General features: G+C 34.8%; 1 protein-coding gene, 2 long non-coding RNA genes and 2 other non-coding genes across 9 annotated transcripts; 1 reads left to right on the forward strand and 4 right to left on the reverse strand.

Moving 5' to 3' along the window:
• Positions 1-4533: 4533 nt before the first annotated feature.
• Positions 4534-113097, reverse strand: CNOT2 (CCR4-NOT transcription complex subunit 2). 5 transcript variants are annotated; one of them, XM_028533425.2, is made up of 16 exons: positions 112983-113097; positions 74936-75008; positions 49869-49991; positions 38930-38996; positions 27430-27577; positions 26536-26718; positions 24187-24266; positions 21376-21501; positions 19543-19667; positions 18485-18605; positions 18235-18391; positions 15703-15764; positions 15564-15613; positions 13701-13801; positions 12132-12276; positions 4534-5690 (listed from the first exon to the last, which is right to left on the reverse strand). In XM_028533425.2, exons 1-16 carry the CDS (start codon positions 112985-112987, stop codon positions 5604-5606), a joined length of 1653 nt encoding a protein of 550 aa, XP_028389226.1. In that variant the 5' UTR covers positions 112988-113097; the 3' UTR covers positions 4534-5603. The 5 variants fall into 5 exon arrangements, with proteins under 5 accessions (XP_028389226.1, XP_035874577.1, XP_035874576.1 ...); XM_028533426.2 differs by having other exon boundaries at positions 5271-5690; positions 74936-75078; positions 112983-113060; XM_036018684.1 differs by lacking the exon at positions 26536-26718.
• Positions 10018-12125, reverse strand: LOC118499021. The gene is made up of 2 exons (XR_004901519.1): positions 11099-12125; positions 10018-10882 (listed from the first exon to the last, which is right to left on the reverse strand). It is a non-coding gene; the product is annotated as an uncharacterized LOC118499021 (long non-coding RNA).
• Positions 31281-31387, reverse strand: LOC114514191. The gene has a single exon (XR_003685929.1). It is a non-coding gene; the product is annotated as a U6 spliceosomal RNA (small nuclear RNA).
• LOC114514271 lies at positions 64054-64182 on the forward strand. The gene has a single exon (XR_003685994.1). It is a non-coding gene; the product is annotated as a small nucleolar RNA SNORA18 (small nucleolar RNA).
• Positions 90956-95263, reverse strand: LOC118499022. The gene is made up of 3 exons (XR_004901521.1): positions 95180-95263; positions 92366-92370; positions 90956-90966 (listed from the first exon to the last, which is right to left on the reverse strand). It is a non-coding gene; the product is annotated as an uncharacterized LOC118499022 (long non-coding RNA).
• Positions 113098-144179: the final 31082 nt, after the last annotated feature.

Below are 144179 nucleotides of genomic sequence, written 5' to 3' on the forward strand. Positions count from 1 at the left end.
GGAACTGCAGCAGTGGGAGAAACTCCCAGTCTCATAAGTTTGTTGGAGACCCACGGGGTCCTAGATAGTACAAACCCACCCACCAGGGAATCAACACCAGAAGGGCCCAATTTGCTTGCAGTTAGCACTGGAAGTGATTGAAAGCCTGCCTAGAGCCAAGCAAATGGCAGTTCCCTCAGACCCCTTCCCCACATATGGCACCACAAGGCAGTGACCCGAGTTGCCCCATCCTGGTGAATACCTAAGGCTCCTCCCCTTGGAACGCAAAGGGGCTCTGAGACCAAAAAAAAAAAAAAAAAAAAAATATGGCCCAACTGAAAGAACAGATCAAAGCTCCAAAAATAGAACTGAGCATTGAGGAGATAGTCAACTTATCAGATGCAGAGTTCAAAACACTGGTAATTAGGATGCTCACAGAAATGGTTGAGTACAGCTGCAAAATAATGGAAGAAATGAAGGCTATACAAAGTGAGATAAAAATACACAGGGAACCAACTGTGAAGGGAAGGAAACTGGGACTCAAATAAATGATTTGGAGAAGGAAGAAAAACATTCAACCAGAACAGAATGAAGAAACAAGAATTCAGAAAAACGAGAGGTTTAGGCAACCTCCAGGACAACTTGAAACGTTCTAACATCTGAATCACAGGGGTGCCACAAGGAAAAGCGGAAGAGCAAGAAGTTGAAAATTTACTTGGAAAACAACAAAACTTCCTCAGTCTGGTAAAGAAAATAGACTTCCAGGAAGCTCAGAATCCCAAAGTTGTTGGACCCAAGGAAGCACACACCAAGGCATATCATAATTGCATCACCCAAGATTAAAGAGGGAATCTTAAAAGCAGCAAAAGAAGACAGTTACCAACAAAGGAGTTCCCATAATACATTAGCTGATTTCTTAAAAGAAACCTTGCAGGCAAGAAGGGGATTGGAAAGAAGTATTCAAAGTCATGAAAGCCAAGGACCTACACCCAAGATTACTCTACCCAGCATGGAAGAGTTCATCATCACCAAGCCCTTATGTGAAATGTTAATGGGACTCATTTAAGAAAAAGGTAAAAAATATGAACAGTAAAATGACAGCAAATTCAGCTGTTAACCACTGAACCTAAACAAAAAACAAACTAAGCAAACAACTAGAACAGGGACAGAATCACAGAAAAGAGATCACATGGAGGGTTATCAGCAGGGAGCGGGATGGGCGGGTGGGGGGAGAATAGAAGAAAAGGTACAGGGAATAAGAAGCACAAATGGTAGGTACAAAATAGGAAGAGGTTAATAATAATATGGGAAATGGAGATGACAAAGAACTTGTATGTATGACCCATGGACATGAACTAAGGGGGGTAGAATGCTGGTGGCGGAGAGGCAGAGGAGAGGGGAATAAAGAGGAGAAAAAATGGGACAACTGTAACAGCATAATCAATAAAATATACTTAAGAATAATTTTAACTCCTTACCTTATGCACAGAACACTTTCCATGGAGTCTCCCTGGTTATCTTCTATGAGGTTGAATCTAATACCTTCTGAAACCACTGATTTCAAAATCCTAATTACCTGTTACATTTTAATACTGCATTGAAACCTTACTGGTTCTGCTCTTCAGCCATACAAATTATTTCATCACTCTTCAACAACTCTTTAATTTGATACTTGAAGACAGATGCCATGTTTTCAAAGTTTATTCCCTAACGCTAAACATCTACCTTCTGTGTGAGTTTTGTGGGGGAAATATATTTTTGAATTTAATATAAAGTGTGGATACTAAAACCTGCCTCGTGATACCACGCTGGACAGGATACAGTAAGCATATTAAAACTGCATTTTTTTTGCAACTACAAGTCATATGCCATATACTCTTCCGCCTTTCCCAGTCACAGCAGCTCTTAAAATATAGCCAACTTCCCACCTTGTTCTGAGCAGTATACTTTTCCTAATGTGGCCAAAGATGATGAATTTTCTGCAGTAGATTCAATTTACATTGATCTACATATGAACCACAAGTTATATTCCACTACCGTTTTCATTTTAGCAACCAAAATGCAAAACTACTTGTCCCGATTCAATATAATCTACTTGATGCAACACTAACACACAAAATTACAGGGTTTGATTTAGATCTCAATTTTGACTTTACTTTTTAATCTCCTAGATCTGTCATTAATTCATGCAACGATCTAATTCATGGGTAATGCTAGTGGCAAAAAGAGAGTGAACTGTGACATGCCATTGGGATCTAGCTTCAAAGACACTGAGATCTGGCTTACCTCATTCTCCAGAAGCTGTCTTAATGAAACCAGTTAGGAGGTATTTCTGTGTCTTTTTTATTAGCTACACAGACAAACCACTGTTAAAAGAACATTAAATATAAACATCCCTGTTCTTTTACACATAAGCATGTGTATAGGTTTTCGGTAACTTTTCTTGCAAAACTGATGCTATTAAATAGTAAATCTAAGTGAAATGAAATGAGTCTTCCTTTGGAGCCATTCTCCAATGTCACACACTTAATGAACAGTGGGTTATATTGAACACAATAGTTAGCAAAATGGAAGATCTATGGTTTTTGAATGAAGGAGAATTCCTAGGAAAGGTCAACTAGAAAAGGTAGAGTGAGAAAAATTTTAATGGTTTAGAAAGTTAACCGGATATGCTTCAATGGTTTCTTTTGAAAATAAAATTACAGTAATAGTAAATTATTTCAAAGCACAATGCTTTGACTTGTACATTTTTATTTTCACATTGGAATATCACTTTATACCAGTCAATGAACATGTATTTATGAAGCACCTGTTGTGTTCCAAGTTCAGTGGCAAAAAGGAAAAGACCAGATAAATGGTTGGTTTTATATATACTGAAAAAAATTAAATCAACTCAGTTCTTAATTGAAATTTGTTGTATCAAGAGAAAGTTATACGTGCAGTGAAAAATCCCTGAAAATGGAGTTTTTTCATATTATAGTATCACCACAAGAAGCATGGAATATATATTTGAAGCTAAATAACTGAAGGGATTTTCCTTTGCAACCAAATAGCTTGTGGTTCTAGAAAGCCAATTACAGTATAATCACAAAAATTATTTAACATAATGTACACATTTGTCACTAGTTATATAGGGAAAAATATTAAGAAAATTTAAACCTAAGGAAGAAAATGTGAAGTATTAGTTTAGATAACTTCTGTACATGTATAACCACAAGTTATAAAACCAAGGAATATAACAATATGTTACATTAAAGAGTTTAATAATAGTCTTTTAAAGATTTCATATAGAATTTTAAAACTTGGACCTTCAGTCAAAAATGTGGTAATTTCTGATATAAACAAGTTTATAAAAAGTTGGTTTACATGTAAGAGTTTCATTTTAATGATTCAGAGTAAAAAGAACTCAGAAAACTGAAAAAGGACCTCTTAAAATTTGTGTATGCCAATTAAAACAAACAACTCAAGCCAAGAGAACAAACCACTTGATATTAGCTATTTTGATTTTCTGAATCACCACACAGTACCAATCATGATTATGGTAACACTTTATATTGTTATGTTTGTACTCATAAGAATAAAGATCCCCTTCTACTTTTTTCTACCTCTTATGGTTATGTAGGAAAAGTTACATTTCACACAGTAAATTATTGTGAAAAAATGTAATTCTTCTTAAAGACGATTTCTAGGATTTGACACTGGTTTATGTCAAATATGGTGTGTATTCTGTGAAGGTTTTTTTCAAAACAATACAATTATAATTTTATAAATGCCATCTTTCCTATAGAAGAGATGATTTGGTTTAAATCTGAAACATTAAAAAATCCTGTTATTTTTATGTCAGTTCCTCATATTTCAAAATACATAAAAAAAGGTAAATCTTGTTTTATATTCCTGATACACAAACACAGCAATGTCATAAATGTTTCATTTTCAAACATGATTTGGTGTCAATAAACTTTACTTTTTATAGAAAAATAGTTTAAAAATAAAAATTTAAAGATCAAACTCATGTGCTTCACCCCTTTTTAATCTCTATCTTTAGTTCTGCTTTCATAGCTTCAGTCTTCAGACATTTTTAAATACAGTACTTGTCTTTAGATGGAAAAGAATCCATCATCTTGTAAATGTGAAATATCCGGGTCAGCAAATCGAAGGTAAGGTCTGCCCTGCTTTTGGCTCACCTTAGTTTGAGTATTACTTCATAAACATCAAAGATCTATCAAGAAGTTTCTCACAAATTCCACACAAAAGTATTCTGATTGGGTCCCAAGAGTAATCAGGAAGTTTTATTTCTAATAATGCCATACTCTACTTAATAGTTTTCTGTTTTGAACTTGGTTAATACTAAGAGTGTCTACATTTTAACCTGTAAGTGAAATGATATATGGTTTCATTAAACTACTTATTGAAAGCTGAAAGAAAACTATATTTTAAATTGTTTAGTCACACCATTCAATTTGATATTTGTAAAACTTCAGGTACTTTTTCCCCTCCATCTTTCACATGTTGAAGAAATAATTTCACAATTTGAAATCAAAGTCAACACTGCAGTGAGGAGAGCTTTTCTACTTTATTACAAAGAGAAGAAGCCTTTATGTGGTCAGAAAATACAAGATTGATCTTTTTTTCTCTTCCTATGAAACGCTGCTGTTCAAACAGCCAGAGTGAATTGTCTCAGTTCACTTCTTTAAGTCCCATCACATTCACTTGGGTATGGATGTCCTCGGCTGCTGAAAATCTGGCCCTTTAGTGCACAGGGCGACAAAGTCCCCTGACCAGCAGTTCCAGAATGTCCCATTTTCATATATTGCATCCATGCACACCTCCTAAAAATGAGGTACAGCAGGGCAAACATTTTCCAAAATAGATGTCATATATATAATATATACACATTCGTACATACATACCTTTATTCATGTGATGTCCAAAAATTTAAAAAAAATGTACACATTTATTACAAAATCGTAACAAAGACTGGACAGTGTTTTGCTCATTCTGGAAAGATGAAGCTCAGTAATAACACAACCCTGGAAACCATCCAGAGATTGTGGCAATATCTTTCTCCTAGGACAGTCAGATATTCTTGCATTAAGGTTGGCGAAACTGCCTTTCAAAAACAGGAGGGGAAGTAAAACAAGGGAAGCAGACCTTGCTCATCTTTCCAAATGAAATACGAGAAGGATCTTCACATAAAAATGCACAAACATTTGTTATTTTATTACCAATAGTGCTACAATGAACAATGCAAATTTTGTGGTCTAATTCTGTTGAGTCTTTTGTGGATTTTCTTTTTTTTACATTTTATAAACTGAAGGTAAACCTCTGTCAGTGTATTTGCTTGTCTTTATAGACCCAAGTCTGTCTGCTGGCAAAAAAGAAAATACATGAAAAAATCCAGACCCTGCTCAAACTAGAGAAAAACAAATTACAAATTTAGTTGTTGGGCAGCACATAATTAGTAAGGCAGGATCTCAAATGGTGACCCTTTGTATAAGCCAATTGCCAGATCCTCAAGGAATTAAAACCAGGGTGCCTGAGCCACATCAGTTCTGCAGTTATGTTGAGTATTGTGCTGAGACAGCCATACCCCAAGAAAAGGGAAGTCTTTTTTTTTTTTTTTTTTAGAAGGCTTGCTGAGCAGGGTTGTAGTTGAAGGTGGATGGCAGGTGAGGCCGTTCTTCTAACTTGTCATATTCCAGATGGAACTCCTATAAAACCAAATTTAAGAATTTAGATGATTTCTTCTCCCTTTGTTCTTGAAGTTTTGTCAAAATGTATATTACTACATAAAATAAATGCATCTATGAGAATGATCACAAATACAGATATATCAACTCTTTTTTCCCCTTCAGTAAAATATAGCTTAAATAAAAATAATGTAGTGTAGTTTCTATCTGATAAATACAAAATAAGAGACTTGCTGGATAAAAGTCCGAGACTTCTCATGAGTATTTTATGGAACAAATTCTATGCATTTTTTGCAAAAAATAAAAATTTAATGGGGCAATTACTGTAATGGAAACCAGGGAAAATTATAGAATATTTAAAAGTAAAGCTTCCTTCAATGAACTATAAAACCTAAAAATTTACTTTTTCATGAAAAAAGCTGAGAAATAATTTTTCCCATATGTCTTATCAAAAAATACGAAGTTCTTCTAACCTCTTTAAAATTTCAGGAAAACAATGAAGTTAACACTCACACATCTTCAGATTTCCCATTTCACAAATGCCCCCCAAAACCCTAAAAAAAATGCAACTGCCATCCAAAACTAGACAGTGGTGGATGCAGGCACATCTGACAGCAAACTGCACAGTCCATTTGAATTAAATTTTCAAAATACTACATTAACTTCATGAATTTTATAATTTAAGATTTTTGAAGCCATTTTTTCATACATCCCCAAGATCAAAAAACAGATACAGAATATAATTTTATATATTAAAAGACATACCTTTGCAAAGCCAAAGAGCAAGAGGTTCTAGATTAAAATCACTAATTCTACAACCTGACTTTAATTAGCACAAACTCTCTAAACCAATCCCATTTAAAAAATTATGAACCTTAATATGTATCAAAGAAAGCCAATTAAGTAACGTTAATGCTATGGGGTCACCATATTTTACCTCATCTATTTTGTTCTGAAATGATTCCATAATGAATGTTTCCATTATTAAATTAAGAGGAAATTTCACGAATAAATTAAAATGAAAACCTAGGACATGATTAAATTTTGAAATACCAAACCAAGTATTTAAAATTCAAGGATGTCACATGAACAATTACAGAAATAGCAAGTGTAACTTACTGAAAGCCTATTATTTGTCAAAACTAGAGAGATACAGGTGATTTTATTCTAACTTATGATAACACTGTTGGTGTCATTACCTTCATTCCGCACCTGAGGAAAATGGGGCTCAAAAGTAACTAACCCAGTTCGTACAGTGAGTATCAGGTCTAGGACTACAATCAAGGCCCATGTAACACCAAAGCCTGTGACTTTTCTAGTACAACACATTACTTTTAATATTTTTAGCCCACGATCCAAACTATAATCACTTTATTACACCCTCTTATCCAGAAAAAATGTGAAAAAAATTCAGTCCACCAATAAATGTTTATAAAGGTGTCTGTGATGACTTTAATCTAAAAAGGTGTTATTTTACAGGGTTGGTTGAGTAATTAAAGCAGTGATTATTTGCTTATCAGTAAAAACTAGCAAATGCCAGAATCACCATCATCATCACCACCACAGCTCTCCCCAATGTGTTGTGTAAACACCACTCTCTTCCTACCTGTCCAGGCTTTGTAATTGTCCAGTTAGGGAAGAAAGTATCTTGTTGTATCTATCATTCTTTAGAAATGAAAATTAGCATTTCAGTTCTAAATTAAGTGTAGTTACAGGATAAAAAGTCTATTTGTAACTGTGACAAATCATAACATTCCATCTACTCCCTAAGGTATAAAAATTAAAATTTTGTTCAATTATTCTGTCCTTGTCATTGTATATTGGTGAACTACAATCTATTACTAGAATTTAAACTAGAGTAACTTCATCAATGAACATATATTTCCCTGTGTTAAAAGAAAGAGATCAGTTTAAACCCAAGAAACATAAATATTTTTGTATGATAATTAAGAAACTCTCAAAGACCTCATATAAAAGATTTAGAAATTAAATAGGTCAAATTTTGTCTCCCATTTTAAAAATCTTTTTTTCTATGTACTTTTATTCTTAAAATAAAGCTTACAATACATTGGTATCTCTTTGTTCCCTAACTTTATTTGATTGTTGATTACATCTTTTACATGTTTATGTTATATGTATATACACAACACGTATGTAGTACCTTTGTATAAATTATAATCTGTAGGTGCAAGAAGGGTGTCTTGTTTTATATACCATTACCTACTGTCTAGAATAGTGCCAAGCCCCTAGCAGGTGTGTAATTAATGGCTGATGAATTAATAAACACAAGTTTTCTTTAATGCTCTTAGAAACAGAACACTTAATTTTTGAAGTATTCCAATATAAGGTGTTAGAAGACCTATGTATATATTTGCTTCAACAAAAAAAAGATTAAAAAAAATGTTTACTAATGTTATAGACAGAGGAAGGGAGAGACAGAAAGAAACATCAGTGTGAGAGAGAGACATCAAGTTGTTGTCTTCCATATGCACCCTAACCAGGAACTGAACCTGCAACCTAGGTATATGCCCTGACTGGTAATGGAACCCCCAAAATAAATATTTTGGCTTACGGGACAAAGCTCCAACCAACTGAACCACGCTTGTCAAAGCTGGAAAAAAGATTTTTGAATTACAATTTAATGATTTAAAAGAGTAGAAAGAATTCTACATACTTTTAAAAAATAACTTTCAAAGTCTTAGTTTTTCTATTAATATAATTAGGTTACATATTCTCAAAAGGTTACTATGAAGCAGAATTGGAATACATGCACTTGACTCAGGTGATCAAGTAAAACTATTATTACTGATCAAAACTTCACAGAGAAACAAATTATGGGAATGTTTTCTCAAATCCTCAAAACGCCAGCCTTTTCTTAATTATGATCAATCCTCATTAAACTTTAGAAGGTATCACTATCTTAAATGCAGTTATTAAAGCACTGAAGTGTACCAGTGAAGTTACTGGGGGGGGGGGGGCACCTTTATATCAGGGTATGAAATGATAAAAAATCCTAAGCATTAAAAATTCTATTCAGTATTGGACCTAAAAGGTAAAGTCAGGCAGAAAGAATACTTAAATTTGTAAGTCTCTAGTTTGAGAAAGCTATTGATAATTGGGAAGGCTCCACCACCTAAAAATTCTCCATGGATGAAATTATTTAAAAATTTTACTCATTAACAGTATATACACTATCAGCCCTGAACAGGAAGCTCAGTTGGTTGGAGCATTGTCCCAATATGCCACGGTTGCAGGTTCAATCCCAGGTCAGGGCATATACAAGAAGCAATGAATGAATGCAGAAATAAGTGGAACAACAAATCAATGTTTCTCTCTCTAAAATCAATTAAAAATTTAAAAATTCGAAGAAGATTACATATACCATCTAAATTACCACAAATTTTAAATTAGTGGGACATTCACAGCCAATTCACAAGGACAGACCACATACATCCCCTGCTGGCATGTCAAAAATATCTAAAAGGGGAGAACAAGCAGATACAGTGACAAAACTTTTCTGCACATATATTCTTGACATATAGCAAATTCTTTCAATAAATAATGGGTCACATCCTAGAATTCAGAGTCAGAATTTTAGGGGATAAGAAATACTTCTGATTTAAGTCATTTAATCCCTCACTTAATACTACAACTCTTCATTCTCTCTAGAAATACTCAGTGATTTGCAAAAGAGAAAGGAAGGACCTCATATACAAGATATTCTGAACAGGGACCTGATTATGGTCCAACAACTACTTTTTATGATACCATGATAACATCAAGCTATCATTTATAATACTAATTCATACTGCAGGCTTCTTAAAATAAGTTGCAGCCATTTAATGCATATTCTTTACCTGTAAGCCAAACCTACTTTACAGATAGGGACTTTGAAATTAGTTTGGGACATGGCATTTTAATGGATTTTTTGTCGTATAGTGAAATCTGTTAATAATACTATGAATAAAATCAAATTTCTTAGTTCCTAATCCAGTTTCTAGAAAAACACTGAAAACAGCCTTAATAAAAGTATCAGTGTAAAAAGTTTATTCTGTGAATACAACTTAAAAGCTTTAAGTTTATTAACCTGCATTACTATTTGATGGAAACCAATCATTTCGCTTACTTTCATCACTATAAAAATAATTTTAAGAGTATGAGTGCAAGTGGCCAGCAATTACCTGGAGAGAGATTACTTAGGAAATAGTTTAATGATGTTTCCCCAATTTTATTTTCTTACTTCACCGCTAAAAATTGTAAAGGTATAGGTTAAAACAAAAGCTCAGCTATATAGGAGAGATGAAATAAAATTAGGTAAAATTATTTTTGTGTGTGTGCGCATGTGCACGCACACACACATTCTTTAAAATGACATTTACCTGACTAGGGAATTTCTTCTGAGAGAGAATAAAGGGGCCCTATTAATGTGTAGGTTGGTTTCTGAATATTTGACTTTATGGGGAGAACTTAGTTCTATTTTAAAAAACGGATTTTTTGTCTGTAGAAGTTGGTATCTTTGCATATATTAAACTAAAATTTATCTAAAATTATGTCTCTCTCCTCTTTAAACATCCATCCCTTTTTGCATATACTAAATTTGGAAGAATTTGCCATGATACCGAGCAAAATACTTCAAATGAATGGAAAAAACTTCAGTTATTTCCAAATAGTGTTTTTCTTCCTCTAACAATATTTTTTCTCTCTTGTAGAATCAATTAACTTAGAGTTTCTTGAAGTATGGCCCCCAACTAGGACCAGTATCATCCCTGGCATTACCTGGGAATGTTAGAAATCCAAATTCTTGGGTCCCATCACAGACTTATTTAATCAGAAACAATGGAGGCGTGGCCAACTAATTTGTATAAAGGTTTCCAGGTAATTCTGATGTAAGCTAAAAATTGAGAACCACTGACCTGACCTAACAACAATCAATTACAATTTCTCCATCTTTGCAAAAATAATAAGGTGTAACAACAATAATGATTAGAAACAGCAGCAACAAACTACAATTACTCTCATATATCAAATACCCAATATTTGCCAAGCACTGCACCTAGTGTAAATGTGTTTGTGTGTAATCTCATTTAAATTTCATGACAATACAGAAGCAAGTATTTCAATTTAAAAGATAAGGAAGCTTGCACAAGCTGAAAGTATAAATAGTAGAAACAGGAGTTAAATTCAAACCCATGACACAAAAAGACTATGGCTTTCTATTAAACTATATTTCTTTTTATTTAATATTTTATTTATAATACTTTTAGAGAGAGGAGATAGAGAAGGAGAGAAATATGGATCAGTGGCCTCTCAGGAACCCCTAACTGGGGACCTGGCCCACAACCCAGGCATGTGCCCTGACTGGGAATCGAACCAGCGACCCTTTGGTTGACAGGCCGGTGCTCAATCCATTGAGCCACACCAGCCAGGACCTATTAAATTATATTTCTTAAAGAACAGGTAACATACAGGATGTCTCACGTAGTATTTGTAATGAACAGAATTATTTCCACTTAACTAAATGGTTAGGACATGGACCTACCTTCTGAAATCAAGATATGCATAATAGATTTGTTGAAATAACTCAAATACAGTGTACAATGCTAAGTGGACTTGGTCTGAGATATAATGACATCTACCATTGAGAAATGCCCAAAAATAATAATGGAAAAAAAACTTTTCTATTTCTTTTTAAATTTTATATGAAATCTTAACAAACTTTTCTGTGATGAATATCTGTGATAAGCATTTTATTGTTTTTTAAAATGTTTTACCTTTTTTATCAGTTTAGTAAAGAGGAAAAAAAGCCCAAAACCAACAACTAAAAAATCATCCAATGAACTGTTGAGAAATATTTTTCTTCTGTTTCAAAACTCAAGCATCTTTTCTTCAATGAGTGCAAGTGTTTTAAAAAGCCTATTATCTGTAAACACACAATATACAAGATGATGTATTACAGAATTATACCCCTAAAACCTATAAAATTTTATTAACCAATATCACCCCAATAAATTCAATTAAAAAAGTAATACATTCATTTACAAAATGTAAAAATAAAAATAAACAAAATTTAAAAAGAGTCTATATCTGTTTATATACTGATTTCAGGAAAATCTCACACTTGCTTAACTAAAAGTAATAATGTAAGAATACATGTCTGGGATTGAACATGGGTATCTTTATTTTACAACTGAGTAGAAACAAAAATATTTGAAATGTTACCAAAGAAATTGAAAAATCAGAAAATTTCTTTCCAAGTCAATCATTTTTCTGAGGGCAAGATGAACTGTTTCTGCATACTCTTCTAGAGTTAAATCAAGCCAAGGAGGTAGAGACAAAAGAGTGAGCAAATATATGGCACATTATTTGAATGAATGCATTGGTACATAAAGAGATAAAAGAGGTCACTTCTTTTTAAAATTTAGATTTACACATTTACACATTTGCACATGGAAAAAAATATACCTTAGCTACTTTCCTCCAGTTAAGACAGTCGAAGAAGTAGTAAGTTCCCCTCTCATATGTATTGGTTTTCATTGTTGGCTCCATGCCTGGTGCCCTGGTAATCCATACTCGTTCTTCTTTGTGGTATCTCCAATCACGGTTAAAACTTCAAGTTTTAAGAGAAAAAGACAAATTAATTTTTTCCTGCGCCTTCATTTTATAAAACTTTTCTCAGAAAATAATTACACATAAAACACATGGATATAAATGCTTCTTCATCCTGACTTAATTGTTATTAAATACAACCCTAGTGAAATAAATATAGGAAAATAATTTCTTAATTTGTCCAAAACCCACTTTAATTAAAACACACACCTTTACTTAAGAAATTTTTTATGTAAACAGAACAAGATCTTAAAAGCTCTATGAGTGATGATGTGGTAAAAATGTAGGGACCAAATAAAGGTACACTGTGTTCCAGAAACTTCACTCCTTTCTTGTTCTTAGTCAATAGAAATTGAGATATCTATTAAAACAAACAAAACCCCAACTATTCACATTACTTTGTATTGAACTAAATACAATGTCTATTTGAATTAACTATTTAAATCACATAAAACCTCTGTGTAAACAAATACCTTCCTACCAATACCATGAGGTAATTTTTAGATTATATAAATAAGGTATGAAACAAAACTGCCAGTGATGGATGGATGAATTTATTATAAATAAATTTAAAAGAATAGGTAGCAATTACTATCTTACAAAATTGTGAAAAGAACATGAGAAAAAACAAATTCTCAATTGAAAAATAAAAAACAATTTATCATGAACATAGAGAACTTAAATATTTGAATATCTGATTCAAGGCCAGTTATAGAAATGGTATAAGGAATACTATAAAAATACTTAAATATGTAGAAAGTTCTCCTAATCATAACACCAGAAATTTTTAGCAACTCACTCTATAGTAAACACAGCAGAATAGTCTATTGGTAATAAAGTATGTTACCAATTGGACATATGAAAAATGACACAAAATTTTTATTCTTAGGACATCAGGAAAAAACATATCCAATGGATCAACTTCTAAACGCTAATTTAAATTGGCCAGCAGGATCCAGAGAACAAATATGGACTTATATATGCAGTGAACTGCCCATATCATATAATAATTAACAGATGTTTATTAAATGATGAAATCACTATCACTAGCATATGTAGTTCCACGAACAAGATAAGCCATAGTTATGAATCATGTCTTACACTTGACATATTTATAAATATTAGATTCACCAAATCCATGATTCAACTTCATTCTGGTCTTCTTACAAACTTAGGGTTAAATTTAAAATTCTTCTTTTATGTATATGGTGATTATGAAACCATGGTTATCTAAGATTTCAATCTAAATTAACTTTATTTTACTAATGTAAAAATAAACAACTTAAATTTCTTGATAAATATTTCCACTTTAAAAAAAAAAAAGACGAAAACTATAGCCGTCACCATTTTTTTTAAAGAAAGCAGCTTTCAGAATAAACAAGATCCACTACAGTACAAAAGTGTTTGAAAAGTCTTTGAACATACAGCTCTACTGCAGCTAAAAGTTGTAATACATCTCCTCCATTCATGTAATAGAGATAGAAGAGAAGGTCTTCTCCATATCGGCCAAGTTTTATTGCAGCCAGCTGGAAAAGAGAAATAAATTATTCTGAAATGTAAAACAAGTCTGAAAGTGCTAACATATAATTGCTACCACTAAAGTAAAAATAGAAAGAGAAACAAAAACTTTGTAGCAGGTAACTGTTATTACATGATTACATAAATAATTATAATTCTAAAGGGGAATTTCATTATTTAAGGTAATTTTATCATTTAAATGACTAAAGTTATTTAACCATTTTTTCTGGGATATCTATTTTATGTGATAATAGGAAAAAAAGCTAAATAAAAGCTTTCAAGCAAGTTCAAATGCAGAACATCTTACTTGAGATATTTATTACCCAATATGAGAGTGATAGTGAAACACTGTGCTCAGAGTTGCAGGACTTACACTCAAGGCCCAGTTCCATCACTTACTAATATACCATGTCTAAGTTATTTATGCCTCTAAACTTCAATTATAAGGGTTACTGAGAATGAAAATGAAATTAAATTAGTGACTGTAAGTGAACACACCTTGTAATGTCTGATACATAGAAGACTTACAGGAAATGTTACTGACTCTGTATCTAACAGTTATTTACAAATCAGTTGGTTATATAGTTTTAGCAAATCATGTTAATAAGTACAAAAATCATAAAAAGATTGCTCTGTTTAAATGAATGACTAAAATGACTTTACATGTCCCTCCACAAAGTAGAAGCATGCTAATTACTTATCAAATTATACAGCATAAGTGAGTTCAATAGTCTCAAATTCTCACATTAATATATTAAATACATTAAATTCTCACCAAAAAGTAAATATTTCTATCTCCCTGTATCTAAATGTTTATTTAACTGTTCCATATTCTCTGAATATAATTTTTCTCTCCATTCATACTATCCCCATTCAGGTAGCAGTATTAAATGTGTCCAATCCTCTTAAATTAGTATTTCTTAAACTGGCATTAGAAATGGTTCTGGAACACACCCTATAATGTAAGTGGCAGCAAGTCACATGACCCAAAAATAAAAGGTTGGCTCTACCTCATACTTATCTTTCACCTATTCAAGTTAAGACATGTTGAGAAAAAGATCTTTAATTAGCTGATCCACAACATCAACATCGATTTGACTACAAAACTACATGGTACAAACGCAGAACATTGCAGTTAGACATTTACACACATATGATAACACAAATATTTAATTTTAATAAATTAAATCCTTTCACAAGGCCAAAATCTAGATAGCGTTTCTAACAAAAACATGGTCTTACTTATATTCCCTAAAGTAAGCGTTTACCACTTTATTTCTTTGATTAGAAAAAAATGAAGATTAAAGCTTCAATCTGTTAAGTTACTTCAAAAAAGAAAAAGAAGACAGAAGAAAGCCAAAGGTCATAAATAGTTTCTAAATATTATAACACATGGTTCCATTAAAAACACTGTATCTGTAATGTTTGTAAAGAAAAATCTTTCATTTATGAAGTTTTCCAAGTTAGTTTATTCCCATCAACTGTGGTTATGGTTGTACCCTGTTATTAATAACTGTAAGAAATATTTTAACAATCCTAACATTGTTTTCTTTTAAAAATATTTAGAATATATAGACCAGAATCTCATCAAAACATTGAGAGTACTAATAAATATAGAAATAAAATTGTTATATATAACTGAATAAACTTACAAAAGCATACCCCTGAGACCACTGCTAATTATTTCAAAATATTATGCTGTCTAAACTGATAAACAGCACCTGAAAAATAAATTCATGCTGACTGAGTAGAATAATAAACTACACTCACCTTATCCCTAATGTGAATGTTCGTTAAGTACTCAGATGGAACATGGAAGTCTAGATAATAAAATAAAAAAAGCCTTATTAACTGATTCTCAGTTACAAATATATTTTTAAAAGGTCTGAACACAAATATAGTCTCCTACCTATATCTTGAGGTCGACAAGGTGAAGATGCCCAGGGTGACGCAAATTTGGGGTAGAGATTTCTGAATAAAGGGGGGGAAAAAAACACTCTGAAGTCCAGGGTAGAAAAAAGATTTCTAATTTGAGTTCAGGAAATCAGGAAAAACAGTAACTTCAAAAACAGTAACTTTTTACTTGTAATTTCCTTTCTTGGGTTTACTATGACTTACATACACAGCAAACTAAACCCAAGTTTTATACAATATATACAAGGGAGGGCAAAAGTAGGATTACAGTTGTACTGTGACATTCTTTTCAATTAATAAAGCTATTGTAATAACAATAACCTTCATGTCTTTTTCCATATGGAGAAATGTAAACTTACTTTTGTCCACCCCTATATCTATGGGTACCTATAAATCTCTATATCTATGCACCAATTTCATTAATGCTTTGCCCCCAAGTAAAATTACTTTCCCATGTATATGGCCAGAAAAAATTAGTACTTATTAAAAGCAAAAGTTCAAATTCATCAAATATTTGCTGAGTGCTTATTATATGCCTGGAACCATTATAGGTACTTGGGATACATCAGTGAACAAAGTAAAGATCAATGACAAAATCAAACTTATTTTCTGGTTCAGGATGGTGAATTGGTGGAGGCAGACAAAAACAATTTGCATAATAAATAATATTCCACTCTAGAGGAGGGGTAGGGAGGGGAGATTAGTTGCATAATTAAATAGGGTAGTCAGGTTAGGTCTTAAAAGGTCAGATTTGACAAAAATTTAAAGAATGTAAGGTAATTAATTAACTATATTGTTTATCTAGCAAAGACTAATCTAACCTAAGCAAATGCTGGAGTCACCAAAGCAGTGATATGACTGACATGTCTGAGGTATGGCAAGAAGGCAGGTGAAGCTGGGATAGATTGAACAAAGGAAGAAGCTGTTGGAGAAAGACACAAATCAGGCCTGTAAAGATTTTGGGGTTTTAATCATAGTGAAACTAAACCCTCACTGGGTATTGAGCAGAAGGTTAACTTAATCAAAACGAAATTGTCCTGGCTGCTATAGGAAGAAGAAAGGAACACAGGAAGAATGAGAGATACCTAATGACTGGCTAATAGAGTGAGTATTCCAAGCAAGAGAGGATGGTGATTCAAACCAGGGTGCTAACAGTTAAAAGTAGTGAGAAGCAATGCAGCAATATTCCACAATGTTATATGTTACTGATAGGACAAAAAGGGTAAGTTCCTAGAATTGATCACTGAATTTAATAACATAGTGGTCATTTGATGACCTTAACAAGAGTAGTTTTAGTGTACTGGGGACAAAATACTAACTGAAAAGGTTTTAGCAGAGAATAGAAAAAGACAAATGGGATTTACAGAGATGGCTCTTCTGAATTTTGTTTCAAAGGGAAATAGAAAAATGGGGGGAGCATTAGTCAGATCAAGAAAAAGTATCAAGAAAAGTAACATGAAAGAAGTAACAGCATATTTATATGCTGATAGAAATAATCCAACAAAGCACAAAAAATTCTGAAGGAATTGATCAATTACAATGTGTGGAAAATAAGAGTAAAGGGGATATAGATGGTAGTAAATAGTTAAGATTTGGTGAGAGGCCATGCTGACATTCTCTTCTGATTACTTCTATCTTTCTTAAGAAAGTAAAAAGAAAAAAGAAAAAACAAGGTCATCATCTGAGAGTAAGGACAGGGGACAAGGTATCAGGGTTTGAATAGGTGAGTATAGAATAGGAGAGAAAAAAGAATGAAAAAAGTAGGCATGCCAGTTATGATCATGGTTGGCAGAATTCAGGTCCTACTTTTGAGGTTTCTGGCCATAAATTTAAAGTGTAACCAGGCAGTGAAATTATGTGTTTTTCTTTAGCCAGGCTCAGTAGCAAAAGTCAAAAAATAGAATAGGCAGAGATATAATCAGGGCTGTAGATTTTAACATGCAAGTATGACAAAGCAGGAGAGGGCCAAAGCAGTCAAGGGTTTATGCAGATGAGCAGTGTGACTGACCACAGAGTTTAACTGGATAAGAAGTTAGTTCATTGCAGGGAAAGAGAGAAAGGGATATTGAGGAACAATAAAAAGATAAAAAGATGAATTCAAAGTCCCAATAAAGTCAAATGATTACTGGAGCCAGTGCTAGAGGAAGAGAGATAGAAAACAGAAAGCAGTATTGGAGCACAGATGTAAAATTACAGAGAAAGTAGTCACTAGTAATGGCAAAGTCAAAAGGATGACTAAAGAGGGAAGTAAATGAAGTATAGTAGAGGGTAAGATTTCTGGAGTAGAAAAATTCAAGGAGCCGAGATTTCAGATTTGGAAGGATCATATATGTATTGAAACTCCCAAGTTATAAGCGGAATAATATTGTAAAGTGACCGTGATACACCTTACAAAAACCCAAGAATCAGTAGATAACAGCAATAATCAGTGGCAGCTGGTGATACAATTTGATGACATGAAATTAAAAACTGAAAGTCTGTAAGGAGGTTTTATGTATAAATGTGAAAGGAAAGAAAAACAACTTACTCAGGAGAGTTCAGATTGAGGCCTAATGTTGTTAAGTCACTTCCTAATGCAAGATGTACCATTCCTGGGTCTGTCTCTGCTGCCCTGATAAATGTTAACAGGCCAATCATTCCAAATTGGTCCGTTACCATCCCTTGAGGAATGTTAGTAACCCGACCTGGATAAGAAGGACATAGGCATTTTTATTTTTGATGAAAAAGTAAAGAAAATGAATTCTATAATATCATTGGCATATTTTATGGAGTCCCACCATCAGGCAACACCTGGATCCCTTTTTTCTGCTGGTTATTATTTTGTGTTGTTGAACTTTTATCTCCAGGGAATTTGGGTCCATCTGTACTTGAAGTTGTCTTGCCAGATGTATTCAAGTTCTAACATAAAAAAAAAAAAGCAAACATAACATTAAAATTTGCTAAGTGTAAACATTTCAAATTCACGTATTAGTACCTTTCTATTCATTCTTTACTAAAATTGGTAGTAAATTATTACCTTTTTCTCAAGTTCTATGTGATATTTTTTTATTTCTACAATTGTCCCATGGTATAGAAATAAATCCTGTTATATATATTTGAACATTTAAAGGGCAAGGAATTTATGGGGAAATATCCTTATTTATCTCACAGATTTTCAGTTACAGATAATATATTAACTATCTCTGGACTTTATGTTTTCAGATACACTTGAAATTGTAACTCTTCAATACTTTCATTTAGAAGTGAAACTAAATACCTAAAATATAACCATGAAAATCTCCAAGATAAGTTAGAACATACACACTTTTAAAATTGGTATTTAAATTCTTACCCAATAGTCTTCATCAATTATTTTAACAAAATAAAAACTCTCATCACAAAAAAAAGCTATTTTCAATGAAATGTGGAAGAAATAAACGTATTTGTTAAGTCAGAAAGAGGAAGCTGAGTTGGCTGAATCAACACAGGAATAAAAATGTGTATAAAGATTCTTCAAGGAGAAAACTTACTCAAGAAAAACACAGCTCCTTAGGAGGCTATAATATCAAACTTCATGGGATCCAGCTGACAGGGACTACAATAAAAGTCTAAATTAACTCTGAGAAGTTCAACAGAAATTTGCAAACCTATATGAAATAGGAAAAAAATAGGCTATCTTCTAAGTTATAAAGGTTTCCACATTCTTCAGAAGTTACGTAGATTACAGATATTCAAGAAAAACAACTTTGTAATATTATTTAGTAAATCCTTAACACAGTCTATAAAACTGTTAATATAAGAGAAATCTGAAAGGGAAAACTACATCACTCACATACATTATACTCAGTTTACTTACAGATTTACTGTCATCATTACTTGATGTTGGATCTTTATAGCTGGAACCAGGTAATGCTGGAAAATCTTCGTTGTGTATTGAGAAGTCCTGGGATTGCTCATTTGCTGGTTTTGTTACCATTCCAACTATGTAATAAAAATAATCCAGAGAATTGCAATTGATATTTATGATATTTTGCTAAAAATTATAAAAAGTTAACTTGCCTCATAATATACTAAAAGGGTTTTTATTTTTCCCTGAAAGCATACTTCAAAATGTTAGTATTCAGTTAGTACTCAATATATAAAATAAAGGGAAATAAGTGGTAATCCTGTAATTGTAATCTAATGTCTTATATAGAGACACTTATAATTTGATATTGGTAATAACTATTAATATGTTTGTTTTAAAAACCTGCTTTATTTAAATACTTGATTAGCTATTATAAATACCAGTTCACTGTCAAATACAAATGAACAAAATAAAATTTAAAAGAACATGTCAGTATTCTACCTGAAAGTGACTTACAGAGTGAGCAAATTGCAATCAATTAATAAACAACTCCGTATTATTTCAGATTTTCTTGGACTCCATGTAATAGATGCAAAACATACAAAACTGGGAAGTAATCCTCCCACTATACTTGGCATTAGTCAGGCCCTTATTGGAGAACAATATCCAGTTTAGGACTCCACAATTCAAGGACAATATGGAGAAATTAGAGATGGTCCAAGGAGAGCAACAGGAATGATTAAAGGGATGAAAAAATGGACCTATGAGGAAAGGTTAAACACATTAGAGTCTGAACTGAGAATCAAGTAGCTCGGTACTTAACTTCCAGAGCAGATCATTTTTTTTATTTTTGGAAGAGTGATTTGGAAACTTTAGAATATGAACAATAAAGTTTTCTCTTCTTCATATACTGTTATTTGTACTCATTCTAGAAGGCATAGAAATCATTCTTAGATGAAAATGGGAAAAAGTCTTAACAGTGATGAAATGATTCAAGTTTCACTGTTACCTGCTGCTGATCTCTATCCTCTATCAGGTTCTCCCAAAAGGAAAACTACTATGTAAAAGATAAAAAGACTATGGCTACACTGCAGTCACACAATTTAATGTCTAAATTGTTACTGCACACATTTCAAGCCCTCTCTTTTTTTCATTTAACCTCTATCAGTCAAAGTTCTTACTGGATACAGTACAATGGGTTACTTTAATGGTGACTGAGAGTCTACATAAACTACATATGACCCATGAGCTCTCATGACCCATGAGTTCTCAATATGAGGCAAATTTTTCTCCCACATACGTATCAATTATGGAGACATCTGTGGTTGTCACAATGGGGAAAGGGTAGGAGGTAGGGGTTGCCACTGGCATGCAGTAGGCAGAGGCCAGGGATGCTGCTAACTATTCTATAACACATAGGACAGCCCCTCATTTACAAGGAATTATCTGACCCAAATGTCAATAGTGTAGAGGTTAAGAAACTCGGGAAAAATCTTTACTGTATGTCAATCATTATTAATTAATAGGAATGTTTTCCTTTAAAAAATGTGTGATGAATTAATGAGAGGCAGATCATAAAATAATTATTAAGGTATATTAAGGTAGAACTACCAGAAGAAAATTAACTCCTGAATACCGATGAGGACTTCCTTCTCGAGTTTCTGTACAAGCTAAGTTTTCCCATTTAACTTTGCTATTACGGTATTCTGGGAGGAAAAAGCACTTTAGGTCTATCAACTCTGACAAATTACACTACTCTGATTAGGAAACATACATATATGCACATGTATATGTGTATGCAATGGAAAGTTTCCATTGGCCGTCACTAAAAAGCTTAGTTACCATAAGGAGCTCTTCCAGCCAAGGGGTTTATTAATGGAGTTGGGTTACCACTTCCTTCCCTTCTGTTTCGGTCTGCTAATGCTGGAAAATCTGAAAGGTCCAATCCTGTCACATTTTCGCTTCCATCTAAATAATAAGAGGGAAAAATATTTATTGATTCAACTAACATGTTAAAGAGATTATTAAAGACCAACCATAATATAATTTGAGATGACAGTGGCTTCTTCCTAAATAATGCACAGCACTGTACTAGGTATATGTAGGTGCACAATACTTGTGTACTGATTTCACATAAAAGAATTTCATGAACAATTCAGCAAAGCCAAATATAACTGACACAATAAAAATTCCAATCTTAGAGACTGAAGGTAGAGAGAAGGAGTAAGATGGTACATTATTTTCCCTGTGAAAGGTGGTACTGTAAAGTTAGAGCTTGTTAGCTACCAAGAGAAAGAGTGTTTGTGATATAATTACTCTTTTCATTATATTCAAAAGCAGAGCTTATGTCTGAAATGCTTGGAGTCTCACAGGTGTGAAAATGACAGTGCCTCCTGTAAATGATCAGAATTGTATCTGAGGCACAGGCAGTGGAATCAGAAGCCCTAAGGACTTGCCCTGTGGTCTATTGGTCCCATACACAACTGTGTATGCACGTATGTGTGCATGGGCATTTTGCAGTTGGGGTATAAGCAGGGTAGCATAAGTAGGGTGTAAGTAGGGTTCCCATGTCTGTTTGTTGAATGCCTGAGAAACACGGGAATATGATATAAAGACCAAGAGTTCATATTACCTATTACACAGTAGGCGCTCAATAAATATATATTAATGGAATAAAATTTATTTTTGTTCATTTTAACTTTTTAAAAACTCATTGCTTTCTTTTACAAATTAAAATTTAACCCAACATTTATTCCTGGTTTATTTTAATCATCCTTTTGATTTAACTTATTATTCTGTAATTCTTACAATCTCGTATTCCTAATTTTTTAAGAATTTTATTGTCTACCTCAGTTTTAGCCTGCACTATAGCTTTCTAAAATCTTTCATATGGTTTTCATGATCATTTTCCCTTTATTTTGCCCCTTTTCCAGTTAATTTCAATTTTTCCCTGAGTTTCATAATTAGAATCCTCAGGAAACAATAACCCCTATTATCTCCAGATTACTTTGTTGATAGAAAAACAATTTTTTCTCCAAGGTTCATAATTAGAAGATTTTAATTTTGATTTTTTCTCCAAGTTTCATAATTAGAAGAGTCTCGGGAAAAACCTATTATCTTAGGGCTGCTTTGTTGATAGAAAAACAATACACTCTATTAACATTCCAAGTTAGAATTTAAACTTAAGAAAGATAAAGTCATTCATACCCATCATTTTAAAAGAAATTACAGTTTATGAATTTTAAATTTTGGTAAGATAACAGAAATTAACAAGTTGTAGTTTCAATCTATACAGTAATCTACCTTCAATTATTTGATACAAATTAACTATAGATTCCAAATATATATATTAACTTTTAAAACACATCTTCAGGTTCTCAGAGATGAAATTTAAATTGTCATGTGTTATATGAGGATAGTTTTTACTAAGAAAAAGACAAACAGTTAATAAACCCCCAAAAATTGTATTTTTAGGGAAAGACTTAGAAACAATTTTTCTATTGTGACATAAAGTTAGTTAAAACTGAAATTTAAAAATAATTCTAAAATTTATAGAAGTGTGTAAAACCGTAGTTTGGAATATAAGTCGGTATTGTCGGTTACTTTATTGTCCATTTAAAAAGTCACCTTAAACTATGAAATGCAGCCTGACTCCAGAGATATCAAAATATGAAAAAATGTACATTTTAGAAACAATGGGATATGGTACTTCATATTCTTTTTACACCTTGAACACAAAACTGTAACTTTCAAATGCAAAAACTTGAAATTTTAACATCTCATTTCATCAATCCATGTTGTGATAACTTTAAAAAAAAATAAAAGCCCAAGACGATTGATAAATCGTCTCTCATGCTTCCATATAGGCTCCACTTCACTGATCATTCTTTCACCTTTTACTTCCTTTACATACATTTCTCTCTCAACAATTGTCTTCACTTTGGCTCCTATGACTGTAACAACATCCTTTATTTCCTTTCATAGGAGGCAAGGTGGAAGAGGGTGAAATCTGAAGCAGAAGAGCAACAAAGCCTCCTGTTTAGGCTAAAGTAGTTGATAAAGAGAAATAAACCAACAGACTACAGGAATTCTTTTCTGTCAAAATCAGAATTGGTTTTCCATGTAATTATTTTTTTTATTTTACACTGGACAAAATTTTTTTGTCCAGTTTTAATTTAAAGCTGGACAAAAATTCATAAAGGTTAAATGCCAAAATTAGTATTAAAACTATTAAGAAAAAACTGTAACTGCTCCATGTAATTTTAAAGATTTCTCCAATCTGGATCTCTCTAGTCAGAATGCCAAACCACCCAATCTAGTTTAGACTGTGGTGACAGCACTGAGGATAGGAAAAGCTTGTGAAATAGAAAATATTCTGGAGCATAAACACAGACTAAGTTAATGTTTGGGCTCCTCCAGGTATTAAGGAAATAATATTGATGTTATAACGTTATGCTATTACCATGCCAAGTGAAAAATATATGTAAATATCTCTTAACTATTCAATTGAATTAAACCCTATTCCTGTCAAATTCTCACCAAAATAACACATTAAAAAATCCTATAATATTTTAAGACCAGTATGTTGAATTGCTTTATATTTCAAAGATCTACTATATTTTTTATAGGGTACTAGCTCCAGAATAAGCTTACCTGTTCCATTAAAAATGTTACTTGATAAGGAGTTATTCATTCCAAATGCCTGATTCCTGTTCATTCCAAATCCAGACATACTGGGTACATAGAAAATAATTTTAGATATACAGTAAGAACACTAACTTTCAGATGAAGATAAACAAAAGTGTATACTTTTGATCTCCTCATATAAAACACCATGTTTTAAAACAAGTATTAATTTTGTTTTTCTGAGTTTACGTCTTTAATTTTATTTAAAAATTCCCCTAAGTCCTTCCATGAACAGAGAACCAAACATCTTACACAGGTAAATTAAAATACAAAAAACAAAGAATTTACATATAAGCCTTGAGAAAAACAGAGGTTAAGGGTACTGTTTAGTGTTCTTAGAAAGCCAACTTACTGGATATACTGGCAAAACTAACTTCAAAACTATGCAGTTTAGTGTTAAGACCTTGTTCCAGAATACTTGTTTTTCTTCCATGACTGGTAAAGTATACTACTGTTACTGTCCATAAAAGATCTTTTTTTCATACAGTCTGTTTCCCTCTTAGAACAGATACTTCTCATGAATAAAGTCCATGTCATATTCAACTTTGCATCCTCTGCCCTTAGTGTTCAGGAGGATATAATAGGCACTCAATAAATGTTTAGTTGACCTGAGTTAAATGGTGCTTTTCTTTAACTGAATCCAGTGTTCTAAACACAATCCTTCTTATCTAAATGTAGTTTACCTTTCAGCTACTTAAGCGGAAAAAAGTCTTTCTGTTGTGTCCTCAATGTACAATTGGTTACTTGATAAATAGTTACAAATGCCTCCTATTTTTGCACATGCCTAATAAACATGAGGGAAAAAATGAGACTAAACTTAAAGCAAGGCCAGAATTAAGAATTTCAAAAGAATTAATGCCAATTCTATAATGAAAGTATAAATTTTTATCATCAAATAGTCTGATAAAAGTGTATTAGTGTTCTGAGCAGGATTAAAATATTTGAAGATAACAGGTTTGTTTTTTTCTCACCTATGTCTATAAAAGTATGACCAAACAATATTTTCATAAAACATATAACTGTGCAACGAAACTTTAGAGATGAATAGGAAAGCCAATAGAAATTTTTGTTTAATAGCATGTTGGAACTGCTGATGATATAGGAATCCTCAAACACTAAGTAAGTACTAGGAGATGAAAACATACTATAATAAATACAATTTATCAGTAGCAATAAGCAGGGTTTTACAGAACCAAGTTTCATTGACAATTTACAAAATATTTTTTAAAAAATTAAAATGTAAAAAAATATGGCAAAAATTTAAATATACACTCAATGAACAATATTATAAGAATGCAGAAAGATGTGATAAAGCCCAAGAAGTAATATGATTAGGAAGCTATCAAGGAAGCTAAAAGCTATATATGAGAATTTTGATAATCCTTTATAAATAATAACTTTTAAAAATTAGAACAGCAGTCAAATTATGAAAGAAATGCTCCTAAGTCTGAATAAAAGAATTGAAGCTTATGAGATGAAGATTAAACAGAAAATGTGCTAATCACCTATTTTAGTTCAGATTTTACAAGTACCGGATAAAAGTGATGTAACTGTATATAATGATAGCAACATCAAGGTCCTCTTTTCCCCTGGAATTCACCATTTTTAAAAAATTGGCAAACTTAAATGCTACTTTTGCAAGAAAAAAGCTTTATATTATAGATATAACTCTCATATAAATTATCTAAACAGCTAAAAAAATATAATGGATAACTGGTCTTCATATTGTTATTATTTGTGTAATAGTATATGCAATGGATAGTGCAAAAAAGGTATGAATAGGTACAAGCTCACCTTTTTGTTTTAAATCGCAGGATACAACAATTTTCAAATACTTAAAATTAGTCTTAAAAAGCCTTTGGTCACTAAGTCTCCAAAGTAAGCACAAAACTGAATTTTGTCAACAAGGTACTTAACCAAAGTATAAATGAAATAAGGCAGTAATAGTCAAACATGTCCTATTCGTAAGTCTGGAATTCTTAATGCACAGGTGATCAGCCTCATTTAATAAGAGAAAAAAATATACCAACAAAAATTTGCCTGGTGGTAACCTAAGAACAATCCTCTTCTAATAGCAACAACAAAAACCTTCAATGTGCTTCTAAAATCAAACTGGTTTTCAAAAGAACATGTCTTTAGTTTGGGGAGATTAAAGTTGTAAAGTGTTAAGAGAAAGAGAATCTCTGGTCATAAATATATGATGAAACACACTTATGAGACAGAAGCCACAAGTCAAGAACAGAATGTTGAATATGAAAAGGCAAATTTGAAAATATGGAGAAAGACAATTATACACAGTATCAATAAACATCTTACCTGTTCACAGTAAAAGGCTGTCGAGAAGGCTGCTGCTTTGGCATACATATTATGCTTGGCGAGCTTCTGTTGGGGCTACCTAACCCTGAACTGCTCATGCTATTTGTCCTGCTAGGAATTCCAATGCCCTGACCAACCTGGGAGTGGTTCATCATATTCCTAGGATTCATAGGCAAAATACCCCTGAAAAAGAAGTCCATTATGCTAAATAAGCTCTCTACAATTACTCATTAAAAGTCTGTAAAAAATCAACTGGCCTAATCCTAGAATTTCAAGTACAGTTTCAAATTGCATTGTTGATTTTTATTTATTTTATTCTTTTGTCCAGTCATCCCAGCTCTTAAAAATAAAAGCCAAAGTAAAACCAACAAGAAAGAGCAAATTATAATGGAACTAATATATGGCGATATCTAAGATGAAAGAACTACTACTATGACTATGACATAAAATAATACAGATGTATTTCACACATATATTAGAATAATTTCATTCCAAATGTATGTCATTCTACATTCTTCATAACAATGAGTCATCCCTATGCAATTTGTTTTTATTTTATTTTCACTAGAGCAATGGATGTGTGGCAAGGGACCAACGATCAGAATTATCTATTTGAAGAAGAGAGGTGGCTTCTGAATAAGTCCCAACACCACCCCCCCTGCCCTGCCCTCGGGGCTGGTTAACCTTTGATACCCACCAGTTGACAACCAGTATGCTAGGTGCAGAATAAAACATCTTACACTAGACTTAAAATTTTGGAATGAAATGAGCAGAGGGTATCAACTTTTCCTCAGTGAAAGGCTCTGAACCATTTAGTTACCTTACGAAAAAACTTTAGCCTGCTTAGTCTACAAAGATATACTTTAAGAAATATTCTGGTCCATCAATAAATACCTGCTTGGAGATGGAGGCGTGTGAAGTGACATTGTTGGTACCCCTGTTGTTGGCGTGACGTGGCTCGGTAACTGAGTGCCTTGTGATAAGCTGCGATTTAACTGAGGGGTATTGTTGCTCATCCCCCTCATTGGAAGGCCTAGTGCACCTATTAAAAAAATTCAGAAGAAGGAAATTCATTGCCATCAGGAATGAAATTGTTATCCATCTTCTGGAGTTGGTAATTTAAAACATTTAAAAATTACCTAACATGTTATATGCAAATTTTAAATGGATATATTCAATTCATTCCAAATGGATTCTGATTTTAACAAAAATAATGCTCTAGTCTGAAATTTAGTATTATAAATGGAGATTGCTTTCATACTGCTTTTTTTTCATATTCCTATTTTACAATAAACTATGTCAATGACTGTAACAAATTAGGTGACTTATGTTCAATGAAAACAATTTATACAAATATGCCTAAGAAATTTGCAATCATGTGTTTTTGTTTTAAATCTTAACTGAAGTACAGACATTTAACCCCACTTTGTTGAAGTTTAACTTTTTATATGATCCTGTTAAAATGCATTTAAGAAAAAGTCTCTTTACCACTATTTATACATACACATTGATACATCTCAACATTAGTTTTTACAAACACAACATACGATATAACTAAAAACTCAACCTGATATAGCTATGAGACAAAAATTTTAAACATTTAAAAAAAATTTCAAAATATAATCGCCTTTTATTTTTCTAGTAGTATTCCTTGGACCAGATGCAAGGATAAATGTGTTTTGATAGGTGCATTTTTGAAGACTAGTGAGGGTTTACTATTCAGATATGAAAACATTAAAAAATTAACCAATTGGGATAAACTTATATGACATATTTCCTACCTTTTATTAATATAAAATATAAATAATTATTTTCTTAATGATTCAGAATAACTGCCATGGATATCTTCTTATGAGCCAGACGTCTATTCCCCCTTTTATACCTCAAAGTAAGTTTTGTGGTCACTGTATCTGCCTATAAATGAATGCCTCCTTGCCCCCATCTTCCTGTCCCACACTTTTTCATGTTTTCTGTTTCTGTTTGCTATGAATGGCACATCAGTCAACCATGCTTACTCTAAACTACAAGTTAAATCCAAGTGATAAGATGGAGTGAGAGGCAATGAGTGAGCAGATAACTTTGCATTAGGGATTTCAAGTGCCTTTCCCCCTCCCTGCTTTTGGTCTAATTTCACATAAAAAAATATCACAATAAACTGCATATTTGGAAACTGTGACCTTCAAAAAATTGGAATATATGTGTATGTGTGTGCATATATTTATATAATGTATATATAATGTTCTGAATGTTTCCATCAAATATCTTCACAAATTTTACCTTCATACATAACTATGTACGGCCTTCTAATGTAAGGATACCAGTGGATTACAAAGATTTCACTGGAACCTGCTGGCCTCAGTACTCAGCTAGTAGCCTAACTTTGCTTCTCAACTGAGTGCAGCCAATGTACTCAATATAGCTCCCATAGTCTATGTGTACTCTTTTCACTCTTGTTCCATTAAGACCCAACTTTGGTTCTGCATTTCTGTAAGTTGCATGAAGAGAAATGGCCTAGATCATATGTTGGTTTAGCCACTATATATATATGTCTGGTCAGTACGAGTTTTGCAATCATGATTATACCACTGGCTGCAGCCACTTTCTCTGAATCTGGGACAAAATAAGGAAGAACAAAAGATTAAAAAATTGATTTATAAAAGATCTCTTCAGAAGAAATCAGTCTTTTCATTCTTTCAAGCACATAGTTTTTCCCTATAACCACTAGATGTTCTGGGTAATGAACCACATCACTCACTCAAAAAACATTTACTGAGTGCCTGTTATGTGTTAAGCACAATGCTAGCTACTGGGAATACAGCAGTGAACAAGACAGAAAAAAGGCTCCCATCTTTGGAGAGCTTATGTTCTTTTCCCCAAACACATGTCATCCTAAAGTCAGTTATAACTGTAAATTTCACACAGGAATGTTTTTCTCACAGTGACCAACCACCAAGAAATATACAATTTTAGAGCCAGAAGGGACCTGTAAGATCACTTATCCCAAAGTTTACATCTTACAGATAAGGAATATAAGCCTCAGAGAAGTTAACTTCTCCAAGGTGACAAAAAGAACCAAGACTAAAGCTTACAGCCCTTTGGGAAGCCCAATATAATGCTAAATTAGCACCCTTGTGAGTGCCTAGTAATTTCAATACCTCTTATGTATTGTTTTTTTCCCTCTTGCTTTCATTTTTTGAGTGTTTACTTTTCTTCGAACTTTTGCAAAACCTTCACCTCCTGTTCACTTCCCTCCATTTTCTTTCTCCTCTTCTCTATACCTGTTAAGTTTTCTTTCCTCTAGTTTTACTTTTCCTTTCCTTTTCATTCTTTACACCTTCACTATAAATATGCACTTTCCAAATATCTAGTACCCTTAGGCTTCACCAATTATTCTATGCTGTATTATGAAAATTTATAACTTCAGAAACATTTTAGAGATTGGAGATTATCTGAGCATTAGCAAAAAATTTTAGCGAAGGAAATAAGAATGGGTAAGGTTATATAGTCAATTAGGGATTAGCAAATGAGTTAACTTACAGTGCTGAGAGTGGAGGAAGACTATGAAATAAACTGAAAGATTAGCATTTACTTTTATTTTTCCTTCAACATGGTTCATTTAATAAAAACAGCTAATAAAAATGTCTCAGTTGCATTTTAAACTAGGTAGGTACAAAAAGCAAGAGCAGAAAGGAGTCCATCAATTTCAAACTGGATCATCAACCCTTGAATACTTGAGTAATACTAAATTCAATTTAAAAATCAAATTCCTTTAAAACATAAAGAATTAATGTCACTGAACAGCAATATACCAAGATTTACTTTCAGGAAACAAAATACACCAAGTCATTAAATTTGAGTTACTTGAGTCAAATTATAACTAGGTTAGGGTTAGGGGAGGGAAAATTCACTTTTACTAGTATAATCAGAAAAAATCCACAAAAATATCATCTCTAAAATAATTATACCAAGAAGACATGTAAGCTGGAAAAAACAGCTCATAATTTTTTTGGCATAAAGTAATTACAGGGGGCAAATATAAATATGTATACATGAGATTCTATACTGGGAGGGCAGTAGAAATAAAATTTATCAAGCACCTAATAACCATATGTCAAACTACTTCATCTCCTTTCTTCCTTGTAACAATCCTACAGAGAAAGTAATTAACCACTTTTTACAGAACAGGGATAACAGGGATATTGTTTTGTAACATAGACAATAATAACAAAAACTGTTAAAAAGAAGTTTGAAAGGTTCTAAAACTGTTCTGAATCAAATTTTTCTTTCATTTTGACAAACTGATAATAAAGAGTAATACAATATTAAGAAGCATATATGAACATATTCTAAATACAAAGCTACTTATGTGGCAGAGTGCTAAAAAAAAAATGAAAGAATGCCCTGGCTGGCGTAGCTCACTGGATTGAGCGCGGGCTTCGAACCAAAGCATGGTAGGTTCGATTCCCAGTCAGGGCACATGCCTGGGTTGCAGGCCACAGCCCCCAGCAACTGCACATTGATGTCTTTCTCTCTCTCTCTCTTACTCCTTCCCTTCCCTCTCTAAAAATAAAATAAATAAAAATCTAAAAAAAATCAAAGAATGAATTTTTTTAAAAAATAAGTTTATTTATTTTAAATTATTTTATTGTTGTTCAATTACCATTGTCCGTATTTTCTCCCCACCCCTCCCCCCTCCAAACCCACCTCCCACCTCTCTCCCTTGCCTTCACCCTCCCCTCGGTTTTAAACATATGGAATGCTTCACAAATTTGCATGTCATCCTTGCGCAGGGACCATGCTCATCTTCTCTGTATCGTTCCAACGTTAGTCTATGTGCTGCCGAAGAGAGCACTAAATGAATTCTTTATTAATCACTTTTCAGAACTCCAAAAGTATATGAGCTCAGAAATATTTCCATGAATTATTTCCACTGCACAAACTGATTAAAAAAAAAAACACCTCTTAAATACTTATGGCAAGGTAGGTCATGCTTTTATTCAAGATTTTGCTAAAGATAAATGATATACTAGAATACAAGTTATAAGGAAAAAATTCAATTACAGCAACCAAATCTTTGAATATTCATATTTTAAGTCTCCTGAAATCTGTCTTAAGGAGGCAGGAAATCCCTAATTGATGCAAGAGGGCCTCAGTGTCCTCCTTTCCATTCCCAAAGAAACTACTTCCCCTAGTAAGTCACTTGTCCTACACACACTAACAAAGGATAATAACTATCTTCTTACCTACAACCTGTCTTTCATTTAGCCAATTAATCTTCCCTGTAATATTATTTCATTATGCAATTTTCTTCATTAAAATCAAAAGAGTTTAGAGACAAGAAATTCCAGAGATCATCATTCAACTAAGTTATAGCTGGAGGTCATCCAACAAAGTTATAGATGAAAAACTAACACCAAGCACTAAGTGACTTGCCCAAAACCAAAAATAATAAAAATAATGATCCAATTTCTTGACTCCTATTTCAATCTCTTTTTTCAACCAATCACTTTCTATTTCTTAAATACAGCAGTTGCTAACTTTTGTATCAACTGGGTAACTTCAGTATCTGGGTCCCATGCTCAGAAACTGTGACTTAGTCTGGGTCTGAAAAATTCGTAGACAGTGGGATTTTAAGAACTCTCCAGGTGTTTCTAGAGGTGCAGCCAGGGTTGAGAACAACTCTTCTATAGTATTAAATCCCATCACAGTTTAGTCTTGAAAATTCTGTCAAGTCCAAAAAGATTCTTCTAATCTTTATTTCATTTTCCACCCAGTTTTACTGAGATATAACTGACACCTAACTCTTCGAATCTCAGTTAATATACTCACCCCAATATATCTATTCTTTACATACCACATGTGATACAATCTTCTTCCTTTTTCAATCCCTTCCCCAGCTCTGCCCCTGAAACTTTTATCACATCCTTCTCTCCACCTAGAATATTTTCCCTTCTCTTATTCTACAGAGATACAAAAGAATATTTTAAAAATTAAAACTGCTATAATTGAGGTGTTTACATGCAGTATATGTATGATATGCTTGGATTTATACATGAAGAACCATTAACTCAGACTAATTCAGTGAAGGTTAAATGGATATATGGATCAGAAAATATTTCCTGGACCTCGCCAGGTGGCTCACTTGGTTGCAGCACTGTCCCGAATATCAAAAGGTTTGAGGCTGGATTCCTGGTCAGGGAGCATAGGAGAGGCAACTGATCAATATTTTTCACATCAATCTTTCTCTCTCCCCCACTCCCCCTTCTTCCCTTTCTCCTGAATCAATGAACATATCAAGTAAGGATTTAAGAAAAAGAAAATGTTTTCTGGAGAAGATAATACATGAATTAAATAATGCAGGAGACCTAGCCAGGTATTTGGTGGTGATGATGATAAGTTACATGGATAAACAGGCTGCAACAGGTCATTCTGAGAGAACAGCAAGATATATGAAAATGAGGATAAGTAATATGACTGGAGGAAGAGTACGCTTGCTTGGGTGTCTCAAGATGTATGGGACAAGAAGCAAGGATGGAACTAACTGGCTTCAACATCCTCTATAACTTATAATCAACTGTAAGAAGTTGCTATACTTCTAACAACTGTAGAAGTTGTTAGCACTAGCTGAGAGTCTTAGCTGAGAGTCTTAGACAGCATTCAGCTGATCTTTACAGCAGCCATCACTCTATCTGTGGAACAGATATGTGAAACTCCTATGCATACTTTGCAACCCTCCTCAAGCTAAGTGTCCACATGGATTAGTGGCACCCATTCACCAAGTAATACAGGCCTCAAACCTTAGAAATCATCTTCAATCATTTTCTTTCACATCCCACAACACAAAATTGTATTAGCTCTATCACCAAAATATTCCAAATCTGACCACTTCTCAACACCTCCAACACTCATCCACACTGTTCTATTTTTATTGCTTGAACTACTACAGCAATAGCCTTGTCTCCTCTCATCACTTATTCCTTTTCCTCTACTCAGTACATTTTCTACATAGCCAAGTCATCTTTTAAAACTGAAACTGATCCTAAAATCTTTCCCATCACACTTAGACTAAATTCAAATTCTTTACCAAATCTTTACAAGAGCCTATGATCTGACACTTGCTACTCCATTAACCTTCTACTGACTTTGATCATTACACCAGACCTCTCACGTTTAACACATTCAGTTCATTTTTACATTCTCATGAGTAAGAACTTTCGCATTTACCATTGTCTGCACCTAAAAAGCTCCCTCTCAGATCTTTCCAAGGATGTCCCCTTTTTTCAACTCAACAGGTTTCCACTCAAATATTACCTCCTTAGAGATTGTCTCTTTGCCTGATCTATATAAATTAATCCCATCCACTCATACATTAACCAGACTTAATTTTTGTTAGTACTTATTACCAGAATCGTATTTACTTGTCTATATGCTTATTCTGTCTTTCTCCATTTAAATATAAAATCCATGAGAGCGGGAACTGTTATTTGCTGTACCTTTTAATCTCGGAATAATACTTCACTCATGGTAGGCATTCAATAAATAACACAGCAAATCCTATTGTAATGCCTTAATCAGTAGATTCTTGGAATCTGTGGATTTAACATATATAATTTCTACTACATACAAATGGCCCTCTAGGATCATGACATTCAGTAAGTGCTATGCAGCATACATGTTTCAAATAAATTCAAATAAACTGCTGTCCTCAATTCATGTTCACACAGTTACACTTACAACCTAATATATTCCAGAATCTACTATTTACTATCTATATAACCTTGAGCAAGTACCTTATCCTCTCGGTGGTCTGTTGTGAAAATTAAATGAGTTAATTCATTTAATATACTTAAAATAGCACCTGACACTCAGTAAATACTCATAACTATTAGCTTGAGGATGGGGGCAAGAAAGTGAAACAGGTATATGGCTAGAAAGTCGACAAGTTGTGCCTAAACGTAAAGATAAAATAAGATAGTCTAATAAAGTGACAGTCTTCATCAGAAAATAGCTGTTTTCTGAGGGAAAACTATATGCTATAGCTGGGTTCTTAAACCTGGAAAGTAGCAAAGATCTTGAACTATGAAGACTATACCTCTTAGCTGAGACCAATGTGGAATAGGTTTCCTTAATAAACTAGAACATGCCCAAATACAGGGCATGCCAGAAGTAACACCTGTTTGAGTGTGGTTGGTAGGGTAATAATATGGGTGTAGTAATTTATAGTTTTAATTTGAACATTTCACCTAAAATGTCATATAATGTGCTTGAGCATGGTATTATGTTACAGAATTACATGCTTATGATTTTTTTAATAAAAAAGGGTGTTATTTGTGTGGACCATGTATATCCTATTCCATGGATGTTGTTCACACTACTAAAATAACGTTACCCATTTTTTCACAGAGAGCCAATGTCAAAAATGACCCCAACTATAAATCCTTTCCTGATCATTCTCCAAGATATGATTACTCCTGACTTTGAAACATTCACTGAATTTTGTACCTCTTCCTCTACTTTGTTGTAATGTAATGTGTACTTATCCTACTACATTATATGTAGGAACTGTGTCTTCCTCACAATTCAACAAACATTTACTGAGTGTCTGCCATGTTGAGAACTGAGGATACAAAAGCAATGAAGACATACAATAAATAAATGCAGTAATACCACAGTAGTATGTATACTACACAGAGATGGCATAAAAGAGAATGATCTCTTCTACCATGCATCTATATTATCTAGCATGATATAATATATATAGTAGGCACACAGTAGGTACCTTGTTAAACTCATTCTTACCTCCTATTTGAAGCTTTCCTGTATCATTGCAGCTTACTGTGCTTCTCTCCAAGTTCTTGAATACAAGATTCTAAGTTTGTCCATATGATTCAACATACCTTTTAACCTATGTATTAGCATTATAGGCTGTTATTTAATATTTTATATACAAATGTCTTGACTTCCCCAACTGTAACATGTGCTTCTTGAGAGCATGAACTCTCACAGCATTCAGTGTTAATTCAAGTACTTATTAGACGGTCCTCTAATTTCCTGAAGCTACTAAAATGTACCACTTGTCTAATTACATCATTCATAACATCATCTGAACCAACTATGTTTTGGTTCTTTACAAAAAGTAGCTTTCACATAGGTATGCTTAAAGCAGAGGACCAAAAGGATGTTGAAAGCATGAGACTCTGCCACTGCTCTCAAGCTAGGGCTCACATCCCATAAAGACAAGTTTATTTCCTTTCCTAGCAACAGGCCTAGGTCCTCTGAGAATTCAGATACTAATATATAATAATGGATTCATCCAGATAGCTAGTTTACCTATGTGTCTTTACGATAACAGGCATATAGGAAACACTCAATAAACAGTAGTTTCCTTTTTCTCCAATCCTCCAAAGCTCTTATGTTGATAAGTAAGGAAAAGTCACTCCAGCTATACTGACACTAATTTCAGTGTGCTGAATATCCAGAAGAAATTAATTCCAATCTAGTAGACAGCTTCAGGGAGACCAGGCATCCCGAAACTTGTAAGGTATACCTAAAATCTTATGCACACACTCAAAGAACGTAGAGAGCATCATGAAACTTGAATACAAGATTCTGTTTACTGGCTTCTATAGTTATCATTTGTTGCACAGTATTCACATGAACTCCAGGATAAAAAGTAACTTACATGCTTGGATACACTCATACCTGTGATCCAGAATCTTCTGGGTACCCTTTGTACTATGTAATCACTTCCACACAAATCTGCCAGACTGTAAGTTTTAGCAGTTCTGTATCCACTCCAAGAAGAACTCCTTCCCTTTTTTAATTTCAGTGAGCCTCAGTTTTAGAGCAAGCACTCTTTCCTTACCTATAATCTCTCTCTAATCATTAAGAACACAGTAACAGATAGTAGACCTCCATTTTAAGAGCACAAATTCCTACCAAATTTTGTCAGTCTGAATACAGAGTTAATGGTGGTACTCAATACACTTGGGAGGCAAAAGAATTTTCAGTTCTATCAAGATCAATGCAAATTACAATTAACTGACAACAGACTAGCATCACAAATATACTCCCACCTACTTATTCTATCTCCCCATCCTTTTTTTAGGTCAGTCCCTGAAGTTTTATTATTCTGACTAACTTATAAACCTTGGCCTTCAAGCCCCATATAATAGCCTCTGCACCCCTCACTAACGAGGTACACATTCAGACTACTTACTAGCTAAATAATTTATTTAGCCCTTTTGGGTCTATCCTAACTGACAGAGACTGCAAATCCAGGCCCTGTCCTCTTTCACTACTTGTAACCTCTAAATGTATATGCTGGCAAGGAATAATTGTACCCTGACTTGAAATACTTTAGTATGTGGTAATCTAAGGTTCAATTTTTCTGTAGGCTAATACCCAGTGTCAAAAGAGTGAGCCATGCATTAAATAATGCTGCTTCAGCAATACTATAGTAATATAGCCATTTAATACACTAATCTCCAATGAGAAATACTTGTTATGTATGACTTCTTTTTAAACTAATAAGTACCTTAAAACAGGGGCCCCCAACCTCCGAGATGCGAACCGGTGTTGGTCCGGGCCTATTAGCAACCAGGCTCAGCAGGAGGAGAGCTTAAATGTAATGCACTTGAATCATCCAGAGACCACCCCCAAACCTGGTCCGAGGAAAAATTGTCTTCCACAAAACTGGTCCCTAGTGCCGAAAAGGTTGGGGACCACTGACTTAAAATATATTTTCTGATAAAAATAACTTGGCTCATTTATCAGTATTTGCATATCCTTACAATCAGCATAATCATTTACACAAATTAAGAAGTCAATAAATGTCCATCATTACCTATAAATAACTATATTTAAAACCTAAACCATTCCATATCTTAGCCCAATTACAATTTCACATTTATAGGTTAAAAAGTTAGATCAGATTTTTAAAATTCATATAACAGATTATATTATAAAATAACCGCCATTCTTCATAAAATAACCTTAGCTTCTCAAACATAATTTTCCTCAATCTAATATCTACTTATTGCTGTAAAAAATTGTGGATTTAAAAAAAAAGAAGCAAAAGTATGTTTTTCTAAATTACTCTACAGACACAAAGGGTAGCTTTAAAAATAACTAGGTATTGCCAGTGACAGGGTTACCAGAAAGGTGAAAGTAGTATGTTTCACACTAAAATACAGGCTGAAAGAAACAAATTACTACCTACTAATATTCCCCCAACAACTAGGATGAACACTTGTGAATAAGCAACACCTTTTCTAATGTAATAAAAAAGCTTTTAAAATGTTCTCCATTTAGAGGAACATTGCTAATATCTATAAGCAATTAATAATTATATTTACTAATTACCTATTAACAACATTGTGTTTCATAAGCAAAAGAGAAAGGCCACTAGAGAAAGAGAAAAAAGTAGATGTAAACTGTATTTTTAACAGAAACACTTTCTTCCCCTCACTAAACTTCAAAAGAAGTTTTCTAATAATATTCTGATGCCTAACAAAACTTTGCTTTTTATTATACTAGGAAAGAGTTTCAAATTAAAGAAATGATTTTTATTTGAAGCTAGTTAGGATAACTTGGTCATCAGATTGTCTCCTCTATTATTATTCTGTAATCTATGCTGGGACTTACAGTCATTTTAACACACCCATTAACAAATAAGAGATGAGCAATCTCTGATACTAACAGAGACAAAATATTATTAATATAGAAAAGTGTGGAAAATTTTAAAAAATAGGAAGATTTTATCATTGAGATTTATAAAACTTTTATGTAATAGAACTAGCATTTATTGAGCGCTTACTATGCGCCAGGCACTGTGCTAAGCGCTATAAAAGTATTATAATACTTAAAAAAGAAATAAAATCTTGTATATGGAGAACGTATTAAACTACAAGTAACAAACACAGATTCTATACCTAGACTGAACTAAAGTAAAAGAAGAAATATTTGCTAAACAAAGAGAACATTTGACAAACTGCTATGTAAATGGGCTCACATTATTAAAAAGGCCAAAATCCAGAAACAACCTAGTCAACTAACCAACAAATTTTAAAAACCCTTTAACTTCCTCTAGTTGAAAACAGAGAGGATGTCTATTTTTAATTTGTTTAGCAAATAATTCTTTAAAATTACTACAGAGAAACAGATATAAAAAATGCAGAAATATATTTTAATCCATCCTGTATCTCAATAATAACAAATTTTGAATGAGAAAGGTCTGAAATGAGGTTTTGCCATGTAAGTGAAGTAAGAAAAACTAAAAATTAAATATCTTTCCTTTTAAACCCTAGAATAAATCCACAAGGGCAGCACTGGTTGCTCTCAGTTATTTTTTCTCTTTAAATAAAGTATTCCATAATAAATACAAAATTCTTACTTTGTTGCCCGTATAAACTTGCCCCAAACTGAGACAGCTGACCTGATGTAGATGGTGATGCCAGCATCTAGAAACAAATTAATTATATTAGAGCATAAAGAAAGTACACAGAACATTGCATTTACACATTACAAATCTGTGCAATACATCATAATATGCAAGTTGAAGCTACATTTCTTATTCTTCAGAAAAACATAAATACTACATAATAAAGTCATAATTGGATGAAATCAATCTATGCAAATAAAATGAAATTTTATCACTACAAAAGTTTTTTTCTGAGTTATTCTAAGTGAAACTATAGTAGAATCACTATTTCATTTTAAAACAAACTAGGCTAGCAAAAACATGACAGTATCTAAAAAAGTCAGTCACTACCTTCATAAGTGAAATTCCTTATGTCTTAGATAATATACTAACGTAAATTCTAAATTTAGCTTATCAAAGTTTAAATTAATATTACCTAAATGGAAGAGTTTTGTAAGAATAATTCATGACCTGTATGTACAAATTGATGTGTATCAATAAAAAAAAAAACCACAACTAACATACATACAACCATATAAGTGGAGTTGACACAACACCAAATAACAAATTGTGTGTGTGTGTGTGTAAATGTGTACTTTTCTACTAGTGAGTGATGTGAATTTCATGACACTTATATACAATATAATGACTCTCGGCTTATTGCATCATCTTCTTTTTTCCCTAGTAGAATAAATTAAATTCTGTTAAGGCATATTCCATTCATCAAACATTCATCAAACATGCTATGTTTAATTTTTATTTCCTTATAGAATACCACTGTATGTGCCAGTGCTATACACAAAGTAGATACTCAAACTGAGTAAATAAAAATGTGTATAGGTAAGTCCATGTTTACGTGTCTTATATTAAGCAACCATCAAAATATCTGAAATAAATGAGGCATGGGCTATATCATCAAATGGATAATAATCTTGTGAAAGAAGAAAATGAATTATACAATTAATTATATTCTAAGGCACACCGTGGCAAATGCTCCAAAAGAAGTTAAAAAGTATTACCAGAAGAAAATAGTACTAAACAAGGGGGAGGTAACAGAAATACTTTGTAGAATGAGAACATCTTATATGAATACAGATGAGTGGTCTTCCAGGCTGAGAACACATAGGGTAAATGTGATAAAAGTTAGTGACATGATTAGAATACAAACAAAACAAGAAATATTAATGACTGGACAATACAGTAATTAAAGGAAAGGTGACTGGGTCACCCTCATGAGGCACAAAAGGGTGGGAAATAAAAGAGTATGTTGGGCCAAATGTAAAGGATCTTCTTAAATGGCATACAAAAAATGGCTACCAACTATGGCAATAAAGAGAAAAAATATTAAGCAAGGACATGAAATAATCAAACCGTGCTTTAGAAAGATAATTCCAACAGCAAAAATGGATAGGAAAGGAAACACACTAAATTTCAGAAGCAGAAGTGGGACTACAAAACAGAGGCATTCTGGTTGAAGAAGCAACAGCACTTGATGTTCCACTGAAATGACTGAGGTATATGGAAAAGGAGGCTAGTGAAGAATCACCAAACAAAACTATCAGAGGTCACTCTGGTTTCCAGTGAAGAACTGGGGTGACACTGACCACATTAGGAAAAATGGGAGGAGAAAGTGTTACACAATAGAGGCTTTAACAGTACATATTTCATGTTATTTTTATGTCAAAATTTTGAGTTATTTTAATTATTCTAAAATTCAATAGTTTTTGTACAACTTTAGTTTCAAATTAATAATACACATAAGACTTTTCTGATGTAGAGCTAAGTTACACACTACTCTAAAACAGAAGTATTTAAATTTAGTAACAAATTTTCTTTAAAAAAGCATCAAACCTTACAAATATTCCCTTTCAAATCCAAAGGGTATTCAATGTAAACAAATGGGGGGGGGGGGGAAGCATTTTATGTCTGATCAGTCTTTTGTTAGGTGCAATGGTCATGACTGCTACCAAAAAAGTGGAAAAAATTTAAGCACGCTAAAGGTTAATTTCCAAGTGGCAATAACCAGATCAAAGAAAATGAATTAACATATAGTGAAGTTTTAGTTGGTGACAGAAGGTAAAAGATTTATATGAAATGCTTAATATTTCTTACAAGAAATATTAATGATTGGACAATACAGTAATTAAAGGAAAGGTGACTGGGTCACCCTCATGAGGCACAAAAGGGTGGGAAATAAAAGAGTATGTTGGGCCAAATGTAAAGGAATTATTAAAATGCAGGAAAGAGTTATGATTTTCTGTTATCATTACAAGCTACAAATCAAAGTAAAAAGTACAACTGGTTCCAATGGCTTCAAATATAAGCTGTTAGCATGAATGCATGACTTGGAATGATCCGCCAATGTAAACATTTTAGAATGCACCACTTAAAATTTTACTTTTCCCAGAAATTTATGTTTAATGAACAAATAAATCCTAAGAACAGACAATTCAGTCTATACTCCCATAAAGATTATACAGCCACAAGTGAGTTTCGGGTGTGACGTTATACCGGCCTCTCTCACCATTGGGAAGCACAGCATAAAGGTAGAGGCAGCATGGCTTCTTGGGTCAAGAACTTGAGGCCAATTAGCAGACATATTAAATATTATCACTTTTTCTATGTGTGAGTACATGAAAAAGGTTAGAAAACTGCTTTAAAGGAATATGAAAACAGTTTAATTTTTCAAAATATACACATAAAGCATTGATCAGCTATACAAATTGGTGTTAAAATGACTGCCTCAAAATGTGTCAAAAGTGTAACTATGTAATTTCTTATAAAATCAATCCCAAATGTTATGCATTTTTAAACCCAAAAGAATGCTTCTTGAAATATGTCAGTGCTAAAAATAGATTTAAAACATAAAGGAATATAAATGGGCTAGAAATGGTATTTCTAAGGACAAAGAAAATACATTATAAATGTACTCTGGCACAGCAACAACTAAAATTAACAACAACAAAAAACCCCAGAAAATTTACATACTTTAAACTGCTAGAAGTTAATAATATAAACTTTTTACAAAAATACAGAACTTTAGATCAAGAGACACATAGTAAGGAGTGCGGCATTAAGTAGAAAGAGCCCAGTTTTGGAGTCTGAAAAAAATCTGGGACTGCATCCTGGTTCTGCCACTTACCTATGGGAGAGTCAAGTCTCTGTTCCCTTCCTGTAGGATGAAAATAACACTACCTACCTCATAAAGTTGAAGTGAAGATTAAAGAAGATAAGATATGGCACATAATATAGTAAGTTCAAGAAATGGTAGCAGCAGCTGCTAGTAATCTAGTCTTCCTCCCAAGGCAGGAATGTCATTAATAGCAGTCAGAGGGCACTTGGCCTTTTGGAGAATTTTTGGAATAGTACCCTAAATTTATATTAATTTTGCCTAAGAATCTAAAAGAAGAAGTTTATTATCACAAAATCCAGGTAAAATAAGGAGAATGTGTGTTCTTAGAGGGGGAAATGGTAGAAAAGATCAAATGTCACATAATCAGTAGAATGCTGAAACCAACAAGGTTACTGTGTTCCCAGTCTATAACCATCTTAACAATTATACTCTTCATCACTTCTCAGTCTATAATACACACTGTAGTCAAACCAACAAGAAAAACCAGAAAGTGGCCAGCACTAGTAATGTGATTCAAGGTATTTCCCTGACCCAACAAAAAGCCCCTTTATCCTTTGTTTGATATACAGAATATTAAAGAAATTGACAGATTAGGAATCATTTTAAAAATTATTTCCAATTACTAGATAAAACTCTGAAATCTGTGACTGAAAAAAAAGTCTAAAAGTGCTTGTTTAAAAAAAATGTACATTTGAAAACTTAGAAGGTAAATCTGGCTCCAGCCAGCAATCTATAACAACAAAGTATTAGTTATTCTATCCCACTTGTGTTTCCCAATAGTGACCACCTCTCAAAATTGTTCCCTCCAATAAATGTACTTTCAATTATAAAACCTATTTCAAGAAACATTAAAATGAGTTTGGTCAAGAAATTATTGTCTACATATGTAATGACTTCAAAATACAATAAAGTTTTGTTAAATAAAACTTTCTTGAACATAAAAGCAATTAACAAATGAAATAAGTTTTTAAAAATTCATAGTACAATACACTAAAGGTATGGTGATAATACCTAGATTGTTGTTATCCCAGGAGAAAAACAGTAAAGAAATATGACTTTCACTATAGCATATAACAGAAAAATAAAGAAAAAGGAAGTTCTAAATATAAATAGAATCTGAAGAGCATTTTAAAATTAAAAATAGTATGGTTAAAGAAAAATGAAACTGCTGAAATCAGAATGAAATGTGGCAAACAGATAACATTAGAAAGACTGAAAGAAGACAAGAACAAGGAAAGGAGCAGACAGAAAAGTAAGTCATAGGACCTGGTATCTTATGAATCAGATAACTAAAACAAATTATGAGTTTACTAGGTATTTCAAGTAATTTTGATTAAAACACTTTATTTTCAAAAAGAACACTTACTAAAAGAATACTGAAAGTCAATAATAATTGTCAATATTAATTCTATTAAACACTTATTCAAATTCTTTACTAAGAAAGTATGGAAATAAACATCTTTACATTATCTAAATGTTAGATTAGAACCACCGAAGTACAAATTTACAGAAAGATACATAACCGATTCAAGGAATGTTCACATTTTTAAAGGTTCTTCATATGCACTCATAAAATGTTTATACAAGGACTGTATTAATTTTATTTCCACAGCAGTTACTTCAATGCTCCCTCATAAATACTGGTTATTCATTCACTAAAAGAGAAACAAACTCCTTGCTAGTATGGTAAGAATAAAATGGTATATTCTGAATATAAACTATTATTAACAGTAGTATGCTATTGAGATAAAACACTTTGTCATCATTTTTATAGAAATATCAAAATTTAACATATCATTTTAACTCCCTTTGATTAATAGGTTTTTATCTTTAAACATTTAGTTTGAAAATTATGTGTATGTCAATGAATGTAAGAGAACATTCCCTTCAAATGATTTTACATTTCCAACTTCTTTAGCATACAGTCCGATTTATTGACATTTAACCCTGTAAGGTTATTATTGCTTTTATATAAAAATGACAGATTTGTATGCATTTGTTATTTTCTATTAAAAGGTTTAAAGGTGATTTTTGAGTTTTTTAGATAAATAATATCATCTGCAAATAAAGATATTTTCAGTACCAATTTCCCTTTCCTTTCTTTAACAAAGACTCACTGAAAGCCTACTATAGTCTATGCATTTTTATAAGTTATAGTAAGAACATAGCAGTAAACTAGTTAAGCAAAGTCCTTGCCCTTGCCTTTGCCCTTAAATTCTAGTGTAGTAAATTGGACAATAAATAATTAATAAATAAGTACTTTCAGGAAGGGATAGGTGCTCTGATTATTAAAATGCAGGCAAGAATTTAGTAGGCTAAGTATACACAAGGTTACTTAGGAAGAGTGATTAGAGAGGTTCCTTGGATCATCCTGTTATTTCAGTTTCTTAGAAACACTGGATATATGGAGACCAAAGGAGAGAAGCATGTGAAGATTTGAAAAATCCAAGTACTATGGTCCTGAGATAGAATCCAAAGTGAACAGCCAACATTACTTCAGTATATAATTAAATACTAATCATGAATATGACAACAATAATGGTAATAGAAAGTATCCTTAATTTATACTACATTTTAATGAAATGCTGATTATTAATTGGCCTGAGAGAAACCCTGCTTGCCATAATTACTACAGTCTAACACCAGTACGAAAGCTAGTATGAAATCAAAATGGTTGTTCTTTGTCAGAATAAGGAAGTAGCCTACTCTTATCAGTTTTAAGAGTTTTTAAAAGTAATGAATAGATGTTGCATTTCATGTATTTACAGCATATATTAAAAAAGGAAAAAGAGGTTCTTACAAGTTTGTCTTCTAAAATGATTATGCTTAAGAATCATCTGAGTGCACAAAGACTCAGACTAGAAAGGCTGTTAGTAATTAAAACACAAATATATTTTTTAAAAATTCTAAGTTGTCTATGCTTTATTATACTCAGAGAGTTGTCTATTACATCTTATATGAATGCTTTTCATTTTCAATAAGGTCTCTATTAAGAAAAGTATAATAAAAAAGAAATGAAGCTCATATCTGCCTATGATTTAATCTTTGAAAACATTTAAGTAATATATCTATAATATTTACAAAACTATTTTTATATTTCAAAACAGCAAATTCAGCATTCTATAGAAAGACACATACTATACAGGTGTATCTTGAAATAAAAGGTCTTGGAAAGTAAGAAGCAGGCCTAAAGAAGTACATGGCAATTACTCACCACACAATCTCATAAAGAATGATTTCCTATATTCTTCTACAATCATGCATTTGACAAAGAAACAGTTACATTTTCTGCTCTATGAATAGGGTAAATCAGTGACTTGGTTGGTTTCTTTTGTTGTTTTGTTTTTTTGATAATTGGTTTAAAGCTTACCTCAACCATTACTCAGTTTTCCTTATCATAAGTTACAATTTAAAATTCTTTTTCACTGTTCCCAGAGGGGAAAAAATGACAAAATTATCTGTCACTTATTTAGTATTTTTTAAATCTGTCCTTTTCAAAAGTTTTCTAAAGGACAAAATAATCTTTATTTGCAGATGATATAAGTAACAACCTAAAGAGAATGAAACAGAATGATAATGGTATTATTATTCTGCTAAAAACCCAAGAGAATGGAACAGAATAATAATGGTATTATTATTCATATATGAGTGGAAAATTTATTTAATACTATCTGGTCTTCTAAAAGTTTTACATACAATTATTCATTCAATCCTTATAACCACCTATGAGTCATAAACTATTATTTCTATTTTATAGATGAGAATACAGAGACATGCAAAGACTGAGTAACCTGTCCAAAACGTACAGCTAGTAAATCGTGGCTAAGATATAAGCTCATGTAGTATAGTAGGATTTGCAGAGCCCATATTCCCAATCAACAAAGACTAATAAAAGAGTTTTGAATGGTAGTTATAAATATATATATAAAAAAACTATTCTATAAAGTATTCTATATATCAGTAAAAACAATCAGAAAAATGTAATGGAAATGTCAACCATAAAACCCTACTTATTAAAAGGCATAAGGCACAGGAACAAAAAAAAAACATTCTTCAGAAAGAAGATAAAAATCAGTATAAATGTGCAATAGTCAAAAAACATTTTTATAAAGGATGGGAAAGACCTTACCTGACACTAAGATGTGAAAATTGTCTATAAACTACAACTATGTTGTAGTTCTGCCACAGAATCAGTATGATAAATAAAACAAAAGAGTTAGTAACAGGCACAAGAATACATTATAATATAATAAAGAAGAAATTTCAATTAGCCATAAATGAATGGTCTAACCCCAGGGAGGCCAAATTACTAAACACAGGCCAAATCCGGCATACCGCTTATATGTACAAGGTGCATGAACCAAGAATTTTTTTTAACATTTTAAATAGTTATATAAATAATTACTTAATATCCTTTAGTTAGTCTCTTGGCATGCAAAAATCTAAAATATTTACTATCTGGTTATTTACGGAAACATTTCCTAATTGGTGATCTAACTGTACATGGTATAGGGACAAAGAACTGGATATTCAGAGCAAGGGGGAATTTGGCATCATAAAACTCACACTTTAAACCAAAATACATTTCTAATTAACATAGTTATATGCAATGAATGAAGCACAAAAACACTAGAAGAAAGTAGTCTGGGAAAAGTCTAAGTATGACGTCAAAAAACAGAAACAATAAAAAAAAGATTGATGAGTCAAATTCAATAAAAAGATAAATATTTTTAATTTAAAAAATAAACTAAATTGAAAGCAAAATACTGAGAAAATATTTGTAATAAATGATGATGGTATTAATTTTAATATATGGAAAACACCAACAAAAAAGAGAGATATTGTCTCAATACAGAAATAGAAAATAGCACAAAAATTGGTAATCTGCAAAGCAAGAAATACAAATGGCTAATAACTATACAGAAAAGACTCGCCACTCTGTATGTGTGCATGTATATAAATTTAGCAACATTAAAACAGTATGCTTCTGCCCTGGCCAGCATGGCTCAGCTGGTTGGAGCGTCGTACTGTAAACTGAAAGTCGCAGGTTTGATTTCCAGTCAGGGCACATCCCTAGGTTGTGGGTTTGGTCCTCAGTAGGATGCATGTGAGAGGCAAGCAATTGATGTTTCTCTCTCACATCGATGTTTCTCTCCCTCCGTTCCCCTTTCTCTAAAGTCAGTGAGTATGTCCTCAGGTGAGAATTAAAAAAACAAAAACATAGTAAGCTACTTTTGTCTAATGGCAAAGACTTACGGTAATATAGCTGGTATTCTTGACATTGCTACAAGCCTTCTAATGAAAAATTTGTCAATGTGTCACAGATTTAAATACTATTTTTAAAATAAAAATTTTAAGTATAAAATTAAAATTTTATCAATAAATTATTCCTGTCAACATATAGGTAACTTTTCTTGCCCCCATGCATATTTTCTAAAATTTGTATAATACCCCTGTACTATATTGTAATAAAAAAAGTTATCAACAGCAAAAATTTCTCTCTCTCTCTCTCTCTCTCTCACACATACACACACACACACACACACACACACAGGATTAGTCCCATTTTACAAATTAAAAAAAAAATGGAGGCTTGGAAAAGTTCTTACTAACAGACAAAGCTAACATCCAAACACATATCTGTACTGCTTTAGAGCCCAAAATGTTAATCCCTATCTTTTACCTTTTTATTTAATTAATCATGAAAAAGTTTTGTGAATCCAATCATTCTGTATTAGTTCTACGACAAACAACTAGGTTGGAATTCTAACTGATATATGAATGACTGGATATAAATAATTCTGACTAAATAACTCTAACATTTGGTATTTCTGCTGTCTAAAAACAGATATCTCTACCATTATTCGCTTCAGATACTTTATTTCAGATTCAGTTTGAAAATTTCACAACTTCCTAAGTGGAATAAATGCTTTTCATCAAAAAGTGCTGCCACTCTTTCATCAAGCTTAACTTGTACTGCAATCACAGCAACACACCCATGGATTAATTTTATAGTTTCTTTCTGCAGTGATGCTACAAGAAAGATACCCCAAATTCTTTCATTATAAGATCAATACGTAAATATAGCAGCTCAGGTTAAAAAAATTCAATTATAGTTTACAGCAAATAGACAGGACAGTAATACAACAGAAAATTAACTAGATGACATTCATTATTCTATGAGCTATTAAACTGCATACTAATTAAGAAAACTACCACACACATAATTTAAAAAGAGCCCCGATAATGCAATTGATAGTTTGTTGCCAAAATGACATAATTTTCAAATACAAATAAAGAGGGATAACACCAAAACAGTGGTGGTGAGGGTGGGGGTGGATATTTAAAAGCCTAGAGAAATCCGAACTTAAACCTAGGTTAAGCCAATTGGTGAAATTCTCAAAGACACAGGAAGTGCTTTACTAATGATAAACTTTTAATGAAAATGAGAGCATCTGTTACACATCTCAGAGTTTTATAGATCTTTAAACATCACTAAAAATCTGATTAGGTTAAGAATTAGAGATTATTACCCAGATAGGAAAATCAAGAAAAGCAAGGTTATAAAGGAAAGAAAGAAAGAAAGAAAGAAAAAAAAACACCACGAAGTACAAGAATGCAACTGGTTTGACTAAGTATAGAGCATGTCCTCTTGAAAGGTCATTTCATGGAACATTGGGGTGGGGGGCCACTGACTATATGGAGTTTGCCTGTTCTCCCCATGTCTGTGTCAGTTTCCCCCGAGGTACTCTAGCTTCCTCCTGTGTCCCAAAGACGTTAACATTAGGTTCCCCAGCTTGTCTAAATTGTCCCCAGTCTGAGTGAATGCAGGTGTATGTGTGCACCCTACAATGAATGCACTAGCGTCTTCCTGCCCAGGGGTGGAGTCCCACCTTGTACCCTGAGCTGCTGGGATAGGCTCTGGCCACTTGTGACCCTGACCTAGAATAAACAGGTTGGAAAATAATTCTCTTACTTGTTTTATTAATATTTCTGAAATGTATATATAGTTCACATTTATTTCAGTGTTTAATATTAGAAATGTTTTGGGTCTTTATTTAGAAGTCCAGTGATGTTTTTGTGACCAAATATGCTTGAAGAGCTTAACTCTTGTTTATATCAATTAGCCTATGATAAAACTGGTTTTGTTACATGTCATTTTGCTTAAAGTTGAAGTTTCCAAGAACCTATCAATGACAAGTGAATATTTACTGTACAGTGTATAACTTAAAGCAGCTTACCAGAATTTGAAAATAACAATTGAATCCATTTAAAATATTTTATCAATTGGCTAATTATCACTTGGCTAATTCCTAAATCCTTTCGTTCTACATGGGAGTGTGGAACAACTAGCTTTCTAAAGCACTCAATTCACACCTGTGTATCACCTTCCGTGTCTTGAATACAGGTCTTTAGAAATTTTTCTATTGGAGCATCCCTACAACTGAACTTTGAAGAAATATTGTTTGAAATCTAGGATTGTAGCCAGAAGATTGCAAAGCAAGGGTTACGTTTTACTGAAACCTGCAATTTTATCTTTAAATCTGTGCAAATCTTCTTTCTATATGTATTTTAACATAAAATAAGTTACTTCATAGAACATTTTGTCTCCCATTAGAATGTGAACTCATCATCTTTGTACTTCAGGGCCTGTAAGTGTATCTAAAACATAGTCATTCAACCAAACACAGTACAGTGAAGTTTATATACTGCTTTTAAGGAACCAGAAAGAGACCATCATACACCAGTGTGTAAACACAATATAACTGATTAACTTACATCTTTTTCTGATCGATGTGGAAACATAGAAGACTGGCTGTAGTACATATTTTCGTCATGGTAGTCACTGTCGACCCCCTCTACAAACTTCTTTCTTGAAGCACCAAACATGCTGTTTGTCACCTAAACAAAAACACTGCTTTTATCATGAAAAATATTTTGTAAAATTTCAAGCTTTACTTTACTTGTAGGTGAAACTAGAAAATGAAGGCAGTATTGTTAAGAAATAGATAGCCTAAGGGTTATTGGGACATATTAGAAAGTCATAAATCTGACTATAAAAATACAGCATTAAATGCTTACTTCCAGGACCTAAAGAAAGAAAAAAAAAATGTAAATCCTGTCTTATACAATAATTGCATTTAAAAGAAGTAAATATCACTTATTCTTGAAAACATAGCAACCCCACGTGTAATTTTCCCATACAAAGATTTTTTTGAAATCAAGTTTGGGTTTCATTATTCAAAATCTTCACATGCAATTTCAGTATTAGAATATTTGTCAACAATATATCTACTTATTATCTGTTTTCAAGAGCATGTGATCTTCATTTACAATCTCAATTTATTAATATAATGGTACAGTGGGAATTTTATCTCAAGCCAGTACCCCTCACATAACAGTAAGATAATTCTTCATTCATCATCCTGGAGTAAATTTATCACCTCCATTATATAATCTGCATGCTCTTTTTGCTTTTAAGCCTTTACTTACATCCAACACTAGTAATTTTGATTGAGCCCATGCTAAAAAAAAAAGTTCACAAAATTTGTGCTAATTGTTACTTATTTTTTTAAGGTGACCTTTATAAAGTTTCCAAAGCTATCAATTGAAGTCATTTAAGGTGAATGTGCAAACTAAAATATCATAATGGAGAGATTTATACAGACCTGAATACACAGTGACTATATCTTTCCAAAAAAATTTTGGGGATAAACATCAAATTTGACATGTTTTTTGTACGCTGATTATGAATAAGGATATTTTCTTCTACTGTAAAAAAGAAATGAACAATTCCTTTACCTCTCATTTCAAAATGAAACACTATAGTTATTACTATTATTTATTAGTAGATATGGTGAACTGATTATGTTGAAGATTTTAAAGGCAAGTTGGATGTGCAAGTTTACTGAAAGCACCCATGCTATTTAATAATTGCTTTATCTTCTAAATTCCCTGTTAAAATTGTAGAAAACTCAAATATTTAAGTATTCTTCCAGTTGATGTCTGGAAAAAAGCTATTCAATTAAATATGAATAACAAAGAAGAACAGCTTAATCACTGCTTTCCTATATTTTTGGGTTATTAGTTTCTTTAAACGTGAAACACAGAAAGATATTTTTAAAGGGTCTACTGATTTGTTAGAATATACTTAACCTTCTTTGGGCAGTAAACTCCCTTAGTGAATCTCATAAAAGTCCTTCTGTAATTCTGAATATAATTTCAGGGGTGAGGACCCCACATGACTATCCACCAACCCCCTAGGTAGTCATTAACAGGAAAAGAGTGTTTTCTTCGTGAGTTTAATTTCAGAAAAGTAACAGGGAGGAACGCACTTTATAATCTACAAATTAAGACTCTTTACATATAAGATTTTAAATGTTTGTTTTTCTAAAAGATAATGATACATTTAATTCTCTTTAAAGGACCATTACTACTGAGTTCTTCTAAGAAAGCATATGTGAGAAAATGACATGAAACTCACAAGTCAGTTAAATTCCAGGGGAGTACCAAAGTATCTCTCATCAAATCTAACACCCATTAATCAACTCAACTGGACACAAAGCAAACTCTTAACCAGTTACAGACTCCTAGAATTCCAAAACTAAAATTAATCGTTCAGAATAAAACTTCATGCTAATATTGTGCAAAGGATTTAATGTTTTGAAAACAAAACTGAATATATGAAGTGCTCCAAAAGAAAACAAAAATGTTCCTTTTCCACTAATACCAGATGTTTCCAGATTCACTGGGTATGTATGTGTGCACATACACCAAAAAGAAAAAAACAAAATACACAGAAATCCATTTTTGTTTTACATCAGCACAGAACTCACACATCAGTGAAAATACTATTCTTACATGACATAAGGAGAGAGAGAGAGAGAGAGAAAGTAAGTGTAATATGAGAGAGGTAAAGTGTTAATACTCTGCTCTCCAAATGCAAGCCCCAGTCGCGAGTGATAGGTACTGGGATGAAACCAAAAATTTTCTGATCCATTGTTAAATCAGAAAGAAAGGGAAAAAAAGACAATATAGTAAGTTTTCCATAAAAGCCAGTTTAATTTTAAATGGCCTGTCCATTATCCCACATAGAAAAATAAAATGAGGTAGAAAAGTTTTTTAGAATAGCCATAAAGGGTGAAACCAGGAAAATAAGCAAAGATGTAAGGGAACCAACTAGGGAAAAATCTATAGGAAGAGCATTCAATATAGAGGAAACAGCAAGATCCTGAGTGGTGTGGCTCAAGCAGCGTGACCTTAGTGAAAAGTTATAGGAAATGAAATCAGAGATACTATTGAGGGCCAGATCATGTTGTGCCTTGCAGGCCTGAGGGACACTGAATTTTATTCTATGTGAGGTGGGGAGTCAAGAGAGAGTTATAGGGCAGTTTAAGATTGATATAATTTGACACATATATTTTTAAATGATTGGAGTTACTTTGTAAGGACTGAATAAGAGAGGGGACAAAAATGGAAGCAGGGAAACAGGCTGGTAAGAGAAGATGGTGGCTCAGACTGTGGTGGCAGTGGTAGAAGTAATAAGAAATGGATATTATTTTGAAGGAGAGCTGACACTAATAAATAGACGGATGGATATATGATAATACAAAAGGGTAGTATCATTTCCTAGAAGAGAATAGGCAAAAATCAAATGAACCTAGACATCAATTTTTACTGATTTCAGAAAGATACGTCAACACTATTTTGAAATATATTGAAATTACTGGTTATGCTATTCATATTAAACTCAACTAAGAAAATGGAAATCTGAAAAACTAATTTAAAAATAAATCATACTTCACTTTAGGTTACTACATATAAAATTTATTAGAATCTTTGGTATGTATAATCTGTCAGCTTTTTTCAAGGGAACATATCAAGAGTTTGTATCTATTTTTAACTTATCACCTTCTCTCACAACTCTCACACCAGATGTTATAACAAAGGAAAAATAAAAATTAAGGTTTTTTAACAAGACAGAACAGGAATATGTATATACCAAAATCAATGTTTCTTAAGAATTTTTGGAACACATATCTAAAACATTTAATCAAGACATTTTATCTTTCCTTTGACTCCATAGGAACTAACCAGAAATTATGTATGCGTACTTCAATATTTAACTTACACTAGCTAGAAATTCTTAAGGTATGATATTCTCAAGACTTAAATATAGTATTTCAAAGCCAAATGCAGTAAATCAGAGTCACAGAAAAAGAATGTACAAAACCCCAAACTTGAGATAATCTTAACCAACAATTTCAGACTGGTAAAGTGGCCCCTGATCCAGGTGGGATGAATGGCAACTACAGACCAAAGAGATAGGAGGCAAGGTCTGGAGCTTTTTAAATGACCAAGGACACATGCTAGGACACTTCATAAATAGACTTGAAAATACATGTTATGTGTCTATGTGTATAAAGATAAATATGAAAGGTTTAAAAAGACTCAGGTCATATACAAGGCAGAAGAATATTTAATCTTACACAAATTTCTTTCAGCAAGGCCTCTGGAGAGGACCTTACCTGAAATTCATTTGTTGTCTGTAATATTGGCAAAAGCTGGCTCATATCTAGAATTCTATTTCCAAGGGACACAAACATATCTCATGGTGGAGTGGTAATTTTCCTGATAGCAAACAAATATACTCTGATTTCAAAATCTATCTCCAGTCAAAATTCTAGAAGCATATTTTAAAGTGCTGCTAAGCATTTCTATCTCAGAAGTACAATTTAATAACCTAAATCAGGAATACTTAAAATTAATTTCCTGAGTTACTTTCTCCTGCTTTCTTCTGCATACCCATCAAGTTCTATCCCTTCTTCCAAGTGGCTTTCACATCTGTTTTTGCCATTTGTCCTATCATCATCTTAGTTTAAACTCTGGACTAGATGTTTTTAGCCTCCTGACTGGTCTCCCTTCACATGTCAACAAACATGCTAAGGATCTACTACATGAATTATGCCAGAAACTAACTGAATTATACCAGAAGAGAAATACTGAACAGGTAACAGCCCCCCACCTTAAACAGCTCAGTCTAGCTAGGGGACAGACTTATAAACAAACAATTACAAAATAAAAATCTATATAAGTACTTTGGGAACAGGAATAAGAGAATATCTAATATCTAATTTTCTCTGAGGGAAACTGAAAAATTTTATTACAAAAGAAGTAATGTTAGGGTGAGCAAACCCTAACCCTAACCTGCCAATTCCACTGCTGGGTTCATACCCTAAGAATCCTGCAACACCAATTCAAAAGAACCTATGCACCCCAATGTTCACAGCAGCACAATTTATAAGAGCCAAGGATTGGAAGCAATCTAAGTGTCCATCAGTAAATGAGTGTATCAAAAAACTATGATAAATTTACACATGGAATATTACACAGCAGAAAGAAGGAACTCCTACCCTTTGCAACATATGGATGGATCTGGAGAGCATTATGCTAAGTGAAATAATCCAGGCGGTGAAAGACAAATACCATATGATCTCACCTCTAAGTGGAACCTAATTAATAAAACAAGTAAGCAAGCAAAATATAACCAGAGATGCTGAAATAAAAAACTGACAGTAACCAGAGGGGAGGTGGGAGAAGATGAGATAATGAGGGGAAAAGGGGGAAAGCATCGTCAAGGAACAAGTATAAAGGACACATAAACAAAGCCCAAGGGGAGTAAGATCAAGGGTGGAAAGTGGGGACAGTTGGGGCAGGGGTTGTGGCCGAGGGAAAATGTAGACAACTGTACTTGAACAACAATAAAAAAAGAGAAAAAAAATAAATTAGATTCAGAGATTAAAAAAAGAAGTAATGTTAGGGTGAGTGAAGCCTTGATTTTTTTAAAAAAAAGTGTGTGGGGTGGAAGCAAACATTGGCAAGAGACAGGATGCTCAAGAAACAACAAAACGTTCAATATAGCCAACATGGAATATATCTTGAAGGACAGTGGTAACTAGTAAGAAAAAGTAGACTAGACTTTTGTCAGATTAAAAGAGGGCAAGAATATTGGCAGGAAAACCAGGTACAAAAATCTACATGATAAGCCAGACTTCTACCAACTAACACTTCAGTGTGGTGCCATATTAGTAACTACTGCATTTACTTTGTCCCTCTCCTGTTCTCCTATCTCTTGTTAATTTCCCATACCTACAGGATACAGACCAAGATTCCTGAGATCATAACCTTAACATAACTTTGAAGCAGTAATTATCTTAACTCCAACACAAACTTTATGTCTCAGCTTAACTTGGATTATTCATAGTTCTTCCTATTCATGAAAATCTCTGAAAAATGTCATACACAACCCTTGTGATCTTCAAAAACTGAATCTGAAGCTGGTAAGACTATATGTACTGAAATCATCCATGTCTTTCCATCTCTGTCATTTCCTAACAGCTCTAATATCTTTCAAACAGGTTTTTATTAATCCATTCTTACTCCCCTCAAGTCTACTTTCCCATATTAGCCAAATGAATTTTTAAAATAAAAATTTAATTGTCATGGCCCTGCTGATTGAAATACTTCAAAAGCTTGACAAATCAATAATAATGCTTACAAGGCCCTAGGTAACTTCTTTGACCATTAACTCTCTCCATGTGTCCCCTGCCACCACTAAACTGCTGCCACACCTTCAGTTACTCAAACACAAGGTCTTTTCCACCTCAGGGGCTTTGCATAATCCTCATACCTCTACTTAGAACACTCTTTCTCCCATTCTTTGAAACTTTCACACTAAATTAGGACTCCTGATTTATACAGTCATTGAAAATACTTTATCATAACTATAATTATACTACAGTAAATAATAACTTATTCATCAGTTATATTCTAAATGTTTTAAAATGTATTTACTCATATAATCCTAATAATTTACTCAGTACAGTAGCCCTCTCCCCCTGATCCAAGGTTCCATGTCCCCCAATGGATGCCTCAAACTTTGGATAATACCAAAACCTATATATATTATGCTCCCCCTACAACATACAACAAAGTTTATGTCAGCATGTCAACATATGTTGTCATATGTCGACATGTCATATGTCAACATATGATAAAGCTTAATTTATAAATTAGGTATAGTTAGATTAACAATAAAACAGGAAAATTAAATAATATACTGTAATAAACGTTATGTGAATGTGGTCCCTCCCTCCCACAAATGATCCGATAACCATGTAGGCCACTAAGTGATTAATGGGTGGGTAGCATGTACAGTGTGGATATGCTGAACAAAGGGATCGGTCACATCCCAGGAAGGACACAACAAGACAGCCTGAGATTTCATCATGCTACTCAAAAGACTGTGCAATTTAAAATTTACAAACTATTTCTGGAATTTACTTTAATATTTCCTGACCATGGTTTACTGTGGATAACTGAAACAACGGAAAACAAAACTGTTGATAAGGAGGGACTAATATAATAACTACATAATCTGGGACTAATATAATAACTACATAATCTACTTATGTGATCTTCATGGATTTCTTATGTAGTCCTCGTTTTTTAGATGAGAAAACTGAGAACCAGGTAAGTTGGGTAAATTGTCCAAGGTCACAGATCTAATGTGCCGAAAGTTCCATATCTGGTAAGTAACAGAGATGGGATGTGAACCCAGACAATCTGCAACAGTTCCCTTCTCTAACCACTACAGTAAAATGACTCCCACTCATGTGACTAATAGTTTAATGTTTGCATTCTGTCCAAACTGAAAGCTTTACAATGGGAGAAGCAGTAAGGGTCAAAAAGGGGGTGGGGCTTATTTTGTGGTGAACAATGGTAAGTAGAGGATGTCACAATTAAATAGCTGTGTATGATGAAATGATCTCTACAGCAGAAGAATGAGAATGGACTGGCTAAAAAAAGTATGTGAAACAAAAGCTAGTCTATATCAGACTGATTGTATCTATTTAAGAAACAGTTTCATTAAATTTTCTTAAAAATCATACTTAAGCTCTGGCTGGCGTAGCTCAGTGGGATTGAGCGCGGGCTGCGACCCAAAGTGTCGCAGGTTCGATTCCCAGTCAGGGCACATGCCTGGGTTGCAGGCCATAATCCCCAGCAACCGCACATTGATGTTTCTCTCTTTCTCCCTCCCTTCCCTTTCTAAAAAATAAATAAATAAAATCTTTAAAAATTTGTTTTAAAAAAAATCATGCTTAAAAGAACACTATTACAACATTAAAAAGTAATTACTGTTTCCATATTCCACATGAACTAATAATTTTTAGTTTTTTTAATCCTTCAAGGAATTAGGATTATAACAAAACTCAAAATTTCATTATAAACTACTGAAATAGATACTGTAGCATTAAATATGTAGGCTACATCTAAAAACTGGGTTAAAGAAGAACAAATCCCGAATGGCAACTTTTTCTTATGCAGTCTGTAGTGTAGCCAGGAGTTTTACTGTTATCATGCTGATACATGTGAAGCATAATAAAACCCACCAGTTCACAACTTTAAATAATCAAGACTTTTGCACAGACAACTTATTCATTCACTTCTAACAGCAGTCTGTACTTAGCTGGTATTATCAAGGATAAAGTGGCAACATTTAGTGTGGAGAGGGGGAAAGGCTACCTGGTTCCTTCCTTTCTTACTCTTTTCTAATGGAGACTTTATTCTATTTGTTGAATACAGACTTTGACTTCCTGTTTATTTTTCCCTCCCAATTCCACATTCACTATCAGTAAACACTTCACATATACACATTCTCTGTTGTCTACAAAGTTGACAGAAACCAATTAATAAAAATCACAGCCAGCTGCCATTTAATATTTATCTGCCTTTATCAATATGTAGTCAATCAACATTTGAAACAAATCATAAGAAGCCATATCAAAAAATAATCTGGTATTTTTATTATTGTCCTTTAGAGGAAAAGGATGATAGGTCATCTCACTGATAGCCCACATTCCTTGAAACTGGTATACTCCTATTTCAAATATTAACTACTACAACCTAGAAATATTTATAACCTAAGGAATTTTTGTTTTGGTAGTACTTTTTAGTATTAGGATTCTGAGCTACCAATCATGCTAACACAACTATTATACATAATCATATTTTTATTTCATTACAGAAAAACACTATAAAAAGAATTGGGCTTAAATCAAAAAGAAAAGGGCACATACACCTGAATGAAGTTACTTGACACTAACTGACTAATACAGCATATAAGAAACTTAATGAATATAAGAATTATTTTTAAAAAATATAAGAGCCCTGGCCAATGTGGCCCAGTTGTTTGGAACACTGTCCCGTAACCGAAGGTTGCGGGTTTAATTCCTGGTTCAGGACACATACTTAGATTGCGGGCTCAATCCCTGGTCTGGGCGAGGGTGGTCCCCCCTTCCTCCTACCCACAGGCGCATATGGGAGGCAATCAATCAATGCTTTTCCCTTGGATCAATGTTTCTCTCCCTTCCTCTCTCTCCAAAGGCAATAAAAAATGTCCTCGGGTGAGGATAAAATAAATAAAATAAAAAATAAAAAACATTAGAATTATGTCAAAAGTTGATGTTCCATTTTGTAGTTCTGAAACATATGAATAAAAATTGTTTTAGGCCTTTTCCCACTGAAATTGATAACCACTTCCAAAATACCTAATAGACTACCAGAAACCTTCATTCTAACTGTGAGAAGTAGGATTTGGATAGTAAAACACTCTTTTTTTCCATTTCCCTTTTTTTCCCCCTCAAGGTAGATTAGATTTTCATTTTTTAAAAAAGCTGTTTGCGAGTATTTCAAATTTACAATTTAATATGATGAGATAATACATATCTCTTTTCTATCACAAAATCCCACTAGAAGAATTATACTACTTAGAGCCACTGGGTAGCACTGTAGTCCATGGAAATATGTACTTCAAGTTAGCTGAATAGGACACAGCCTGAACAATCTAACACAGAGGGCTGGGTATAAATAAGCAGTAATATATATTGACTGTTTGGCAAACGGAAGTACTGCTCAAAGCAATACCTATCTATCTATATATATATAACATTGATCATTAACAAAACCTCTATAAGTTGTTTGCTTTTGCCCTCAAATCAGGCACAGGTGGGTAGAGTCTAAAGGCTTTACTCAAATTAAACAGTTATCTAACACGCAGAAAACTGAGCCCGTGCAACTCCAATAGATCAAAGGTTTATTCTCCAGACAAAACCCAAGTGATTAGGCTCCAAATTTTGAAAATTACCTAAAGTGTTAGGGGTGAAAACTGAGGAATTAAGTAAAGACCTACATTCTGAACTGTGGGACTCTCAGCTTTCTTTCCTTAACCTGCTCACAGAATAGTACCAATCAGATTAAGAACTACCATTCTACTCTACCTTAAAACCACAGTTGACCCTTGGAACAAAATGGGTTTGAACTTACTGGTCTACTTATACTTGACTTTTTTTTTTCAATAAATACTGCAAATGTATTTTCTCTTCCTTATGATTTCCTTAACATTTTCTTTTCTCTAGCTTACTGTATTGTAAGAATACAATATGTAATACATATAACATATAAAGCATAGGTTAACTGACTGCTTATGTTACCAATAAGGCTTCCAGTTAACAATAGGCTATTAGCAGTCACATTTTGGGTGACTCAAAAGTTCTATATGGATTTCTGACTATGAAGGGCTCAATATCCCTAATCCCAGCACTATTCAAGGGTCAACTGTATGTTTTCTGTGGATAAACTAATTGCTCCTAAGAAACGAATGTCACACCCTATAAAAGTGAGGTCCTCTTAATGAAAAGATTAACTCAACATGCTCATTAAATTTTGTAAATTTTTATAAAATAAACATCACCTCATTTTAAATCTTTGAAAACTAATTAGCTTCAACATTTACCCATTAATTTGGAAAAAGTGAAATTTTAGGAATTTTGTTTCCAACCAAGATGGAACAGTAGGGATTTGATCCCCTTTCGCTTCACCTGAAAAAACTTAAAAATGAACAAAATATATTAAATGATGCTTTTCAGACACAGAACATAAGGCAGTAGAAGAATCCCCAAGAGAATATGAAGAATTGATGTGAGCCCTGCAAACTGCCCTTACTAACAGACCGAATGAATTTCCAGATTGTAATGCAGGGAGGGGGAGTCTTGGTGGAATCCAGAATCTCTGTGATTTGAGGAAATGTAGCTGAGAGTCTAGGCCAAGGCAGCTGGAGTGAGGTTAGAATAACAGACAGGAAGAGTGAGCTACAAAGAGAAAGAGTTCTAAAGATCTGCAAAGGATCCCTCTAGTCTTCAGCTAAATACTGATTAACACAGGCATGTGAAAAAATTGCCAGAATCTGGGGTGGGGAGTGGGAGCGAGGGAAGTAGAAACAATCTCCAGGACTCACACAGGGCTATTCCCAAAAACCAGAGTAGAAAAACAATGTAATTCACAGGGCATCAGGTAGAAGTACTCAGGAAAGTACAGCCCCAGTAATTTAGAAAAATTAACACTAAACTAAAGGCTAGTGTGGTTCTATCCAACAAAACCTAAAGAAAGTCCAGACTTCTAGTCAAGATGGTGGCATAGGCAGACTTGGCCCACCTCTTTGCATAACCACATCAAAATTACAACTAAAATATAAAAAAACCATCACTCAGAACCATCAGAAATTGAGGTGAATGGAAGTCTGACAACTATGGAATTAAGGAAACCACATCTGTCCAGATTGGTAAAAAGGGTGCAGTTGCAGAATGGGCTGCTCTGTCACCTACGTGTGGTAGGTATTCAGGAGGGATATCTAGGGAATGAAGAGTCCCAGCCTCACACCAGGCCCCCCAGCAAAGGTTTCCAGTGCCAGGAAGGTAAGTCCCCAAAATATCAGGCTGCAAAAAATGGGAATTGAGTTGGTGGAAGAAACTTCTGAAGCCCTAAGCAGTTCCTCTTGAAGAACCCATACATGGACTCACCTCCTCAGAAACACTCCCTCTGATCTCCAGCACCAAGGTAATAGCCTGAAGGCACCAGTGGCACACAGGGAGAAACTGAAGTGTCTGGCATCAAGGCAGAAGAGGCCCTTGTCCCTTTTCTAAATCCTTTCCCCTCAGAGCCAGAGTCTGCAAGCTGGTGCCATATCTGAGATTCCACCAACCTGGCTAACTCTGTTTCATCAGCCTTGAAGATCCCCAGGGACTCTGCCCCACCCAACTTATGGGCCCACCCAAGCTGCTTTTCCATATGAATGGCTGATCTTGGCTCCTCATTCACAACTTCCTAAATCCTATCAAACAAACAACAGCTGCCCTCAGTGAGCCCCAGGCACCTCACTGGCAGCAGCCAGCCTAGATTCACTGCTTGGCTTTGCCTGGAAATCTCCAAGTAGCGCCCATCTCAGATTGCTTTATAGCTCAGAGAGGGCAGGCCCAGGCAAAACACAGGTGGGGGCTGACCTTGGCATGCCTACCTGGGAAACCCCAGGACCAGTGCACCTAGAGGAGAGCTACAGACCACATCAAAGTACCACCATCCTTCCCCTGCACAGCTGATCCTCCATAAAGGGTGGAGGTTGGTGGTCCCTGGTCACTGCCAATCCTTGTAGCTGACTGGCCTAGATAAATCTCTCCCATCACTATATTTTCCCATGTACAATATGAAATTTCTTGCTCAAATTTTTGAGGGAAAAATAAGGATGTGCATTATATGTGGGAATAAGGATTCCATACCATGGATGTAATAATGGCCATAATAATCCCATGTGTAATGTGCATAAGAACATGGGTACGCACTATACATGGGCACATGTTATATGTAGCAAAATATGGTATCTGCCAACAGCAACCAAGGCACAGCTAAAGAGAAGGGTGGACTCAGCCCATATGAAGGATGCACCATGAATATCCAGCTTGAGTGATAAGGGAGGCTGTGCCATTGGACCCTACAGAACACTTACTACATTAGGCCACACTACCAAGACAACACAGTCTAAACAGCTCTACCTAATACAAAGAAACCAACACAGGGAGGCTGCTGAAAGGAGGAGACAAAGAAACTTGCCCAAATGAAAGAACAGATCAAAACTCCATAAAAAGAGCTAAAATGAAATGGAGATAAGCTATGTATTAGATAAAGAATTCAAAACACTGGTTATAAGGATGCTCAAGGAATTTAGTGAGGACCTCAGCAGCATAAAAAATATCCAGTCAGAAAGGAAGGATACACTAATTTAAATAACAATTTACATGGAAACAACAGTAGAGTGGATGAAGCCAAGAATCAAATCAATCATATGGAACATAAGGAAGCAAACAACCAATCAGATCAACTTGAAGAAAAATGAATCTAAAAAAGAAGGATAGTGTAAGCCACCTCTGGAACAACTTTAAGTGTTTCAACACTTGCATCATAGGGGTGCCAGAAGGAGAAGAGAATGAGCAAGAAATTGAAAATTTAATTAGTAAATAATAAAAAAAAACACCTTCCCTAATTTGGTGAAGAAAATGGCTGTGCAAGTCCAGGAAGCACAGACAGTTCCAAACAAGATGGATGCAAAGGGGCCCACTCCAAGACACATCATAATTGAAATGCCAAAGTTTAAAGATAAAGAGGAATCTTAAAAGCAGTAAAAGCAGTTAGTGACCTGCAGGGAAGTTTCCATAAAACTCCCAGCTGATTTCTCAAAAGAAACTTTGCAGGATAGAAGAGACTGGCAAGATATGTTTAGTCTGAAAAGCAGCCAAGATTGCTCTACCCAGCAAAGATATTATTTAGATTTGGAGGGCAGATAAAGAGCTTCCCAGACAAGAAAAAACTGAAGGACTTCATCATCACCAAACCATTATTATATGAATTGTTAAGGGGACTTATTTAAGAAAAAGATAAAAATGATGAACAATAAAATAGCAAAAAATACATATCCACCAACAATTCAATCTAAAAAATAAACTAAGCAAACAGGAAAAGCACAGACAGAATTGTGGGAGACAGCATTTTGATGGTTGTTGGATGGGAGGGGCATGTAGGGGAGTGTGGATGAAGAGGTGAAGAGATTAAGAAGTATAAATAGGTAGTTACAGAAGAGCCGTGAGAATGTTAAGTACAGTATGCGAAATGGAGTACCAAAGAACTTATATGCATGACCCATGGACATGAACAATGGTGTGGGGATTGCCTGAGGAAATGGGGCTGTTCTGTGGAGGGGGACAAAAGAGGGGAAAATCAGGACAAATATCATAGCATAATCAATAAAATATAATTAAAAAATAAAAGAGAAAAATGCCAAGCAGTTTCTAAGTAATTTAACTGCATCCCCAAGAATAGTTCAGAATATCAACAGAAATACAAAAAATACATACCACTGAACAGCTAAAATTTTCAAGGAATGGCATCCAAGTAAAAGTTACCAGGTATGCAAAGGAGTAAAACAGAACCCAATACAGAGGGTAAAAAACCAACAATCAATAGAAACAGATCTAGAAATTACACACATGATAGTATTAATAGACAATGGCTTAAAAACAGTTAATATAACTACATCTTGATTCAAAAAGTTTGAAAAACTGGCATGGTGAAGTTAGTGAACTTAAAAACTATCCTAAATAAAACACGGAGAGAAAAAAGAAATTAGAAAAAAATAATAATAATGAACAGAGTATCAATAAGCTGTAGGACAACTTCAGGTGACCTAACCTATGTGTAACTGGAGTTTCCAGAGTAGAACAAGGACAAAATAAATATTTAAAGAAATAACTAATTAAAAATTTCCAATTTGGTAAAATCTATAAACACATATTTTAGAGGCTCAAGAAATCCCAAGTACAAGAGTGATGAAGAACATTATACCAAGATACATCAAACCAAAATACGTAAAACAATGACAAAAAACCTTAATAGTAGCCAGAAAGAAAAAGTATATTATGTAAAGAGAACTAAAGAGAAAAATGACAGATTTTTGTCAGAAATAATCGAAGTCAGAATTTATCACCATAAAAAAATGCATTACAAACTCTTTTGTTTTTTAGTTTAGGCCTACTGTAATGGGGCTTTTTCTGTAGACCCACGTCATTGCAAATGCCATTCAGAATAAATATGTGGTTTGCCTTACTCAGAACTATCTGTTAGATCTGTGGGAAAGAACTACAAGACAGACATGCTAAAAGAATGAAAGATCGAACAGTCGAAATTTTTAACGTTGGGGATTGCTATATTCCAAAGACTTGTAGTATTCTAGGGTGCTTATTTATAGATGAATGTTTATTCATGTTCAGAGGTTGTCTGAAATTGAGAAGGCAGATCCATCTACTCTAACCCTAAAAGTGGCCCTAAAATAAACTGCATATAGAAATTGGATCCCAAAAATTACAGGTGGAAAAATTTTAAAGTGTGTCATCAGTTGTCCATATTCAAGTGGAGATCAAGAAAGTTCAACTGTAACAATTGTGGACTGACATGACAATTGTGAATTAACCAAAAGTTCTTTTTAAAAGGGCTATCTTAAAGATTATGATTCAAACTTTGGAGAAATTAAGGTGGTAAGCAATGGATGGAATCACATGTCAAATTCCTCAAATAAAAACTGACTTTACCATACGTAAAGAAGGGAAGGAAAGAAACAAAGGGGGGAGTAAAAGAAGGGAGGCAAGTAAGGAGAAATGAAAGAAAAAAGGGGGAAGAAAAGGGATGGACAGAGAAATAAAAGGAAAGAGAAAGAACCACAAAACATTTTTAATTTTGGATGACAAAAGAAAGCAAAAATAATACCCTGCCCCCATCAATTACAATGAAAAATTAGAAATATCTAACAGAGGTCTATGAGTAAGATACATGTTTCTGGTAGTATGGAACACTACTACCAAATACTACACTACTGGTAGTATTACAATAACAGAATGTTCTACTCAAAACCAACTAAAAATGTTCCATGAAATACTGATTCAGCCAATCAACAAATATTTACTGAGCACATACCAAGCTTATTCCCAGATGGGATACAGTGTGAATAAAATACTAAGTAACACATAGACCATCTTTTTATTTTTAAATAAACTGCTGCATTTGGAAAGTAGAAGGGAAGAAGGAGAGAGCTTCAAAATAAAACAAACAAACAAACAAACAAACAAAAACCCCACAAAGTAAAGGCTGAAATTCTGAGAAGTCACAAGCTTGTATCTCCAGAGAGAAAATTTGCCCATGGTAAAACCTAGTAAAAGATCTTCACATAAAGCAGGTACCTAAAAAGGATACTCATAATTGTAGTAACTCCTTAGTGGAAGAGACACCAAAATTCTGGATGGTCTTGATATTGATTCTAGACACAAGGAGATGAAGACAATCTACAACTCTTCTGACAATCTACAGCCATAAGCAGCCCTAACTCACATTATATGTGTGAACTACATCATAAGCCAACATTATTTTTTCAATTGGTCCTAGATCAGTAGTGTCTCAGGCACTGGCAAAAACAAACACAAACTCCCTTCAGAAAAATGTCCTTCCATCTAGTCCTCAAAAATTTCCCACAAATTTCTGAGAAACATGAGATGATAATATAAACACAAGGAAACAAGGTACCATAAGTGAGAACCAGCCAAAAAAAAAAAAAAGGAGGAGGAGAAAGAGGAAAAGGAGGAGGATGAAGGAGAACAGGAGGAAGAAGGATGATCTGTGCCAACTTCCAATTGCTGGATTTATGTTCAATTACACATTCAACATAAGAATTTATAAAACTATTAAAGAAATAAAAGGATATATTGGATTCCAGATATAAATGAATGAATGGTAATATCTGAATAATGATGATGATAAATGTAAATGTATGGGTACAGAGACATATGCATTTTGTTCAAGTTCATAAACAAATTGGTTTAGTAACCACATTCTCTAGCTACAGTGGAATTATATGAAAAAAACAGCAAAAGAAAAATAACTAGACAAACCTTCTAAATTTGGAATATTAAAAACACTTGAGAATAAAGAATAGTTACAAAAATCTAAGAAGTAAAAGAAAATAAAGAATATAACTAAAAGAAGTTAAAAGTTGATTCCTAATAAAACTGACAAATCTTTAGCAAAACTGACAAATAACAGGAAAAGGCACACAATAACCTGAAGAATGAAAAGGGTGCTGCAGAGAAAAAATATATAAGACAGGCAGCACTGTAAAGAATTTATCTCTATAAAGTGAATCTACCAAAAAAAATCCTATATCAAATACTGTAAATTCCTGGTGTGACGACTTAAAGCTTTTAAGACAAGTAACAAGATAAAGATACCCGAAGGAGTTCCTAACCTTTCCAACAGCATGGATGGAACTGGAGAGCATTATGCTAAGTGCAATAAGCCAGGCGGTGAAACACAAATACCACATGATCTCACCAATAAGTGGAAACTAATCAACAAAACAAACAAGGAAGCAAAATATAACCAAAGACACTGAAATTGAGAACAAGCTGACAGTGACGGGGGCGGGGGGGAATTTCAGGGGAAAAGGGTGGAGGGTTTGCAAGAACAAGTATAAAGGACAAAAGGACACATGGACAATGGGGGGGCAATGGGATGGGAGGGAAGTGGGGAGGGCTGGGGGGGAGGCAGAAAACTGTACTTGATCAACAATTAAAAAAAGATAAAGATACCTATTACTTCTATTCAACATTATATCAAAATTACTAGTGAGTTCAGAAAAAAACTTTGTTATTATAAAGGGCCCTGACAGGCAGCTAAGGTGGTTGAAACATCATCTGGTGCACCAAACGGTTGCAGGTTCATTGTCAGGGTACATACTAGGTTGTGGGTTCAGTCCCCCTAGTCAGGGCACAGATAGGAGGCAACTGATTGATGTTTCCCTATCACATCGATGTCTCTCTCTCTCCCCCACTTCCTCTCTCAAATCAGTAAAACGTATCCTTGGGTGAGGTTTCTGTTTTTCTTTTTAAAAAGACTCTATTTAAAAAAATTATAAAGGAAGTATGAAACTGTAATTACCAAAAAACCTACAGATAAATTTTCAAAGTTTGGCAACATCAATGACATATATAAACCCAAAAAGTCAAACTGTATGTAACTATAACTGTAACACCTATGGAATATAATAAAAAAATACCATTTATTCCCCCCCAAAACAACAGAAAAAAGCAGAAAAATGCTTATGAATAAACCTGACTAAAGATTTGTGCGTCCATTGTTTCAAAAAATAAGGTTTGTCATTTGAGTAAAAGGCCACGAAAGTCAAGACACTCATGAAGACCCACGTGGACAGACAGACATGAAAATGTAATGCAAAGCTACAGTGGTTAAGAAAATGTGATACTGAACAGGCATAGACAAACACATCAATGTAACAGAAGAGATACAAGAAACAGGCCCACATATACAAAAAAAACCCCTAATTTACAACAGAACTAGCACTACTGATTAGTTGAGAAGGCAGAACAATCAATACATGATGCTAACATAACTGATTATCTAAATACCAAAGAAAGAAAATTGGATGCCTAACTCATACCAATACAAAAATCAATTTCAAATGAACTAAATACGAAAAACAAAACATTGTTTCAAAGACACAGAAAAATACCTCTATTTACTTGACTTTAATAAAGAAATATGTCCCAAACACAACCTGAATAATTTTTTTAAATTAAAAATTGACATTGTAAAATGTTAAATCAATATGAAGACTATTGATGAGACTCCAAATTAATACAAACCCTCTTAATCAGGTTTCTGGAAGACCTTTTGTAAATTTAATTGTCTTAAATTCTGATAATATGATTTGGTTCAAAACTTCTCTAACTTCATAAAATTCCCTTCTCTGTTGTCTTCATGTACTATTTATAAATACAATGGCTCATTTTCTGAGACTTTCTACTTGTTCTCCTTTCCCATTTTTATCTCAACCTTCTCTTTCCTCTGTCTCTGCTTTCCTCTGCTCATTTGATTTCACACCCAGAAACTTCCTAGCAGGGTCCTGGAAGGGAACATCAATGGATCAGTCTTGAGAGTTCACAGAGCTAAGCTGCTCAGGTCACTTTACGCCTCACCATGGGTCCCTTATACTGATTTAATTAATAAAGTGGGCAAAATTCCTTCCCAAATTTCAAACTGGCTAGTCACATCTACCACTTTCAAATTGGCTGTGCACAACTTTGAGGAACTTCTTGTTGCAGGTCCAGAACCCACAAAGCATCCCTATGCTTTTTAATGCAAAAAAAATGTGATAAATGCAAATCTTTTTGTTAGTTCTCACCTGCTTATATTTGAGGTTCATGGGGACACCTCATCACCAAGTTCTGTAACAAAGGCTTTGCTATCTAGTTGTTCTACTTTTATGTAGAAATTCAGAAAGATTAAAAACAAAAATAAAAACAACCTAAGCAGCCACCACAGATAGGCTCAATCATCCCAGAATCTAAGCGAGGCCTTGGATTATATTTTAAAAGGTAATTTTGCTTATTTCTGTTTTCCCTGATTCAGAAAAATATTTGCACTAATGTTTTAATTTTCTATTTAATGATGAATACATTCCAGAGTCATGACTGAAGCAAACTGCTTGAACGTAAAATATTTTTCTGAAAGAGAACACAGTACTTCATGTGTAAAAGCCTAGGTCCTCAGTTTCCAAAAGAGCACCACAGTGAACATCCAGGGGTGCAGTCAGATATTTTAAATCTTCTTTGGAAAACACAGCATGTGAGTTGCTGCTCTAAGTAACTTGGATCTAATAATTTAATAGCGCTGTTAGTATTTCTCTTGGCATAGAGGCACTATGAAAAATTAACTAAAACACCGAGGGTGCCACAAACCATGTATCTTGGTGAAAATTCCTTTCTGGCAAACAAATGTCACTCCATTTGAGAAATTCAAAGGATGAGGGGGAAAAAAGGTCATTAGAACATGTCAAAGAAAGACTAACATTGTTAGCATCATGTAATGATGAGCCAGCCAATGAGGAACCTTGGAATTCATTTAACTTGATATTCTCGGTTGGCCAGAGGAAAAAGAACAAGAGGATCAACAAATGACAAAAATGTCAAAATTAGTGTTTTAAAAAATGTAGGCCACAGAGTCAAAATGACTTTCTATTGCTGATAATGTGCAAAACAATCACATCAAAGGCGTAATTATAAGAGCAACCTCATTTTAGCAAGGGTTGTGTAACTGCAAGTGAACACAACTTATTTCATTCATTTTTAGTTTTTTCTATCTCTATTATCCTCTCTGGCTACTAACAATAGGTCACAGCCATTTGTTTCCAAGAGTTTCAAGAGCAAAGAGTAAACTGTGAAGCAGTCCAATGGTTTCACACATTTATTTCTGAATTCCTTCCTCAGCTCACTCCTGCTCACCTTAACCCAAAACCAAACAATAAAATAACAGTGACTAAAGCCACATTTATGCTGTAGGCAACAGATCTATTCTGACAAGTCTTGAATTGTTAAGTATTCATTTTTTTAAAAATTCATGTTCATTTGAAGTATTCTTTATATTCATTATGTATCTTTAACATACTTTAAGGTGTCACAGATTCTAAGAATCAGCTTCAATGCTAGTACTGTTTTATTCATACTAGAAAGTATCAGAAGATGGTAAGCTACTAAGTTACAACCCTGAATTATAAGATACTATCAGTTGTTAGGTGCTTTCTGACCGAAAAATTTTCAATAATGTATAACTAAGAATAAAAGAAACAAAGTACATCGTTGTTTATTTACATTACATTTTTATTGCAGTATAAAAGAAGCAAATGTAATTTGTATACAGTACTGTGTAACACTTGCATACTGAATGGAAACATACTGATGCATTTGTATGTCTTAAATAATTAGGTAACATGTTCTAAATGCTTTATATTATGCAGAAATCTTTGGTGAACTGTCAATAGGTGCTGAGTATTTTAGCAATATCTGAGAAACTGTTTACAATTTTGGGGGGACTACAAATTCATTCTTTTTTCCATTCAAAGTAACTGAAAATGAAGTACCACTTTCCAAAAAATTCCACACAGTGCATAAAGAACAACGTTACCTGTGTGTACTGAAATACACATATAAATTAAAAAAAAAAAAAAAAAAAAAGGAAAAGACTAAAACATAAAATTCAAACTAGTGATCACTGCCTGGGAAAGAGTCAGGGCAAAGATGGGACATGGAAACATCTACATTAAATACAATATGCAAGCTGCAGAAAAACACGTTTGTCAAAAACAAACACAATAAATCATATTTGTGCATCTGTATCTACTTAGTCACTTGAAAAGACCTGAAAAGATACACACTAAATAAGGCTAACGTTGTGATGGTAAACTTCCAAGTTCTACTTTGTATTTCCACATTTTTCTTCAAAGTTATTATATTAGCATCTATTACTTCTGTGGTTTAAAAAAGCTAATAAAGAGAAAACAAAACATTTAATGGCAACGGAAGCAAGGAGGAAATGGCAATACAATCATCCCCATAATTCTCTGACACTATATTTTACAAAGTCAATGCAGTATTTTAGATTATGAGGTATTCTTTAGGAACGTTAAGAACTAGGATGCATTAGATCCACTTTACAGAAAACATACCGAAATAGCCAATATACGTGGATAATGATCTCATATTAAAAGTTCCATTTAGAGTAACATCTAGAAATCTTGTAAATATCAGTAGTATGTTACTCAACACACTTTGCAATTTCTTCCTTTCAGTTCTCTCATCGCTTTATTTAATTTCGTTAAAACTTCACTGAAAAACTATTATATATCTGAAACCATACTAGGTACTAGCAGTACCAAAATAAATAGGCATTGCTCCTGTTTTTCAAGGAACTTATACAATAAGCACTGTACAATACAATTTTCTATAAAGGTTAAAAATACTACATCTGCACTGTTTCATATGGTAGCCATTAACAGCATGTACCTACTGAGTATTTGAAATATTGCTAACGTGCCAAGAAAATTAATTTTTATTTAATTTAAATGAATTTAAATTTAAATAGCCACTTATTGCCAGTGTCTGCAGCAGTATTGGACAGCACAGGTCTACAGGAAGAAAAGGAAAAATCAACAGGTAACTATAAGATGAGTCATTTATTACAGAAAACCCTAAACTGGAAGTATGCACAAAGGCCATGAAAACAATATAAAGGAGCAATGAGCCCATCAACGAATGGCTTCAGTAAGTATAGATACCTAATTCTTAAAAACTATGTGAAGACAGGTGAGGCATTATATTAAAAAGAAACAAAACAAGGAAAAGTTTAAATATAAGAGTACACTGTAGGAAAATTAAAAGTAGTTTTGTATTACTAAATGGATAAGCTCACTATAGGGAGTCAGAGGAGACACTGGAAGTGTAAAGACATGTAGGGGTCAGAATGCAGAAATATGTAATGTTTAGAAGCTTGGCTTTATTGTGTAAGAGAAAGCTACTGATGAGTTAAATTGGTAATTAACACAGTTAGATTTGTGCATGCTCATAGCTGAAGTAAATCAGTGTAAATTAGAAGAAAATAAGAAAATCTGGGGAAAACCTGGAGTTACATTTCCTTGAAAAAAGCTTGACAATCCTTCCCTCAAAAGAATGAACTGCAAACCATTTAAATGATTAAATTATCTCACCTTAACTTATGCCAGTCTACCTATGCAAGTAAAATTCAACAACTCTATTAATATTCCAAAAACTTAACTGGGCTTAAATTTACAGTAAGAAATGAAATACACAAAGTAGATACCAGTACTAAAATCAGTACTTCACACAATACCTATCTGAAAGTCACTAGCTCTTAGCACAAATCTGAGGAAACACACCTTCCTAAACTGAATTCCTATGGTTTTAATCAGGTCTATAATGAAATGAAGAATTAAAGAAATATTCTTATTTAACTCGGGAATATTAGCCTGTTATTATCAGGATGCTTAAATATCACTAAGAAATCAAGTGCTTTCCCAAAACGAAAAGTCCTCAAAGGTAAATTGAATATCAACACAGAAACAAAGAAATCCTTTTTCTGTGACAAACGGTAAATAAAGTTGGTCCACAATGGAATTTTTAAAAATCCAAATCAATTCACCTCAGCATATACAAACTCTTAGTAACACCAATACAAATATAAGTGATTTATTCAATATTCCTTTGAATGTCTCATATGCTTTTATAGTCATCATAACCATCATAACATCAGTCAGGATATTACATTTCTATACTTGTACTTTTCAGAAGAGACTTCAAAATTAAAATAATTTTACAACATAGACTGAAAACACTGTTTCCAAGGATGTATTTCAGCATGTAATATGTGTGACTAAGTAACAATAAAAGAGAAAAGGAATTTTTTTTTTCAGCCAGAAAAACCCTAACCAAGAACATACTTTTCAAGTAATCTCAAAACCTAGATTACTTGTAAATAATGTGACCAGAACAATAAACTATTCTTACACTAGAATGAGCAGGAATTAGGAAATCTCTTCATGTGTAAAATATACTCTCATTTTACTCCCCTCTTAAGTGCAAATTTTGGAGGTCTGTATTAATATTATTCCATGAAGTAAATTAACCATACTGTGCAATGATACAAATTTATTTTCAAGCTGGGTTATAAGCAACAAAAGACACATACCCTAGAATCACAATATTCTTAAAGTAACTTACTAGAACCTATCAAAAGATTCAACAGCCCAAGCGGTGTGAACAATCAAAACCTTAAGAGTCAAAGTAGCTGAAAGTGGTTGTGTGGCAGGAGTAACCATACAGCAAACAGCAGGTTAGCCAAAAAGTTTGTTTTTTTCCATGTACTAGATGGCTCTAGTACTGCTTTGTTGTCTTTAACTTCACTTAAAACAGGGGTGCCAAACTCATTTTCACCAGGGATCACACCTTGTGGTTGCCTTCAAAGGGACAAATGTAATTTTAGGACTGCATAAATGTAACTATTCCTTAACTAGGGGCATGGAGCTCGGTGCTGCTACCAGGTAGAAACAAGGTGCCGGGTCAGACAGAACAAGGTGGAGGGCCAGATGTGGCCAGCAGGCCTTGTGTTTGCCACCTGTTAATTTTGTTAGATTGTATTATGACAGCTGTCATAGCAGTATGCATTTAAAAAATATATATATATCAGCCCTGGCTGGTGTAGCTCAGTGGATTGAGTACAGGTTGTGAACCAAAGGGTCGCCAGTTCAATCCCCAATTAGGGCACATGCCTGGAATGCAGGCCAGGTCCCCAGTGCTGGCCATGTGAGAGGCAACCACACATTGATGTTTCTCTCCCTCTCTTTCTTCCTTCTTTCCTCTCTAAAAATAAATAAACAAATAAATGTATCAAAATTGGTGAATTTTTGTGTAGCCATTTTAATATTGAAGGTGGAAGAACATATGCAACATTTTCAGTATATTATTACGCTTTAACATTTCAAGAAAGGTAAAAACGCAACTGAAACACACAAAAAAGACTTGTGCAGGTATATAGAGAAGGTGCTTCGACTGATCCAAGTTGACAGCAATCAAATGAAGACATTGAGAACAATGTCTTCTACCACGTCAACATTCTACCACGTGGGAGATCGCCAGCATAATCAAAATACCCAAATCAATAAAGTTATTGGTGAAAATGAAAAATGTTGTCTTTTACTTTACAGAAGAAAATGATATGAACTTTTTGGCCAACCCAATATAAATAATTAGCAAAGGCTATGTTGGTCAAGCACAAAGAAACAATTCAGAACAGAAAAAATTACAAGAAGAACTGACAGCCACCGCTTATTCTGGTTTATTAAAATAATAAAGACCTGGCAAGAAACTTTAGACATCAAGTTAGGTGAAACTCTAGATAAATATGAAACCTCCTTTTTTAAAAAAAAATTAGGGACAGCACCCGAACAAGTAAGTCTTATAATCAAAGACTCTCTGCTAACTGTACATGAATAACCACATACAAATTTCCTCCACTGTTCATTTTTCCAATTTGAGGGAAGAATTAACTGGGCTAAAAAAAAAAAAAATGATTAGCAGATTAACCAATGCTATTAACTATCATACTAGTTGCTTTGTCACAGGGTACAGGAAATGAAACTGATGAATGAAAGGGAGAAAGACAGGTTGGATATATACCTGTTCAGGAAGCCTAAAGCTTATTCCTACTTCAACTTTTAACTATTCTGTTATTCTAAATCGTTACATAACTCAATAATGAATTATCACCAAATGAATAAAGCAGATTTTCTTTGAAAAAATTAAATTCAAATGTTTTCTTTTAATCACCATTTAATAGCACTATCTTTAAAATTCACCATCTTTTAAAAGCTCGTACAGAAAACAGTAATATTACCCTTCAATCATCCTTTCAGCATTCTTATACACTATATGGGATGGATATTAACTAATTCAATAAATAAGAAACAAGACTCTTGCATTGTAAGGATAGCAAGTGAATGACAAATTCAACAGGATTAGAGTCTTGGAGCATCCTGGAATTTTGATTTCTACTTCTTCTATACTCTAACCAATTTTGTCTACTTTTCTGTGATTCTCCATTACCCTGAATATAGTTTAGTCTTCAAGGAACAGTATGTATAAAAGCATTCAACACCTTGTTTTCTGGAATACTAGCTCTGAATCTAGCCATGAAGTTATACATTATGTATCAGATAATCTATCAGATAATCTAAGTTTTGATAACATATACACCAGAAAACTTATGTTTTGACATTAAAAGAATATACATTTATTACAAGGATGCTTTATTTTGAAAAATGTTCCCAACTATTTCAATTATCAAACCCAATATACATGTATTTTAAATTAGCACCCAAATTTTTTAAATTGAGGTATATTCAACCTGCTGATTCCAGTTAAATACAAGATAATAAACAGTTCAGTGTAGCTGTATAACCAATAAAGAAAAACAAACAAACAAGAAGATCTTACCTGGTAGTTTCTTTTCTCAGATAATGTATGTCCATCAGTCCTCACCATAGAGTCGTGTCCTTTCCTCACAGTACTGGAGGCAATCAAACAGAACTGTCACTCAAGGGTCGTGTCACAGGAAGGACCGCCCACCAGTTCTCCCTCTAGAGTGGAATTATCCAAAAGCCATCAAAATTACTAGCATGTAAATATATGAACAGTAGCAAAAATATCCAATATAATACACAGATAACAAAACAAAAACAAAAACAAAAAGTAGTACTTTTATATTCTAATTGATCTTACCCTTAACCACATGGGAAGGGCTAGCTAGACTGGGAGACATACTCCATTTGAGATAGAAATTATTAAATATGAAAACTCTTCCCTCCCACTTTTATTCTCCATAGTTAAAGCTATCTGCCAGACCTCATATACAAGAAACCTACAATAAAAAAATGGAGCTGACAAAAATTTTTCTTTTAAATAAATATTCTTGTTAGTCTCAGATAGCCAATAATATCCAATTAATTCAGATTTTAGTCATTTAATATCCCTCTCCTCCAAATGCTTCCTTACATAGCATTCATTCAGTTTATGATGTTTATTCCTATGCCATAAGATGAAATATATGCTCTTATGATGATTAATAAATGAAACTAACTCAATACTCTATTAAAATTTACTTCAGTGAATAGAACCAACAAATGTCAACTCTCTGAAGCCTGTGTCCTTCAATCCTCTGATTTCATGCATATTATAGTAGAATTGGCTTTAGTATACTAGGGCAGAAAAATAATGGCCTTCATATCTTAATCTGAATGGAGATAAAGTCCAAAATGACTAGGCCCTTTACATATTATATACAAAAAATTCAGTGAAGCAGAGATGATAGCCACTAGACATACTTACTAAAAAAAAAAAATTGTCAACTGAAAAGGAGAGATCAAAAATTCAAAAATGGTATATACAAAGAATTTGCAAGTACACATTTTAAAGACAAATGTTTCTCACCATAACTTTAATAAAGTATTTACTGCAGGAAAGTATCTACTGAATTAATAATGGTTGCTAAACACTAAAAATACATTCAGATTTGGAACAATTATCTAACACCGTAAGAAACATACTTTGGGAGAAAATAATGAAAACATCTCTACTAAATTCATAAAAAGTATGAATGAATTTTATCAAAACCAACAAACACATGTACACATACATATGGATTACTGCTAAAAAGCAATCTAATAAGGGCAGAAATGTTTTTAAGGAAAACAAATCACTAAGAATTAACATCATTCCAGTTTTAAGAAGAATCCACATAATGAAAATGTTTTGTTTTGTTTTATGTTTGATTCGAGTTAGTGAGTGCTATACTTTTACTTAATTTTGACCATCTTACATTATACATGTTTGGTGAAATATTTAAAGATGCCTGACTCTATGGCAAAAAGTAAATGCTCATTACCAAATTTTATGTACCACTGGAATAAGTATGTCTGTCTCAAAAATACGTGACAAAGGATTTTAAGCCATAAGTATATTTACTGATATAAATGCAATCCTCACCATCAAGAAAGGAATTAGGTTATTCATAAAGAAAAATTATATCAAGTAAATTGGATGTCCAAGAATAGTTAAGTGACACATATTCAGGTCCAATTGAAATTGACAAGTCCAACTTCATAAATGACACAAAAGGAAAAAAGCTATTTTATCATGCATCCCTCAAACAACATTAACCCTGTTTTAATGTAGTCATGGCAACTCTGAATTCAATGTATAATAGTTTAAAATTTCAGTTTTTTTCTTATAGAATACAATGTGTTCCTTCTTAAATAAGTTAAAATTAAAGTCTATGCATTTACTTCAAATTATACTAGTTTCATCAAAACATCTATTACAAATCTAAATCAGGCAAGACAATTTTCAACAGTATAACCTAACTACATAAAAATGATAATTAGGACTTTTTATATACTAATTACATTAATTAAAAATAAAAGTTAATATTTATTCTTTAAGTTTATAAGGTAAAAGGAAAATACTAACTTGGGAATACTATGGATGTTAGTACAAGGGAAATCTTGTTTTTGTTTATCTCTTTTGTTTCCCTCTCAGATAACCTCAAATATTTTGTGGTTTTGGGTTTCAATCAGTATCAACTATATGCTTTAACCAATAAAGAAATCAACCTTCTATATTGAAAAACAGCTAAAAATCATTATCTCCTTTTAGTAAACAAAGAGATAAAGAAATAAAAGCACTCTATTTTCTTCCAGGTAAACATGAACACTAACACTTGTCACCACTATCTTGCATTAAGTAAAAAAAAGTTCAGTAACAAACTGTATTGATACTTGTCCTATTTGGAATGAAAGGATGCACAATAGATGAAAGAGGGTCTGAGTATGTATGTGAGGCAGAGTATGTGAAAAGGAGCATGCATAAGAGAGAACATGCACTCCAGCTGCCTAAATTTATTACAGTTTATACACTGGTTTCACCATAACACCTATAAATATTCAAAAAGCCAGAAAAGGCTAATACTTAGAAAACCAAAATAACATTTTCTATAAGGCAGAAATGCTTTCCAAAATGGAAAAAACAAGGAGTATATTTACCCTCTTACCTTAAACAACCAGAAAACTAGACAACATATAACATGTAAACAGTAACTTTCAGACTCAAGACATCATCTTCTCCAGACAAAGAGATCCTCAAAGGAAAATAATAAATGAAGTAACATCTATTGTCTGTAGAGTTATGAGGCTGAATGAAACAGAGGGAAAGGAGAGGTGAAACCCAATTAGAGGCCAATGGTCTCACTGAATTAAGAAACAGTTCAGAGTTGGGGAGACACCAAGGCAGCTAGAATATGCAGAGCAAATGAAGAGAAGGAAGCTGCAGAAACAAAGAGCTCCAGCTCAAGAGAGAGATTCTCCTCAAGGTTTTGGCTAAGTAATGATCAGTGCATGAATATGAAAAGACTACTGAGTCTGGAGAAAAAGTCTCTGAAAAGTAGCAGTTAGAACAATCCCCAGAGTTCATGTTTCCATCAATCAGAGTAGGACCTATTAACACATAGGTTATTGAATAGAGTTCAGAAGGTAATTAATGCCTTAGCAATAAAACCAAGTAAGTTTTATACTAAAGGATGTTCTGGACCAGCACTATCAAAGCATCGAAAGGATCAAGCTAACTCTAAGTACAACTGTACCCCAAAACAAAGCTCAACAACATTTAAAATAATACAATACTCCAGCATTAAATAATGTTAGATTTGTAACACTGGTTATATTGTGCTGATTTCCAGTTTTAACAATGTATTATAGTTGATGACATATATATTACTATATAAAATGACATCAATAGAGGAAGATAGATGATACGCATATGGAATTTCTCTGTACAATTTTTGTACCTTCTTATGAGTTTATGATTATTTGAGTTAACAGATTTTTTTAAAGGCTCAAATTGATCTAGAGTTAAAATTTCAGTATCTGCGACTGAACATGCATTGGGTAGGACAGTAAATTAGATGCTTCAAAAGAAAAGTTTAATGATCTTGAGGACAAACCAACAGAAAAATTAAATCCAAAATTAAACACAACGAGAAAGGACTACAAAATAAAGGAACTGAGACAATATCAAGTGGGACACTGAACTAACTGTTGGGCAATATCAAGTAGTCCAATATTAACTAGTATCCTCACAAAGAGTGGAAGAGCAGTAAGGATAGAAAACAACTGACAAATTTTTCCTAAATTTGAGAATTATAAACTCACAGATTCAAGAACTTCAGTAACCTTCAAAGGAGAATAAAACCTCTCATAATTTTAGAGTCCAAATGCTGAAAAACTATGACAGAGAAATCTCTAAATAACTGGGAGATGGGGGTAAAAGACTACACAAAGAAACAGATAGGAATGATGAATTCTCATTAGAAACCATACAGATCAGGAGAATAGACAAACATTTTTAAACTACAGAGGAAAAAAATCAACTATTAAACAATAATTCTAAATCCAGCTAACATATCTTTGAAAAATGAAGGTATACATCTACTTTGGAAGAGTTGGGCAGTTTTTATTGAAGGAACTGGGTAAGTTAAACATACACTTACCATACAACCCAGCAATTTGTGCCTCTGGGTATTTATCAAAGTGAACTGAAAACTTATGTTCATTCCAAAATCTATACCTGAATGTTTATATTACCAATGAAGATGTCCTTCAAGAGATGGATAAAATAGTACATATATACAAAAAAATTCTATTCAATAATAAAAAAGAACAAGCTGTTAATTCAAGCAACATGAATGAACCTTAAATGCATTTTGCTAAAGGAAAGAGTCCAGACTAAAAAGGCTATGTGTTGCATGGGCCAAAAAGTTTGTTTGGTTTCTTCCACAAGATAGCTCTAGTTGCACTTAGTCATCTTTAACTTCATTCAAAACAATTTTGTTACACTGTGTTGTGACAGCTGTCATATCAGCATGCATTTTTTAAAAAGTATCAAAATTGGTGAATATTTGTGTAGCTATTTTAATACTGAAGATGGAAGAAAATATGCAACATTTTTGGCATATTATCCTTTATTATTTCAAGATGGGTAAAAATGCAACTGAAACACAAAAAAAGATTTGCAAAGTTTATTGAGAAGGTGTTGGGACTGATCGAATGTGTCAAAAGTGGTTTGTGAAGTTTTGTGCTGGACATTTCTTTCTTGCTGGACAATGTTCCATGGTCCAGTAGAAAGTTGATAGCGATCAAATCAAGACATTGAGAACAACAGACATTCTACCATGTGGGAGATAGCTGGCATGCTCAAAATACCCAAATCAATAAAGTTATTGGTAAAAATGAAAACTGTGCCTTTTACATCACAGAAAAGACCATATGGGCTTTTGGGATAACCCAATATTAAATGTTTCCATTCATGTAATATTCTGGAAAGACAAAACTACAGAAGAGAAAATACAGAGTCTGACAAGAAGGCCTGCCTGAGTGTGGTTGGTAGGGTAATAATATGGGTGTAATATTTCATAGTTTTAATTTGAACATTTCAGCTAAAATGTCATATGGTATGCTTGAGTGTGATATTTTTATGTTATAGAATTACATGCTTGATTTTGTAATAAAAAAGGAGTGTTCTTTGGGCGGGACCCTGTAGATCAGTTGATGTCAGGGGATTGAAGAGGGATGCACAGGAAAACTTTTAAAGAGACAGAACTACTCCATGTGGTACCAGAGTGGTGGACATGATGCTATGATGTGTAAAATCCACAGAGCTTCACAACACAGAGAATGAACTTAAATGTATGAAAATTTTAAAAATCTACCAGGAAGGTGGATATGCAAACCTGAAACAAAAGAAAATGTATTACAAATGTGTAACATAGCTGCACTGAAGGGGAGTATGGGAAATAGTGCTGACCTAAGTAACTTAGGTTACTTAAGTGATAGGAATTTTTCAGCTCCATTATAATCTTATAGGATCAACATACGTATATGTGGTCCGTTCTTGACTGAAACATGGTTATGCAGAGCATGACTGCATGTAGCACTGGATTAGAGTTAGAGACATCTCTACTAGTTAACTGTTCTCAATTATAAAGCACTTTAAATACAGACTATACATCATTCAGACTGTTACAGAATAGATAATTTCACTGATGTGTTGTATGTCACTTGAAAATAAATTAAAAGTTGATAAAATGCTAGGTGATTAAGAGGTATGTTAAAATTATATTTTAAAAGATAAGCTCGATACAAGGGTATTTAAAAGATTTTTTACATTGTAAACAAAGCTAATTTTTAAAAATCCCCATTTCTTTAATATTTGCAAACAAGTTAAATAAGTTTGTCTCTAAGATTATTAACAGACTAATAGCAATGAAATTTCAAAAATGTAATTCATGTAACATATACAATAATTTCTCTCAAATTCAAGACACTTTCAGAATAAATTTCTAAATGCATCAGTATAAATGGTAAAGAATAAACATTTTACACCACCTTTACTGTGTTGGAAAAAAAAAAAAAACCCTTAATATAGATTTAGTTATGTTATCAGCTTAAAATCCAACCAGAAATCAGTAAGAGGGAAAACAACCAAATTTTAGTGTAAGAAAAAAACAAGTAACCTTATTTATCTGGGATGTTTCCCTAAGTCAGAGTCTAATAAAAATTAAGCACATATTATCCAGACTAAAAAATAATAACCGAACTCCAATTTTTCTCCATTCAAAATGATTTCTCAAAACAAGAAATCAGCTGATTACGAGTAAAGTCTCTAGAAAATGCTTCACTGGGGAATGGAAATAATTATTAACTTTATTCTCCAAATCGTATTAAATTTTGAGTGTCATATCATCATACAAAAATGTATGCCTTGAATGGAACAGGAGCCAGAAAATCTGAATTCTAGTATTAGCTTGATCAATTTCTCCTCTCTGGCCTCAGTTTGCTAATCTATAAATTAAAGGGATTGATTTAGATGAAATTTTTAAATGTAGGCAATTTGCATTTTATATTTTATGGAAAATATGATGATTTTATGTTTTAAATATTCTGTGTCAAGACGATCCACTTAGGAAAACTGAACAATAATTATAGTTGACCCCTCTCCCATGTTTTGTTTTTTTTTATCTACTTTATTACTCAATATCATTTATAACACCACCCAAATACCTGGAGTTCAGGAATGCTATCTAAAATATCTATAATTTGGTAGTCATTACCACATTCAATTTTAAGTTACAATGTTAATTTAGTCAGGTTAAGACAGCTGAACCAATTGAACAGGTTTTATTTCTCAATAAAGAGGACAATATATTCCAGGTTGGCTATTAATTAGAACAGACTACCAGATATGACCAACTTCAATGGTCCTTAATAAAAGCTAAGTAAATGTACTTAGCTATGATGTTTGAAATTGTGGGGTTTTCCAAATTCCAGAACTATGTCAAGCAATTTTTCTTTTGTTAATAGGTAAATTGCAATTATAAAAATGTAGTGAATTGATTTTCTGAACTAATTTTTTTGTCTTGAAAAATGAAATCACTTCAAGAAATTCCAGCTGTAAAATAATACTTCTACTTAAAAGTCTCATTACTTTGCTATGGGAAAAAAAAATAGTGAGACAGGTAATAGACATTAATCAGCTGGAGATTCAAAGTTTGGAAGACCCCAATCAGAGAGTACACTGACATTGGTATTCTTTGACGACACAACTTTAGAACCTAAGCAGAGAAAAAAACAGGCATTGTGTCACAAGGCAATAGGCAAGTTGTTTTGTGTAGTTTAAAGTTGGCAGGTTACACTGTCAATCGAGGTTTTAGTATCTATTTCAGTCACAAAAATAAATAAATTCAATGTGTCTGAATTATCTTTATACAATTAAGAAAGTGGCTTCAAAATTCCTTCAGAAGTCCACTCTATATCTCTATTACCACCACTCTCACCAAGCACAATTATTTCTTGCCTAATTGGCCTCCCTTCCTCTATTCTTTCCTACAAGATCTACAAGTCAATTTGGTCTAGGCACCAAAGCATTTTGACATCTAGGAGTCAGATTAGGTGCAACAAGCAAAAGGAAATAGAGGAACAGCCAGTGAGAGAGACGAAAGAAAACCAAAGAGAATGTGGTAAACATCTTGAAAGCTAACTAGAGTGGTTCAAGAAAACTGTAATTACTTGTTTCAAATGCTGTTGATAAAAATGAGAATTAATCTTTGGATTTAACAGCATTGAAGTCACTTGTTAATCTTGATAACAGCAATTTTGGTGGAATGTAGAAATAAAAGCACTCATTGGACTGGCTTGACGAAAGAAAGGAAGAGAAAAACTGGAGACAAAATATAGACATCTTTTTCAAGGCATTTTGCCATAAAACTGAAGAGGAAAATGGGGAAAAGCTGAAGAAAAACATGGAAGTGAGACAAGCCTTTTAAGACCAGAAAACGTATGGCATAAATGAGAAAGCTGATGACACAAGATGGAGAATTACTAGAATGATGAGTTTGAGTAGATGCAGATGAAATTTATGAGAGAATGGCCTTAGATCGGCAAAAGAACACACTAATAGAAATGGAGAAAAGATAGTAAATGCATATAGATTTAGGTAAGTGGCTATATCTAGAACTTTCACCAGTATGGAATTTCTCATCTGGTTGTTCCTATTTTCCATTTTCGTAGTAAAATAAGAAATGAGGTCATTAGCTGAGAGTAAAGAAATACAAAGAGGTGTTAAGTTTTGAGGAGGGAGGAAAGGTGTGAAATGGTCTAAGAAAGTGGGAGAGAGAAGAGATTACAGGAAATAAAGTTGACAAGTAGAACCAGGGCCCACTTGAGACTAATGTTCATCACTGTGCTCTTCCCCAGCCACATGCAACTTTGGGGAAGCAGGGACAGCGTTAGGCAGAGGTGGATTTAACTAACCAAAGCTGGTGCGTAAAATGAAGTATGAGATATGCGATAGTATGAACGGTATAGGTGAAGTCATGATTATGCTGATGGGTAAGAGAAGTAGTGAGAGCATATCTTACCATTTGCCTGCCACACTGGCTTTCTTTGTGATTCTCAAACACAAGTCAGTTCTCAACTTATAGTCTTTACAGATCCTGCTCCCTTTCAATGATTTTCCCCCACATGTCAAATGCCAGGCAGTTTCTTGACATTCAAATCTCTGCTTAATATCTGTCTTCAGAGAGGTCTTCCCTGAAACTTCACTATTTGAATTTTGCCCTCATTTGTCTGTCTCCCCCTTACCCTTATAGTGTAAGCTCCTAAAAAAGGAAAAACCGTGTCTATTCTGCTCACCACTATTAACTACAGTATCTAAAATAGTGTCACAAAATAGATACAATTTACTAAATAAATGAACCACATAAAATATACTAAATCTTTTACTAACTTTAATTTTATGAAAATACTTTCTCCTGAAAGGGACTACACCAGAAGCATCTTGTCTGCTAAGAATAAGACCAGAAATCAGAAGACTTATTTTACTTTAGAAGGTCAATTTTATTAAAAGTTGGCTTCAGCAAATAGTCCCCTCAAAATACGTACTTTTAAAATAAAATGCACATTTACCCTTCTCCCTTGATATTTTGGTGTAGGACCAGGCCTTTCTTTTTTTTTTTTTTTGAGTTTAGGATTACAATCTGGGATTTTACATGATCTTTTGGTATGAATCACATCTATGATGCATCTTTTAAGAGTTCTATTTTTTATTTGGTTTAAGGTAAACAAAAACCTTAAAAGGGTTTTAAATAACAGAATTTTTCTGAATTTTTACAAATGTTTTTTAGGGTTTTTTTTAAATCCTCACTTGAGAATATGTTTGATTTTATAGAGAAAGGAAGAGAGGGAGACAGGGAAGTAGGGAGAAGGGGATAGAGAGAGAGAGAGAGTAAGGGGGCAAGGGGAAGGGGGGAGAGAGACAGAGAGACAGAGAGACACATCAACTACTTGCTTCCTGTATGCATATCAATCAAGGATGGAACTGGCAACCTAGGTATGTGCCCTGACCAGGAAGAGAGTCTACAACCTTTTGGTGTACAGGATGAAGCTTCAACCAACTGAGCACCCGGCCAGGGCTTCTGGTTTTCAAGAATTGTCTCACTATAGTAGATACTCCTGGATGACTCCCTAACAGTCCTCCCTTGTGACTGCCACAGTTGTTGAGATGTTCAACCTTTCTCACATAACTTAAAAGGGAAATGCTGATCAGTCTAAGCCAAAAAGATAATGCTAACACACAAGTACACACTCATCAGTAACTGGTTTGTGGAAGAGCATTTGAGCCACCCTGGATAGTGAGACTTAAAAGAAAAACTGGTGACAGGATTTTAGCAGGGGGCAGGAGGAGTCCCTCTACTCCCCCTGCATATCCATCCTGTAAACAGGATGAAAGCTGGTTTATAAAGAATATGACATTCTAACAATAGCAGAACAGAAAGATGGGGAAGAATCTGGCCGAAGTGTTAATCACCTAGTTGCTTTAACCAACACAAAAACTGCCATTCTCCTAATATGCGAAAAACTAAATAAATTTTCTTTACTGTTTAGTCAGTTGACCAAAGGTTTCCTAAACCTTAGGCTTATCCAAAATCAATGCCGAGTAATTTTTAAAGCACTTTATTTAAAACTATTCCAAAGCTTTTTGTTAAAACAGTCCTTTTCTACACTCATATCTCATTAGTTTAGGTCATACCTAAACTAAAAATTACATTAACATCAGTGTAAAAACAACTGATTCTTGGGCATATAGCTAACTTGGTTAGGGGAAGGTACAAGAGTAAACTGGAGTTATTCACTAGCTGTAAATCATAATTAATCTCCATAGTAATAAAGCCCTAAATAACACAAAGTTACAAATGGCAATGATATTCACATCTTTAATAGTATTATTAATTCACTAAAAATGTATTTAACATTTATTAAACATAATTTATGTTTACCTAACACACAGAAAACACTAAATTGAATGTGTTATTAGACTAATAAGAGCAGTTCTTTAACTGGGTTCTACAAATCCTCAGTCTACTGATAATGTAGAATGCACGAACCTGGGTGGGAAAAATATCACATCTTTATTTTACTAACCTCGAATAACTGAAATTTAGTATTCCTTTAACTAAAATGTAAGTAAGATGTAATAATGATATGAACCTGCACTTGTGATTTTGTTACCATTAGAATCCACAGATATTTTCCTATCACTTTAGTGGCTAAATTTCAAATTTTCACTTATGCTCATTACTAGTTTAAAAATTACTATATACCACCTGACTCTGTTGATATGCCATTACTGAATTAATTACTTGGTATTTTAAAGACTGTATTATAATGTAATTGGTATATTTAGTATTTAATTTTGCACAATTAAAATATTTTGAGAAGGGGTCTACCTGCATCACCAAAGAACCACAGAGGTTCATGGTCCAAAAAGGGATAAGAACACCTGGATTAGAATATCAGAGCATGGGTTAGGTTGTCTGCAGGGAGTTACAGAAAACATAGTACTTTAAGTACTGGAAAAAGCTTCAGATCCTATTTAGTTCAAACTCCTCATTTTAGAGATAAATTGTGGTCTGGTGGAAGCAAGTGCCTCATTCAAGGTCACTCACACAGCTAATAAGTGACAGAACCAGAAAAAAAAGATTCCAAGTTTTCTGGCTCATAATCCAAATCTAAATCAACTTTGAGGTGAGTAGGCTGTAAGAACGCAAGACAGGGCAGACAACTGTGCAAATAGATGCCAAAAGTTTTTTAGGGAAAGAAAAATTATACAGGAAGAACTAGTTTGAAAAAGAAAATGATGGGTTGAGGTGTTGAAGCATTTTGAAAAATGAATTCTATAGCATGACATGCCAATTCATGACATGAAAAAGACTAGCCAGAAAATAAACAGGTGAGACCTTCTTTGCATACTGAACCCATAGAAACATACCAAACATCGGAATATTTCAATATTATTAAAGTAAATTCTCTCTCCCATTTTTCCTAAAATATGCACTTCTTAGTCTGTTTTACCACTTTATAGAGACATGGGTAAAGTGAAAATTTTACTTCCCTCCTGATCTAACATGAGAAGTACAACAGCACAAGTACAATAGTAAGTTGTCGATATCAAATAACTGTTGGTATCAATGTCAAGGAAACAGAAAGCAGAAACCGTGAAAAACTGGAGACTGTGAACCACCTAAAGAAAGTAGTTGCTACTACTCATTTCCAGCTAGATGCTACCAAGAAAAGAATTGTCAACTCAGAATTCTAAATGGAACAAAAACTATCCTTCAAAAATGAAGGTGAAATAAACACATTTTCAGATGAAAGAAAACTAAGACAATTCACCATGAGCAGACTTGTTCTAAAGGAAATTGCATTGGACAAAGGGAAATAATGCCAGTAGAAAACTGAGAATCTCAAAAACAAACAAAAAAAAACATAAATGGCAAATACATGGATACTTATGATAGACCACATTTTTCTGTAGAAGGCCAGCCAAAAAGTAAATATTTTGTGCCTTTGCAAGCTAAATAATTTCTGTTGTAACTAATCAATTCTGAAGTGTTGTACAAGAGAAGCCATAGACAATATGTAAACTAAAAAGTGAGATGTGACTGTATTTCCAATAAAACTTTACCAAAGAAGGCAGCAGGCCAAATCTAGCCTGCTGTCAGTTTGTGAATCCCTGTGACAAACTATTCTTTTCTACTTAAATTCTTTAAAATATGTGTAATAATTGAAAAACAAAATTTAAAGCATTTTCTGAATGGATATTCAAGCCATGCATACAACCACAACATAGAGGATAGTGAGAAAATGGAAGTACATGATGACAAGACCTCCACATTCCACTTGAAGTGGTAAATCTAAATTATAAGAGTAGTGGTTTGAGTTATGTACCTGATAAAGATATATGCAAGACCTAAGCACTGGTATATCTGATGTAACCATTTTTGTAAATAAAGTCCTTGAAGAGGTAATGAAGTTTAAGAGGAGGTCATACCAGATTTGGGAGGGCCCAAATCTGATGACTGGTATCTTCATAAGAAAAAGGAGTGCGAGACATAGAGACAAACACAAAAAAGACAGCCAAGTGAAGACAAGCAGAAACTGAAGTGATGCAGCTGTAAGCTAAGGAACAAGAAGGATTGCTAATAACCACCAGAAACTAGAAGCAGCAAGGATGGATTCTTCCCTAAAGACTTTAGAAGGGAGTAGAGCCCTGCTGATACCTTCATTTCAAACTTGCAAGCTCCAGAACCAAGAAATAACATGAATAGCCTTTTATCTAAGGAGAACCCAATTAAAATCCTCCAGGCCCAGATAATTTCACCAGTGAATTATTCCAAACACTGAAAAACAAAGTAATACCAATTTGACACAGTATCTTCCAGAAAACAGACAGGAGGGATTACTTCCTAAATGATTTTTATGGGACTAGCATTACAATGATACCAAAATTAAGACAATACAAGGAAAAAAAACCTCAAAGAGCACTTATTCCTCATGAACAAAGATGCAAAAATCCTCAACAAAATGTCAAAAAATCAAATCCAACAAAATACCCAAAGATTAATAAATGATGAACAAGTAAGGCTTATTCTGGGAACATACTTGATCTTCTTTAAAATAAAATGAGCGCTGGCTGGGTGGCTCAGTTGGTTGGAGCAACATGCTGTACACCAAAAGGTTGCAGGTACCAGCCCTGGTCAGGGAGCATATAGGAGGCAACCAATAGATGTTTCTCTTTCACATCGATGATTCTCTCTCCCCTCGTCCCTCTGTCTTAAATCAATAAAAGCATATTCTCAGTTAAGGATTGGTAAGTAAATAAATAATTAAATAAATGAAATCTTGTGTAAGCATTACTGTCATTCATCACCAGGGTTATATCAAAACCACAATGAGATAACACATCATACACAGATGGCTATAATAAAAAGACAAAACAATAACAAGATTGGCCAGAATTTGGAGAAACTGAAACTCACATCTACTACTGGAGAAATGTAAAATGGTATATGGCTGCTTTGGACAACAGTCTAGCAATTCAAGAAGTTAAGTACCAGGCACTAAATTGAACAGGGGATTTATTAAAAAAAAAAAAAAAAAGCATTAATTATCTCCAAAGCCCACCATGAAGGCATGTCTTCCACAGTATCTGGAACCAAGTCAGCATTAAATTAAAATAGTGTTACCAAATGACCAAACAAGTCCACTATGTATGCAACCAGGAGAAATGAAAACATCATGCCCACAAAATATCAGTACACAAACGTTCATAGCAGCATTATTCATAATTGCCAACTACTGGAAACCCAAATGGCCATTACTAAGTGCTAAATGCATAAATAAAATTGGGTATACCCACACAATATTCTTCAGCAATAAAAGGAATAAGATACTAATAAACGCATAAATGTATATGTCTTTGAAAATATGCTAAGTGATGCAGTAGTCACTTCAGACCACATATTTGTTACATGAAGTATACAGCATAGGTAAATGTACAGAAACAGAAAGGAGATCTGCAGCTGCCTAAGGTTGAGTGGGGGTGGAGGCTGAAGGAAATGGGGAAGTCCTGCTTAAGACTGCTTTGGGGAGGGTGATAAAACATGCTCTAAAATTGATTGTGGTGATGGCTGCAAAACTCTGTGACTATACCGAAAACCACTGACTTGCACACCTTAAATGAGTTCGTTAATGCATGGCATGCGAATTATATAACTCAAACTGTTACGTGGAAGTGTCAATTGGTATAATCAACCCTATTAACAGACTAAGGAACAAAGTGATCATAACATTGACAGAAAATTATTTAGTAAAATTCAACGTCTATTCATTATGAAAACTTTCTGGGAAGTAGGAATAAAACAAAATTTCCTTAATTTGACAGACTTACATTTATCGTTACTCTTAATGGTAAAAGAATGAATTATTTCACACTTGAAGACTGCAATAAGGCAAAAATGTCCCAGGCAGTGCAATAATACAAAAATGAAAGAAAGGGAAGAGAGAAGGGAGAAAGGGAAGGAAGAAGAAAGCACAGACTGATAGGACAGACTGGCAAGAAAGTAATAAGAAATCTTCCCTACATATAAATGACATGGATTGCCTAAGTAAAATATGCAAAACAATCTATAAAAAAGCTCCCAGGACTATAACTTCTGCAGTCACAAACAAGCAAGATCAATGTCTGAAAAGAAATCCTACTTCTATATGCTAGTGATAGCTGGTATAGCTCCAAATAGAGTTCCTCCAAAATGAGGTATTTAAGTATAAATGAGATACATATTTATAAATCTAACAAAATATGCAGAATCTGTATGTTGAAAACAAAACACTGATGAGTCAAATCAACTATATAAATGGAACAGACCATGTCGAAGGACTGGAAAACTCAATACAATTAAGACATCAATTAGGGAGGCCCTAACTGATCTGGTTACCAATTAATGCAATGCAAATCAAAACCCCAATGGTACTTATAACAAGAAACACCCAAATTAAAAGCACACTGAGATCAAACTCACTAGAATGGTTTTATTCACAAAATCAGACAGTAGCAAGTGTTGAGGAGGAAGTAGGAAAACTGGATCCCTCTTACATTGCTGGTTGGAATGTAACGTGCTGTTCTAGGTACTGAGGATACAAGATAGGAAGTAAAAATAAGGCAAAGTATCTGCTCTCATGAAATTTCATCTAGTTAACAAATAATTAACAGAAATAATTTTTTATGGCGACAAATGCTAGGCCAGACAAAGTATGGTACATATGTCAGTGAGAAATGGCAAGAGGTACACTAGATAAAACTAATCAGAAATAATTTTCCGAGATTACAATTGACACATCATTAGAAGGATAAGATGGTTATATCAGCTCTATCTTTACTGAACACATATAACTACATGTACAGATCTCCACTATTGTGGAGAACAAGTGAACCTAATGTACAGATCTCCACTACTACAATACATTGATTTTTTTCATGAAAAGTCAAGAACACTAATCTTAATTAGCCTGTTCAGTCTCATTTAAAGTAAGTCTACAATTTTCATTAGGTTTAATTTTTTCAAGTACTGAAATAATAAATGCATCCCTATCTTCAATGACCCTTCTGGGGTCTAAGGGACTCAAACGTTGAGAACCACAAGCCTAAATGAAAGGATTTCTCGTAGGCATTCACCTGAATGCCTAAAAGCTGAATACTGGTTTTTAAGGTTATTTTTTATATCTTCAAAAGCATAATTTACTGTGCTATTTGATTCACTTTCATTATAACCTATAACCCCATTTAATTTCCCATTTGTACTTGTTCCACTAACTCCCTTTTCTTCTACATTATACATTTTCAGACTGAGCCATCCTCTTTCCTGTTTTCACCTAATAACTTTTCTGACTGAATATGCAATTACAACATGTTTAGTTTAACCAGTTATCAGTAAGACAATAAATCAATTACCACACCTGTCAAATTTAAGAAAAAAGTGACATACTGGCAAACAGTGAAACTTTGTAGTGGAAAAAAAATCCCTCCAATATTTAGTATTTAATTCTAAATTTTCTATGTGCCATACACAAGCAAAAAAAACTTCTGTTCCCCCAACATTTTTTTTTCTTTCCAAAGGTAAGTCTAATTTGACAAGAGCATAATTAGGAGTAACTTACACCATATCAATGTTTATGATCAAAATATACTTTAATGACTTTTAGTTATTTAGGTAAGTTAAAAACTATCTTCTGGTCACAAGCACACACTACTGATTTAATCTGCTAAAAACCACATTAACTGTCTTTAGCTCCAACGCCAAATAAAAATATTAATGTATTCAACAAATATACATTTACATTGTACTTAAGTAGCAGACACTAAACTGAACAGGGCATTTTAAAAAACAAACACACACAGGTGGTTCAAACGAACAAAGTATGGTCTCCAACAGCAAGCCATAAAATCAACTCAATGGTTCAAAACTTGCATGTTTAAGAAAATATGATACATAATATAATCTGAATGTATCTTGCGGTAAGGACACTATTTTCTTAGTTTTATTTTCAGTAGTCCACAAGTACATGAACACTCACCCTGGCTCCATACTACAGATTCTGTTTAAAAAGAAAAAAGCAAAGTAAAAGTCTCCACAAGTATGCTAGAGCAAGAATGATAATGCAATGAGGAAAAAATACATGAATGCCAAAACCTAAAAAACTCTTAGTTCTGCTACTCATTAGCTATTTGACTTTGGAGAAGTTAACTGCACAAGTCATTCCATAGAACATTTATTCAACTGTAAAACTGAAAGAATTTGACTAACTGTATAACAGTTGTGAAAAATGCATGTACAGAGTATTTATGGTAACATTCTACTCAGAGCAAAAGCCCAAGTCCATATGATAGCTTACAAAAATCCTTTCCTGACTTGCCTCTGGCACCCTACCTTTTCTGTATCCATCCACCTGCCATCCTCTTCCTTTCCCACTACACTACTCCAGCCACACAGACTTCCTTGAAATTTTCCAATCAAAGGATATCAAAGCATATGACATTTGCTCTTGGTTGTTTTCCCTTCCTGGAACCCATTCTTCTGGATATGCACAGTATTGCTGTCTCACCACAGTTGCACACAATCACCTTCAAGGGAGGAATTCCATGACCAGCCAATTTAAATGTGCATCCTATATACATATTTATAGGCAGAAGTAAGGCCTACTTGAGTGTGTGGTTGGCAGGGTAATAATATGGGTGAACAGTTTATAGCTTTAAGTTGAACATTTCACCTAAAATGTCGTATGGTATGCTGAAGTGTGATATTGTTATTACAGGATTACATGCTTATGATTTTGTAATAAAAGAATTCATAATAAAAAGGGGGCATTATTTGTGCCAGACCCTGTATATTTTTTCATACTCCCTTGGTGTCTTTCTCTATACCCTCACTACCACCTTCCTTACCATATTTTATTTTTTTACTTTGTACACTCTACATTCTCTTACAACAGTGCCTGGCACATAAAACAAGTTAAATATTTCCCAAATGAATAGATAAATAACACAGAAAGTACCAAATACAGTACGTAAACATTATTTTGCCTACCCCCCAAGTAACAACTTCTTCTTTTCAAATTCATCCATGAATATCAAATTGAAGCCCTCCAGATGGCATGAGATTAAGAAAACAGTAAAAAAATAAATCCAATTTTAGCATTTAACATAACATCTTAGCTACATTTAGTTTTGATACAGTACATTTAATTAGGCAAAAATCCTCTTAAACTTTTACATTGTTAGTTTATGCAGTTTGAACTTTGTAATCAATTTTTTATAGTACTTCTATAACGTCACTTCACATTGCTATAATATTAAATATTTACTTTTCCCCTCAAGAAATGGAATCTTTGGAAGGGGATGAGAAACGGAATAACAATTATTCTACTCTTATCCTTAATATTACTTTTAACAAAGGTGTAAATAGAAAACACAGAAAAAAAACAATGAAAAAATATCCACTCTTCAGAACAAGGTAATACAAATTTTTAAAGTTATAAGTTTACCACTTCAAAATATAGGACTGCTTTTATTACATAACCATATTTGGAGTCATTCATTGACAATTAAGTAAAAAAGGCAATTCACACATTACCTGGTGTGTTCAGCTGACACAGCCTTATTATAAAAAATAAGCAGGGAAGTATTAAAAGCTTTGGACAATAACCTTTCATGCAACAAATAATTTGTCAGATCTTATATGAGGGTTTAAACACACATTAGTGAACAAGATTGACTTAATCTCTACTTATGATCTAGTGATGGAACAAGGAATAAAAAAAAATGTTAGAAATCAAAGGAACTTCTTTTTCTGTTCCAACTGACGTATCAGTAATAAAGATATAATAGAGTCCCGGTCAAGATGGAGGCATAGGTAAACACAGCTCATCTCCCACAAACACATCCAAGTTACAACTAAATATAGAATGACCATCACTCAGAACCATCAGATATCTAGTTGAATGGAAATCTGACAACTACAGAATTAAAGAAACCACATGCATACAGACAGGTAGGAGGGGCAGAGACGAGGAATGAGATGGTCTCACATTACTATTACATGTAGTGCATAAAAATTGAGGAGGGAACCCTGGCTGGTGTGGCTCAGTGGATTGAGCACCAGCCTGCAAACCAAGCAGTCACCAGTATGATTCCCAGTCAGGGCACATGCTGGGGTTGCAGGCTAGGTCCCTGGTTGGGGGCACATGAGAGGCAACCGCACATTGATGTTTCTCTTTCTCCCTCCTTTCCCCTCTCTCTAGAAATAAATAAATAAATAAAAGCTCTTAAAAAAAATTGAGGAGAGATATCTCAGGAGTGAGGAGTCCCAGACCCACACCAGCCCAGGGTCCCAGTGTCAAGAGAAAAAGTTCCCATACTAGTTAGTGGGGATTCAGTCAGTGAAAGACACTTCTGGAATCTCAAGCAGTTCCTCTTAAAGAACCCCTGCACAGACTAACTCAGATTCACTCCCTCTGAGCTCCAGCACCAGGATAGCAGCAGCTTGAAAGGCACCAGTGGCATAGAGAGAGAAAGTGAAGTGTCTGCCATCAAGGCAAGAGTTAGGGGACAGCCTCCTACCAACCAAAAAGGCAAGCCATTGTACCTTTCATGACTCCTCCCCCCACCGCCCCGCCCAGAGAGCCACAGACTAGCAGATTGGTGCCATATCTGAGACTCCATCAACCTGGCTAAACTGTTTGCCCTGCCCTGGAGATTCCCAGAGACTCCCACCCAACTTTCAGTCCTACCCAGGCTGCTTTTCTATATGAATGGCTGGTCTTGGTTCAAGCTTCACAACATCCTAAATCCCATCAAAAAGCAACCACCAGCCTCAGTGAGCCCCCAGCCCCAGTACCTCTTGCTAAGGAGACTCAGGATCAGCACTTGCAGCAGCCAGCCTAGATTCAGCTTGCTTCCCCTGGGAATCTCCAAGCCCAGCACAAGTAGCAGCCCTCTCAGATTCAGGCAGGGTAGCCCCAGGAAAAACATAGCTCGGGGCTGACCTTGGCCTGCATCACCCAGGAAACCCCAGAGCCTGTGCACCAGTGGAAAACTATAGATCACACTGAAGCGCCACCACCCTGCCACTGCACAGCTGATCCTCCATGGAGGGGAGAGGTTGATGGTCAGTGGTCAAAGCCAGTCCTTGCAGCTTGACTGGCCTGGGTAAATGCCTCACTATGACCTGCCAACATAATCAAGATTTCATTACAAGAGTGTACTCAGCCCACAAGAAGGGTGCACCTTGAGTACCCAGCTTGGGTGATAGGAGAAGCTATGCCACTGGACACTACCAGAAACCTACTATATTAGGCCACACTACAAAGACAAGAAATCACAGCAGCTCCACCAAATACAGAGAAACAAACACAGGGGGGTTGCCGAAAGGAGAAGACAAAGAAACCTGGCACAAATGAAAGAACAAATCAAAACTCCAGAAAAATAACTAAACGGAATGGAGATAAGCAATCTAACAGATGCAGAGTTCAAAACACTGGTTATAGGGATGCCCAAGGAACCAAGTGAAGATCTCAATAGCATAAATGTTACCCAATCCAAAACAAAAGATACACTAATTAAAATAAGGACAATTTAAAGGGAAACAACAGTTAAGTGGATGGAAGCAAAAATCCTATCAATGATCTGAAACATAAATAAGCAAAAAACCACCAATGAGAAGAAAAAGAATAAAAAAACAAATGAGGATAGTGCAAGTAGCCTCTAAAACTACTTCAAGCAGTCCAACATTTGCATCACAGGGGTGCCAGAAGAAGAGAAAGAGTAAGAAATTGAAAATCTATTTGAAAATATAATGTGGGGGAACCCTCCCTAACTTGGTGAAGAAAACAGATGTGCAAATCTATGAAGCACAGAAAGTCCCCAACAAATGGATGCAAAGAGGTCCACTCCAGGACACATCATAATTAAAATGCCAAAGGTTAAAGATAAAGAGAGAATCTTAAAAGCAGCAAGAGAAAAGCAGTTAGTTATCTACACAGGAGTTTCCATAAGACTGTCAGCTGATTTCTCAAAAGAAACTTTGCAGGCTAGAGGTGACTGGCAAGAAATAATCAAAGTCATGAAAAGGAAGGCTCTACAGCCAAAACTGGTCTACCCAGCAAAGCTATCAATTAGAAATGAAGGGCAGATAAACTGTTTCCCAGACAAGGAAAAACTGAAGGACTTTGTCGTCACCATACCGTTATTATATGAATAGTTAAAGGGACTTAGTTAAGAAAAAGATCAAAACTATGAACAATAAATGGCAAAAAAATATGTATGTATCAACAACTGAATCTGAAAAACAAACTAAACAAACAAGAACAGAGACAGAATCATGGATAGGCGGAGCATTGTAATGACTGTGGGATCAAAGGGTGTATAGGGTAATAGGTAAAGAAGTGAGGGGATTAAGAAATACAAATAGGCAGTTACAGAAGAGCCATGGGGATGTAGAGTACAAGAAGTGAAGTAGCCAAAGACTTATGACCTGTGGACATGAACAATAATGTGGGGACTGCCTGAGGGATGGGGATGCTGGGTAGAGAGAGTAAAATTGGGATAACTGTAATAGCATAGTCAATAAAAAATATAATAAAAAAATGAATACAGATAAACTATATCTGAAATAGTGTTGAAACTGACAGTCAATCTGTAAGAGCAAAAATATATATCTTGCCATGTCTTAAGGCTTTAGCATGTACATTATTTGCCCAAGGCTGGCATATACAATAAAAAATAAAATCCATATAACTACACAATTTCAGGTGTACATTATTCTGAAGAATGAATTCTCCAGTTACTCCTAGTTAATTCCAGCAAATTCAGCAAAAAGCTTTTGGTATTGAAACTTTTTCAAATGTGTTAATAAATTACCTTTTTCCTTCCTCCTAGAAATAGTAAGCATAATGAACATAAATCACTATCTGGTGCCTGAGGACACTGCTGTGCCTGATAATCATTATTAAAAACATCAAAAATTATAAAGGGGTATATCTTGACCAGTTTTATATCATAAATGTAGGCTTTTATAAACAAGTTTAGATACGAGAGAGTTGTCTTTGTTATATAAATCATTTGCCTTAATATGAAAAAATGGAGGAACAACCTGAGTATTTAAGGTGACATGATTCCAGTTTCTAGAGTTTTAGTTTTTAGAAAAAGTATTTTATGCAAAAGTAGTTTTTAAAACAATAAGAGATTAACAATTAGACCTCACGAGCACATAATATCAGTACTAGATTTTACAAGGGTCCCTTCATGGTACAACGATCACTTTTCAAATTCATTACTCCGTGATTCACTTTCCTTCCTTTGCTACTGCAGCTCCTTAGTACTAGACTGCTTTCCTTATATGGTATTTACTTTAATGTTTCAAAAGGCTCAGGACCCAAGAGATCTTACAGATTTAAGGGAGGAAAAAAAAGTAAAAATTATTCACATAATATACACGAAGAACATACAATTTTTTACACTACTGCACTGACATTCTCAATACTCTAATAATAAAGTATAAATGAATTTCATTTGTAAGGAAAAATAGGCGTGATATTTACAGAAATGTTTGGCTAACAATGAGAGAAAGAACATAAAAATTCAGTTACACATATTGGAAGACTCATGATCTTTCATTCTTAATGACTGAATGATCAGGCCAACTTCCTGTTATACTTACATATTTACACAGAACGTATCAGGACTTCGGCAAGCAAAAATATCCAATATTAATGGGCCTATTATGATGAATGTAATAGAATCTTTTTCTCCCTCTCCACACTTCCCCCTCCCCAAAGTCAAATAAGCCAGATATCTAATTTAATAAAAGGCAAACCACATGAATAAAGCAGTACCACAAGGTAAAATAAAGGAATAAATGAATCACACAATACAACCACTAATAATAAGGATTCATTACCATAATATTCTCATATACTGCACACTTAACCAAACACTTTTACTTTCATTTTCTCAACTGTCATCAGGAACATTAGAAGGTATAAATAACTAAAAAGCTGAGGCTCTTCAACACAAGTTGATTTGCCTAGGGACACAGGTAATATGTTCATGAAGGTCAAACTAAAACCCATCTTAGGAATCCAAGTGTGGTAATTTTTCCAAAGTAAGATAGTATTTTCCATTAAAGATGAGCATATACTCACAAGTAAGTAAGTGACCTGTCTTTCTCAATTTTTGAAACTTAAATGATAGATGCTATGTTAAGTATTTCCTCTGAACTACCTCCACAATTCTGGAATAGTTACTCTGCATAAAGAAAAAGAAACGGGAACCAGGACTGCTAGGCAAGAAACTATTGTCAGGTGTTTTACATGACTGTATTTAATTCTCTAAAAAGACTAAGAGAAGGTATTTTATTCATTTTAAGGCAGGGGTGTCAAACTCATTTTCACTGCGGGCCGTATCAGCCTCATGGTTGCCTTCGAAGGGCTAAATGTAGAGCTCTTTGGCCCTACTTAAGGAGTAGTTACATTTATACAGTCCTAAAATTATATTCGGCCCTTTGAAGGCAACCGTGAGGCTGATGCGGCCCCCAGTGAAAATGAGGTTGACACCCTGTTTTAAAAAAATGGAGAAAAAGGCATAAAAACAAAACACACAAACAAAAGCCCTGACTTGTATAGCAAGGCATCACCCTGCAAACTGAAAGGTCAATGGTTTGATTCCTGGGCAGGGCACATGTCTGGATTGTGGGTCAGGTCCCCAGTAGAGGGCACGCAAGAGGCAACAGATTGATATTTCTCTCCCTCTTCTTCTCTATCTCTGAAAGTAAGTAAAATCTTGAAAGAAAGAAAGAAAGAGAAAGAGGGTGGGGGGAGGAAGGGAGGGAAAGAAAAACAAAACAAAATGAAAAACTTGCTGTCAATAATGCAACATAACTCAGGTGGTAACTGGCTGACACATCGGAGTCCTAAACCAATCTTCTTCCCATTAGATTAATCCCATTTAAAGAAGGAATTATCAAATGCCTCTTATGTGTCATGCACCATGCCAAGTGCTTCAGACAGAATAATGCTAAAATGTATTTATGTACTAAAAATACTACACACAGCCCTGATCCAGTGTAGCTCAGTTCTGCAAAGTGAAAAGTCACCAACTGGATTCAAGAGCAAGATGGAAGCATAAACACATGGTACCTGCCTCCTCCCACAACTACATGAAAATTAAAACTAAACTACAAAACCACCATCATTCAGAACATGAAATTTGGCTGAATGGAAGTCACACAAGTAAGAAATAAAAGACAAGGAACAGGCTGGTTCCACACTCATATGTGGCAGATAAAAACTGGGAGGAATGTCACCTCTGAGAAGGGAGGAATCCCAGTCCCACACTAGGCTCCCCAGCCCAGGGTTCCAGGGCCAGGAAGTCCCCATAACTTCTGACTATAAAAACAAGAATTACAGATGAGGGAAAAAGATGTCCTCTGGAGTCCCAGGAAGTTCCCCTTAAAGGGCCCACATGTGGATTTGTTCAGACTCACTCCCTCTGAGCTCCAGTGCTGGGCAGTAACTCAAAAGGCACCAAAATAACATACGTGGAGAAACTGACTTGTCTGGCATCATGGTAGGAGCTGGGAGGTACAGTATACTACAAGACAGAAAGGATGGCAAAAGCCATTTTTTCTTTTCTGAACCCTTCTGCCACAGAGCGAGCAGGCAGGGCATCACATATGAGACTATCAACCTGGCTCACACTGTTTTGCCCTGTCCCGGTGATTCCCTGAAACCACACCTCACCCAACTTTCAGGCCCATGCAAGCTATTTCCAGGGGATTTTTCGTATTAATGACCTGTCTTGGCTCATGCTTCAGATTTTCCTAAAACCACTCAAACAAGCAGCATCTGGCCTCAGTGTTCCCTGTATCTCTCGCTAAATGGCCACAGGCCTAGCACTAGCAGCAGCCATTAGCAGATCACAATGTAGCTCATGTCTGGTGGCCCCATGCAGAACACAGGCGGCAGCTGACCTCAGTCTGCACCTCCCAGGAGGGCCCAGAGCCAGCACACTGAGTGGACTGCTTCAGACAATGCTGAAAACACCACTACAAGCTACATACTCAATGGGCACCAGAGCTCTGCTGAAGTAACCCCTGCTACATGGGGTGTACCCCCTGCACAGCTGATCTTCCACAGAGGTCAGTGGTCTCAAGCCAGTCCTTGCAGCTGATTGTCCTGGAGGTAAACACCTCCCACTGACATTGCCAACAGATGTCAAGTCTCAACTACAAGGGGCATGTGTACTCAGCCCATGGTGGGAAATGGAGAGGGAGGAGCCAGATTGGTTGATTGGGGAGGCAGTGCCAACAGACCCTCAGAACAGCTACTACATTAGGCCCACTCTACCAAGCCTGGGACACATAGCGGCTCTACCTAATACACAGAAACAAACACAGAGAGGCTGCCAAAATAAGGAGACACAGAAATACATCCCAAATGAAAAAACAGAACAAAACTCCAGAAAAAGAACTAAATAAAATGGAGACAAGCAATCTACTAGATGTACAGCTCAAAACACTGGTCATAAGGATGCTCAATGAACTTAATGAAAACCTAAAGAGCATACCCTAACTGAAATGAGTAATTTGCAGGGAATCAACAGTAGAAGAGATAGAGCTGAGAATCAAATCAGTGATTTGGAATATAAGGAAGTAAAAACACCCAATCAGAACAGCAAAAAAAAACAAAAAAAACAAAAGAATTGAGGATAGTGTAAAGAGCTTCCTGGACAACTTCAAGTACACTTACATTTTCATCATGGGAGTGCCAGAAGGAAAACAGCAAGAAATTGAAAAGCTACTTGAAAAAATAAAAACATAAAACTTCCCTAACTTGGTGAAGTAAATACATATTTACTTCTAGGAAGCAGAGAGTTCCAAACAAGATGAACCCAAAGAAGCCCACACCAAGACATATTGTAATTAAAATGCAAAAGGTTAAAGACAAAAACTCAAAAACAGCAAGCGAAAAGCAAGAGTTACCTACAAGGGAGCTCCCTTATGACTTTCAGTGTATATCTGACAGTAACTTTACAGGCTAGAAGGGATTGGCAAGAAATATTCCAAGTGATGAAAAACAAGGACCTACAACCAAGATTATACTGCCCAGCAAAGCTCTCCTTTAGAATCAAAGCTCTCATTTAGAATAAAAGGACATATAAAGAGCTTCCCAGACAAGAAAAAGCTGAAGGAGTTCCATCTCCACTAAACTAACATTATATGAAATGTTAAAGGGTCTCCTTTAAGAAAAACATAAGAACAATAAAATGGCAATAAATACACATCTATCAACAATTGAATTTAAAGAAAATAAACAAAGAAACAGAACAGTAAGACTCGGTAAACAAACAAGCAGACAGAAACAGACTCATAGATACAGAGAACATTTTGATAGTGACCTGATGGGAGCAGGCTGCACGAGTGAAAAGTTGGAAGGGATTAAGAAGTACAGTTGGGGCCCTGGCTGGCGTAGCTCAGTGGATGAGTGCAGGCTGCGAACCAGGCATCACAGGTTTGATTCCCAGTCAGGGCACATACCTGGGTTGCAGGCCACAGCCCCCAGCAACCAGACATTGATGTCTCTCTCCCCCCCCTTCCCTTCCCTCTCTAAAAATAAATAAAATCTTTAAAAAAAAAAAGAAGAAATAAAGTTGGCAATGACAGAATAGTCATGGGGATGTAAAGCACAGCATAGGGAATATAGTCAATAATATTCTAATAAATATGTATGGTGTCAGATGGGCGCATGATTTATCAGGATGATCACTTAGTAAGTTATGTAACGTCTAATCACTGTGGTGTATACCTGAAACTAATACAATAATGTATGTCAACTGTAATTGAAAAATAAAAACAATTTTAAAAAATACTAGGCAAAATACTTAACACAATGTCATCTAAACAAAATTCCTGGTAAGAAAACATGTCTAGATTCTTAAGAACAAAACTGCATCTTTCTTGTTTACATTTACAAATTTGATATGAAAAATTAAAAAAAAAAAACATAATACACTCTATAAAATAAATTGTGGCTAATTCTCATTTGCCTCAAAAGCTTATCTTTAAGTAGCAAGTCCCATTCAAAACAAAAAAAGAAAAAAATTCCGCAGCAATCCACAAGAGCCTTTTATTCCCTAAGTCAACTCTATGAGATATTTTTATTTATCCACATTTTTTGAATGAGAAAACTTAAGTTTAGGGAGGATAAGTCACACAGCTAATTAAAAACAGTACAGTGGTAATACCAATTCCATAGCTAGTACCAGAGATTTCAATAACCTCATGAAAAATTTCAGCACAACATAACTCTCTTTAATGGGAAATAGTTATATATCAGCCTCATTTTGTTCAGTCAAAATGGAACTAAATGGACAATGAGACAACCCGGGAAACTCCAAATCATCGTTGTAAAATCACTAACTTTTGCTATTAAAAAGTGGTATGTAATGCATGCTATCAGTGTAGTAATTTGCTCAAACTGCATTCATAAGGAATCAGTTCCTCTCACTTAAAAACATATATTTGGACTTTCCTTTTCTTGCAAGTCAGAATTAACACAAAGTCAGAATTAAAACATAATGCTAGCAACCTAAAATAAAAGCATTACTAGTGTTAACTAGTATTGTAACATGATACTACTTAACACTAGTACACTACTTAACACTAGTACACACTTGTAAAATAAACACTTTTAGTGATATATACCTATCAGCTCCTATGAATTGTTAATTTAGGTTTTCTTGGTATTAGTTTAATTTACCCAAAAAATGTTAAATCTCAAGCCTGCAAATAATGTCAAATAACATTTAAACTTTGCCTGCCCTATAACTTACACAATAAATTTCACCCATTAATGTAAAACTTTGAACTAAGGGCACCAGTTTATATACATATAACAAGTTCTCTGAAAAACAGAATCTAGAGTTTCAAAAGTTACATAATTCTTTATTTTAATATTTGGTTAAGTGTATATTATAGTTGTGCCATCAATTCTCCCTTTTATCCCTCTCCGCACTGCACCCTGCCTCCAACCACCATCATCCAACCTTAGTTTATATCCATGAGTAGTATATATTAAGTTCTTCGGTTTCTCCATTTCCTATAGCATTCTTAACCTCCCCCTGTCTATTTCGTAGATACTAGTGATGCTTCTTATTCCCTGTACCTTTTCCCCCATCTTCCCCCCTCCCTGCTGATAACCCTCCATGTGATCTCAATTTCTGTTACTCGTCTAATTATTTGCTTAGTTTTTGTTTTTGTGTTCAGTTGTTACTTTTGAGTTGTCATTTTACTACTCATAATTTTGATCATCTTCTTTTTCTTAGATAAGCCCCTTTAACATTTCATATGATAAGGGCTCAGTGATGATAAACTCCTTTCACTTGACCTTATCTGAGAAGCACTTAATCTGCCCTTCCATTCTAAATGACAGCTTTGCTGAATAGAGTAATCTTGGATGTAGGTCCTTGCCTTTCCTGGCTTGGAATACTTTCTAGCCCCTTCTTGACTGCAAGGTTTCTTTTGAAAAATCAGCTGACAGTCTTACCTACTCCTCTGTAGGTAACTTGTCTCCTTTTCTCTGGCTGCTTTTAAGATTCTCTCCTCTTTAATCTTGGGTAGTGTAATTATAGGGTACCCTGATGTGTTTCCTTGGATCCAACTTCTTTGGGACTCTCTGAGCTTCCTGGGCTTCCTGGAAGTCTATATCCTTCACCAGATTGGGGAAGTTCTCAATCATTATTTTTTCAAGTAAGTTTTCAATTTCTCCCTCTTCTCCTTCTGGCACCCCTATGATTCAGATGTTTGAATGTTTACAGTTGTCCTGGAGGTTCCTAAGCTTCTCCTCACTTTTTTGAATTCTTGTTTCTCCATTCTGTTCTAGTTGAATGTTAATTTCTTCCTTCTCCAATTGTTGATTTGAGTCCCCGTTTCCTTCCCTTCACTATTGGTTCCCTGTATAATTTTATTTCACTTTTCATAGCCTTTACTTTTTCCTCTATTTTGCAACCACACTCAACCAATTCTGTGAGCATCCTGATTACTAGTGTTTTGAACTCTGCATCTGATAGGTTGGTTATCTCTTCAACATTCAGTTCTATTTCTGGAGCTTTGATCTGTTCTTTTGTTTGTGCCATATTTTTTTTTTTTTTTTTTTTTGGGTCTCAGAGCCCCTGTTGCATTCTAAGGGGCAGAGCCTTAAGTATCCACCATGGCAGGGCAACCCACGTCACTGCATTGTGGTGCTGTATGTGAGGGAGGGTCAAAGAAGGAGCAATGCTGCTTGTTCGACTCTCAGCAGGCTTCAGTCACTCCCCCCACTTTCTACAAGCAAATTAGGCCTTTCTGGTGCTGATTGCCAGGTGGGTGGGTTTGTGTACATTCTAGGACCTTGTTGGTCTCTCCAACAAACTCGCCTGTGAGGCTGGGAGTTTCTCCCACTGTCACAACCCCCACAGATTTTTATAGCTAGAAGTTTTGAGGCTTTATTTCCCCTCACTGGAACCCTGGATTCTGCGGTCTGCCTCATTCCCCAGTTGTTCCTCCTGGTTTATCTGCAATGTGGGAATGCCCAGTCTGTCAGCTGCTGCCTCACCCACCCAGTCCTCCAGCTGTCACCTTGCCATGCATCCTCTCCAACCCAGCTGCCCATCTCCGCCTATCCTACCAGTCTAGACGAATGCTTCATCTTTAACTCCTTGGTTGGCAGACTTCCATACAGCTTGATTTTCTGGCAGTTCCAGTTGTTTTCTGTTTTTAAATTTATTTTTGTCCTTCTTTTGGTTGTGCAAAAAGACAAAGTGTATCTACCGATGCCTCCATTTTGGCCAAAAGAAAAAACTCATAGTTCTTAACAAATAAGAAATTCTAATACGAATAAAAAAATAATCTAATGGAGAGAAAATAATTATTCAAAAATTTCACAAATACCATATACTACATCATCAATCTTGTAATTTTAAGTCAACTGTGGAATCTAAAATCTTCCATGAAGCACAAACCTGGTTATCACTTGCATTGTTAAAAAAAAAAATTTGCTTATTTCTCATAATGTAAGACAGTCTCTCACACGATGACAAATTCGTGCCTTCAACCAATTTCTCATGAGGTCTCAGAACTCCATTAAGAATGACAACAAATTAACTCTGCCATTCTCCAAGTCCAGTATATACTCTGAGGCACTGTATATTTGTAATGCTTTTCCATACACTCATCCACCTAGTGAACTCCAAATGGTCCTTTCAAACCTTGAAATCAACACATTAACTCCCTCAAACAAGACTGTTCTACTCTCGCATATACAGCCACAGCGTGCACCTTAAAAACTAAACTTGAAGAATTATTCAGCACACCTATAATAGTGCATGGCACATAGTAACAATTATTGACTTGTTCAAGGAAATCTGACAGAACATGAAAATCACTAATAATTAATTTCTAAGAAAAAAACTATCTAAAACCTTGCCAAACTAAAACTCTTCAAAGTTTGATGAGTCTATGCAAACACAAAGTTTTAAGTTTGTTCTCTTTTATAATTTTACACTAATACAGACAGATCCCAATTCTACCTGATCCTGAAAACATTTGTACGGCCTCTTAATAAAAAACATTCCCTCCTCCCTATACCTCTTATAAAACTTACTGCAAATTATTTGGTCCACCAAAATATTGTCAGCAGGTGAAAGACAAGAATTATGTCTCATTTATCTCCCTTTCTTCACTTCAGAATTTACTCCTATTTTGGTAGAAAGCAGTAAGTAACTTTATAAAACAACTTATCACCAACATGCAAAACTTGACCTCATCTCAGAGCCTTCTATTCTTTCTGCCTGGAAAACAATCATCCGATTTTGTACACAACTTTCTCCTTTTTAGGAATCTGCTCAAATGCTACCTCCAGAAAGGTCTTCCCTCATTAGCCTACTTAAAATAGTCTTACCTTTCGACCCTAATCAATTGCTGTGCTCTTATCCCCTTTACTTTCTCCATCACAATTACTGCTATCTGAATTTGTCTATTTAGCTGTTTACTTGTTTATTTTATGTCTCCCCTCTAAGATGTTAGCTCCATGAAGTAGACTTGTCTTATTCACCATCATATATACCCGGCAGTACCACAATGTCTAAAAGAGAATAAACAAATTATTCTCAAGTTAAAGGATTTAGTTGAAAATGTCTAGAATGCTAACTTCCAACCATGAGAACTTAAATTTAAATTTATACACTTTTTATCCCAATGCTACTCAAAAACAAGTAAATTTCTATGAATTTTGTATTTACAGAAAGAAAAACTCTTTTGACTTTTTATTATTTTACTTATTGATTTTGGAGGGAGAGGAAGTGGAAGAGAGAGACATAGATTTTTGTTGATCCACTTATTTATGCATTCATTGTTTGATTCTTTTTGAGCCCTGAATGGGGATTAAATCCTCAACCTTGGCATATCAGGACAACACCCTAACCAACTGAGCTACCTTGCCAAGACAACTCTTGACTTTTTAAAAACACAGATTTTAGGTTGGAAGTGACCTTAAGAGATTAAGCCCAGTGATTTTCAAACTATATGCTCTAGAACACCCTAAGAGCAGTGACAGGTCAAATTCCCTGAACACCTGACTACAACTGTTTTACACATAATTTATTTTAGAATGTGATTCAGATACATACAGAAAACAAAAGTGCATTATACAGTCATGTGTCACTTAAGAACGAGGATATATTATGAGAAGTGCACAATTAGTCTATTATTTTTGTGGGATTGTAGAGTGTACTTACACAAACCTGGATGGTATAGCTTACTATAAACCTAGGCTACGTGGTATGTAACTATCGCTCCTAGATTACAAACCTATATAGCACATTACTGTACAAAACAGAACAAGATTAAATGAAGCACAAGTGAAAATGATGGAATCAAGAGATGCAATAAACATGAGGCACATGAGGCTACTACTGGCATAACATGACACACTGTTTTACAGCAAACTTTTTTTACAAGGAGAAAGAGTACACTCTGAAATAATGATAAAACATATAATGTAGTACATACACAAAGCAGTAGGTCATTTATTATTATCATCAAGTATGCACTGTGCATACAGGGGTCAGCAAACACAGGTTTACAGTTGTAGGAATAAAAAGTTAATTCCTGCATTATTACTTAATTACTGTTATTTTCAATATGAACTGTAAAGCTACTTTTACTCTCCCCTGTAATTGTATATACTATACTTTTATATGACTACCAGCATCACCATGTGATAAAATCCACTGTGCTACAAATTTAGGATTTTTGTGCTATGTCACTAACTGATAGAAAATTTTCAGTTCCATTATAATCTTGTGGGACCACCATTACACATGCAATCTGTCACTGAGAGAAACACCATTAAGCGGCCCATGACTGTATATTAAATTTAAATGCTTTGAATACTGCTACCTCTGCTGCCACATTAAACAGTTTTGCTATCAACCTCAAATAAAGTCTTGCCTGATGTTTATGAATATATCTATAATTTCACATAAACATGCACAGATTAGAAAGGTAACAGCTCTAAATATTTTTTCTAATCGAAGGCTAGATGTGCTCACACACATTAAACTATAAAAACTACACTCCTAAAGCACTATTCTGTGCACTAAATCAAGGCAAACCTCAAGGCATCTGCTCAGCATGTAATCTTACAAAATAACTGTGCAATAAGTAAATTTGCAAAATGTGGCATCAGTGTGATATAGTACCCTTTCTCATTGTAACAGTATTATTACTTAAAAGTTTTGGTATTTCTTGATAAATGTTTATAATTTTTTAAAATATGAGCAGTTGATGTATTTTGCAAAAAAATCAAGCTTTCAACAAAAATTTCCTACTATTCCTCTTTCAAACTCCTATTACTTTAATTATCCTGGATCTGCAAGATGACCAATTAAAAACAAAAATAAACCTTGTACTTACATCTACTTAATATAATAAATCTGGATCTTTACTATAGAGTAGCATTAAGTGAGCAACGTTTTAGATGCTGAATTCAGTCTAAGGATTAAATGGCCTTTATAATCCCCAATTAGGAATTTTCATAGTAATCAAGATAGCTTGATTGTTTTATCTTTATGTTAATGTTAAAAATTTAAACTTACTTAGCCCTGGCAGGTGTGGTTCAGTGGACTGAGCACTGGCCTGCCAACCAAAGGGTCACCAATTAATTCCCAGTCAGGGCACATGCCTGGGTTGCCGGCCAGGTCCCCAGTACGGCAACCACACATTGATGTTTCCCTCTCTTTCTCCCCACCTTCCCCTCTGTCTAAAAACAAATAAAATCTTCAAAAAAATTAACCATATTTAAAAGTTAACATCAAAATGGCAACCATATATAATTGAAGTTGTTAAGAATTTTTTAAATAGTAATAAAATTAAGCCAAAAGAAATCAGGTACTTTGAATGGCATAGTAAACTTACAGAAATTATTACTTAACCAGTCTATAGGAGGCCTTTACAAACTGAAAATTAAATACAAAACTGTATGTAGGACAAGCATTATAATTTATAATGTAAAAAGTAACACTAATACATACTTCTGCCAGATGACACAAAACCAAATGTTCCTCTCCCAAACACACTGTATTACATAATCAGTTATTACATTTTGTCCAGATGCTGGTCCAAAATAGTTATGTTTCAACATCCATACATATAAATAGAAAAATAGTACATCAATATGTTTGAAAAAAAGCAAGTCAAGTCTACTCATCGTTACCTAAATTGCCAGAACACATAATTCTCTCGCTTAATTTATCATTCCTCGGCAAAGTAAAAATTTCCTAACTGTGCATTCTTATCTACTTTCACATAAGGAAAGGCATCAATTTAGTAAAAACAGAGAAAGGAATGCTGTCCTGAGTATTGGATTAAATTTTCTTTAAAAAAATATACCCTCTCTATATTAGTAGCTGTTAGTCATTAAAAAAACCTCTGGAAACTATATAGACGAATAAAACATAAAAGATTTCTAAAATCTAAGTTAAATGTTAGTATCTCCATTAAATACAAATGACTGGGAGTCATTTGCCCAGTTTTTGTTTCTTTATCTTAAAAAATAGGGGGTAGGGTAAAACAGGTGCAAAATGTCTTACTCAAACCCTAAAAGGCCAAATGTTTGTAGGAATTGGAATTTTTCAGATCTTAGAAAGTTAAAATAGTATATATATCATATATAAATTAATATGGTTAAGCAACCATATTTATCCACGTACTATAAATACAAAATATCTCCTTCAACCAATGACCTTAGTGACCTTAGCCATACAAAATACAGTAAGATAACAGATCTAAATACTCTGCCAGAAGCATTTTATTACTAACATCCTTCCCTTTGCCCTGCATTCACTCTACACACTTTTCTCTAGAAAGCTCATTATCTATTTTCCCTAGGTAATTCAGAAGCAAAACTGTAAGGATTCAAAGTAAAGGAATGCAGGATGCTCTTCTCTCATTCCCCTTTCCAATCTGCCATTTCTGATCTGTGGATTGGTAAACAGAGCATTAAGTGTCAAATGACAATCTGGCAACCATTCAGTTTACTGCATATTTATTGATAACCTACTAAAAACTACACAATATAAAAAATATTAGTAATGTCAAGATAAACAGGACAAAGCCCTACCTCTTAGGTGCTTACAATCCAGTGAAGATTATGGTGGATAATGACATTGAACAGTAAATTACCGTACAGTGGGACACATTCAATAAAAGCAGTATGACAAAAGGATTTTGAGAGCCAGATAAGTTTTCATTAAAAAAATGATACCAGAGTAGAATTTGAAGAATAGTAAGTTAATCAAACAGAGAAATGATAGTAAAAATATACCAACTTCACATACACACAAAGTAAAAAAAAAAAAAAACTTTCAGGATAGGTGGCAAACATGTCTAATAGGTCTCTCTCTCTCTCTCTCTCTCTCTCACACACACACACACACACACACACACACACTTGGATCCTGAGTCTAAACATATACAACGTATTAAAGTGTATCCAGAAAATGGAAATTTTCTGGGTTTTTCCCCCTGGATAATTCATTTTGCATTTCCCTATCATATAAGCTAAGAGTCTCAACAAAAAATAACATTGTAAACCATTTTATTAGTTCAAAACGCAGTATACTCCCAAATGATATATCTGGAGATTTGCATCTGTATTTCCAAGAACAAGCTGTTAGAAAACATATTAGGAATTATTTTCAGGTCATCTTAACAGCATTAAGTAAGTAAGTAAGTGAACAAAACATATTAGCATGTTTTAAGAGTTTAAAAAAGGAAGCCAAATGAAAAAACCAAAGTAACAAAAAAATATATAACTACTATATAAATTGAGCAAGGAAAGGTTCAATGAACCAAGGTAAAAGTAATAAAATAATTTAAAAAACTTAAAATCCTAATGCTTATTCTATTTCTTTTCAAAGACAGACTTTCTACAACAGACAGCAATTTTAGTATACAGCTCTTTTTAGAATATCTGGGAAAAGTCACAACGGCATTCAGTTCACTGGAGTATCACCAGTAGAAATCATCCTCAGTAAGAAGAGTCACCTGTATAATCAACCAGAATGGCTCCTATCATAGCACAAGATCCCTTGATATCAATACTGTATGTAATTCTATTCAAACATTACAGTGCAACTCAGATTAACTCTGCCTGTAAACTGCTCTACCTAGTACCTTGGTTTCTTTTGCTTCTCTGTATTACAAAATCTACTAGATCTCTACATAACAAATAAATTTTTATTTGGTGTTATCCTCTAGGACTACCACTGTTTGCATAAGTTGTCCTCAAATGCCTATTTTAAGCAAGCACATGGAAAGTTTGCGTTTATGTAATCATAACAGAATGAACTTTCTACAGTTAAAAATTTTAAGACAATTAACAAAAAATTAACTTATTTACCAGTTTATTAATGTATACTCACTATTTCATACACAGAAAATCTTATGAAGCAATTTGTCACTAAAAGGGCAAATGAAACTTTAACTCTCTACAGATTGAAAAATTCTGTAAGGGTCTTTCAAAATACAAGTACTTTTAATATTAATACTTATTGAAGAGATAAAACCGTGTTAGAAGCATTTCTAAAAAATCTACTCATAAATCTGAAGTACTTATTTACTTTTGAAGAAACAGAATATCCAGGTTATAACTAACTGTAAAGTATCTCTCAAGAATCAAAAAGTAAATTAAATACCCAAAGTTATTAAGTAAAAACATAGGTAAATAGTTCTCTTAGAGAGGAATAGCTGAGTTTTATTTTATCTTCAAGATCAAGTACTTTGCAAATAAAAGGGACATAAGTCACTCATCTTCATACATGTTGCCCTCATTTTTCCACCACGTAAGTTTACTTTAAAACGAAAGTGTAATAGAAACTGAAAAATTTTTAAATGTTGTATTTGTTGCTTGGTTAAACATAAAGGCAATTCTCATTCCCCAAGAGTATCAGATTAGATTACAGATATCTCCACACAATATACTTAGAATAAAAGGTTTCTGCCAACAAATGATACCTACATTAATTCATTTTTATTGATGCATTACTCAGGATGCAAAAAATGTGAAAGTTTTTTGGTTCCTTCCTAATGTGCAAAGTATTCACAGAAATCACAGTAATTCAAGCCCTGGGGCGGGGAAGGTGGGGGGGGGGGGAATGATAGAAAAGGAACTTTTTAAAATTAAATGAGGATATTAAAGTCAAGAAAAGTGAAGCAGGAGTTTTGCCTTTTTACAGTGAAATCTTGTATTTTTCCTACTGATTTAATATTACAAAAGAACAACGGACTAGGGAGTTCAACATGAAAAGCTTCCTAAAGATAGTGGTCCATTTGTAAGTATTTCAATGAAAAGAAATGCAAATGTAGACACCTAACCATTTGAATGTAGTAGACATTTAGCCATTCCAATCCACCCTTTAAATCTAGAATACAGTCTTCCTCCATAATTGCAAAAGACCTGTGTTCACTGACATTTGGGAAACAAATGTCCAAAAAAAAAGCAAGTATTCCCTAACAACTCAACATAAACGTGATTATGTAAGTACATAAATACGTTCAAATTTCTACCCCACTCCACTCCCAATAATCGGTTGTTCCAAAGAGCAAATCAAAAGTGGCACTTATTCCAGAGGTCCAGAAATTCCTATTAAGCATGACAGGAAATATGTTCACCTTTCAACTAAATTCAAGTACCATGAACAGATTTTAACTCAACACCTTCTACCATTTCGCCAAAAATTTAAGGGTTGCTATCAGTGTATACTTAATATTCTTATACTTATTAGAAACCGTCCTGAGGATTAAGAATGAAATAGGATCCTCTGACCAAGAGTTTTAAGAAAATGAAACAAAAGGTGTTCAGTCGGTCTTTTGGATGTTGGAAAGTGAAGGCACCTCCAAGGATTCAAAGGAAGTTGATGTTTAGGTTCCTTCCGAGAGTTGTGGTACCCGTATGTAAGACTTTTATGCTGGTAATTACCGTACTCATTGGGCCTGGAATAACTGCAAATTCTAAAACCTTGGAAATGCTTTTACAAAAGACTACAACTCGCATTCCAAAACGATCTCAGTCACCAAGAGTCACAAGGTCTCTCCTAGAGCCTCACCTAAGAACTAGGAGGGCCACTTTTAACCCCACTCATTTCTTCCGTAAAACTTTTAGACTCAAGCCAGCAAAAGGTGGAGAGGCTCCGGCGGAAGTAGAAACCCAGGGCCAGCAACTTCACAGACAGAAGCGTCTCGGGTTCCTCCGCCACCCCAGGACTATCCGGCCTCAGTGTCTACCACATCACGGAAGCTTCGCCCGTGGCAAAAGAAGCACCACAGTTGCACTCCTTCATGACCCAAAGCCTTCGGTATGCCAGAGCCTGGAGGCTCCTAAGACCCGTTAGCCAGTCTAATGTCCCTCATCTTTTACATGGGCACAGACACACAAGTTGCAGGTGATGTGCGTGTACTGAGAGAATGTGAACAGCCTGGGACCGCGGCAGCGCCGTCTAAAGCGGGCCGGGGCGCCTTGGCTACTACCGCTGCAGCCTTCTCTTCTTCCTCAGGAAACAGCGCGGCGCAGGCTCCTACGCGCTGGCGGGAGCCTGTGGGAGCGCAGCCTGAGGAAAACCCCAGCGCCCTCGGAAGGGACCGGGCCTAGAATCCAGAGCTGCAGCTGCAGCTACCCAAGTGCCGCGACGCCTTACGTCCTATCCACCACCCTCTCAAACACACCCCCTCCCTCCACCGCCGCCACCCCCCCTCCCCGCCCGCTCCGCTCTCCCTCTCTCGATTGGAGCCGAGACAAAAGCAACGGGAAGCGGCGGGCCGGGACGCTGCCCGCGGACCCCAGGTGCGACCGGACCGGCCCCAAGGCATTCCCCTGCCTTGCGGGGGCCCCGAATCCGCTGCCCCAGCCGCGCGCCCCGCTGCCAGACTTCCGAAAATTTGCCAAAAACTCACCGCATGAATTTTCTTGTCCCGCGGATCCAAGATGGCGACGTATCCACCGCGGAGGCTGCTGGGAGCAAGACCTTTACCCTCTGACCCCCGCCGTGACCCCCGTCGTTCCGGCTTTCCTCAAGGCGGCGGCGGAAGGTGGGAGCGGCGATCGCGGTCGGGACAAGGTTGGGGGCGGGTAGAGTCCTTTCCGCGTCTTCGAGAGTGAGTGGGGAGAGGCGTTTCACTCCACCTCGTCCCTCCCTCACCCTCCACCGTGTCTCCCACCAGCTCACCCAGAGGCTCGTAGCTTTTCCGTTGCCGTTATAGCGAGCTGGGCCTGTGCGGCCGCTACAGTTCCCCTGGGGCGGGTTGCTTCACAGAGGGCGCGGGCCCTGGGTGCGAGGTGGGCCGCGGGGTCCAGGGGCGGGGAATGGTGAGGTGGCATGGGTCCGCCCTCCCCCAGGATGCTGAGCGTGTTTCTGTTTCTGTTTGTGTACGTGTTGGACACCCCGCCCTGTCACCCAACACCTGAAACAAATTGATCGCTGTCTCTTTTTCTTGCCTTAGCCCCCGCAACCTCTGGTGTTTGTGCACCCGCTTCCAGGGACCCGGAGCAAGTCACCAACCAACCCCTTCCGAGAGGTGAGTTCCCCTCTGCCGAAACCACTGGTATTTTGTAGTCACCACCCTTACTTTCTTGACTTGGCAAGAGGGAGCATATTGGGGAGGGAGGGAGCTTATTGGGGAACAAGTTTTTAAAGCACGGTCAGGTGATCTCGCGCGGGCTAACTTAGATTTGCAGCATCTTCTCTCGCCCCCACTCCTCAGTCCCCACAGAAGGTTAAAGGACTTAACAGACTGTTAGCAAGATCTTTTGAAATTACTGTGGCTTTGATAGAAACTTCAGATGACTGAAAGGTCTCAGCTTTCCAGAAAAATAATTGTCACTCAGTGAAATTAGTTTTGTTTGAAATAATAAATCTGTCACTTTTTATATTGATAAACTCTTCTCTTTTTGTTACGACCGGACATTTTTGAACTTAAAAAGACCTTCTGTGTTTTGGGGTTGTGTAGTTTCATGAAGTGAAAATTGTTACTCGTGTTTGAGTAATAGAGTTCATTAAAGTGCAATCCATTTGCTGTAAATAAAATTTCTACTTTCTTTGTTTCTTTTGTAAAATCACTTTTTCCTTCCAAAAAAAATTCGTAATCAATTTAAAATTTATCATTGAAGGGTGAAGGGTATCTGTTCCTCATAAATAGCAACAAAAAGAAACGTACTAAGTCACATAAAAGGTGACTTTGTCATGTTTACAGAATGCACGATATTTTGAAATATTAGTGGATAATGTGTAAATTAAACTCTGAATGGTGCTGATGTAGCCACTAGGAAATGTTTCACATGGTTATTCATTTCATTAAACATCCTGCTTCACTGTGTTTTTTACATTAGGAAAGCTCAAGGGGAATAACACTTCTTTATATTATTCTCTTCCTTTTTCCCAACAGTTCTTCCTGCCTGCCTCTTCAGCATTCTCTGCTATGTAAGATGGTGTGTTAAAGACTGCGTACAACTATAAATAAATGTAACACATAAAGGTATAAGAATACATGTGTGTACATACACATATTACTGAACTCTTCCCCCCCCCCCCGCCATTGGGAGATAATTACAGTTAACATTCTGATGTTCTTTGAGCACTTTATACTATTAATAACTTGAAAGTATAGATACTACTATTTGGAATCATAAGATAATAAAAATGAGATGTGTGTGTGTAGTTGCATCATATATTACCACTTAATCTATTGGTAGTTTGACTTATATGTAGCACTCTGTTAAAAACAGGAGGTGGACCTTATTAATATTCTTATATGTACTCAAAAAAGCACAAGTTTTAAATAACACAAACATTGATAAAATTGGAGAAATCACTTCCAGAAAGGGACAGGTCTAATTTGAGGGTTTTATTACCTTGGGTATTTTACCGAAAGAGATAAAACATTTTCATGATAAGTGTGTAAGGTAGGAGCATTAGGAAAAACATACATAGATACTATTCCTTTCTTGAGGAAATTATTTATTTAGAGTAAATTTTAAGCATTGTTGAACAAGTTTTAAATTGTCCTATTACTGGTATCCAATCTGTTAAAATTTGTAAAACTTGTAATACCTATCATGGATGTTGGTTCTGGATATTAGTTGAGCTAAGACTTCTTAAGGACTTACAGTTATGGCTTTCTAGTAAACACTTTGAACAGTTCATTTTTTTAAATTATCCTTTTGCATCTAAATGCTCATTATTACTGCTAATAATTAAATTTTGTCAGTAATTTTTGTATTAACTATTTACTTTGATGGATTTTTTCTTTTACTGAAAAACAGTCCACACCTTGTATGTGTTTTGTGTGTTGAAATGTGTATAAGGTAGATTTCTTACACCCCTTACAGAAAAAATTACTGGTTTAAAGTGAGGAGGAAAAGTTCCTCATTATGGGAAGAAAATGATTTTGTAAATAGCTAGTTGTAAGAACGGGAGGCCTCACATTTTTAGAAGGTGTAGACAGTACTGAAAAAGGGCAGATTGATACCCCAAATTTAACAAGTACTGAAACAGCATTTGGATCTAAACTGTCTTTCCATAAACAGCACAATCAATTGTTTACCCACTTGCTCAGGCATAAAACTAGGAATCTTCTGTGATTCTTTATACTCTAGATCCAACTCATCATCCAGTACCATTAGCTCTTCCTTACATGTATTCTGAATTCAGCCATTTCACATCACCTCTCATGCCACCAGCCTGTCCGAGATACTACCATCTCTCACACAGCAATATCCACATTGTTTCTGCTTCCACTTTTCCCTTGCCTCTTCAAACCATTCTGTAATACCAGCCAGAGTGATCATTTTAAAACGTTAATGAGGCTATGTTACTCCCTTGTTTTACACCTCCAATGGCTTAGAGTGGAATAAAGTTCAATCTCCTTACCATGGCCTTTAAAAGTATATAATCTGGCTTTTGTCTACCTCTAACTTCATCTTGTTCTTACCCTTGCTTTCTGTCTCTATTAGATACCAAGCTTTTCCCAGTCTATAGCAGAGACTATTGTCCTCTGAAATCTCTCCAATATTTTCATAGTAATAGACATGAACATATGACTGTCCAGAATAAAGACTATTTCCAGCCTACCTATAGCCATAGGTAGTTCTGGCCAATAAGCAGGTATGCCATCTGGCACCCTTTCAGAACCATCCTTAAAAGACCTCTATTCCACAGCTTTAGTCTTGATGCTTTTCATTTTGTACCCTGCACTCTAGAGTACAGATATGATAGCCTGTAACTCGAGCTGCCAGTTTGGGCCATGTCAAGTTCCCCCATCCTAGGGATGGCAAAACCTTAAGCTGGTAGAAATCTGGGACCTTGAGACATTTGTGGAGCACCATACCAGCCCTGCACTGCTTATGTTCAGATTTTGACGTAAAGAAAAAGTAAGCTTCTGTCATTAAAACTACAATAATTTTATTGTTGTTTCCCTTCACCCTACTAAAAGTCTACGTTTCTTGAGAGCAGGGACTACATTTGTTCTGCTCACTGCTTTAGCTCCCATATGTGGTAGACATTAGATAAATATTGTTGAATGTAAGAGACAGTGAATAAATGAGCCATTGAATGAATGAAATAGATCCTTATCAAAGATTAGGTAGACTTTTTTTTTTAAGTAAATGTCTTGAAAAGTTTCCTTCAACACATAATGTGTAAAATCCCAGCTAAGAAGCAGCTAGGAAAAATAGTGCCAAAATAATGGACTATGCCAAGCTTCCAGCCCTTGATGATGAAGATATGTACCTTTTTCTGGGAAACGTTATTTATAAAAGGTTATTTATAGGAAAAACAAAAACAGGCAGAGTGGCAAATAAGAACACTACAGTATAATATCTAGGGTAGAAACCCCCACTAAATAGTAGTCCGATTTATTATATAACTTACAGGACCTCAGATTCTTCAGCTAAAATACATAAATCTAAGCTTTGAATGGTCATTATAAAAGTTTAATAGACTTACGAGTGATGTAACGTGTTTGTTACACATTAATTTGGTTTTCAGGTGTTATTCTAACAAGTGAATATATCTTGATAATGCTGGTAAGTATTCAAAGAAACAGGGTTTCTTACAGAACTGAGTATAAATTGGTGCATTTCTAGAGTGCAGCTTAGCAGTATGTATCAAAAGCCTTAAGCATGATCATTTGACAAAGCAATGCCTCTAAAGGAAATGTATTATAAAGATAATGTGTAACCACTTTATTTCAAGACTGTTCATTGCTGCATTATTTACTAGAATATTGGTTAAATTAAGCTACATCCGTGCAATAGAACAGTATTCAGCCTTTAAAAATGATGTGGAGGAAATTTTAGTGACCTGATATATTAAGTATGAAGAAAATTTTAAAATATAATTCCAATTTTGTAAAAATTTGTAAGTTTACAAAGGACTAACAGAATAAGTACATGGTGTTAATTCAACTTTGCACAAGTGACTTACAGTAATTTTTATTTCATTGTTTTTTAATTTTCATTGAATAAATTTTTTACAGTATTAATTAAAAAGTTATCTTTAAAAAAACAAGGGATAATTTGGGGAAATAGTACCATATACTCAGTAGCCCATCCTGAAATCGTTTTCTCCTTACACCCCATAACTAACTGCTAATTCTTGTATAATTTTACCTTCTAACATGTCTAGGATCCATCCTTACCTCTCCAGTTTTTTCAGCCATTCTCTTAACCATTTACTCATAATCTCTCTGAACTTTTGAAAGAGATTATGTAACTGGTCTTTTTTTACTAAGTTTTACCTCTCTCCAGTCTTCAAACTACCACCAGTTTCTACATTGCGCATCTTAGGAGACTCCCCTGCATAAAATCTTTATAACGATGCCTTATCACCTACAAAATGAAAGTACAAACTTCTAACTCATGAGGTATAAAGACCTTCTTGATATAATGCCCTCCTGCATTTTCATCCTCAGGTACTACTTGAGGTTGTATCTCAATATTCCAAATTTTGTGCCCTTGCAGTTTTCTTCCCTGTGCTTTGAGTGACCTCTTGTTCCCTCAAAAATTTCTTAACAAATTTCTTTTTAGTCTTCCATGCTTGTTTTTAAAATATGTCCACAAATTCTTTGATATTCCATTCGTCAAGAGGTGGAACTTAATACATTTTTCTTCTGAGTGTGGTTTGGTCTTTATGATTTTCTTATAATGAATGGATTAAGGTGGAAGGGACTGGGACTCTGAGACTAGCTTATAAAAGGCATTGCGACTTCTTATCCAAACTCTTGAATCACTGAAGGAAGCCAGCTGTCATGTCATAGGACATTCATGCACCCTATAAAGAAGCCTGTTTGCCAAAGAAATGAAATCTAACAGCCAATAAGGAACTGAAACTTGCCAACAACCACAAGAGTGTGTTTAGAAGCAAATCCTTGGACCCCCTTGGGAAGACTCCAGTCCCAGCCAACAGCTTGACTAACCCCATAAAGGACTGAACCAGAACCACCAAACTAACCCCCTCCTGAATCTGAGATAATAAATATTTGATTTAAGCTGCTGTGGTTTGGGTTAATTTGCTATGCACCGATAAATAACTAATACATCTTCCTTCAGGACTCATTTTTGTGACATTTTTCTGAACCCATTTTTTTTTCACTTAAGCTTCCTACAGAATTGGGTTTTCCCCTGCTACATACATGAGCATCTTAAGGACAAGAATTATGTCTCATTTTTCTCCTAAATGTTTTATACATCAGCAAATGTTTTTAGCACTTACACGACCAGCATTATACCAAAGTCAGTAGTAATATGATTTGATTAGTGAAAAATATAACAAGGAAGTAGTAATAGCAGCAACAGCTACAGCAAACACTTAAGACTCACTACCTGTCGGTCACTATTTTAAACATTTTACCTATATTAACTCATGAAATTCTTATATCTTTATGTGCTAGGAATTGCTAAAATATGTGATACAGAATATAAATGCTAGATCAGAGGTGAGAGGACTGGTGTGTCAGGGGTAACTTCACTAAGTGGCTGTTTAAGTTCCATATTAAATGACAGTTTGGATAGATACAGATGAAATGAGGGGACGCAGGAAGAACATGAGTAATGGCAGCTAAGGCTGCCATAACATACCACAGACTGGATGGCTTAAACAAGTTTTTTTCCTCACAGTTCTGGAAGCTAGTAGTCTAAAACAGGGTTGGTTTCTTCCAAGGGCCTCTGTCCTTGGCTTTTAGATGTGTCCCCTTTTTATGAGAACATCTGTCAATATTGGGTTACAGCATACCCATATGACCTCATTTAACCTTAATTACCTTTTTAAAGGTCCTATCTCCAAATAAGGAACTGGGGATAAGAACCTCATAAATGTAGGGGGGATACAATTCAGTCAACTCCAAAGCAGAAATGAGCATGGGCCAGCATCTAGAACCAGCCTAAGATAAGCAGAGAGGGCTAGTGGAATTTATCATGGAATAAGGTGGCAAGATTTTGGAGTATTTTAAATTTCAGGCAGAAGAGTTGAAATGGATGGCTTTTGATAGTCACTGCTAACTTGTCCATGCCAAAGTTTAGTCAGCACTGGAGGAAAAACAAAGTTAAATAGAGTCATTTGCACTAACTTTTTTTTTTTCAGGTGGAGTCTCTTCTCTGGGATTCAGAGGAGGGAACTGTTTATTGGTGAAGTCAGGCTATATGTTTTGAGTAAGTTTTTTTTTCAATTTTATTTTAATTATTGTTCAAATACAGTTTTCTTTTTACTCCCAGTCCAGCCCCCCTCCCCTTTTATCACCTAACATTGACATTCTCATCTAAGATAATTATTTTAAATTATCTATGAGTCATCTCAAAATTAATGTGTTGTTAAATTCTTACCTATTCAAATTACTTTCATACAATTAGTTTATTGTACCCCAATGTAAGAAACTCAAAATATTTTTTTACTTGGCTTTCTCAACTTTGTTGACTGTTCAATACATGTTTAAAGTTGTTTTCTTAATTAAAAACAATTGTATCATACATATGAATTATAAGGTATTTGCCACTTAAAAGTACATCTCAAAATTATCAGACTTACTATATAATCATAAATTAAAATTCAATGAAATCTGTTTAAAAGGGAAACAGCTTAAATACTGAATTTACAAAGGAAAATAATTTTATGTACATGCAGTAGATTAACAAAAAATCATCTACTTCTTAAATAGTATTGGCCTTAGTGATAGCCATTCAAATGCTCAATGTTAATACATTTTTTTTAATTCTTATCTGAGGACATTTTTTCATTCCTTTTAGGGAGAGGAAGTAGGGGACAGAGAAACCAATGCAAGAGAGAAACATCAATTGGTTGCCTCTCATAGGTTCCCTGACTCGGGATTGAACCCATAATTTTCCAGTATACAAATGATGCTCCAACCAACTTGAGCCACACCAGTCAGAGCTAATACATGTTTTTAACTAAGGAATTTATATTTGATATAAAAATACATTCAGTATAAAATAAAATGAAGGTTCTAAAGACTGAGACAATGGAGATTATCAAGTATATAACATCTAAGAAAATCTTGGGCATGGGGGAAGCAATAAAAAAAAATACCTTACTGTAACTGAATGCAAGTCTGGCTGCCTGCCTCTATGAAAGCCAATACTCAAGAGGCAGGTGCTGATGTAAAATAAAATAAAGTGGTTTATTTGCAGATGCTGGCCATCTGGAAGATGAGAGACTCATCTCACCATCTCCTGGGAAGGTGGACTTACATCTCAAAGCCTGTAGTCTGGAAAGATGGGAGACGCATGTCTCAAAGCCCATCTCCGCATCTCAGTGGAGGCAGAGGTTTTTTATAAGGACAGAGGGAACAGAACAGAGAGATCAAGGGAGGGGAGTTGAAAAGTTTTCCACATGCAAATGAGCCCAGTCCATTCCGATAAGGCAAGTGATGGTCCCAGGGTGCATCATCCTGGTTTAGTCACCCTGGCTTCAATCATCCTGGTTTTACGTCATCCTGACTCTATGGTTGAAGGTCAGCTAATCTCCCAGAGCTGGGATGCCTGAAGGTTGGAATCTGTATCTTTGAAGTTAGTTCCTAGGATTCTTATACAAACATATTAAAGTCAGCACTTACAGAAACAAATGTCAAAAGGATGGTGAGATGGGTTAGAATTCTCCAGTGTTAAAATTTTTTCCTCTTAGAATGTTTCAAACATTCCAATCAATAATTCTTGCACTCCAAGGTTTAGTCAGCACCAAAGGAAAAATAAAAATAAAATTAAAGGAACTGTTTTTTATGTTTAACCTAAATTTTTACATTGCTTTTGTTTTCACATTTTATATTTATTCCTTAGAACTGCTCACATTACAAATTGTTCATGGATGAAATAGGGAGCTGAGCAGATTTTTCTACAAAGTATGGTATAAGCTTATTCAATCTTGATTCTGATTGCTAATAAACCTTACAGTATACAGTTTGTAAAATAACCCTCTACACGTTCTACACAGTTAAGGACTGAACGTTCAGAGCATTCTGCAAGTTACAAGAAATAAGGTAAAAATGAGCATATAAACATACATCTAGATCAAGAGTACTGAATGCTGGCAAACATCCTAACACAGGAAAAAAAAAAATCTTTAAAGAGATACAGTTCAGTCCTGAAAGGATTAAATAGAAACCTTAATATATTATTGTTTCTAACTATCCATCTGACATTACAGTGCTAAAAAAAGAAGTTTAGCACAAAAAATTACATTTGTTCATTACACATCAGAAACAGTAGCTCTTGAAGTCAAATGTAGGTAACTTGGTTAATAATTTCAAAAAGGACCCTTGTGTCAATTATCTGGTTAGACATAAATAATTTAGTTCTCAAAAATGACATTAGGAATTTTCTGTCAGGACACATGATAGTGATAGTTTCATTTAAACAAGCAAAACAGCTGTAATAGTCTGTGCAGTAAGAATGACAAATATTCCACTAATTAACACATATACTAGGTTGTGCTAAGTTGCCAAAGCTTAAGAAAAGTCAGTAACACTAAATATACTAGTGTACAACTCTGAAATTTTTCAAAATGTAAAGGGAATAAAGTTTTTAGCTCATCTTTCCAGTCTGTTACAGTCACCAGAACTAATAAAAACTTACTGGATCAGAGACTCAGCTCCTATGTGTATTTTTAGAAATTTCATAGGATCATAAGAACATAAGATCTAAAAAAAGTTTAAAAATAATGGAACATACTCTACTTTTAAATAAAGCATTTGCCATTTTAAAATGAGAGTTACTGTGGTGGTAAATGACCACCATCTCTAATAATGTGATCGTTTGGGGGAGGAGGACATGTTTCATTATACATATTCTTAACATCACTTCTTGAAGTCTTTCACAGATTGAGGTTACTGTTTACTGATAAGAGCATTATATAATGCTTGACAATATTAAGCTGCTCTTTGGTGTTTTGAAAAATGCCATTATGATGACTACAGTGACACTGTATGAAACAAATAACCAAAATATAGTGGAATCTTAGTTCTTGAACTTAATTCGTTCCAGAAACCTGTTCGAGAAGCGATTTGTTTGAAAACCAAGTCTCCTTTGTCACCTGAGAGACATGTAGCTGAATGAAAGAGTTGCTGGGTCAAGAATTGAGAAAGTTTTTTTGAATAACTGAGACATTTTTTTTCCGTGAACAACTTGTTATTTTTATCTTCAGCCTGTTGCCTATACATTGAATGCAATATTTGATCCTTAAAAATACCAGAATTCACAAATGCACTAATTACAACCCGAGCAGAGAAGTGAGTGGCTAGATGGAAACAGAGACAATATAATGCTGCCTTAAAGATTATATCTTCATCAAATGCTGATCTTTAGGTCAAAAAATAAAACCATACTCTCCTAGGGAAAAAAAAATACCAAAATGACAATAAAAATGAAAATAAAAGAATTTGGACAATCTCTTAGAGTTTGTTGTATAAAGATTTCTTCTATAATTGGGAGTTTCCAAATGGCACTCTTCCTGACTCCAAATTCCCATATCATTTTGAATTGTTTTCCAGATATTAACAAAAGTATGTTTTTAATATAACCAGTTTTGAGAATAGAATAAATGCTTCCTAATCTTAAGACAGTGTTCTGATTTGATATCCATTTATCATTCATTATTCAAATGTGATTAAATCTCTGTTATGTGCTATTGATTGTGTTTTATTGTCATTTAGTTCTCAAGAAAACTATGGGACGTAGGTATAGTATAATTTCTCCAATGTTCTTGTTTGCCACAAGTATGAATCAGATCTCTAGTTTAAATTTGTGAACCATATTTTGCTCTTCAAGTATCTTTGTCCTTATAATGAATTTCTGTTTATTACTCCTCACCTTTGGAATCAATCACAGCAATATTAAACGCCACTTAAAATTCTGAACCAAACAATAAAGATGTTATTCTTTCATGGTTCACTATCATCTGTAAAAATAACTAACCTAAAAGGAAAAGCCAAATAAATGAGGTAAGCAGTGGAAGGAAAAATATATCCTTGGAAACTAGGAAGTGGCTACAACAATCAGCAGAAGAAAACCTCAAACAACAATAATTAGAGATAAAATAAGAGGTTAGTGTTGGCTTGATAATAATTATAGCTATCACTTAATTTGGCATCCACTGAATTGCAAGCACCATAATTAACATGATTTCACTCAATGTGCAAAACATGAGATAGGTGGTATTTGCAGGGTACAGATGAGGAAATGGAAGTTGTTTTTGTTTTTTTTTTACATTTTTGGAATCATTTGCAAATGTATTTGTCAGAGAAACACATTTAAGAGTGAAAAACATGAAATTCTGAATGCGGGTACATAGGATGAATTTTCAAATTTGATTCTCATATTAATCTCCTGCTAATGATTTGTTGCTTACTATTCTTTCTTCCCAATTTGAAATTTTTATGCCATAGTAAATACCAGTTAATAACAATAAAGACAAATTAACCCATTTAAGAAACATCAATTAAATTTCTGAGTTCATCTACATCTATGATTAATTTCACCTTTTGAAAAAAATACCAATATTTTTGCGTTGAGAGAGTTGTTTGTAATAGTCTGGCTTCCTTGATGGAACTGTGAAGACGATTTCATTTACTAGTGATCATGATGCCTTTGTGATGCCTTCATTATGATCACTAGTACTTCTTTCTATCAATATTAGCCAATATCATAACATTATACACTCAGAAAAGCTAATCTCCCAAGACAGAAAATTTGTCTTTATCTTTAAATGGCTAGTGTGGGAGATATAATAAAACACATAATACAACTTTTCTCTCCTTCCTAGATGCAGGATGGCTACCTTTGTTAAGAGTTGATGTAATTCTAGATAAACTTAGCTTTGAACTGTTTCATATGTAACCAATGAAAAACTTACAGCCATATTTCAAGCAGAGAAAACAAATAAGAATTCTCTAGAATTTACCAATCCTACATCAAGAAGTTCCCTAAATTACCATGTGATCTATCCAACAACCTATAACAGTTGGGCACTCACTTTATGTATAGCATAAAGATCTCCCCTGTCCCAAAACACTGTCATTCTAATTGTCCTGAGTTACCATTTTGGGAGTATCGAGGAAATGGAAGCTTTAAGAGAGGTTGCCTTAGACTTCACAAATTATATCTAATTTCAAAGTCTTCTCCTTTTTAATGTATAAAATTTTTTACGTTGTATTATTTTTATATATCTCTTTTTGGGGTTGAGAGTGTCCACAGATTTTGTAAGGAACCTCTCTTAGGGGTTCCTAGTGAAAAGTCTAAGAACCACTAACTCCTCACTGTGAATTCAGTGCATTTATTATGAGGAAGAAAGTGACTCCGAGGTAGTTTGGCTGAGTCAATCAAATTTATGAGTATGGACAACCTAAATAAATAATTAAAACTCCAATTCAACAAACATTTATTGAGTTCCTATCATTCGCCAGCCATTCAGATTATATGGTACTGTTTGTCGATCTTGAACAACACAGGTACACCTGGTAAGAATTATAATAGCCAATGTGATAAATTATCTTTATTATAAGGTTATCCTAATATGTGCTGTGTGCAAGTAGAATACTTGGTGTACACCTATGCTCGTAGCTATTTTCTAACTATTAAACTGGAAAAATTGGAATTAAACTAAAATATTTAAAATTAACATTAATTTTAATGTAACAAAGAATATTGTTTCACCAAGCCTAAATCATCATGGGAAATTAATACAGCACAAATTTGGTTTAATTTGAAATACCAATATTGCTATGTGATAACTTGATTTTCCCACACTTTTTTTTAGTATAATTTTTTTAAAACTTTATTTTAGAGACAAGCAATCTCAATATTTGGTCTTTAACTGGTATATATGCATCATTAATTTGTTTTTATTCTTTGCTCTAGCCCAGGGCAATTTAAGATTTATAGCTGACTCCAACTCAATTATAAACACAAACAAAAATGTGGGCATTCGAGTCAGATGAAAGGATAGGGTAAGGCAAAAGTAGGTTTACAGTTCATATGGAAAATAATATAATAAATAATATAAGGAAATTTTGTTTCATATACTCAGAACTTTAAACCTACTTTTGCCTATCCTGTATTTATTTGCATCATGGTCTTCCCTGTCACCCAAAGTATAGTTATACTAATTTTTAAATTATTTTTTAATTGAAATGTCAAAAGTAAAGATTTGTGATGAGAAATCATAGATATTCAGGAATATGTTAGCGACTCATCAGGGAATCTAAGAATAAGGGGTAAAGAGTTTGAGGTTTTAGATTAGCACTAACCTAAAATTTTACCCAACTAAAACACATGCAAGATGATTGCCCTTGGCAAGATGCGTAACCTCTCCAAGCGTCCCCTTTGTTACCTAAAAATAATGCATAGAAATAGTACCATGAATTTCAGGGTTGTTAAAATTTGTATGAAATGACCTGTGTAAATGCTTAGCATAATAATATATGGAATGAACAACATACCAAAAAAATAGTAGTTGCTATGATGATACTATTTGATATGAACTACTACATGTAATCTTAAGAATTTTAAGTAAAGAGAAAAGCATAATTTTTAAAAGATTTTATATGTTTATTTTTAGAGAGAGGGAAAGAAACATCAATGTGTTGTTGACTCACCTATGGCCCCCACTGGGGAGCTGACCTGCGACCCAGGCATGTGCCTTGACTGGGAATCAAACCAGGGATCCTTTGTTTTGGATTGAATTGCACTCAATCCACTGAGCCACACCAGCCAGGGCAAAAAAAAAAAAAGCATAATTATTTAAGGGAGCATCTAAAAGGGGAAATGCAAGAAAATAATAGACTGTATAAATGGCCATTTAAACAAAAAAAAAACAGAAACATAAATGTGCTAGCTAGCTGTTACATATTTCCTGTTGAAAAATAAGAATAAATCAGGTAAGGTAGGAAAGTGAGACATATTCTTAAATTACTACATTTTATAATATCAATTAGTGATTATGTTTTATTTTGCTAGTGTAAGAATAATTTTTTAAATAAACATGTTAGCTAATCTTTTTCAGTTTCTGTGATGGCATCTCTTAAACAATTCCCAACAGGATTTTAAAAAGCCCTTTCCTGCCCTGACTGGCGTAGCTCAGTGGGTTGAGCACGGGCTGCAAACCAAAGTGTCGCAGGTTCTATTCCCAGCCAGGGTACATACCTGGGTTGCAGGCCATAACCCCCAGCAACCACACATTGACACACCTCTCTCTCTCTCTCTCTCTCTCTCTCTCTCTCTCTCTCTCTCTCTCTCTCTTTCCCTCCCTTCCCTCTCTAAAAATAAATAAATAAAATCTTTTTAAAAAGCCCTTTTTAAAGAAAGGCTTTGTGTATAAGAGAGTTACTAATTATTCACAATAATTTTCAAATAAATTTAATTTTTTGTTTTAGAGCAATGGGGGAGAGAGAGAGAGAGAGAAACATCGATCAATAGCCTCCTGTACACTCCCAGCCAGGTATTGAACCCACAGCCTAGGTATATGCCTTGACTGAAAATCAAATCCACAATGTTTCAGGGTACAGATGATGCTCCAACCAATGGAGCCAAAACATGAAATAACTTTACATTTTTATTATGGTGTCTAACTCTATATGAAGTAGGTAGAAACTAGAGGTAAACATCATAATTTGTAAAATTATTTCATCACTGAGTACAGTTAGTTCCTATTAGCTCTAGATCTTAAAAGTTGCTGCATCAGCTATACCTCAAACTGGTGAAGGTGGTCCCCCAATCTCTTTTTAATGAAGCAGCCTACAATTAGGAAATAACTCTTCATAAGCAGAACCCACATGAGTGACCATAGAACAGCTGAATGATAAAACCCAGAGAAACAGCCAATTGATTACTTACAGACTCAGCAGCTGCCACTAAAGAGATACTTGATAATGTAGCACAAAAAAAAAATCCATAAAACATAATCCTTCTAAATAGCAGGGAAAATCTTTTCTGGTAACTTCATCTCAAAAGTTAGTTTTTCCTACTAAAAGTCATGGAATCTTTTTTTTTTAAATGCCCTTGCTATAAAACAAAGGGAAGAGAAAGCCTCCATCTTGAATGAACCAACAGCAGACATATTTATTATATACCTTTAAGTTGAAGAACTTGTATGAGTCTGTGTGGTTCCTTATGGAAACAAAAATTTCAAAAAGGAAAAAGGGTGGAAGGATTCTAACTGGGTACCTCAGACTAGTCCTATCACATACCAGTAAGTATTCTGTGATAAAAGTGTTACCAGGGAAGTCGTGTTCTTCCATGGGATCATGAGAAAAGCATTTCGTGGACCCACAGGCAGAGGACTGTGGTGTGGTGAGATTTTTTCAGTGGAAATCTGCTGCTGGGTTTCCAGTGTCCCCATCTCTGGCCATCCTGCCCTGGGAAAAAACCCGTCTGTGTCTTCATCAAGGCCAACACCAAGGCCAGTGTCCAGAGTTTCTATTTCATGTTCAAGCTTAGTCCTCTGGAGCCCATGCAGCCTACTGCAGGCCCATGCAGCTGCCAGACCCACACAGTTGCATGTGTTCCTGGATGAGAGAGAGAAACTGCACGAACAAACAGGGGGAGTGCAGGTCACAGAGAAAGGGTGGGGGTGTGGGGGAGAGAGAAAGCTCTACTTTGTTCCCCTAGGGTTATGACCAGTCAACTTCCCAAGCTTTCCTGGGCTTCTGATGGGTCCACCCTCTAGGCAGACTGACAGGCCTCTACGGTCAAGCACCTGCCTCTCTGCCCCATAATAACCCAGTACCAAAGGGGGGACAGTGCTCCTGAGGAGATTTCCTGTGTTCCTAGGATTATATCTCCTCAGCACAGTCCCCTGGAGTGTGTGAATGAGTCTGTAAAAGCTATAGCTTCCTGGCTAAGCAAGTAGCCTATGCTCCCCAGTTTATTAAGCTCAATGTCTAATTCCCTTTGTAGCCTTCCTTATTAATAATTAGCTAACTGTCTATGGTAACAAAAAGATTCCATTATAAATTAAGTATGGGGAATGCTGAGTTAAACCAAGTAAAAGTTTCATTATTGATGGGATTTTTAACATGCTAATATTTGTGTCCTTAAGCATTTTAGTTCACTTTTATTGAAGACTTCAGCTAATACCTCACAAAACCATGAATTATCTCTCAGCTACATTTACGAGTATTTGGTGCACTTTCCCTCTCAGAAGCATGCCTGTCTTCCCCTTCCCATTCTTCCCCTCAGGCCTGTTACCTTTGCAATTCTCTCTCCTAAGTTCCAAGGGCCCTACTTTTACTTCTGTAACTTTTTTTTCTTGCTTCTGTAACTTATTTCCTGAGTCTATGCAGCTCAGTGGGCTCACTTATATTACCTCTGTAACTTTCAAAATAAATATTCTCTTATTTAAAAAAAAGGAAAGGAAAGGAAATACTATATTTGAGAAGTTGAATTTGGACTTCCTGTAAACAGAGATCGAGAACTCTCTATTATCAATTTTGTTATGAGTAATTGATATTGGATATTAATTGGATATCAAATGTTTTGAACAGGACCAAACAAGAAATACCTATCTCTTTCACATAAAAGCAATGTTTATCAAAACCATAAGTAAGGACTGCCTGACATTTAATATCATCACAACACTAGTTTTAGTTAAATATTACTTGTAGGTCCATTTATAATGTATTGAATGAGAATTATCCCATAGCCCTGTAATTGTGATAATGCCCCAAAGCTGAAAATGAAGTACATCAAATGCTCCACTTGTAAATTAAAATAACTTTACATAATTGCACAGTATTGAGTAGTGTCACAATGGGCCCTGTAACTACCTCACCACCACCACTACCACTTCTATCCACTTAGTTAAAAAAAAAAAATTACAGCTAAAAAGGAGACCTGGTGGAGAAAGTGTTTGTGGACAAGCTGTTTCCAATATGTAGTTGGGGTGGAGGCTGGAGACTTGACAAGACTCACTTATAAAGACTGGACTTATAAAAGAAGGGGAGACAAGTTTCTTTTCTCTTTCGGCTATTTGCTTGGCCACAAAACTTTCTGATTTCCTGGGGCTGAATATGGGAAAATTTGAACCACGATGGACTGAGAGAGGCCAAGACAGCAGGGAATTTGCCACCATGCCCATCATGTAGTATGCCAAAAACAATAGAGCTTCCCTTGAGTGGATACCAGGAAAGGTAGGTGGGCTTGAGCCACTTTTGCCAGTATGAGGGCACCACAAGAGGGAAGCGATGAAAGAGGTCTAGTAAGCTGGAACCAAGTAACCACCAAAACAGCAGACTAGGTAATGAATGGTAAGCCCCTGCAATGAGGGCTCACTAAAGATCCAGCTTTTGGATTCTGTCATATAGAAGTTATCTATCAGGTCAATGAAGATTTTATTCCTGCCCAGTCAAAAAAGGAAATACTTAGCCTTTTCTCTTTTAATTAAGGAAGCATTCGTCCTTTTCTCTGTCCCTTCACTCTGCCACAAATCAAGGGCACTAACCCTAAAAGAAAGAGGAGAAGCAGTTATCTGATAGTAAGGTTTCCTGCTACTGCCTCCAAGTCAGTAGGGCTTTACCTGCACTGGTAGTGGAGGTATGGGAGGAGAAGGGGAGAAGAGTTTTGAATTGAATTAGAGGTTGGAGCTTTCAAGTTAACATGACTGTTTCTTTAATCTTAGATTGTCACTGTTCTAATAAAGTAGCTGAAAATAATAATATATGTAAGCAATTAAAGAGCCACCACTCTGAAAAAAAGGGAGTTTTACCTGGTATTGTTGGGGACAGTATTGAAGAAAAAATGAGAACATTTCTTATTTATATGCTCAACCATTTGAAACACTTTAATAAAGAAGACAAATACTTCAAAACATTTATGCTTAAGTTATATAGTTCATTTCAAAGTGTATTTTCTATCATTCATCATCAATTTCTTAGTGAATTTATAAATTCTGAAATTTAAAACTTCCTTGCAAATGATTACTGTGGTGTATACACAACTGAGAGTTTTGGTGAAGGGTGTGAGGCCCAGAGAGAACAAACAAAGGAAACAACATTCTTTACAGAATGATGTTCTTAAAAGTCTTGTACCTTTTTGCATTTGCCACCCATTACAAAGCCAGGTAGCTATGTCAGTCAATACAATTACTGTCACCTAGCCCAGATTTTAAACAGAAAAGGTGGAATTAAAGAGCAAATAGTCTGAGCTACCTCTTTTACATTGTCCTTGCTTAAGTTTTTAAATCAAACAGAATTCCACACAATATTAGAATAGTGTCTTTACTTTTAATGCAATAAAATTAATATAGTTTCACCCAGAAAACAGCAAAGAATAAATTTAAAACTTTTATTTAATATGATTTAAGATCCAATCTTCCAGGTCAATATTGAATTTCATTGACAGTTGGTGGAATCATACATGGCATATATATTCAAATCTTTGACCATTTTGCTAGATATGATATGAAGCATGAAGAGCTACTTTTTATTTGTTTATTATTGAGGGAATAATACAGTACAAGAGATAGCTTAGCAACTTTAGATCTGAAGACAAACCGTTGGAGAAACCTACGAAGAATACGAGTGCATGCAAATTCCCCATGCATCCATGCTGTTCAGTGTTCACTATGTGCCAGGCAGTAATCCAAACACCGGGAAACAGAGCAGTAAGGAAGGCTGATATGGTCCCTGTTTCCCTGGAGGAGATCAGCAATATGCAAATAAATATTTGACATAACATTATGCAATAGTAAAAATTTCGAAGGAAACGAAACAAAATAACTAGTGAGTAGCTAGGGGATGGAGTGCTCTGTCAGATAAGGTGGTCAGTGAAGAATTCTCTAAGGATGTAGCATTTGAGGAAGAGATCAGCAGGACATGGATTGCATCAAGTTCATTTTACAGACAGGTGATTTAAGTGTCAGGCTATGAATTTTATATCCCTTAAAGACTTTTAAAATTATCAACATCCTCATTCAAGAAACACAATTAACTTGTCTTTACCAAAAGTATACTATTATGTACAGCTATATCTTCATAGAAACAGATCTTTTGTTGCTTCTGGTCTCATTCATTGCATTGCATTTTAATTTAACAAGTCTTTATTGAGTGATTAGTGTGTTCCAGGCTTTTTCCTAGGCTCTTGCCAGATGCCAGTGAATAAAACAAATGAAGATCCCAGACTATGTGGCCATTACATTCTAGCAGGAAAAGACAGACAATAAGAAATAATAACATCCTGGCTGGCGTAGCTTAGTGGACTGAGCACAGGCTGTGAACCAAAGTGTCGCAGGTTCAATTCCCAGTCAGGGCACATGCCTGGGTTGCAGGCTACGGCCTCCAGCAACCACACATTGATGTTTCTCTCTCTCTCTTTCTCCCACCCTTCTCTCTCTAAAAAAATAAATAAATAAAATCTTTTAAAAAATTACTGAGGTAAACAGTGCATTATTACCTCATTTAAAAAAAGAAATAATAACATAATAAATTATATACTGTATTAGGTGATTTTTGCTATAGGAAGAAAAATAGACCAGAGAAAGTAGTAGAAGAATAGGTTTCATTAGAAAATTGTCTAGTTAGAGTGGGTCTCTGTGACATTAGACCAGAGCAAATACCTCAAGAAATGAGGGAGCTAACCAAGTGCCCATCTGAGGGAACAACTCTCATTGACATATACACACACGAATAAACATGCACACATGCTTTTGCCTTCAAGGACTTTTTTTTCTTCAAAATTCTTTTTTTAGCTTATAGAAAACCAAGTGGATATACCATCATCACATATAACTATTTGAAGGTATGAATTTGTTGTCTTTTATTTACTTAAAAGATAGTGTAGGGGAGGGAAAAATTTACCCTTGAGGTTCTTCTGGGTACTCTAATAATCAAATAGACGAGACAGATCAGCAAGAGAAAAATAAGCCAATTTAATATGTACATATGTATAGGAACCTCACATACATGAGAGAGTCAGGGACCCCATAGGTAGGGGAGGTCCAGAGACAGAAGGGAAACAAAGGTATATAAGACTTCCTGAGCTAGGGATGAGCAGGCTGCCCTGTGGGCCTCAAAGGTCATTGCAGGGTGAGAAGAACAGATGTTTAGTAAATAGAAGTTTGCCCTGCCCTGTAGATAGGTCAGAGGAGGTTATCTCTGATCATCTCTTGTGTGGGCACTAAGTTCTTCTAGGCAATTAAGGGAAGGGCAGAACTTTCCTTTCTGTCTGCTTCTGGAGCTGCCTTTAGTTCAGAATAAACAGCATACCATAGAGGCACATCTTGGGGTAACTCATTCTGAACCCCCACAATAGCCACTATTGTAGATAGATGATACATTTTTTAATCATCTGAGATTATGGAGCATTATTATTTTGAAAGGGACTAAAAAAATAACATTATTAGAAATATAAATACCTTTATGTACTGGCATGTGGGTCACAAGCAAATGTACTATATTTTTTCCTTGTTCAAAAGTAATGGTGTTCTGAGAGAAGAGGGAATTTCAGGGGAGAATGGGAAGGGTTTACAGGAACAAATTTAAAGGACACATGGACAAAAACTAGGGGGGGGTGGTAATGGGAGGGAAGTGGGGAGGGACAGGTGGGCAGTCTGGAATGGGAGTGGAGAGCAGAAAACTATATTTGAACAATGATTAAAATAAAATAAAAAAAAGTAATAGCGTTCTCAAAGTTATGTTAAAAATCCAAAATAATTTAAGATAAATTGGGAAGCATGGTAGATTACTCACTTCATGCTACAAATTGAGCGTAGGACTAACAAGCATAATGATTTTTAGTATGAATAGTTAGCAAAATGGACTTTTATGATTCATTCAATAAAATTTAAATAATTTAGGTTCTTTTTATCTTATTTGAGCTTCATTCCATCTGTTTTTCAGGTATTGCTAACTTTATTGTAAATTTGTTTAAACTCAGCCCTCATCAATTTACATACAATATCTGTTATTCTGGAGAGTTGAGTAAAATCTCCTAACCTTTATGTTTCTAAGACATGGCTTTTGAAAAAAATAAGATAATCACAGCTAGCCATAAAGTAGCTATATTGCTTTTCCATTTTCAAATTGCTTTCTGTTTTATGTATTCATTTTTTGGTCCTCACCTGAGGCCTTTTTTACATGGCTTTTAAAGAGATAAAGAGAAACATGATGTGAGAGAGAAACATTGACTTGTTGCCTCCTGTAAGCACCCTGACCAGGAATCAAACCCACAGCCTAAATAGGTGCCCTGGCTGGGAATCAAAGCCACAACCTTTCAGCGTATGAGATGACTCTCCAACTGATGGGGGACTGAAATGTTAGAAAATTTTAGTTTTAGGTAATCGCTAATAAGCTTAGTAATCAATGAATGTATATAAAAAGCTCTTGTTTCAGAAACTGAAGGTGTGACCCACCCTGACTCCAAGAGACCATTAACCATTCCATCTTTGTGCCTCAGGAGGACTGCAAGCAATTCAAGATGGTATCTGAACCATTGTACTCCAGGGTGAGAATTCCGCCCCTCAGGACACAGATAAGGACCACTGCCCAGGACACAGATAAAGAACCACTGGTCAACAGATGAAAGAATGGTGCAGCTTTTTATTTAATTACCATTCCTCCTGAACTCCAAACCCCTTCCCTACACTTTTCTTCTCCCAAAAAGAGTCAGTTTGAAATGGAATGCAAGATGATCTGTTAGGGTACAAACCCACCATCTTCTCAGATCGCCAGCCATCTGAGTAAAGCACCCATAAAGATTCAATTCCTGTCTTTACTTATTGGGTCTGGTACATGACAGACATCCTGAACACCAGCTTTTCTGCTTTCACAACCAACCAAGCCACACGAGCCAGGGCAAATTGCTTTTTGTTTTAAATTTTTAAGGACAAAATAACATTCCACCTCTGCTTTGTACTTTTCAATCAGTGTGGAATAGCAGGCAACTTTTTGTAACTTTAGATACAGTATCTTTTACTGAAAAGGTCAAAAATGTTTCATAAACTTAAATATTTTGTATACTTCTTTAACTAACTTGAGCTAATATATTTGATTTTCTTTAAAAATTTTTTAAACTACTTTTTTTTTCTTCATAGAGTTCTTTCCAGCTAAGTCTACAATGTTCCCCTCCTTCTGAACTTATTTTCCATACTGCTAATTTAATACTTAGTGTATGCTGTCTTGTATCTGTGTTTTGGGCTTCCAAAAATAGAGCACGTATTTCCCAAGGACAAAGATGTAGTTCTTATCAGTTAATATGATTTTTCACAAAGTAACTGTTTCACCAGCATTCTTTCTCCATTGATACAAGTATAACTTTTATAATTCAGTTACAGTATACTATTGTGACATTGTCATTTTATTTTACTTTTACTTTTAAAAAAAATTGTTTAGAGAAGAGGGAAGGGAGGGAGAAAGAGAGAGAACCATCAATGTGTTCGAGAAACATCAATTGGTTGCCCTCTGTACCTGCCCAACAAGGGACCTGGCCCACAACCTGCCAGGTGTGCTCTCACAAGGAATCTAACCAGTGACCTTTAGGTCTGCAGGACAATGCCCAACCCACTGAGCCACAGTGGTCAGGGCTGTGATATTGCCATTTTTAATAAAATATGTATATTTGTTTTTTATCTTCATTTCTGGCACAGGGCTCCTAAACCTTTGGAATTTCCTAAGTGACAAGAGAGATAAATGTGGCTCTTTACTCAATATGAGCCTCCAACCCCCTCAACTACACCTGAGTTTATGTTAATGAAGTGACTTTTGGAAAGTCCCTAAGGACGGTGGCTGGTTGCCAGGGAAATCAACTGCATTACTCAGGGATTGGAACTTTCAGCCCCAACCTCCTATCTCCAGGGAAGAGGAGAGAGACTGGAGATTGAGTCAATCAGCAGTGACCAATGATTTAGTCAGTCAAGCCTACTGCCAACTGTAATGAGGCCTCTGTAAAAATTCAGAAGGATTGGGGTTCAGAGAGCGTTCAGGTTGATGAACATGTGGAGGTACTGCATGTCCCTGGAGAGTGCACGGAGGCTCTCTTGCCTCCTCTCCCATACCATGCTTATTCTATGTATCTCTTTGATCTGGCCATTACTGATGCAACATAGGAAAAGTCTAAACCCAAAGAGAATTTTCATCAGTTTATTTGAGCCACGACTAATGACATTTACCATTATACAAAGTTATACTAATACTGAAGTCTCTTTGAGTTTGAAAATGTCTATGTAGTATGTTCTTGAGTGAGGGAAGAAGTCAGGCTTTGCATCATTCCTGCTTCTCTATGGCAATCAGGATTCCATTACCTGCAAAATTGTACAGCTAGACTGGCAGTCACCAGCTTTTAAATATAAAAAGTTAGGAAGAATATTAGGTAGAAATAAGTTTAGCCTCCAAATATTTTTGTTTTATATTGACACCAAAATGTTTTTGCTTTTATATGAACAGAATCTGAAGATTCAAAAGATAAGCAAATGAAAGGGCACTGTTCTAATTTTTTTCCCTCTAATCTGCACAAATATTAAATATAGCAGTGGAATTGCTAACCATTAAAATATAAACATTGTATATATTTTAAAACTAGCAATGAGAACCTTGCCATCTGATAGATTTAATCTTTGAATAGCTAAGGTAACATGTTCCCTGGTTCAACCCAACTACTGATGTTAAACTAAATCATGTGTCAGAATCAGTTGTGTGTAAGATGTTTTCATGAAAACAAGTTAATCTTTGAAACCTACCCCTACTCACTTTGGGTCCTCATATCTGGTGTGTACTTTCTTCCATGCAGGAGTACTCCAGTTCCAGAAGAGGCTGGAGGTGGGAGGGAGATGAGCTCTTGTTTAGAGAAATTGGGTATTGCTTTGACCAGAAATACTGTAGAAAGTTGGAGAAGGATTAGTTGATTAACCTGATGCAAAATAACATGAGCTATGGACATTGTGCTCCTAAATTTTTCCTGACAAAGGACAACACTGACCCATTAGCTTTGGGCAGAGCTGAAGCTTCATGTGAACTTTGAAGTCCACGACTGTAGGTAGGGTGATTGAACAGTTCATACAGACTTCCAGTTTCCCAGATTGTTTTTGCTGTTGTATGTCTCCTCACCCTACCTTCCCTCTACCTATACACATTCTGCATGGAAATATACTTGTTCTATACATACATGATCTTCTCAAAGTCAAGCAATCTCTACTTTAAAAAAATATATATCAAGTAGTTGGTTTGATAGTACCTGATTTGTATAGCACCTGATTTGATAGTACCTGATTTGTATGCTTATGACGCTGGCCCTCTGTGTAAGTGCAAGATGTATACTGAAAATCTTAGAAGTCTATTGCAACTAAGACAACTTCTTGTCTTCTGCCAGAGCTCTCAAGGGTACCTATGCTTATTAAAGTTTTATTTGGAAAAATATTTGATATTATAATTGTAAAGAGTTGTCATTAGCTTATTTTCTCATATTCCAAATTGAAATGTATAGCTATGTTAAAAATTTAGAGATATAAATTCAGACTTCCTAAGAAGAAAAGAAGTTATTTTTCACCTCTGATAAAATGATGAAATTTTAATAAGCAGTCTTAGATCATATTTTCTATAAGGCGATGGCATCAGCTTGATTTTTGATAGTTTTAGGAGAATATTCTTGTGGCCTCATTAATAAAAAATTACACTTTAGTAAAGGAACCCTAGTATTATGCCAAATAACTGCTTAATGGCCTAAGCTATAATAATCACTAGACAAATAATTGGGGAAACAGACACACACACAGTATACACACATTTCTCATTTGTCACACAAGCTTATGACTTTAGAACCTAAAAAAGTACAGCAGTTAAACTGCAATGTGCTTGATCAAACTTGTTTAGTTTACATAGTCTTTTTTCTAATTCCCATTGTTTTTCTTCTTATTTATTTTTAATTTTTGTTGAAATTTATTGTGGCAACATTAGTTAGTGAAATTTCTTAGGTTTCAACTGTACGGTCCTATAATGCATCATCTGTATATTATATTGTGTGTTTACCACCAAAAGTCAAGTCTCCTTCTGTAGTTTACATACTCTTATAATGTGGAAAGTGGAATTTGACCAAGAACCTTTCAACCTAATCTATTACAAAAGGTTTAATAGCCCTTCTCTGTTTAAAGGCTTTACAACAGTTAATAAAGCCAAACTAACTTGATTATTTTAAACTTCTGGTTTGGATTTTTAGGTTGGCTACCTGATTAGTGGATGGAATTGATAAAGAGGCATTATAGGTCTCATTGTGACAGTTCTTTGTAAAACAGACAAATGGCTGTATAAATATAGAACTTCAGTTTCAACTCTCCTAAATTGCACTCTTGGACTTTAACAGCTTACTCTTGGTTTTGAGAAACTGGATCACTGAATGAAGTTTCTTCTCTCTAGCAATTTACTATGTGCCAGATACCTCAGTTAGCAAAGTAGACCAAAATCGCTGCCTCATGGAGCTGAAACTCTACAGAGAGTGATGCAGGCAATAGACAAAAATACATAAGTAAAATTTTGCGATGTTAGATGTGGTTAAGTACTAGGAAGAAAAAGAATGCAAAGGAGGAACATAGAGAATCCAAGGTAAGAAAGGGATGGGGTGGTTGGGTGTATTGCAACACTAGATAGGATGAAAGGAAGTTTTCTCTGAAAAAGTGACTAAATGGAAACCTGAGGGAAGAAAGAGTATCAGCCATTGAATACCTGGGGGAAAAGCATTCCAGGCAAGAAGCTATTGCATATGTGAAGCCTTCCTGTTTTCAAGGTCCAGCAAGAAGACCAGTAAGACTAGAAAGGAGTGACCAAGTGGGAGTGCAATAGGAGACAAGAGAGGTAATGAAGTGAGAGTGGAGAGAGTCCTATGGAGAAGGGTACGGGTTTCGGTCACAAAGATCACTATAAGCTATTTTGGTAGCTTTGACTTTTACTCTAAGTGAGATAAGTCATTGGGACTTTAAAGAAGAGGAATGACATGATCTCTTTTGATCTCTGTTGAAGTAGGACAAAAAGCAAGCAGGCCAGTTAGGATGCTATAGCAATAGTCCAGGGGAAAGCAGATGATGACTGGGACCAGTGCAATCGCAGAGGTAATGACAAATGATCAGATTCTGAATATAGAATAAAGAGATCCCAAATTATTTAGTGCATTATTTGTTGAAATATTATTTTTATAACAGTTTGTGTTATATATTTTCATGGTAAAATATTATGATCATTTCCCATTTCTGTAAGTATTCTTCAGCAAATAATATTAGTGACCATATAGTACAGTTTGGATATAACATAATTTAGCCATTGTACAGATAGAATAATTTATTAACCAGTCCCATACTGTTGACCATCCAAGCATTTTCCATTATAAATACCACTAAAATGGTTCTGGCTGGTGTGGCTCAGTGGAATGAGTGCCAGCCTGCAAACCAAAGGGTCACTAGTTGGATTTCTTGTCAGGGCACAAGCCTGGGTTGCAGGCCGGGTCCATAGGGAGGGGCATGCGAGAGGCAACTGCACATTGATGTCTCTCTCCCTCTCTCTCCCTCCCTTCCCCCTATCTAGAAATAAATTTTAAAAATCTTTTTAAAAATACCACTAAAATGAACATCCTCATTGTTATATTATTGCAAATATTATTACTACATTATTTAGAAATCTCTGCCTATTGATTTTAGGAATAATTCTGCTAATTTGAAGTAGAAAGGAAAACCTTGAAAGGCAGAAACTAGAAAAGCAGAACTATTACCATACACCAACAACTTATATTTGTATTTTTTAGTTATAACAATAGAAAGGAGATTCTCTACATCAGATGCACACTGATAGAGTTTAAAGGGTAACACAAATATTTGATTATTAAATAATTACAAATTGCTGCTTAATATTAAATATTCATGCATTTCAGAATGTTGCCTATTTTTAATTACATTTTATTGTTTATGCTATTATAGTTGCCCCAATTTTCCCCCTTAATCCTCCCCACCCAGCACCCCCCAACCCTCAAGCAATTCCCACACCATTGTTCATGTCCATGGGTCATGTGTATAAGTTCTGGGCTACATCACTTTCTATACCATACTTTACATTCCCATGGCTATTCTGTAACTACCTATTTGTACTTCTTAATCCCCTCACCTCTAAACGGGTTCCCCCACACTGCCCTTCCATTTGGCAATAATCAAAATGTTCCATGTATCCATGATTCTATCTCCATTTTTCTTGCTATTTAATTTTTTCTATTCAATTGTTGGTAGATATGGATGTACTGCCATTTTTTGCTCATTGTTTTGATCTTCTTTTTCTTAAGTGCATCCCTTTAACATTTCATATAATAAAGGTTTGGTGATGAACTCCTTTAGATTTTTCTTGTCTGGAAACCTTTTTATCTGCCCTTCAGTTCTAAATGATAGCTTTGCTGGTAGGGCAATCTTGGCTGTAGGTCCCTGCTTTTCATGACTTTGAATATTTCTTCCCAATCCCTTCTAGCCTACAAAGTTTCTTTTGAGAAATCAGCTAATAGTCTTATGGGAACTCCCTTGTAGGTAACTAACTGATTTTCTCTTACTGCTTTTAAGAGTCTCTCTTTATGTTTTAACCTTTAGCATTTTAACTGTGATGTGTCTTGGAGCGGATCTCTTTCCATTCATCTTGTTTGGGACTCTGAACTTCCTGGACTTACATGTCTATTTTCTTCAGTAAATTAGGGACGTTTTGTTTCATTTATTTTTTCAAATAGATGTTCAATTTCTTGCTCTTTCTCTTCTCCATCTGGCATCCCTGAGATGTGAATGTTGAATCAATTGAAGTTGTCCCAGAAGCCGGTTACACTATCCTTGTTTTTTTGGATTTTTTTCTTCTTGTTGCTCTGATTGGTTGTTTTTAGCTTCCTTATGTTCCAAGTCATTGATTTGATTCTTGGCTTCATCCACTCTACAGTTGTTTCCATGTAAATTGTTCTTTATTTCAATTAGCATATTCTTTGTTTCTGACTGGATCTATGGGTTGACTGGATCTTTGTTTCTGACTGGATCTGACTGGATTTATGCTCTTGAGGTCCTCACTAAGTTTCCTGAGCTTCCTTATAACCAGTGTTTTGAACTCTGCATCTGATAGATTGCTTATCTCCATTTTGTTTAGTTCTTTTTCTGGAGTTTTGATCTGTTCTTTCATTTGGGCCATGTTTCTTTGTCTCCTCATTTTGGCTGCCTCGCTGTGTTTGTTTCTATGTATTAGATAGAGTTACTATGACTCCTTGTCTTGGAAACTTGGCCTAATATAGTAGGTATCCTGTAGGGTCCAGTGGCACAGCCTTCCCCATCACCCAAACTAGGTATCCGAGGTGTGCTCTTTGTGTGGGCAGAGTACACCCTCCTGTTGTAGTTGAGCCTTGACTTCTGTTGACAAGTCAATTGGAGGGGTTTACCCAGGCCAGTCAGCTGTAAGGACTGACTTTGACCATCGACCACCAACCTCTGCCTTTGGGGGAGGATCAGCTGTGCAGGGGCAGGGTGGGGGTGATTCGACATGATCTGTAGTTTTCCACTGTTGCACAAACTCTGGGGTTTCCTGGGTGATACAGACCAAGGTCAGCCCTAAGTTTAGTAGTTCCTGTGTTCTGCTTAGGACTACTCTGCCTTAGCTATATAGGAATCTGTGATGGCTCCTACTTGTGCTGAGCTTGGAGATTCCCAGGTGAAGCAAGCCATGAGTCTAGGCTGGCTGCTACTAATGCTGGGCCCAGGGCTCCTTAGCAAGAGTTATAGGGCTGAAGGCTAGGCACTTAAAGAGGCTGGCTATTGCTTATTGTTTAGGAAGTTGTGATACTTGAGCCAAGACCAGACATTCATATCTTGGGTGGGCCCATAGGTTGGGTGGGATGGAGTCTCAAGGGATCTCCAGGGTGAGGCAAATAGTGTTAGCCAGGTTGATGGAGTCTCAGATAAGGCTTCTGCCTGCCAGCTCTGGGGCTCTGTGGTGGGAAGGTTCAGAAATGGGACAATGGCCTCTGTCCCCTGTTTCTGTCTGGGAGAAAGTGGTCCCTCAGCTCATGCCATGATGTCAGACACTTCAGTTCTACCCTGTATGTCACTGGTGTCTTTCAAGCTGCTACCCTGATGCTGGAGTGAGTCTGAGTAGGTAAGTCCATGTGTGGGTTCTTTAAAGGGACCTGCTTGGGACTCTAGAAATTTCTGCTATTGACTCTATCCCTGCTTGGTTTTGTAGTCAGAAGTTATGGGGACTTATCTTCCTTGCATTGGAACCTGGGCTGGGGGACCTGGTGTAGGACTGGGATTCCTTGTTCCCAAGGGATCCCTCCTGAATTTTTATCCATTAGCCCATTCCGCATCTCCACCCCTCTTACCAGTCTGGATGGATGTGGTTTCTTTAATTCCGTAGTTGTCAGAATTCCATTCAACTCAGTTTCTGATGGTTCTGAATGCTGGTTGATCTATATTTTAGTTTAATTTTGATGTGGTTGTGTGAGGAGGCAAGCTGTGTTTACCTATGCTGCCATCTTGACCTGGATGTTTTCTGTTTCTGATAGACTTAGTTATTACTAGGAACAGATGACCAATTACAAGAACTGTCACCATTTTAACACTGTACTTGAACTGTGGCCATGCTGGATTTCTGGCACCTGCACTTTCCCATCCATCTGTTTATAGGGCATCACGCCCAGTCATTAGGTTTAGGCCAGTTTCAAAACATCACTTGTAAATCAAGATAAGAAATGTATATTTTTTGAGATATAAATCATTTATTACTTTACCTCTTTGAATTATGTTTTTAGGAAGGCTTTTAGCCACTTACTGATTTGAAGTAACTTTCAATTAAGTATATATAGGAAGCAAAATATAAACAAAGTTTTAACTTCACTAAGTAACAAATAGAACACCAGTTTTCCATATGAGAAAGTTGAAATTAAGACAGATGCTATGACAAGTTCTTGAAAAAAGTTTTAAATATACTATTTGAAGGAAAGAAACTAACATTTATTAGGTACCTACTATATTCAAGATGCTTTTACATAATTTATGTAATTCTTATAGTAATCCTATGAAATAACTAATATGATCTCTATTTTGCAGGTAAGAAACTAAAAGAAATGACGTAAGCCAGGAAATGCCACATTAGAAATGACTGAGATCATTTCATACCCAGTTGTAGCTGACTCCTAAATGCACACTCTTTTAGCTCTTCTACATTTTGTATAGTTGGGATCCAAATATTACAGTGAATTTGCAAATCTGTGATGTCAACTGAAAGTGGTTTTTAAGTAGTTCAAGTTTTAAAAAATAATCAACCACTCAAATGATTGCCCTTGAAATCCACCTAAAACATTCCAAGGTAAGTGTGAGGTTATAAATTAGCTCTCCTTATTAAGAGGGCAATACCAAATAGCAAGTATTTTCCCTCTAAGAGACAACCTATTCCAACAAAATATCTGAGAGAAAAAGCTGTTTGTTATCTTTAGATCGGTGATTTTCAAACTTAAGGGGAAAAAAGCTGTTTCTTTTTCTCAAACAAAACTACATAAAACAGATGAGGATGGTTGAAGCAAGGGTGCCAATGGGAGGTGGAGGTTGTGCTCCCTCCCAGGTTCATCCCCTGACACCTCTTGTAACCTCTAATACTTACAAATCCCAGCATTCGGAATGTCATTTAGGCCCATGTTGTGGCTGGAACACTTGGTTGATCAGCTCATTTCAACTGACTTACTCTGGCTACCTACTGATCACAGTAAAAATGTGCCTTGAAAGTGGTGGAAAACTTTCTGGGCAATGGCTATGAACCTTTTTTTAAATAGTTTATTTTTTACTGTATTTTCCCCCATTACCATTTATCCTTGTTACACCCTCCTCCGCCTCCACCCACTCACACCAGATTTTTTATTTTATAGTGAATTAGCTTTCCTTATTTTTCCAGTCAGAATCAATGAATTCATTAAGTCAAATATTTTTTCGAACCTCTGTGAATGCCAGGCACTATTCTGGTTCTTATCTTCAGGAAGCTTAGATTCTAGGTTGGAAAAACAGATAATCAAAAAGTGAAAAAAAGAGTGCTATAAAGAATATATATGCTTTTAGTAATGAATGGTTACAGTGTGTTGGACTACTTTATTTTTGTCTTATTGGTGAAATTTATTTGTATTGGGTTGAATGTGTCCCTAAAAAAATGTTCATGTCCACCTGGAACTTCAGAATGTGACCTTACTGGAAATAAGGTCGTTGCAGATGTAATTAGTTAAGATAAAGTCACATTGAATTAGAGTGGGCCCAAATCCAACAATTAGTGTCTTTATGAAAAGAAAATGGAGACACAGGCACACGGGAGAAAGCCAGATGAAAATGGCAGAGATCAGAGTGATGATCTACAGGCCAAAGAACACCAAGAATTGCCAGCAACGACCAGAATCTAGAAAAGGTAAGGCAGGTTGCTTCCATAGCACCTTGGGAGAGAGCAAAGCCCTGCTGGCACTTTGATTTTGGATTTCTAGCCTCCAGAACTGTGAGGGAGTAAATTTCTATTGTTTTAAGGTACACGATTTGTGTTTGTTATGGCAGCCCCAGGAAACGAATACACTACTTTAGATAGAATAGTTAGGAAGGCTTCTCTTAGTACATCACTTTTAAACAGAGACATGAATGATGAGAACGGTCCAAC

This window comes from Phyllostomus discolor, chromosome 2 (assembly GCF_004126475.2).
Source record: "Phyllostomus discolor isolate MPI-MPIP mPhyDis1 chromosome 2, mPhyDis1.pri.v3, whole genome shotgun sequence".
NCBI classification, from domain to species: Eukaryota; Metazoa; Chordata; class Mammalia; order Chiroptera; family Phyllostomidae; genus Phyllostomus; species Phyllostomus discolor.

Bases quoted from the DNA above. Each gene is read 5' to 3' on its own strand.
- CNOT2 (XM_028533425.2), bottom strand. The intron at 15,765-18,234 runs GTAAGTTGTTTT...CCCTTTATTCAG, and splicing joins CTCAATCTGAACTCTCCTGA to AAATCTCTACCCCAAATTTG. The intron at 13,802-15,563 runs GTGAGTGTAGTT...TCTCTTTTCCAG, and splicing joins ACATTCACATTAGGGATAAG to CTGGCTGCAATAAAACTTGG.